This window comes from Mus caroli, unplaced genomic scaffold (assembly GCF_978045245.1).
Source record: "Mus caroli unplaced genomic scaffold, Mus_caroli_1 scaffold_14, whole genome shotgun sequence".
NCBI classification, from domain to species: domain Eukaryota; kingdom Metazoa; phylum Chordata; class Mammalia; order Rodentia; family Muridae; genus Mus; species Mus caroli.
The window spans coordinates 104,016,880-104,161,058 of record NW_028227269.1 but is presented as its reverse complement, the minus strand read 5'-3'; the positions used below and the strand labels follow the sequence as shown (position 1 = coordinate 104,161,058).

Here is a 144,179-nt window from a genome sequence, read left to right as displayed (position 1 = left end):
TGAACCCTCCTTGTCTCCACTGAGGCTGCAGGTCCTCCTCACAGTACAGACCTGGGAGAGAAGAGTGAGCAGAAGAAGAAAGAGCGCCCCCACCCCCACCCCCACCCCAGGCTCCATGCACGGGATTGAGTTATCCTGGGAAAATCATGCTGGGCAGGGTTGGACCCTGAGCAGGCCAACAGCGCCTGGGTGAGGAAGAAGACAACTGACCAGGATTGGGATCCGTGGGAAGCCACAGCTAACAGTGTCCTCGGAGGGAGCCAGCCAGAACAAACATTTTCCATGAGAAAGCATCCCCAACCCATCATCAGTCAAAATCTGAAAGCAAGACTGGTTTTTCCAATTTATTTAGAATTATCCTCGGTGCTGATTAAGGCAGCGGCGGTTCTCCGTGCGCCTCCTCACTTCACGTAACCCGTCACTTCACGTTTCCAGTGGGGGTTTTTTCGGCAGTGCAAGCTGCATAAATTATTGAAACATTATTTTATTTCCCCAGCCCCCTGTGACAGAAATAGGTTTTCTGAAAGCAGATCTTTCCCTAATCAGTTTTGTTTTTTTTCTTGATTTCGAGTCCAAATAGCTCCGTGAATGTGGGGCTGACAGATGTGCGGCGCTGGTTTGCTCCTTTAGTGTGAACCGAGTCACCGTGGGGAGATGAAGAGAGAGACTCTGCTATCAAGGGTCCCTGTTATTGGTGCCTGGGAAGTAAGAGACTTCCAGCATGTGTCTCTGCGGGACAAGGCAGAGGGAGGTGGTATCGTGGAGTCCTGTGCAGAGAAATATAGTTCTGCCTACTCAGGCTTCTGGGTAAGGGTCCTAGGAGCTGGGTCTGTGTCTCCCTTTAGGTGAGGGCCTCCAATTTTAGACAGCTGGTCTTGCCCAGTGAGAGTCCAGGAATCTAGTTAAGTGTCCCCAGCACACATGACACCATCTGAGGAGGACTACTTCGATGGTGACCCATACCTGAAGCCTAAGGAGATTTAATTGGTGAAATGCTTATGGCACGCAGGTATGTGGGCCTAGGTTCAAGTCCCCAGGTCTCATGTATAATAGATACAGGACCTCATGCTTTGGTAATCCTAGTGCCCTCTGGGAAGATGGGAGATGAAGGCAGTAGAATCCCAGGATGCTCTCTGCCCAGCTAGCTTGTTGTGAGCAGTGACAAGTGAGCGGTGAGGACCAGCATAGAAGCTGTCCTCTGACTTCTGCATGTGCTCTGTGCCCCTATGCTCAGACACAAGATGCCCCCACCACACGTACATTGCACATGCATACACAAAAAAATATATAGAAAGAAACCACTCCACAGGCGTGCCCAGAGCTTTGTCTTGTGAGTTGGTGTGCTGTCAAGGTGACATTCAGAATGAACCAACACAAAGGCCATGCCCCGAAGGCCTGAGGAGGCTGACAGGGAGTGTAACAGCCAGGCTTCAAAGCAAGGTTGACACTGGAGAACAGAGCCATGAAGCAGTGTGTGCGTGTGTGTTAGCTGCAGATCTACCGGTGCTAGAACTCCAGTCTTGCCTATCACCTTAAACATTTGGGCCTTGATGGGTGCATTGGTGGTTAATTATCTGTTTATTTTTGAGGCAGGATCTTGCTCTGCAGCACTGGCTGGCCTAGAGCTCACTATGTAGCACAGGCTGACCTCAAACTCACAGAAACCCTCCTGCCTTGGCCTCCCCAGCCTCAATTTTAAATTCAGTTACAGAAAGGCTCAGCCTGGTCTCTCCTCCCTAGCAGTCTCTGTGGCTCAGGTGTGACACAGGATTTCTCCAGGCCTCTTTCCCTGTTTGTAAAGTTACAGTGCAGGACAAAGTGGCCTCATCTTCCAGGTTTTCCTTCCTTGACAGGATCTTGGATGCAGACAGAAGTCATTTCCACAGTGACCAATGGAACCCTGTCAGCGGGTTCAACCTGAGAAACAGAGACTATTGCCATTCGCTGACTACCACGTGACGCCATTTCCAAACTCCACCAACAAAAGCAAAAACTAATTTAGTTCATCTTCTTTGGACGAAAGATGAGCAAAGAAGTCTCTTAATGGGAAGACAGTGGGCATCTTTATAGTCAGTCCAAGAAAACCACAGGTGAAGCCGGGCGTGGTGGCGCACGCCTTTAATCCCAGCACTCGGGAGGCAGAGGCAGGTGGATTTCTGAGTTCGAGGCCAGCCTGGTCTACAAAGTGAGCTCCAGGACAGCCAGGGCTACACAGAGAAACCCTGTCTCGAAAAAAACCAAAAAAAAAAAAAAAAAAAAAAAAGAAAACCACAAGTGAAATGGGCTTTGAGTCTCAAAACTCATACCTACAATTATTTTTTTAACTTGGAGTCCACAAAGTAGTGATTTTTAAAGACATTTTCTTGCATGACTCATGACATCTGAAGAGAACTCTGCATTTGAGGTTTGCCATACCTGAAGGAGTCCAAACATTCGCAATTCAAAGCCAGGGTTAGCTTTGTTTTGACTCGGTGTGTTTGCCACTGGATTTTATTCACCCCTATTTCAGGATGCCATGGGCCACTCAGCTACACTGTGGCATCCTTCAATGACTTCAGCGTTTTGAGAGCCACCTGAGGCCACTTGCTACGCATAAAAGGATCATCATTTACAAAGAGTCACTCAGTTCTTCCCAAGCTAAGTGTGTGAAAGGCCACCATTCCGCCTGCTCCCAGGGCCTTCGTCTCTGGGTTCCTGCTGTTGTGGAATTGCTGAGGTCAGAATGAAACTGGAGTAACGGGACACCTGCACACGCGTGTGACAATGGGAGGCTCGTGGCTTTCCCTCCGAGTTCACAGACCAGCGTTCAGGACTTTCTCTGAAATCTTTCCCCAGCGGTCCAAGTCCTTGACCCCTGTCACCTCCACAGCAGTCGACTAATGCTGAGATGAAGTGAATATATTCACAACCCAGGAAAGCAAGCCTGAGCACACTGGGCCACTCGGGAGCTGGTGTGCACTCTGCTTCCAGGACCCATGGTTTTGTGCAGAGCCTCGTGACAGTTCACTTGTATCCTTCACTCACACACAGGTAGCCTGCAGAGCACAGGCTGGGGTGTTCATCATAATACTCTGCCTTTGTCTGTCTGGTCCTCAGTTTGTCAACTCTAAAATGTGTTTGATGTCTGTACTTCATAGGGCTGTTGGGGAAAGTGGGATGTAGTACAGGGTGTTGAATAGCCCCTGCAGGGATAAGAAGTGACCGTCGGTCAATGCTCAAGGCTTAGCATCGGCATGACAAGGGTTAACAGCAAAGGAGATCTCAGGCTCTCTGTTCAAGGACTCCCTTCTTCTTGACTTAGAGATAGCCATTTTTTATCAGATAAGAAGTCCTGGGACATGGGTACAGGTTATCAGGACCTGCAAAATTCTCAGGGGTGCTAGGCTGACACACGGTCAAACTCCCCAGAGGAGAGGGTCCCCATCGGAGCCCCTAAAGGCCTGTGAACATGTAGAAGGGGACATGGAGGGTAGCGTGGGACCTTGATACATCTTCCCCAGCCAGAGTGAGATACACGCAGGAAGGGTGGGACAGATTCAGTCCTAGTCACTGGAGATGGAAGAGGTTCCCAAAAGCCAAGGTGTGTGCTGGCTTTGAAAGTTAGAAAAGCAAGGAAAGGCAAACAAAGTAACAGTCACTTTAACCAACGGACACGGCTTCTACTGTCCCCTTCCACAGCGCATTGGATTCAAAAATACCATTTTCTTTGTTTTTTAAGATAGGACTTCATAGCTGGGCAGTGGTGGCGCACGCCTTTAATCCCAGCACTCGGGAGACAGAGGCAGGTGGATTTCTGAGTTCGAGGCCAACCTGGTCTACAAAGTGAGTTCCAGGACAGCCAGGGCTACACAGAGAAACCCTGTTTCGAAAAAACAAAAAACAAACAAACAAAAGACAGGATTTCATGTACCCCAGGCTCGTCTTGAACTTCCTATGTCGAGGTAGATGACCTTGAATTCCTGATTCTCCTGCCTCAACCCCCACCTCCCATGCATGCTCTGCTCAAAACTATGACTTCTTACGGAGAGGAAAGAAAGAAAGAAAGAAAGAAAGAAAGAAAGAAAGAAAGAAAGAAAGAAAGAAAGAAAGAAAGAAAAGAACTTCCCTTTTTGTTTTCTACCACACACCAAGGTGGAAGGCATTATTGTGTCCTCTGTCTAAAATCTGCCAAAAATTTAGTGAGTCTGGCTTAGTAGAAAAAATAATAAACAGTTACATGGAAAGTTGGGTCACAGCACTTGAGGAAATTGATACATGGTGTTCTGACACAATGACTGTGGCCACAGGGAACCCCAGCACGAATAAGTTCACACACAGGAAAAGCAAAGCTCACACACACAGTAGGTTCTTTTTTTTTTAAGATTTATTTATTTATTTTATACATATATATGAGTACACTGTCGCTGTCTTCAGACACACACCAGAAGAGGGCATCAGATCCCATTACAGATGGTTGTGAGCCACCATGTGGTTGCTGGGAAATGAATTCAGGACCTCTGGAAGAGCAGTCAGTGCTCTTAACCACTGAGCCATCTCTCCAGCCCGCACAGTATGATATATATATATATATATATATATATATATATATATATATATATATAATTTTTTTAAAGGACAAAACAAAGAACTGAGGAGTACAGCCTGCGACAAGGCTGGAAGGCAGCTCTTAATAACAGGGCCTGGGAAGTGGGAGGACAGGGGATCTTGATTATTTATTTATTCATCCATATTATTCATTTGTTCATTGTGGTGTGACGTATTCTATGACAGGGATTTCCCAAGACTTTTTCTTTCTTTCCCTGAGAATTCTAAAATGAGCTTCCCTGGGCTCCAAGTGAAAGAGGCATTCGATGAGGACAGTCGGCAACAGACAGAAGCAGGGTTCAATGGCTGCTTTATCTCCTCCTCCGTCAAAGGATCTCTGCATTTTGTGGGTAACTGGCAGTTTGTCAATTTTAAAATGTTCTAATTTCCCATTGGTTGGTTGGAGCCATCTACAACAATGCCAGCAATGCGTGCTGAGTAGAGTTTTCTGGAAGGTTCTTTAAAGGAAACTGGCTTAGCTGGAGACCTTTCATGTGCACTTTAAACCTTGCCTCTAATAACAGAGGTCTCAGTGCTGGAGACACAGCAGCCACCTTGGCACCACGAGGAGGAATTACAAAACACATTTATCCCTGCATCCTTTAGCCACTGAGCCAATGATAGCAACTACCTCCTTCTACAGTGTCTTATAATGAAGACAAAAATCCTTACTTGTTTAAATCACAGAGGTCTGGCCTCTGTTGCCTGAAACTAGCCTCAAGAGTCTTACTTTCCTGGTTTGCCTCTCGGTGGAGAATGGCAGGTTTGCTAAGGAACCTGATCCAGGATATCCACAAAGCAGAGATGGGGGAGTCTCTACCAGGCTCCTGCACAGACACAATTCTTCTCAGCCTGGGACTCGCTTCACTTCAGTCACACGCCAGGGAAGAGGTTTAGTGTTTAAACATGGGAAGTTTGACTCCCACATGTGTGGTGTGAATGAGCTCTGAGGTCTCCACACATCCTCAAAACACTCGATGCATAGCAGAGTGGCCATTGGAAGCTGAGCCTGTGAACAGTCTACAGTGCCAGCACGCAGAAGGCAGGACAGGCAGATCCCATGTTCAAGGCCATCCTGATATCCTGCCTCAAACACACCAGACTATGAACATCCTAACTTGGGCCATACTCCATCTACATCTCTTTTCCCACTGTTCTTTTTACCTATATTCTAAAGATAACTTTAGTTATCTTTTATCTAAATGGAGTGTTGGTCATTTCTTCTCACTTTCTACCCTCTCAGCACATATATCATAAGCATTTTTTAAAAGCTCTGGCTACAACTTCACAGGTTTAAACCCTGGCTCTGACATTTAGGACCTGAGTGACCTTAAGACGTTACTTAACCTCTCTGTTTTCAGTTTCCTCTGGTGACAGCAGACTACTTGACTTGCAATGCCATGGGGAGGATTAGACAGCCTCACCAACCTAAGATCTGCCATACTGTAAGGGCAATGAGAACAGAGGCAGTACAGTTATGGTGACCCATGGCATACTGTGTCCCCAGTTGTGACTGAGTGACAGTAACACTTGGGTCTATGGTAACAGCAAGAGGCTGGGAACACTCCCTCTACAAGGTATTAACCAGGCTGTCACCTGAAAGCCAGCCCCAACTCCCTCTACCGCTGCTGTGGTCTTGGGAGGTCTGCTGCTGAGGTCTTGGGAGTGCAAAGCATGAAAGAGGCAGGAGGTTGGTGGGGGGTGGGGCTCCTGGGGTGCAGTGTTCATGGGTTGTCACCCACACTAGCCTGAACATTTCGCTGTCCCCTCTGGCATGAGTGTCATGAAAAGTCACACGGCATAGGGATTTGCTGGCTTTGCTATCTGTGGGAATGCAAACATCCTTCAGTGGTTTTCTGCACACTTTAGTTATTTATCATGAATGCACAGTTCAGCTGGAAGGATAAGAAAGACCTTATCCTGGAGTCAGATACACGTGACTGTGGTCCAGGAACAGATTCCTGTTGTGCTAAATACCATGCTTCAACTAGAAATGGCGGTTTTACAAAGAATTCCTCAATCAAAGCCGTCTTCAAATATGTTGGTAGTGACATCAGTACGCCTGTTACATCATAGCTGGGCAGTCCCTGCCTCAGATACTGTCTGGTGGCATTCTTGGCTCTTGGGTGGGTAGAAGCTAAGGTCTGTTAATAGATTTCAAAGGCTAAAGCAAGGCCAAGATAATCCATGACATCGTGCATCTGATTCTCCCAGCCGTGGCCTTAACAGCATCATCCTGTGCCTGAGCCACAGCCATAGCCTGGTCCCCAGACTGAGCCCTTACTCATTTCTAACAGTCTCCACCACACAACTACAAAGCTCCTTCAGTGGGCAATAAATCATGGGCAGTGCTTCTGCTGGCTCCTCCCTGGCCTCCCAGGATCCCGATGGAGCCAAGGGACTTCAGGCTACTATCCTCCCCCATCACTCTATACTAGAGGAGGCTTCACTCATCCAAACTGTCCACTTCAGCCTCCCTGACCAGCCTCCATCCCTCCCTGTGCCCCATCGCCCTTCCCCCCAACTCGCCCTTCCTCATCTTGTCTGTTACCCCCTCAGCTACACCCAGGAAGAACAAGGATAAACACAGTCACTCCAGTCTGGTCACATGGTCCTGACTGCTTCCGTGACACCCCTGGGACACATGTCTGAAAGTGGGATTTGGGGAACCCACAAGCAGAAGCCCAGGCTGTTGGGCAACGGAGACACACACGGCAGGGTCCTCCCTGGAAGCTCCTGTTCCATGTCTCCTTGGTTTTGTTCCCAAAAGCTCCATAGATCTTCCAAGCCCTTTAGCTGACAGACCTTCTCCCTCAGAGAGTGATAAGGAAGCCGTGGAAAGGTGAAAGAATTCTGCTCCAGATGGGAGACTCATGTGCTCTCGGAGAGTGTTAGCGCAGCTCCTAACTACAGCCTTGGGGGAAAGGAAATTAAGTCATACTGCATATTTGAAAACACCTTGACCTCCAGACTTGGCTCCCCTCTTAGTATTTGTGGGTCCTTTGGAGCCAAGCCTGGCCATGCACAGACGGGAAGCATTGCACGGTCAGGCTAACAGGAGCCACAGCTGCTGAAAGATGGGTCACAGTTGCTCACGAGTAGCCTTGGCTCACAGAGCCCTGGTACTGCTTGTGGAATGTATTGTAGCCAACCAGGAGAGTGGCAGCCACAGATCACTGGCATTCCAAGAAGCCCATTGCTCTGGGTTTATCAGGCAGAAGGCACCAGACTTGAGTGTTTTCCTTCATGTGAGGGCATTTCCCTCCAGAGGGACCAAGAGATGGTTTTATGTGTCCTAGAAACACAGCATTAAAACCGAGTGAATACTCACACCTTCTCCTTTGTTCTGGTACTATCTGCTGCTTGCTAGTGTGACCCCCATCTCCCACACATTCACAAATCTCTCTATGAGCAGAGGATTGCATTGTATTTCTGTGGGGCACTTCCGTTTGGGGGCTGACGAGATGGCTGAGCAGTTTAGAGTCCTGGATGCTCTTGCAGAGGACCCAGGTTCAGTTCCCAGAACTCACATAGCAGCCTGTAACTCCAGTTCCAGGAGATCTGATGCCCTCTTCTGGCCGCTAGGGACACTGCATACGCATGGTACCCTTAACATATATGCAGGCAAACACTCATACACGTAAAATACAATTTAAATCTTTTGACCTTCTATTTGTGGCATGAGGTCCCAATTTGACATTTATAATAGTGAAAACATTATTTCTTTTTTTAAAATAAAAGAAATGATATTTAAGTTTTAAATTAAGGGAAAATATTGAATAAAAGCACAGGTCAAAGAAGCGTGGTGAAAACTGACCATGGTGTGACAGATATAAAAGTCTACAGAACAGTTACAAGAAGGGAAGGGAATCGCAATAAGGAAGGCCAGGGCATCTGTGGTGCTCAGGGGTCGTCGGATTAGGCCCTGATCACAGTTTGTTTGGTCAATGGGTACACAGCACATTGAACCCATACTGCTGTCTCTCCTATCAGAAGGGTGGTGGCAGTCCACTCTGTTTCCCAGTGACTGGTGGTGGGCACACTTTTCCACGGACCTTGTGGTGTTCCTAAGTCCTTAGAGAAATCTCTGCTGGGCGATGGTGGCGCACGCCTTTAATCCCAGCACTTGGGAGGCAGAGGCAGGCTAATTTCTGAGTTTGAGGCCAGTCTGGTCTACAAAGTGAGTGCCAGGACAGCCAGGGCTACACAGAGAAACCCTGCCTCGAAAAAACAAACAAACAAAAACAAACAAACAAGAAAAACAGAGAGAGAGAGATCTCCTTTGAGGCCATTGCCCGGTTTACGGTCTAGAGTTTCTTTGTTTTCTTTTCTTGCTCTCAAGCTGTGTGCATCCTTTGTTTTGAGATTGCTGGGTTTTATCAAGCACACTGTTCCCAAATACTCCCCTTGGTTGTGGCGGCAGCCTTCCCACCCTCCGGGCCTCTTCATTGTACGGTGGCCCCACTCCTCCTTCCCTTTGGGCTTTTGGCTGAATTTTTAGTTTAATATTTAAATAAAAGAAAAATTCCAGTCCACACTAACGGCAAAGGGCCTCTCACTCACACGTTTCCTTCCAGAAATTTTATAGCTTAGGGTCTAATTTTGAGACCTTTTGTCTGTTTGTTACTTGATTTCTGTGTGTGTCAATAAGCGAATGAGATGTGGGAGACTGGTATGTGTTAAACCCAAAAGACTTCATACACAGGAGAACATGCAACTGTGAGGACCAACACATGAAGACAGGAAGCTGTGGAACACAGATGACCATACTTAAATCAGCTGTGTGGTGTATACAAAGGGTGGCTACCCAGACAAGAAATCTATAAAACAATCTCATTTACAAAAGTATCAAAAAATATAAAGTGTGGGCCAAAGAAAGAGCTCAGCAGACAAAGGGGCTTGCTGCCAAGCCTAACTAAGTAAGTTCAATCCCCACAACTCATAAGGTAGACGAAGAAAACGTATTCCTGCAAGTTATCTATTGCCCTCTGACCTCCACAGGCACACCATGACAGGCAACTACACACACACATCACAAATGCCTGCACACACATACACACCATCACCACCACCACCATTATTATCATCATCATCACCATCAAAGCCATCATCTATAGAATTTGAAATCGTTAAAATATTAATTTTATTTTTAATTCTATTTAATTCTATGTTATATCCTACATTAAAATACAGACTTTGTTAAAATTTTAATGTTAAAAATAAAAAATATATAGTGAATTTAACTAAAAAGAGATGAAAGATATGTACTTTTAAAACTACAACGCCCTCACAAAAGCATCCGAAGGTGACATAAACAAATCGCGAGCTCCCCTGCACTGTAGATTAGAAGGATTAGCATTGCTCCAATGCCCACTCTGCCCCCAGAAAATTCCAAGTTGCAAAGTACCCTTCACAGAAATAGAAAAGATATTCTGAGATACTAGGACCACAAAGGCTCCACCAACCACAGCTATTCTGAGAACGAGAGTGGGCTAGAGAGAGCATCCTTCTCCTGTTCCTTGTTTTGCAAGGCCAAGTGCACAGCTCAACAGCAGAGGTCATACCTGGCAGGAGTGGCCCTGGGCTCCATCCTCAGTCCTGTGAAATACACACAGTACAGGCATAAAACCAGACACATTCGCTCGCCCAGTGGAACACACCGCAATACAAACTCGGGCGCATGCAATCAACCAGGGACTCAAAAAACACAACAGAGGAAAGATAACTTCTTTAAGATATGTAGAGAACAGTTTCTCTCCTCTCCACTTGGGGCTGCCTGAGCGTCCCCCAGCACGTGTGCACGCATACACACACACACAAGCAAAAAAGCTGCCCCAAACCCACCCTGGCAGAGATCGATTTATGCCAGAGTCAAAACGAGTCTGCCCACTGCTTTCATATTTCCTTCAATTTTTATTTTTTTTGCACCATTATAAGACGCTATCTGGGTGACAGCAGAACCATCTGGAAAGGCAAGAAGGCACACAGCCTGCTGCCTGGCTCCTCACGGCTCAGCAGGCCTGGCTTGGCGAGGGGACCATCAGTCCTCCCCAGCCACATTGGACCCTCCTCACTACCCTCTGGGGCTGGATTCCATCTTGACCTGGGCAGCCAGCCAGGCACCTTACTCTCCTCTTAGGCTTACAGTATCCTTGTCTGGAGGAGACAGACGGCCTGGGTGCACTTCAGACAGATAGGGCTTTTATGATGCTTGCGATGCGTTTTGAAATTAGAAACAGGAAGAGATTGGATAGTCGGTTGACCAGTAAGAGAAATAGATTCAAACCGTCTTCCCTCAGATATGTGAGCCTGCTTCTCCCTTCTGCACCATCAACATCACACATCACTGTCACCCAAACTTCCAGGGCCTTGTGCAGCAGTCTGAATGCTCTAGATGCCCAGGCAGACTGAGTAGGGGCAGCCAAGGCCTGAATCCCTGGCCACCTTTGATGTATGGAGAGGCACCATCATCCTGCAAATACAAATAGAAGCAGTTTTTTTCCAAAGACAAAATACACAGACACACACACACACACACACACATACATACACACACACACACATACCTTGTTTATAAACAACAAAGAAAAAAGAATATGAAATACCTGGAAATGTATATATTTACATCCACCCCCACCCACCCACCCAATCCAACCATCCTGGTAGTGCTTTTTAATTGGGTTGGAAGGGGTTACTTCATTATGCAGCAAATTAGAAAATTCATAATTTATCATTGCACCCAGTCGAAATGCCACCCAACTGCGTCGCACCCCTGTGAAAACCCTCACATGGTAGCAAACTGTCAAGCCTGCTGCAGCCGACGGGCAAAATTAATATGCAAATGTATGCAAGAAATTAAAAAGCAGAATTACCCAGGCAAATGAGGTAGCTATACTTGAATTGTTAGAATTATGAATAATTACTGCGAATTTTCTGCTCCTAATATAACTTGTTTTTTGATAAACAAAGACTTAATTATCGAGATGCGCTGGAGAATTTCCGTGGCGCTCATTAATCTTGCAAAAAAAACAAGTCCCTGGTGCCCAAGCCGTAATGAAGAGCACGTGCCCTGAATCTTCAGAAAGATCACAGGCACCAGGGTGCCAGGGCTGGAGAAAAAAATGACAGTGCCAATGTCCCCTCCTGTACCCTGGGGTGTCATAACGTCTTCCACTAACTATCAAAGGGACTTATTTATGCCAGCAGCTGAGCTATAAGCCCAATTTACGAGGCCTTGAGCAGTGGTGGGATGATGTGTGGATGTGCAGTGGAAAATGCCATCTTGCAGTGTCGTGTTGGTCCCGAAGATACCAACGCGACGAGGACCCTGCGCTCCCGCGCTAATGGATGCCGCATGACAGACCATAATCCGCAAGAGGGACCATCTTTTAGGACCAGTCTCCATGGTTCTCCATTAATCTTGGTTGTGTGGTTCACTCGTGTCCATGGGAACGACGACATTAGCACAAATACCGCCTTGAAATTTTCCCAGTAAGACTGACAACTCAGAGTCGCAAGACGGGCCCCAAACAACCAGGCACTGAAGCCAGGAAGCCTTCATGGGCACTGATAATGTGTCCACCCTCATCGGTGGACAGGAAAGTGGTCATGACTTCAGGTTGGGACCGGTAGACAGAGGGGAGCTAGGCAGCATCCTCGGGCCACCGGAAGAGGCTGTGTGTACAGCCCCGGGAGCTGCAGCCTGGTGGGAGCGGGGCTCATTTAGCAGCTCCATCGAGGGGCAGGCCCACCAGGTCCTGCTGAGTGTGAGTTATTACTTAAAACCTGGCGTCTGAGCGGGAGTGACAGAGCGCCCATCGTCATTAGGCCGATTAGCGCCATGATAAACCCGCACAGATCATAAGGCAAAATTACAAACCATCACTTCTGGAGCCCTAGCGAACGAAGGCGCTCCAGGCTGCTGGCTCCTGCCTTCTGAATTTAAGTCCCCAAGTACCCTGACACCTTGACAGAACCATTGCACTGTGTAGGCAAATTGTCACCTTTTTACACTGGGGCGCTTGTCATTTTAATACTCAGGGCTCTCTCTCTCTCTCTCTCTCTCTCTCTCTCTCTCCCCTGCCTGCCCCCTCTTCTCTCTCTCATCCTTCCCTCCCTCAGCACACACCTCCGAGGAGCCTAGAATCCTAAACCTATCCAGGGCCAGGCTTCTACATCACCCTTATCATAATTACACAAAAGGAAAGCCTGCCTGAAGAGAGACAGACCTCACTCACTCACATCCATGGACTTTATTTTTTTATGCAGAACTCCAAGCTCAGCTGTCACTCTCTCACCTTCTGCAAGGGTAGGAAAAAGAGGAAATAAGGACACGGCCTAAAGGCCTCTGCTTCTGCCTCTCAGAGGGTCACAGAGCAGCTACCTTCCTGTTCAGACTCAACAAAAAGACCCCAGGAGACATGCCTGTTCCACAGTCACATTCATGCTTCCTTCACAGGGCATTTCCCCACCAAACTGAAACCTAGCAGTGCCTAGCACAGGAGAGACACCAGGGAGAAAGGTCACCAGGTTACATTCATATCTGGCCTGTTCCAGAGCTGTGTGGCTCTGAGCAACTGCTTAGCATCTCTGGGTCTGGAGAGATTGGCAGTAGAGTCATATAGCAAGAAGTTCATTGCATGAGCCAGGCATAGTAGCAAACACTGGTGACCCCACTGCTCAAAACACTGAGGCAGAGGGGACTGAGGCCTGATGAGGGCTGCTTTAGATGATCTGCCCCATGATACAGTTGGGAGTAGGCTGGGAATCAGATTCACATGCCGCTCAAGCCTTCCCCACGGGAATCAGGCTCAGCCACTCAAGCCTTCCCCATGCGTGCTCACCCCTGGGTAGGGGTTTCCTGAAGCTGTTTATCTGGGTGTTTGGGGATGAGGGGTCTCCAGAGTAACCAAGAACAACCAAAAGAGTTGAGAGGAGCCAAAAAGTACAAAATTCCCAGCACTGATGACTGTGGGAAACTGACGTCATGCTCCAATGGCCACACATGGAAGCAGGGGTGGTAATTGGGAGACACAGAGAGCCCAAAGCCTAGCAAACCGGTTTGTGAAGTCCTGAGCCAGGCAAGCGCTTCCTGGCTTCTTCTCTGTGCATGTTTATTATTTATTTAGGAATGTGCTCCGCCCCCCCCCCCCCAGATCTTGCTGTGACTGTGGTAAGGACCGCAAACAGCATCATGGAGTGAACAAGAGGAAGTGGGGTACCTGGAGCAGCAACCTAGGACCAGCTCTTGGGCTCACAAGCCCAGCTCCTCCCTAGAGCTGAAGCCAACCATCACCTGACCAAGCTCCCCTCCACATAGTGTGCCTCCATCTCTCCAAAGCCACAGCTGCAGGTTCTGTGCTGTACCCACTTGAAATCTGAGGGAACTGAGGCACAGTGATTAGGCAACTCTCCAGGACTCTCAAATGTATGTGGCAAAGCAGAGATGTAAAGTATGCCAGCTACCTTCCTCTAGCCGGGGCCATGGAAGTCAGAATCTCCTAGATGCCCTCCCCGGGAAGAGGCCCTGGAGTCAGGAATATGCAATGGGTTAGCACTGGAGCCAGCCCTACCCAAGTCCAGACTCCTGCTCTCATCTGCTGGGGCAACACAGCCCCAGCTTACCCGTCAAAGCAAAAGTGACCCCTGGCTCAAGCCTCGTGCCGGACACTAGACACGGGGACCAACATTCACAAGGATTGTGGAAGGTACTTGGAGCAGTGCCCACTGAAGAAGGAGCCTAAAAGTGAGCCATGACAGCAGGACGGAGTAACTCAGAAAAATCATTTTTTTAACTGGCATATCTCTGCTGCAGGAAGTAGCAAAGACAAGAAGGAACTGACAGAAGAAAGATCCCAGGCCACCAGAACCCCTAACACCCCACCAATGCCACTCACTGATTAATACCTGTCTAAATGACACAACAACCACAGACAATTAAGATCTGCCTGAATTAATGGATTTATCTCTCTCTCTCTCTCTCTCTCTCTCTCTGTGTGTGTGTGTGTGTGTGTGTGTGTGTGTGTGTGTGTGTGTATAGAGGGAAGCCAACTTTTCAAGTGTGAGTTCTTGCCCCTTTTCAAGCCACGGTGCCCCGCTGTTTATGAAGCCCTGCCACCTACTCCAGCCTACCTGGCTCCCGGTGACTCTCCACCTACTCCAGCCTACCTGGCTCCTGGTGACTCTCCACCTACTCCAGCCTACCTGGCTCCCGGTGACTCTCCTGTTTCTGCCTCCTATCTCTCTGAGGGGATGCTGGGATTAGAGGTGCATGCCAACACATTAAGCTCTTTACATGGGTTTCAGGGTAAATGAATGTCTTTAAATATTCACCAGGTTTGGGGCCTGGAGAGACAGCTCAGCAGTTAAGAGCACTTATTGCTTGCTCTTCCAGAGGACCCAAGCGCTCTGACTGGCATCCATCCAAGTATGGGCTCACAGCTATATAAATAATGCCTACAGCTCCTGCTCCAGGGGACCTATCGCCCTCTACTGGAAAATACAGACCACTGCACTCATATGCATATACCCACACACAGACACACACAATTACAAATGAAATAAATCTTTAAAATAAATAGTCATGTTTTTTTTAATAAAGAACAAGTGGTATGAACAAAAGAATATAAAGTATCTTTTTATCGTGAATTACATGTCAAAAGAACCATGCTTTAGATACATGGCACATGTGGCTAAAATTTACCTCAGTTTCTGCTCTCTTTAATGTCACTGCTGGACGGATGGTGGCACCCGTGGCTCCCTGTCCCTGGAGTACACTGCTCTCATATACCCCACACCATCCATCCCTACACTAGGCAGGAACCAGGGGTACAGCTGGGGCACAAACTGGATATAAGTGACAACTCAGCCCAGAGTGGGACTCTCCTATGGGTCTTGAGTCCTCCAAATGGACTTAGGACCCTCGTTGGGCTGAACAATCACAACAAGGCGGCTTATTACTATTTATGTGTAAACCCACTGACGAACGCTTCCCTCACCCTTAATCAGAAGCGCATCTTTCGGCAACGAACATCAACGAATGCAGAGACACATGAATGCTAAGATCCTGAAAACAAACGAGCTCTGCATGCTCAGCCCTAAACAAGACATTTATACCTCGCCCTCTCAGGCTCAGAGATCACCAGGATGAGGGGACAGAAGGAATGCAAGAGCCGGAAGACAGAGAGAGGGGCTGACGTCCGGAAGGGCTGTGACGCGTCCATCCGGGAATGCCAGACAGTGCAGCCATGACCTCAGAGAATCTGTGGCTACCAGTAAAGGGCCTACAGGAGACTGGGTCTATTGATGCTCAAATGTGAACCAAGGAGGAGTTCACGGAGCTTTACCCCTCCCTGCTGAACCATTAACTACTAATGAATTTGGGAAGAAGGGAAATCACTGTAGTTGTATACCCACTGCGGAGTCCACCAGGCTGTGCCAACCCCTAGCTAAACTATGTGGGTCTCAAAAACATAAATGAAACTCAAAAGGTACAGATGTGGGAAAGAGGTTTGTAGGGAGGAAGGTGGGGTCAGAGCAGAGGGAGGGGTGTTTGAGAAGTGGGGAAGGGTTAGAAGGGGAAAGGGCTAGAGGGATAGGAGGGGACTAAAGGGGGAGGGGTTAGATAAGTGGGAGGAGCTGGAGATAGGAGGAGGTTGCAGGAGGAGTGGTTGAAGGGAGAGACTTGTAGTAGTCAAAATGCACTCTGAACACATATGAAACCATCAAAAGAACAAACGTGATAAAAAATTATAAAATACATATATTTATTTCAAAAATTTTTTAAAGATCTTAAAAAATGTAAAACAAAACAAAAAACACAAGCATCATAGGTGCCTAAGGAATGGCATCCCGAATGACCTCTGACTGACCTCCACGTTTGCACTCCCATACCCACACTTGCCCCTGCACAAATGCACACACACATATGCACACGTGCAGGTGCGCACGCACACACACACACACACACACACACACACGGAAACAGGACTCTCACACAGGTACAGGTGTGTGCTCCACCGGTGCCGGGCATCACTCTTCCTGTCAGCTTTCCTGTCTGCATCTGTGTCCTCCCATCCCTTTCTGTATGTGACAGAATGACCCACATCTTTCAGAGCCATTCTTTGTGCCCTGCCCTTGTTCAGCGCACACCCCTGAGTCTCTCTCCCCAGTCTCTCCCAGGTCTGTGCACCCCGTCGGCGAGCTCATGGCCCACGTTCATAAAAGCACCAGGCACAGAGAAGCGTCCATGACGGGGAATGAGGTCCCTCAAGACTGGCAGCTCGGGGTTCAGCAACGGATGAGCGCACTGTCTTCGCAGTGCTGTATTTACAAAACTCCTTTAAAAGAATGCTGTGCCATTAATCATGAGTTCTTAAAAATCAGTCTTCTCTTATTTTCTCTAATCTAGCTAAATGGGCCTGGAAATACAACTCTCGGTTTGCTCGATAAATCCAAGCAGAAAATTACGATGTCCTCATTCAATTTTCAACTCATACATCGCGTTATGGATTTCCCCCCCTCTCCGCTAGCGTTTCTCCAGTCCACTAAATATTCCAGACATACGAGAGTCTTCGTCTGATTCATTCTAATAACTTTTTTCATCAATATGACTTTTGAGATTGCACGGCTATAGCAAATTAAATATTATTTATGACTTTAATTTGTGTCCTATTTGGGTTTTCCATTCTCGGGGCCAACTTGGCTATCATCATAATCATATTGTTTTAGACTACTCCTAAAATTAAAACCCACTCCCGGTTTCTCAACGCTTTATTGTGCCTGTCGCTCCTGTTTCGTGCCACGCCGCCCGTGATTAATTCTGTTAGCCCAGTGCATATGGCCTCCCTGGCCACCGGCCATTACCCTCGTGGCGGCTGCCTGCAAATGAGCCCGTTATTGTCACTTTTCTCATCGATTCAATTACCAGATGTGCTTCTCCATTCCCAGGCCCGTCTGCACTGTCCATATCAGACCTCGGCTGTGATCTTGGAGGTCGCTAAGTTCTGGCCCCTGCTGTTTCCCCGGCCGTGTGTCTCTATTCTCCACGTTGAGGAATTTTGGATCATGCTGAACTCTCCCTAGGCATTCCTGTGTTCCCCTATTTACAATGCCATTCCCTCACTCTGCCCCAGAACCACACCTGTTCATCCCTCAAGTGTCCTCCTCCTTCGGCACCTCCCACTTTTCTGCGTGGGCCCTGTGTCTTCATCACCTTGGCTGCAGCAGAGCCAGCCCTGTGTTTGCCTCCTGCAACAATAAGTACCCGGGGCTCAAGGGATCCAGACACTTCCGGTGAAGAGGGGGCGGGAGAAAGGAACGGAAGTCAGAGGGTGCCAGGGCCCCCTATCAGCTGGACATTCTTGGGGAACCCTCTCCCTTCCCATCTTTTCTGGAATGTCTAGGGTCCCACGGGGCAGCTGAGGATAGAGAATAACAAATCTCTACCCCACCACCCGGCAAGCTTTGACTGTAAGAGGCATCACTTGGCTTAAGAGACAGATCCCCACCCCCTGCCATGAAAGACTCAAAATTAACTCTGCACAGACAGGCATCAGCACCGGTAAGGCTGTATACAGGCTCTGCTTCCCACGCTTGGTAGATATAGACTGAAACCCTAAGTGTCTGGTTTGTGTGCCCCAGGGTTTGGCTTCTCCTGACCTTTCTGCACTAACCAGTATCCACGCTAGAGCTGGCCAGAGGCAGTAGGAAGAGCAAGGGCAGGAGGGCAGTGGGGAGACTGTGGTCCTCCCGACTCAAGGACACGCTCAGGGGGATGTAGGAAGACAGGCAGGTCCAAGGCAGAAAACTACAGTGTTGGCTTGGAAAGATATGTGTCAGTCAGGACAGGAAAGGTAACAGGCTGTGTACACAGAGGATGCTTACAGGAGAGGGACTCCATCTTGCCATCTGCAAAATGGAATGGTAATCCACCTGGTCTCTGTGACCCCCTATTCATTCATTCTCTCTCTCTCTCTCTCTCTCTCTCTCTCTCTCTCTCTCTCTCTCTCTCTCTCTCTCTCTCCCTCTCCCTCTCTCTCTCCCTCTCCGTCTCTGTCTCTTTCTCTCTCTGTGTCTCTTTCACTCTGTCTCTCTGACTCTCTCTCTCTCTCTCTCTCTGTGTGTGTGTGTGTGTGTGTGTGTGTCTCCCCCTCCCTCCCTCTCTCCCTCCCTCCTCAATTGATAACCTCCAGGTCCCATTAGAGACCAGTATATCATCCTTCTCTGTTCTCTTGGGCCCTGGCACAGTGCCTAGAAGACACCTCCTCCAAGGAAGGATAGGAAAAGAACCCTGGCAGCTAAGTGCCACCAGGACCACGGTCTGCGCCTGTAGCTCTGCCTGAGGGCCCTGAACATGGAAACTCTCGGCTGAGGAGGGCAGTGGGCACTGCTTCCAGATACGCAGCTGAGTCTGAATGTTTGTGCATCCAAGGTCACGTGCCAAATGCAGGGGGACTGTTGCATGGGGTGGGGCTTTGGGAATGAGATGACATCATGAGGAAAGAGCCCTTACTCAGGAGCCCCATGGAGTCCCGGTCCTTCAATCAGGGAGACACATAAAGAAGGTGCCATCTATGACCAGATTACAGAATCTGCCACTGCCTTGCTCTTGGGCCTCCTGGCCTCTGGACCAGTGAGAACCAAATTATGTCATCTCTGAGAAGCCCTGTTTGTGGACTTTGGTTAAAGCCACGCTCCAAACAGCACTGGGTCTGTTCTGAGCAGTGTGCACATTAGCTCAGAGTTCTCCTCACACCTCTGATGAGCATGCGCCAGTTTAAGCCTCATTTTATGAGGAAGCTGTGACAGCCAAGGCTAATCCACAACCCCAAGTTCAACCCCAGTAGAGTGAGGTCACAGACACAGGGACGTTCTGGCAGTCTGCAGTCTGGACAGCAGTGTTGGTGAGGGGAATTTAGGTGCAAACCTTGGACTATCTAATGTCCCACAAAGAGTGTTTTAATTGGTGTCACCCTCTTCAAAGGGTGCTGGACACACTCACATTCACTTTTCCTACAATGTGGTCAATCGTGTGTGTGTGTGTGTGTGTGTCCCCATGCATGCACGGAGAAGTCAGAAGTCAACTGAAGATGTCTCCCTCGATGTTCTCCAACTTGTTTTTTTGAGACAGGGTCTCTCGCTGTTCCTTGTCCTTACCGGTTCAGTTGGACTGGCTCACCAGCAAACCTGTGTCCTCTTGGCCCTGTCTCCCTGGCACTGAGAAAACAGGCATGGGAGAACTGTAGCATCCAACCTTTGCAGATGAGTGCTAGGGACGGATCTCAGAGCCCCACTCATGCCCAGCAAGTGCTTTACCAACTGTGCCATCTGACCAGCCCACTTTGACGACTTGATCCTTCAATGGAACCATTGTGCCATAGCCCAGGCCCTCAGACAAATGCTGGTCTCCAAGGCCACATTCAAGTGTGCAGAGTGAAACTGTTGGAATCCCAGCTTCAAAGTCTCCAGCACCCAGATGCCAGCTACTGCTTCCTGAACAGGAAAAGAGGGGAAGTGAGGTGTGGACGTAACAGAAAAGGGAGTGAAGCTTCCTCTAAAGCTTGCAGTCAGGGAATGACACACTCAGAACTCAGTCACAGCCACAGCAAGGCACCATGGGAATACCACTCAAATAAGCTCAGCAGAGGAGACTTTTTTTCTTTGTTTGTTTGTTTGCCCTATTTTTAATAGAGTTTTGCAATGTAGCCCAGGCTGGCCAGAAACCCACTATGTAGCCCAGGCTGGCCAGAAACCCACTAACTTAGACAAGTTTGTGTTAGAACTTTTGCCTCTGCCTCCTGCATGCTAGAGTTACAGGCATACCAACCACACCCATCTAAGGGAAATTACTTAGAAAGAAACAAATATCTCTTCTTTTCTAAGGACACTTTTTAAGCCCCCACATACCCGTAAAACATGTTGTGAGCAGGCAGATGGACCCCAGCCCCCCATGCTGCGGACGGGGAACAGTAAGGAACACGCTATGGGAGCAGATGTATGAGTCAGACCCATGACAAGTTCTCCAGGGGAAAGTTCCCTTGGGTCTCTCCACCTGCCTCAGAGCTCCCAAGGCTAAGGGACAGGAAAACGGAGGAAATCCACAGCTTGCATGGCCCTCCTAGAGACCTAGCCAGTGCTACAAACAAGCAAAACCAGAGAAGCAGATCAAGGTCACAGACCCTCCTTAGAGTGCCCAGAGCAAGCATGGCCTGGCACACCTGGCTCTCAGACATGAGACCGGGGGACCCTCAAAGCCACACATGTCCGTCCCAGGCCCTCTGTAGTACTCTGAAGCACTTACACACCAGGAGATACTATTTGTCTGCATTTTACAGATAGGTAAACTGAGACAGAGAGAAAAGTATTTCTTTGGGGTCTCATCGGAGGCCAAGATGACATGGTGCGAGCTTGAATTCCCCTCCGGCTGATCCAAAGCCCAAGGAACCTAGGTGGTAGGGACAGGGTGTGTGTGTGTGTGTGTGTGTGTGTGTGTGTGTGTGTGTGTGTGTTTCTGGACTTCGTAAAGGGCCTCCAAAACATGTGTCAGATATTTCCTGAGGCTGAGTCCTGAGGGGAGAGCCAGCCTGAGCAGACAATGGTCTCTGCACGGAGCCGGTAATTCGCTCACCCTATGGTTATGCTCTTTCCAACACTGTGCTCAGTGGTCTGCTTTCAGCTTCCTCATGATGGTCTCATTTCCTATTGAAAGCACAACCTGGGCTGGGGAACTTCTCACCTTTGCAGAACAGGTTTCCCAGGTCCTCTACAAGCCAGGTCCTGCAGTCCCACAAGACCCAGAGTGTAAGGTGCAAAAAGCAAGGCCCAAGGGTATCCTGAAGGCCAATGGAAATCTTTCACCATGTGGTGTACAGCTTAGGCCTTGCTGCATCTTGGACCTCAATCTAAGAGACAGGGAAGCCTGCCCCACGTGCCACAGTCCTCTTTGGCCACCAGTCTCTGTGTGGCTCTGTGTGGCCATCCATGTCAGCATGCACCTTACCTGTGAGAGACGAGAGTCAGGTGCCCCAGTGGCCCCATCCCTCATACACCAGCATTGCCATACACCCATATATCAAATGCCTCTTTCCACACTGCAGCTCCCAGCTACGTCAAGTCACGAGTTAGGAGATGACAGCCTTGGCCTCCTTGAAAGGAGGGTGTTCCTTGGTGGGACAGAACAAGGCAGGGAGCCAGAGGCTAGCCACACCCTCTTCCCAAGCCACCATCCATCAAGAATCTCAACCCAACTGTCGCACTGTGCAAAACCGATAAAATAATGTAATCAGTAAAAGGTGGACCTCATGGACTAATGACAATCCTCTGTGAGAGCTGAGTACTGCACAGTCAGGAGAAAAACACCTGGCCCTACTGTGTGCGCTCTACAATGTGTAGTGTATCAGTTGACCCCAGAGGTCAACTCAAGGAAGAAAGAAAGACTTCATCATGGCAGGAAAGTCATGGAGGAAGGACATAGAGGAGCTGGCTTGTCATGATGCATCCACAGTCAAGAAGTAGACATAAATACTGGTGCTCTTCCTGGGACCCCAGTCAATCACACGGTGTTGCTCACAGGTAGGGTGGGTCTTCCCAGGGCAGTTAACCGAATCAAGACACTCCTTCCCAAGGCTTGTTTCCTGGGTGATTCTAGATCCCACCAAGGGGACAGTCAAGATTAATTTTCACATAGAGTAGCTGTGTTGCATGCGTTTCCAACTTAAGCCATTTTCAGCTCACGGCAGGCCTCTCCGAGCCCCGGGTCAAGTGTGGGAGTATCTGAGTTGGGTCTATGGGCCTTGTCCCACCCCAACCTCTTCTCCTGACTAGCAACTAACGCTTCTTTGTGATTTATCCTGGTGCTGTTGTCCTTCCAAAGCCCTCAGATACCCTTGCAGCCATGCACAGCCTGCTGAGGCACTCACTGTCTGCTCACGCAACCCTGGATCAAGTTAGTGCTGTTTGCTGCGCAGACTCTGAGCTGCTGAGGGAAGGATGTCAAGAACTGTCTCTGTGCGCTCCTCTGTTAGCAATGAGCCATGAGATAGCCCAGCAGGTGGGCAGAAGACTGCCTTCACAGTGCCCTGAACTCACTCACTCAGTATCTGGTCCTGAGATGAGACTGAGGGAATCCTCTTAGCTCTGCTATTTAATGACTACTTAGAATCTTGAACATGGTGCTTAAACTCTCTGCCTCAGTTTCTTCACCCATAAAAATCACTTCTGCGAACATAACACGATTGAAACTCACACAAACAGGGACAGGCAGTGAAGCTGGCCCCTTCATGTGGACAGCATGTGATTTTACTCTGCAAATGAGCTAGTATAGAATAAGGGGCTTAAGTAAAACAACCCCCCACTCTGCATCTCCCAACCCCACAGTTCATTTCAGAGTGCCCCTCTAAATCCTTCCTCAGCACATCCCTGTCCAAAGTCACTTTGTCCCCATGATTATTTTCTCCAGATTGAAACATTTCCACCTAGAGGGAGGGGGGAGGCACTTAAGAGCAGGAAGGAAACATACAAGGCTCAGGAAGTAAATGAAACTCACAAGACCCTGAAAGTTACAAGATTCACAAGGTCTGCTGTCCCACCCTAAAGGTTAAGTAATCTATAACAATTGCTGGGGCAAGGAGACTCTGATCTGCTGAGCTGTCTGCAAGGCCAGTTCCCAGATGCACATTCCATGAGTGTGGCCCACTCTGGGGTGGGTTTTTCAGCCATGCAGCAGCCTGGAGTCACCTATGCACCTGTAATGTCACAAAGCTAAGCTAGATGTAGATGATATTATTTCTGTGGTCTATCACAAGTGTCCTATCTGGGAAGAGTAGACTTTGATCGTGTCTCAGTGGGGAAAGCCACAGAACCCATTTCCAGGGCCTAATAAGAAACCTAATAAGAATAAGCATGCAGGAGCCAGGGGGCTGTGGTAAGACAAGGACACCCTTTGAGGTGGACAAGCAGAGTGATTTGTGCCAGATGTGCTGCTCTACCTAGAAGGTTCTGGGTCATCTGTTTTTACCACATTCAGGTACATATTTGGTTTTTTTTTGCCCAGAAAGCTGAGAGTGATGATTAGGAGACAGCTTTCTAACGATGCCCTCTCCAACTGGCTGTGTCCCACACTCCCTGCTTGTTAGGGTGAACCCCTTGGCTTTGCAAGTCCTGGCAGAGAACAATGAGGGGAGGGTGCCCGCAAGCCTCTGTAGCTCACTTCTTCCCAGAAGGCCAGCTCCTCCCCTCCACCTCACAGTAGGGTTACTCCCTTCCCTGGGCAGGTGAGGCAAACGCTTATCCACTGCCTAATTGTTGAAAGGGATAATATGCTGGATTTCAAAATAATTAGGCTGCTGGTAATGAGAGTTTGCTGGCTTCTGTGCAATTAGACGGATGGACACAAACACTGTTTTTAACCTCTGCCGGGGCTAATGACCTCAGGAGGGAATATGACAACACTGCCTTATGAAAAGAGGGGAAAAAAATATCCTGGGAACTGCAAAGAAAATAAATCACAGGGTGGGTTCCTTCCCACAGTCTGTTGCTCTGGATACCCGGCCAGATGTTCCCTAGACATCAATAATGAAGAATCTCAGACGCCAGAGGAGCCGGCTCACTCTGAGCTTGTATCGTCTCTGTGTGTTTTATGGACTACAGGCTGGAGTGTGGCGCTGGCCTCACTGGACCGCAGATGTCTAGCTGTAAAATGGGCATGACAGTTTTGCTTCATGGGGCTGCTGGGATTTCCTGGCACCTAAGACATGTAAAGTAAAGGTATGATAGGGGCTAAGGAGGCAGTATGGACAACCAGTACACACACACACACACACACACACACACATAAATATAAATATAAATATATATATATATATATATATGTGTGTGTATATATATGTATATATATATATGAGGAGGGGTACAGCAGACACAGTTGCACATGCCTTTAATCCGAGCACTGAAAAGGCAGAGGCAGGGTCTCTGTGAGTTCAAGGCCAGCCTCATCTCCATAGTGAGTTTCAGGTCAGCCAAGGCTACACTGTGAGACCTTTTCTCAAAACCAAGATAGAAAGTCCTTTTCAATCAACAAAGGAGAAATTCAAGGCCCAGCAATGGTGACTGTTCAGAAAGTTGCCACTACAGGGCCATAATCTGTTTTGTTTTGTTTTTGTTTTTTAAATGGCATCTCTTCCATGACCCTCAGTTTTCCTGTGGTATCTGGCAAAACACAGCTCGTTCCCCTCACCTGACAGCCTTTAGGAAACAAGATGTGTGAGGTCAGACTTGGTGACAGGATCCAGAAAGCAGAAGAAAGGACAGGGGGCAGGGGGCGCGGTAGCTGCTGGGAGTCCTCAAAACAGGTGCCAGAGCAGGTTGGCAAATGACAAGCTCAGGGTCTGCACAAGGGACAGCACCGGGGAGGAGTTTATCTATCAGACACTTGTCTTCTGAGTCATTGCTCTCTCAGAGCCCAGGGCTTGAGGCCAAAACGTAAGAATTGGCACCCAGCCTCTGCCATGAGCTGTCACAGTAGTGACAGGCATTGTACGTGACATCCGAAACAGACAGGGGGCAGAGCGATCAACTTGGGGTGAATCGGGGCTGGCCCTTGAAGAATGAATCTGTGTGGTTGGGGGGCGGTGGGGGAGGAGAGAGAAGAGGAAGGGGGGAGGGGAGGAGGGGAAGTTACTCTCCTGGCAACCGTGATACGAGACTAAGCTAGTTTTCTGGCTCCCAATCCGTCATGGCTCTGACGGCTCCTCCCCAGTTGTCTCTTAGTTTCACACACTTCCTCATTGCATTGCCACCAGTAGGCTAAAAACCTCTAGGAAACGTGGGCCCGGAATCACCAGCACCTAAGGAAGAGGCCGTGACGGGGATGAGGGATGAATCCACAGTGGCTTCTCATGTTTTAACTTAGCCAAGAGCTAGCGATAGGGACCTCTTAATGTCATCAAGGAAGAAGACAGCCAGGAAGAGCCAGTGCAGTGGTTCTCAGCCTGTGGGGCCACTGGGGAGGGGTGTCTAACGACCCTTTCACAGCAGTCACCTAAAACCATCAGGAAACACAGACATTTACTTTATGGCTCATAAAGTAGCAACATGGCAGTTAAGAAGTAACAACAAAAATAATTCTATGGTTTGGGGGTCACCACAGCCTTAGGAATTGAGTTAAAGGGTCACAGTATCAGAAAGGTTGAAAACCACTGTTTCAGTGTGACAGAAATCCCCCACCCCCTACCCCAGCATTCTCTTGCTGCCTGAGCTGAAGCAAAGGTGGCAGGCAGTGGGTGGTCAGCACCATGGACAGAACCCAGAGCGCCCTGCTGCTGGTCTTTTGTGCTCTCTCTTCCAGGCCCAGGTTCTGATTCATTTTCCTCTCCAGTTAGCAAACGTGTTTTGCTGAGATCCATCCACATTTACAGACCACACTGGGAAAACACTTCTAGGTACTATTTTGATCCTAATTGCAGAGTCTCTAATTAGATGGAGGGATAGCCCAGCACCCTCTGTGAGTGTGGGGTTGAGAGACAGAGCCCACCAGGATTGTGAGTGTGGGGCCAAGGGGAGAAGCAGGGCAGACGTTTAATTGATGACAAGGATCCAATGGCTCTCCTGGGGCCTACTGAGTCCCAGGCTGGCGCTGTCTATAATCCCCCCATTATAAGATAAAAGCCCATGGGACCTTGCACTGGTGGGCTCCGGTTCTGGCTCTCTTCTGGCCTTGGGGAGCTGTATCCCCCACAGGAAAGCTGGGGCAGCTTCAGAGGAACTCCTGAGCAAGGACTGTGCCTCAAGCAATTCCATGAAAGAACAGAAGCTTAAGAACCTACAGTTGATCTAAAGCAGTGGGGGTTGAGGGGACCCAGGAAATGACCTATCCACGTGCGGCCCAAATGTTCTCCTCCACTGCAGCAAAGGTTGTGTGGGTCTCCTGAGCTCCTACTGTGAATATAGCTTTGTTCAAGGCATCAAACTAGAAGCCATCCAAGATTTCCCACCAAGTCTATCGTTAGCAGGGAGTGCATGGGAGTGGAACTGAAAAGAAAGACTCAGCCAGTCTCCTGGCTATAGCCTCATAGAGTTGGTTCCTACAGTATGGATACTGCTCTCCCATGACTGTCTGCGACTCTCTCCGCCACCTTGATGATGCTCAAGGTGCCTAGATCACAGGGTAGTTAGACACACAGGCAAACTTATTAACACTGCCCATTCCTCCACATCCCATGTCTCCCTGGGCAAGGCAGCTAGCTCAGTGGCATCCCTCAGGTGCAGCCCACAATGTCCTTAATGTATGTTTGTTTTAACTTAAGGTATACAGCTGCTTAGGGTATCTTTACCACTACCACATTATGTGCTAGGCACAGGAACCATACAAGGTCAGCTGTCCTGTATAACTGGAGACCTTTCCAACCCACCCAGAGTCAGTGGCTCTCCCTGTTCTGACTCTCTGGCACAGCCAGATGGCTAACAAGTAACAGGCCAGGAGCTTCACTGGGAAAATGAATTTGAGGACTGAAACTGTTTCAGAACTAGAAAGTTACTGCACAGACATAGACCGCTGTTAGCAAACTCAGCACCACTGAGCTCCCATGCTGCCTCTCCAAGGTGCAGAAAGAAGCCAGGAGAGGCAAGCTTAAGATGGAGGCTTTGCTCTGGCTTCAGCGAGGGAAAACAGAATCTCGCCCTCCCAAACTGTAGAGGGCTGAGGGCGGAGGACTTGGAGGAGAAAGGGTGTCTGCAAGCTGGGGTTGGGGATTCACAGAAGAGGGGACACTTCACAGCCTGGAGATGGTGAGACAGGCAGACGGTTGTGACCTAGGAATGAAAGAATGCACAGGAAAGAATGTTTGGGTTTGGCCAGACCACCACACCAGGTCTCATTCAGCCCAGTCTCTCGGGCTCACCCAGGATTGATGTCGTTGAAGGATCTCAGGGGCATCAATTTGAATGCAGAAGCGGACCTCAAATGGACCCACACATCCATACAAGGGTGTGGGTGGGCGAGTGGATGAAGAAAGCTCATGCTGGCCTTTGCAAGGCAAGCTTTTCTCAGAGGGAAAAGGACATTTGAGAGGCACTGCTGTGGATGGAGGGGGACTATGAATTTGGGGAGGGGAGAAGTTGGAGGTCAGCAGCTGGTAGCTAATGCAACAGTCCTGGCATAACATAGCAATCAAGGGTGCTCTGTGAATCACAGGACTCCCAAAGCAAAGGAAAGGAAGCAGGAAGAGGAGAGTGGAAGCGAGGGACAGACTTTATGGAACAGAGCTGGCAGAACTCAGCAGTGATTGGATGGAGGTGGGTAGCCAGAGACACCTTACTCAAAACGCCTTCGACGGTTGTTAATATAAAGGATAAATATAGACACCCACTATTATATTCCTTAGGACTTATCTGATTTGAAGAACCAGGTTCCTACCTCTCAGTGCCTAAAGACTCACAATGACTCAAGACGACGTTAATAATGATGTTCTTTACAGCATCTGAGCTTGGCCTTCAGTGGTGCGGGCATGGAAAAGTCAATATGAGTAAATTGGCAAGCTTGTCATTGACTGAATTTAATTTTCCCCTTTCTCCTGCATCACTAAACAACATTTCAGGATGCCCTGGTAATATTCGCTGGCCATTATCATGGCCATGTGACAGAGAGAGGAGAGAGAGAGAGAGAGAGAGAGAGAGAGAGAGAGAGAGAGAGAGAGAGAGAGAATGAGAGAGAGAGAGAGAGAAAGAGAGAGAGAGAGAGAGAGAGAGAGAGAGAGAGAGAGAGAGAGAGAGTTGAGATATGGAGAATGGCCATTTGTTCCAGTGGCCACACGGCCCCCAGGATCTCGTCTCTGAGTTTGTCACAGTTGAAGCCAAGAGACCTTTGTCCTTTGAACGTGAGGAAAAAGATTTTAACACATCTCCCAGTTTTAACCTCGACCTGAGTTCTATCTAATAGAACAGATGGTCTGGCCCACAGCGAGACCTTAGGGATCAGAGAGCGCTGCCTCCTTGTTGGAAAACCAGAAAGAGACTGAGGGAAGATACCACATAGTGGGGGCCAGATTGGAACCTGAGGCTTTCTGAGGCAAATCCAGCCAGGATCAGTGTGTCCTGCTGGGGATGAGATGAGAGAGGGAGGTAGCCAATGGACAGTGGGAAGAAACAGTACACTCTCGGCGTGTGGGTGTGAGTACACACGTACACATTCTGACACTCTCACACACAGTCATACACACTCACACACAAACACACACACGTACACTCATACATACTCACACACTCTCACATATACACACTCTCACACACTCACACACTCTTTCTCACACACATTCACACACTCTCACACATAGTCATACATACACACACATACACTCATACATTCTCACATATACACACTCACACTCACACACTTTCACATATACACACTCTCACACACTCACACTCTCTCACACACACATTCACACACTCTCACACACAGTCATACACACTCACACACACAGACACACACATGCACATGTAGACACACTCACACACACACATATGCGCACGCATGCAAGCACGAAGCACCTGTAACGTGCAAGTGCTTACCAGTGTTGATATCTACCTCTGAAGATGAGCACAGAGCTTTACAGAACAGCCAGCAGTCTAGGCCATCCATGTACATGAGAGTCAAAGTCAGAATTCAGCCTGAGGTTGAGGGCACAGCTTGCAGCTCAGGAAGAGGTGCTTCTCACGTCACCAGGTACCCCAAGCCCTCTGCTGGGTCTGCTCTAGCCAGTCCTAGAGGGCAGGAACTCGAGGTGACAAAGTACCAGGGACAGGGAACTCCTGAGGTTCTGGGTGAATGAAGGACAAGGGCATAAGGAATCCTCCATTTCAAAACTAGCTCCATACTCAGCCCTAGCTCCAACATCAACTCCGCTATATCTAACCTCTTTTTCTCTCCTCGTCTACTGAGAAACCTGCCTTCTCTTTTTCTCTTCAATGGCTAGAGGGCTTTCCCCCCTCCCCCTCTGGTTGACAATGTAGAGGACAAAGTTTAATTCACAAGGAAGTGTTTGTGTGCCTGTGTGCGGGACTATGCAGTGGGAAGCAGGCAGCTGGATAACGGGGCCCCTGTGGGACAGGAGCCAGGCCCTTGTTTTTCTGCACCTTGGTCCTTTTGGGCCATGCCACTAATTGGGACTTGCAGTTCCATTAACGAGCATTCTCCCCAGAGATCCCTATGACCATTTTGCCTCTAAGTCCGTGCCTAATGGACTATTGAGTAACGGAGAACCTCGTGGCTTTTGTCCCTATTGGACATTCAACAGTCCCCAATTAACCCAGGGCTTAAAACCAGGGCGGCACAGCAACCCCCAGACCAGCCCTGGGGAGAGGGCTGACGTCATTTCTCTCCATCCCAGGAAAAGGACAACCTGGCTACCATCTGAGCAGTGGACACCAGGCTCCTTGGTGACCAGAAATCAATTTCCACCCTCAGGATGCTGAAGCTCCATCTGAAGTCATTAGGAGTCTGACCCTGACCTCAGTGGGTTAGGCCCTTGGGACGCACTCTTCCCCTTGGCTGCCTGAAGAATGGGGTTTATCATAAAAGTCCAGTCCAGAGAGAAGATCAGCCCCTGAGGATTGCCCAATGGGAAAGGTGTCTCTCCCACCTGGAATACAGCCACCAAAATTCAAAACATGTGGCACTCTAATTTAAGGCACACTAAAATCACCGTCTGTCCCTGCTTGTCACCCTTCAATGGCCCCCTGTTACGCCTGGAGTCAAATGCAAGCCCCTGGGGTGGAATATGAGGCTTCAGTCTGCATCTCAGGTCCCTCTCCCCACATCTTCTCAAAGAGTATCTACGGAAATCCCATCACCTGTGGTGTCCAGATACCTTTGCCTTTTCATATCCCAGCCTTGGCTCCCACCGAGTCTGTTCCCCGATGTCCTCATCGGTCCTGTCTCTCTTCCACATCTCACTGCAGGCTCACCCCTTGAGGAACAAGCCAACTAAGGCCTTTGCCCCGACTCACTGCTGCTCAGGACTTCCTCTCTCTCGCCGTCCCCACAACAGCTCAACTGACCACGTTCACTGCTCACCCCAAACAACGTCTCTAGTGTCTCTGACTAGACCAGCACTTCCCAACTCAGTTATAGTGACATCTGGGGGCCTGTGGACAATTGTGACAAAGAAGAGGGTCTCCAGGTATCAACGGGCATCCTGCAGGGTGAGAAGAGCCCCCCTCGTTGAACAATGGGACACAACAGCATTAGGGATACAAAGAGTCAGAGCAGCCAGGCGTGGTGGCGCACGCCTTTAATCCCAGCACTCGGGAGGCAGAGGCAGGCGGATTTCTGAGTTCGAGGCCAGCCTGGTCTACAAAGTGAGCTCCAGGACAGCCAGAGCTATAAAGAGAAACCCTGTCTCGAAAAACCAAAAAAAAAAAAAATAATAATAATAAAACAAAGAGTCAGAGCAAGGAGAGGAGTGTGCTTTCTTCCTGGGTCTCAGGCTCCTTGTCTGTGAGGAGAGGACAACAAGACATGGCTAAAGAGATTAAGTACACTGTTGGCAGGGAAGCAACACACATCCCTCTGCTTCTCCTGCTGCCTTGGCCCCACCTTGACTACTGTCAATTTTGGGCCCAGGGCTCACTCAGGATCTGAGTCTTGGCCTTTATAGGACACCATTAGAGTTACCCTCTGCCTCTAGGTCAGCGGTGTCCTCCCCACTGCTACCTATCCTCAGTTCCCAGATCATGCCAGTTCCTTGGCACCTCTGTTTCCCACCATGACTCCATCCCACAAACCCAGTGAGCTGGAAACTCTAGGAGGACTGAGAGGAGGAACAGAAAGGTCACCTCTTTTTCCAGTGCCTGGATTAGCACTAACATTCACTCTATGGTGGGATGGATGGATGATGGACAGACAGACAGATGGATGATGGATAGACAGATGGATGGATGGATGGACAGATGGATGGCAGATAGACAGATGTGAGGCATTCAGTAAGTGCAGGAGGAGGAAAGAGGAACGAATGTCCTTTGCAGTGTTATGCTGGGATGTTCCAGCAGAGTTTGAGATTTGGTTCCTGAGTTTCTCCAAGTCCCCTCGTGTGGTTCTGTGGATAGCCAGGGAGAGAACACACACACACACACACACACACACACACACACACACACACCTGGGAGTTCTGAGCAACTCACCCAACTGCAATCCAATCTTTCAAACCAACAAATGGTTCAGGCCCCACAATCATACCAGGTTCCTAGCAGAGAGGTCTACAAGTGTCTGTCCCAACCATCCTTTCTCCAAGAACAAATGCAGCCTCAGCTACCCGCCTTGTCCCCTCCGTCCCTAAGAGAGGTGGGGAGGAGGGATGAGTAGATCTGTGGGAGCTTTGTGTCTTGCATCTCAGGCTCATCTTTACAAAAGAAGCTGTGTTTGCTGGGAAATATTGTACAAAAGGATCTCTTCCCACAGGCGGAAAAATGTAATCATGTCTTTAGTGAGGGAAAAAATGCAGTTCCTTAAAAACACAACCATTGCCTGCATATGGTCTGTTTAAATGCATTTTATTAAGATTTATACCACTTAATGGTGGCTCAAAGAATGGCTACATAAACAATATCATTTCGATGTGGGAGGCCTGGAAATAAGTCCTCACTGAAGCCAGTAAAAAATCAGAACTTGAGCATGCTGGTGTGGTAGCATTCAATTAATGCCAGGCCTTATGGGTTTCAATCTGGCTGGAAATATATTTAAACAAATGAATAGATACAAATGTTGGCTCTTCGGCCAGCCAGAGCTTTAAAAAAAAAAATCCATTTTCCGTCCCATTTATAATAAGAACTAATTTGAATGTAATTTATCTAAAGCACGACATTCCCTAATTTTTACACGCAACCATTACTTACAGCTTAAGTAATAGTTATATCCGTGGATCTCAGTGCACTTAATTGAAAATAGATGCTATTAAAATGCAAGGCTTAATCCGTCAAAAATAAAAAGCGTTATCCTAAAGAATAATTGAATACTCAGGCTCAGACCAAGGGGGAAGAGTGGGAAAAGGGCTTTTTTTTTTTAAGAGAAAAAAAATACCTCCCCTTTAAATACAGCACTTCTCTCTCCTTACGGGGTATTAGAATTATGTCAGAGTGAAATTAGCCACTCTGAACCCGCTATTTCAATTCCGATTACCGTTGCCTCTCATCCGAATGTCAGACTTGGCACGAGAGTCAAATCCGTCTGCCGAGCAGTGACATGTCAAGGGTGACAGTGACAAATTGTCACTAAGTGGGGAATAACACATGACAGGGCGTGTGTCCGTAATGAGGCACATGCATGCCAGCCAGCCTCGGGACGAGGGAGGCTGAGGGGGGATGCTGGAAGCACTCTGGGTGCCGCGGGTTCTCATTAGAGCTCTGCACCTCCCTGGGTGGGGGCTCCCGTCATTAAAATAAATAAATAAATAATAAAAAATAATGTGTGTCTAAACGGACAACACGCAGACAAAGCCTGGCTCTGCACTGTTGTTTCAAGACAGAAATCCACACCTCTGTGAACTTTGTTTTGGAGGGGCCAGCTTATGAATTAGGTGAACCCCTTCTTGAAGACCTTCCCTCCAGCCACATGATGGGTTTCTTCATGGTCCCCTTCCACACCACCAAGATCAAGGGAACAGTGGTGGGAAGAATCGACCCCTTGCGCATTCACAGTATCCCTGAGAGCACTTTGAGAAATGTCTATCTTACCAAGAGCATGTGCTTCACAGAGGCAAGGAAGGAGGGTTCCAACTCTCCTCTGGTCTAAGGAACTTTGCTTTCACCCCAAGCAAAATAGAAACGGAGATGGGGGTGGCAGGCAGCAAAGGCAGCAATGAGATAGGTCCATCACAAAAAGTTAACTCAAGAGACCACGGAAATGGAAAAGCTAGGAATGGCTGTTGGGCCCGTCTCATCTCATTCTGTTGTCTTTCCTTACCCACAGGAGCTCGCTGACATGCAGGTCCTTCCCATAAAAAGCTTTTTATATCTCAGCCATGCGGATGTATAAAGTTCTGCTGGATTTTATTGGATGGATGAGTGGATGGATGGATGGGTGGATGGATGGATGGATGGATGGATGGATGGATGGATGGATGAGTGGGTAGGTGGGTGGGTGGGTGGATGGATGGATGGATGGATGGATGGATGGATGGATGAGTGGGTAGGTGGGTGGGTGGATGGATGGATGGATGGATGAGTGGGTAGGTGGGTAGGTGGGTGGGTGGTGGGTGGGTGGATGGATGGATGGATGAGTGGGTGGGTGGATGGGTGGGTAGGTGGATGGATGGATGGATGGATGGATGGATGGATGGATGGATAGATGGATGGATGGATGGATGGATGGATAGATGGATGGATGAGTAGGTAGGTGGGTGGGTGGGTGGATGGATGGATGGATGAGTGGGTGGGTGGGTGGATGGATAGATGGATGGATGGATGGATGGATGGATGAGTGGGTGGGTGGGTAGGTGGATGGATGGATGGACGGATGGATGGATGGAAGGATGGATGGATGGATGAGTGGGTAGGTAGGTGGGTGGATGTATGAGTGGGTAGGTGGGTGGGTGGATGGATGGATGGATGGATAGATGGATGGATGAGTGGGTGGGTGGGTAGGTGGATGGATGGATGGATGGATGGATGGATGGATGGATGGATGGATGGATAGATGGATGGATGGATGGATGGATGGATGGATGGATGAGTAGGTAGGTGGGTGGGTGGGTGGATGGATGGATGGATGGATGAGTGGGTGGGTGGGTGGATGGATAGATGGATGGATGGATGGATGGATGGATGGATGAGTGGGTGGGTGGGTAGGTGGGTGGATGGATGGATGGATGGATGAGTGGGTGGGTGGGTAGGTGGGTGGATGGATGGATGGATGGATGGATGGATGGATGGATGGATGAGTGGGTGGGTGGGTGGGTGGGTGGGTGGATGGATGGATGGATGGATGAGTAGGTAGGTGAATGGATGGATGGATGGATGGATGGATGAGTGAGTGGGTGGGTGGGTAGGTGGGTGGGTGGATGGATGAGTGGGTGGGTGGGTAGGTGGGTGGAGGGATGGATAGGTGGGTGGTAGTTCGAGGGGAGGAGGTAGAAATCAGATGAGTAGTTGAGTGGGAGAAAGAAGAGTAGATGAATACAGAATGGATAGCTGGATTGGTGGACAGTGGATAGGTAGATGAACAAAGGATGGATACAGGATAGACAGATGAGTGAATGAGTGTTGGGCAAGGGGATGGGTGAGGGATGGATGGAGGATGGGTGAGGGATGGATGGGGGGGTGGATGGAGGGTATCTACACTAGGAATGGATAGGTGTGTGGGTGAGAGGCAGGTAAGCACATGGATATGGGCATGGATGGTGGGTGGATGGGTGAGAAATAGACAAGGGAAGATGAAGGATGGAGAGTCAGACAGAAAGAACATGGATGGGGGGGTGGGAGGGTGGGGAATGGATTAGGAGATGGGTGGTGGTGGGAAGATAGATGGATGGTAGACAGATTTGCATTTGGATGAATGGGCAAACTCAAGGATACATCAGGAATGGACTCACAGGTATGTCTGGGACAGATCCTTGGAGGAATCAACTACCATGTCAGGAGCCTAGACTATGTCAAGGTCTGGGGGTTGGATCGGAAGTGGCACAGTCAGGCCCATGTGCAGAAAGATGAGCTGGCTTCAGCTTGGGGCATGAGTAGACAGATGCGACAGAAGAGGGAAGTCTGTGACCAGTGTTTACACATAATGTGACCTGGCGTGGAATAAAGTACTGAGGGAGGTAGAGAGAGGCATGCAGAGCACCGCAGTCGGTTGGCTCTGTCATCAGTCATCACATTGCTGAGTCATCGTGGGGGAGACAGACACTTTGTTCTTAGCCTGTTTCTTGATCCACAGGCTGAGGCAGCAGAGAGGATAGAGTAAAGGGGGCACCGGGCTGACCACGTGATAATGTTAGAGTCCTAGGAGGAACCTGGATTTGGGAGCATTTGGGTAGAATTAAAACCAGAAGGGTGGAAGTGGACTCCGTTCAGAGCAAAGCTGGAGGAGCCAAGGACCACGCTTGTGCACCACACAGCTTACACTTCCTGCCTTCCTTCTTTCTCCAGTGTAAAGTGGACTCACAGTTTAAACATCAGATACTATATCACTGCATTTTTCCCTCTTAATAAAAATATCGTGGGCATTTTCTTCTTATCCCTTTTCCCACGATATCATTTTAGTGGATTTCTAAAGCCTGGAGACATCCTCAGATCCCGCTGATGGGAGCTGCTTAGTAACACTGTGCCACCATAGAGCACATTTCACTCAAAAAAAAAAAAAAAAAAACAACAACAAAAACAAAAACGATGCGCATGTTAATGGGTGTCTTAGGGCTTCTATTCCTCCCAAAGTCATGACCAAGAAGCAGGGTGGGGAGGAAAGGGTTTATTCAGCTTACACTTCCACACTGCTGTTCATCACCAAAGGAAGTCAGGACTGGAACTCAAGCAGGTCAGGAAGCAGGAGCTGATGCAGAGGCCATGGAGGGATGTTCCTTACTGGCTTGTTTCCCCTGGCTTGCTCAGCTTGCTTCCTTATAGAACCACAACTGGTTCTATAAGAACTATAAGACCACAACAAGCCCAGGGATGGCACCACACACAAGGGGACCTCCCCACTTGATCACTAATTGAGAAAATGCCCCACAGCTGGATCTCATGGAGGCATTTCCTCACCTGAAGCTCCTTTCTCTGTGATAACTCCAGCTGTGTCAAGTTGACACACAACACCAGCCAGTACAATAGGTCTCAGGTCCTGGGGTCCCCGGATATGCTTATCTTAGCCTAAAGCTTTGGGCTAATGAGATTGGCCAGTGGGTAAAGGTACCTGGTGCCAAACCTAATCCTAGAGTTGGAGGAAGACACACACACACCACACACACCACACACACATACATACATACACACATACATACACAGCACACACATACACACACCACACACATACTCATACACACTCACATACACACACACTCACATACATACACATACACACTCACACACACATGCACACTCACGTACACATACACCACACACACATATACTCACACACACACATATACACACATACACACACACACATATACACACACACTCACATATACACACATACCCACACACTCATATACACACACACACCATACACACACACTCACATACACACACACCATTCACATGCACACACACCACACACACTCACATACACATATATATATATACACACACACCATACACACACATACTCACACACACACACACTGGAGCACACTCCAGCATGTCTGACAGATGTTATGTTAAAACACTGTCACCCCTATGCCACCAGGCCCGTGAGAAGGTGGCACTCCTGCAAGGAGCCCTCTTGAAGATGTCCCTACCTACACTGTTGGCCACAGCCTTGGGTTCCAGCAATAAAAGCAAAGAGTGGCTTTAGGAAGTTGCACAACTCCTCAGGGGAGCTTCCAGTGAGACACGGGGCTTGACCAACCGCTACCATCCTCAGAAAGCTATCCCACGGAATGCTACCCTGTACCTCCCAGCCTGGGACCACACAGCCCAGCTGGGAAAGCACATCCGTGTTCGAGCCCACTGTCCTGGGAACCCAGAGAGCAGTGACTGTTAATGGGAAGAAGCCACTTCCCTGCTGGCTGGCATGTCTGTCTCCCAGTAGGATGGCTTGGCAGAGGCAGCTGCCCACCCCCAGACCCCACGGTTTCGCCCTCTGGTCCCAGGAAGTCAGAATCTCCAGGATGGCTGGTCCAGTGTTGGCACATGGTAGGTGTTCAAGGACATAAAAATCTCTATACAGTGTGCCAGCAAACTCCCTGAAAAGGCCAGGGTGGGAGACAGATCCCATGCCAAGCTCAGTGCTGGCAGGGGTGAGTCTCCTGCAGAGAGGAAGGCGCAGGAAGGCTCCGGTCCACCTAATTAATTTCAAGTGTTTGGGGAAATCAGAGAAAATTTGCTGAAGACAAATCCCAGGCCTCCAATTGGACCATGGCTCCCCTTGCTCATTCTCCCCTCAAGTCTAGTTCTCATGCAAATGTGTCCCCAGCCAACCCCTCTCCTCCTGTCAAGTCCCCTCCCTGCCACCAGACTTCCACAGAGGCAGGGGCTGCACCTCCCCCATGGGAGGCCCTCAGATTTTACAATCCTGGCAACCTAGGCTTCCAGTCCTCGCCCAGGCAACAAGTATGATCTTCCTGCTTACAGATTTATCTTTGGCTACAGAGGTTTCCCACCTAGGGATGCCCATTCCAGGACCACAGGCAAGCACTCACTACACTCGGATCGTGGCTCTGGATGGCCTTCACATCTTGGAACTAGAGGAGGAGACACACCTCATGAAGCAGGCAGACTCTTAACACTACACAAAACACCAGAGAGAGGCTGCCAGAGCTGAGTGAAGACAGTAGAAAAAAAACCTCCGGAGGGGTTAGGGGTGGGGTTAGCATCCGGGCCAAGACAGCAGCGGGGGGTTTCCATGAGCCACACAGGAAAATGAGCTAGCTGTATTCCAGAAACTGGAAAAAGTCAGACTGCCAACAAGGAGAAGAATCAATAAAGGAAGGGGCTGACCCGCCGCCCAAGGGCCCAGCAAGGTGTGGTTCTCTTCGACGCTGGAGGGGTTTCCGAGGGTAGGGAGAAGGGGCGCGCAGGCCTTTAGATCTGCGCTGCTCATCCTCAAGCCAGGAAAGGACAAACTGCCAGGCTCAGCGGGGCCTCTACCATCGGCTGGTTCCACGGGTGGGTTCACCTTACTGAGGAGGACAATACGGCTCAAAACCTGGTTTTCTTTTAGCATTATCCCTTAGACGATAGAAGAGATATTTAATCAGCGTTTACCTTGCAGTTCTAGAGGTAATTCTAGAGGTGACTTAAGATGCAGACTAGGTGACATGCAAACACCACACACCCACCCTTTTACAAAGAGACTCAACATCTGGGGACTCAAACTCACCTACGTCCTGGGACTAGTCCTCACTGGACAGTGTGCTGTGGCTGTATGCCTCTTTTAAACATATATATATATATATATATATATATATATATATATATATGTAAATATATATATATGTAAATATATATATGTAAATATATATATATATATTTGTGTGTGTGTGTGTGTATATTAGTTATTTACTTAATTTGCATGAGTGTTTTGCCTGGGTGAGTGTATGTGTACTGTGTGCATGCAGTTCCCGTGGAGGCCAGAAGAGGGCATTGTATTCCCTGGAACTGGAGTTGGAGCGTCACTATGTGGATGTTGGGAATAGAACCTGGGTCTTCTGAAAGAACAGTAATTGCTCTTTCCCACAAGCAACACTCCAACCCATAGCTCTTCTTAGAAATATTAATTTTGTTATGTATGTGGTGTATGGGTGTATGTGATGCAGGTACCATGTGGGCAGAGGCATCGAATCCCTCCAAAGATGACGTTCAAGGCAGTTGTGGGCCTTATCATATGGGTGCTGGGAACTAAACTCAGGTCCTCTGTAGGGGCGGTATACACTCTTAACCACTGACCCATCTCTCCAGCCCCCATCTTAGCCTCTTCTATAGCAGTTGAGAGGGAAACCCAGTACACTCAGAAACATCTATGATCAACGAGGCGGAGACAGGAACTAGACAGCAGGACAGACAGGAAAAAAAAAAACGATCGGGCTTTTTTTGCAGGAGAAATACCAATAAGCCCACAAAATACAAACAGACATCATGTGAAATATTGGGAAGCGGGAGGTACAATTCACTGGTGAAATATGCGCTCAGCACAGGCAAGACCTTGGGTTCAATCCCCAACTCACCCGTGAATAAAAAACCTGGCAGATGCAAATTTGTGTCTGTGGGTTTGAGATGCTGTAGAGGGCTCTGCGGGGGCTCTTGATACACCAGGAACTACCTGTGGCTACTGAGCAGGAGGGTGAAAATATATTGCAATATATGAGGGGGGAAGTAGGTCATTAGTTATTTTTCAAATAGCTACTAAGTCACCGGAATATAACTACAGACTATATTTGGGGTCCTGATATTTACTAAGCACAGCTGTTGGCTGCTTCATTTGGTCACAAGTGCATGAACAGACTTGGGTATATTAAGGAACCAGGCATTTAGGGACCTACGAGTTACAGTGGTAGGGCTGTCCTGGGGTGAAGCCATGAGGCTGCTGACTACAGCCACAGAGCTCTAGGGAGCTCTAGACAAGGTAAGCCAGGGTCAGCACTCTGTCAGGGATGCTGACAGAATGGACTGCCCCTCTGGGGTTCTAAAGGCTGGCTGTCTCCCTCACTGGGTTCAGTCCGGAAACACTCAACATGGAGCTGGGTAAGGTTCAGAGGAAGTGGCCTAGACATTGTGCAGTGGTTTGAATGGGGTCCAGGAAGAGGTATGCCCAAGGCAGACCCCTGACAACTTGCTATAGAAAGTTCTGGAAAGTGAGGGATCTGTGGGCGCTGTTCTAGAGAGAATTGCCCATAAAGTTCTCCTGGATTGAGAGTAGGTCCTAACCCATGACCGACCACGAGTCTATGGGAAGATGGGCAGTGGAGAATTTGAGACATAGAATCAGGGAGGTGTTTGTGAGGGGAAGACAGAGCTAGAAACAGCTGCTACTGTAAACAAGGCCTGTCAGAATTCAGGGTGCAGCTACCCCAGCTGGGCTGAAGAACTCAACAAAATAAGTTCTGCCACCAGCTTGATCCTTGAGCTAGCAGCCTCCTGGCAAGGAGTCCGGATCTTCTCCAAGGCCAGAGGTTTATTTGAGGAACGTAAAGTACTCACGAGTGACCTTTAGTAAGGGAGAGTAAAGAGAGACAGGAGAGCGACCTGCACTGGTGTCTGGCTCAGGTTCCCCTGCACTGAGCTGTGTGGATTTAGGTCTATTTCCTCTCTGGGCAGTCAGAGCCCATGTGCCAGTGGCCTTGTTGAGAAAGGTGTTAGCAGTTGGACCTTAGGAGCCTTCAGTGCAGGACCCTAGAGTGTGTCTGCTAGCCTGAGATGGCTCAGAGACAGTTACCACGGTGGTGTCATTTCCTCCTTGGGGAGGGCCTGGGACACGGTGGCTCCCAAGATACAATGGGAGGATTGGCTGCTGTAACCAATGGGGCAGAAAAAAAAAACAAAAAACAAAAACCAGAATCCATGCTCACACAGCTCTGGAGATGGTAACGTGAAACAAGACGTCAGGTGGGCTGGTTTCTTCTGGGAGTTGGGGCAGGACCTGCACACCCTATGCCCACCCCCACCCCATCCCCCTTCCACCCCCTACCCCCCCACACACACACTCTCCTGGAGGCTGTGGGCTAGTGGCACTCCTGGGCTTGTAAATGGTGTGTCTTCTATGTCACCACATCACAGCCCCTCTAAGCAGTGACTTCTAGGGACCCCTTCGAAGTCCTCATTTCATCACGGTGCATCTGTGAAGATCATCTCTAGACAAAAGTATACTCCGGGAACTGGGGGATTTGGCCACATCTTTGTCCGGGGCTGTAATGCACAAACCTGGGACTCCAAACACACGGCAAAAACGCTCTTTGTTACGTCTTACCCTGTAGAGCGCCTGAAACTTTCTAGAAGTCAATCGACCTCCAGATTCCTTGGGATTTAAATAAAAGGACACAGGGGTGCAGACATGGTGGAGACAGCACAGTGACAGGCACTGCTGTGTGGTTCCAGCCACAGCTTTGTATTTCCCTGGGCCTTAAGTTTTCTGGGTTTGTTTTGTTTTGTTTCCAAACCTTCAAATAGACAAACCTCAGTCCTCGTTTCTACAGACAGAGGGTAAAACGCTGTACAGCCCCAGAGTGTCATGAGCAGTCCATGTGAGCTCGCCTGGGATGCCCAAACCAGTGCCAGCAGACCGACGGGCTTCCACCTCCACGGTCTGGTGTTCTGTGTGCTTAACTCACACGTGGTGAGAAGGTGAGAGGTCGGGGAGGCAGGCGTGAGCTAACATAACATACCCTTTACAGGCTTCGAAAGACTACGTGTGTGGTTTGACTATCAAATGCCCCCCCACCCCACCCCCACCAAGCTCACTTGTCGGAACACTTCATTTCTGGTTGGGGCTGCTGTTCTAGAAAGTCATGGAAGGTTTAGGAGGTAGAGATTTAGTGGAAGAAATTTGTTCACGGGGGGGGGGGGGCAAGGAAGGGGTGGTGCGGGGAGGATTTAAGGTTTATTTAATGGCCCCGCCCTACTTGCAATCCTCTGCTTCCTCACTGCAGATGCAGTGTGACCAGCTACCTCATACTCCTACCACCACACCTTCAACTCCGAGCTTTCCTAGCCACACCTTCATGGCCATGCTCTCCTGACCACGCCTTCCATATCACATCTTCCTGGCCACGCCTTCCCTATCACTCCTTCTTGGCTATGCCTTCCTGGCCACACCTTCCCCATCTCGCTTTCCCCACAGTGATGTGGACTGTCCTGTGGGGCTGTGGCCCAGAATAAAGCCTTCTTCCTTTAACAGACTTCTTGTCAGGCATCTGGACACAGCTATGAGTGGCTACTGCACCGTCTGCCCTTGCTCACAGAGAAACTGCCGCCCCTGCGGATTCGGAAGGATTGCCGATGCTGTAGCTGGTTCCCATGAGCAAATCCTCCACAGGGGAAAGGTGGGTTCACCGCTGCTCCCACTGCCGACTGGCAACCGTTTTATACTTATTTACAAGGCAGCGCAATTATGTGTAATTATTCCATAATGCAAACACATTACGAATACTTACAGCGCCATTTCCCCCTCCTCCTAAGGAATCTGGCTGAACTCGGGGTTAAAGATATTTTGTGTAATTGAAATTTGGAGCAGGTGTGAGAAAGGGAGAGAGAGCCTTCCTGGCTGGGGTTAAGGGAATTGCAATGAGTGTTCTTTTGAAAACAGGAAAGGTAGTCCAAAAGAAAATTCTTCAATGATGAACACCGTACAGATAACCCAGGAACTCCACAAGAGACACACCACAGCCCAACCCTATAGTGACAATACTTTCCAATTTAATAATTGTGTGTGTGTGTGTGTGTGTGTGTGTGTGTGTGAGAGAGAGAGAGAGAGAGAGAGAGAGAGAGGTGTATGTGTGTGTGAGGGGGGGGGAGAACATGTGTGTGTCACAGCATATGTGGAGATCAGAAGACAACATAAGGAAGTGGATTTTCTCCTTCCACCGTGAGTCCTAGGCATGGAACTTGGGTCTCCATCCCTGGAGGCATGCACATTTACCTGCTGAGTGAGTCTTCTCGATTGCGTTATCCCAGCCCCCACCCCACCCTTAGTGCCTTCCACTCCACACATTTTTATTGTTCTGCTTCCCTGACTCAAAGAAGAAACTCTTAGCTCATTTCATCGATCTGGTCTCACACCCACAGCATACAGTACAGTGCTGAGCACACAGGAGGCACTCAATGAATGCCTACTTAATCAGACAGGATGGGCCAGTAAGAGGGCTCAGTGGGTTGAAGCGTTTGCTGTGCTCAATGATCTGAGTTCAATCCCCCAAACCCACGTTTAAAAAGCCAGATATGGTGGCTTGCATCTGTGCTCCTACTGGGAGATGAGAGGTGGACACCAGAGAGCCAGCCAGAAGCTCAAACGAAGCACAGCATAAGAAGCAACAAGGGAGACCCTGCCTCAAAAAGAAAGGAGACAGAGAACACGTGGAGTTACCCTCTGACCTCACAGTGCCTGCTGTACATAGGTACACTGTATCCCACAGGCACTCACATACGTACACCTGCACAAATAAACGAATAATTAAATAAGCTTTAAAAAAATAAGCAAGTCTATAGACATTCAAGTCGTTCCCTGAAAGGAAGTTGGGTGGGGGGACGACAAAAAATCAGCAAAAAGTGAGTGCTCACTGTATCTATCCAAGTCACACAATTTTATGTGATCCTCGAGTACACTCTCCAGACTCTCCAGGTGCGGCGCTTCATCCCCAATACACAGATGAGGAAACCGAGGCTCAGAACTGTATGCCGCCCAAGATCACACAGGTTCAAAACCTGTAAGTGCTTCACCCAGGTCTCAGCCCTCTCACCCTGCAAACCATCTTTTGTACCCTACCACAGGTACCCTCGAAGCAAGATCATGTTCCTGCATCTGCCATCGATGTCACACAACTGATCGGGTCTGCTGTCACCAAGAAGCCATCAGACGCGAGCGGTGAGCACAAGGAGGATCAAGTGGCTGAGGGAGGCTGCTGTCAGGAGCTCATTTTCCTGACACCTGGATGCAAACTCCAACTAAGTCCTCCAGTCTGAACTTGTCCTTATTCCCAATTCCATATCAAGTCACAACAGACATGCATCAGAGATCCAGTCTCCCTGGCAACTACCTGTGTTCTGCTGCCCTCTCTCTCGGACAGCCGGACAGTCACCTGACCCGCGCTGCCACTCTGCCTAAAGAAGGCAGGGACTGGGTGTTGCCCCAACAGTCAAGATGAAGCTGTCAGGCCTTCACAGGCAGAATACTTCCCAGGGTGTGGGACAGCTGACGCCTAGCTTTCTTTGCCCTTAGTGATCACCTGCAGGGGCACAGAGAGAGGAGGGGACCCCAGACGGTGGTCAGATCCTGGCTACATATTTCTCTTTATTGAACCAGCTTCCATGAATGCATCTAGAAGGCTCCAGAAGGTTCCACACAGAGGCTGAGAGGTCTTATAAATGAAACAGTAGGCCAAGACAATTCAGGGAGGCACTGACAAGGCGGCGATGGAGGGCAGGGGGACAGAACCCCAAATCCCCAGGCTTTCCTCCTGAGTGTCCTGATGTTCAACACTTATCAGTTACTATCATTACATAACAAATATCTCTGAAACACAATGGCTTGGGGCCTGGGGAGGCAGCATAGTTGGTAAAGTGCTTGCCTTGCAAGCATGAGAACTGAGTTTAATGCCGAGAACCCAGAGTGAAGGGCAGACACGTTAGCACATGCTCACAACCCCCAGTGCTAGGGAAGCAAACCCCAGCAGATCCCTGGGGCCGTCTGGCCAGCCAGCGTCAAAAGCAAGGTGGGTAGATCCCGAGAAATGAATCCGGAGGCTAACTTCTGACTTCTCCATACACCCAGCTACGCCATGTGCTTGACAGGGTCATCTCATGTGCATTATTTGCTAGGCCTGTCATCACATGCAAGCATAGACTAAGAGGCTTGAATAATGAGCCAATTGTATTTCTGGTCCTGGAGGCTGAAGTCCAAAATGGAGGCCTGCAGGGCTGTTTCTCCCAAGGTCGGGTCCTCAGCTTGCAGCCGCTGTCTCCCAGACACATTGTCATCTGCTCTTTCTCCACTCCTGTGCCTCTCAGGTGTCCTGTCTCCCAGGGAAGGGACACCAGGACTGACGGACTGTTAGATCCCAGCCCACTCAACCCAGCCCCAGTGAGAAAGTTCTGGGACTTTCCTGGGGGGGGGGGGGAGGCTTGCTTCACAGGCTCTCAGCTTTGGCACTTTGCATGAAGAAAGGATACAGGTTCAGACACTTGGCAGTGGGCAGCCACCCATGTTGATAAAACTGCCCTCCTGCAGGGACTCTGGTGCCCTGGAGTCAACCACACTGGGACCATGGCAGAAAGCTGAGAGGCTGCCTCACCTTGTCTACCTGATGTTGTTCATTTTCTCTTCACCACCCCTCCCCATGCCCTCACCTCTCACCCACCCACCCACACACACACTTTGCCATTTGATAAAACATAGCACAGTATTTTCTCCAGAAAGCAAACTATGGCATCAGTATTACACGTGGTTCCAGTTTGAACTCAGCTTGTGGCCGCAGCTGAGGACCATTCTGCTTGGAGTTGCTATTCTGAGGGATGTGGAGGGGGGAAGGTCATTCCTTACCTGCTCTGTGTTCCCAGTTCCGTGTCTTCCATCAACACGTGTCTTTTGTGACTCCTTAATGTGACTTGAGCATACAGTACACATACTGGCCCCTTGACTTAGGAAACAGAATGAAGTTGAATTGACTCTCTTTCCTTGGCCTGACCTAGAACTTGGCGGGGGTGGGGGGGTCTGTCCCCCTCCCATCTGGTGAGGGGACTACAAAGGCCTGAAGGCAAGGGAAGGTCTGTGGATGGCTCCCAGCTTCTGCATATCTCAGCAATCCCAAGCTCTGGCTTGAGACAGTTGGGTTGTATCAGCCAAGGTCTACTGTGCTGGTAGCTTGCTTGGTACGTAGTGTAGAGACACTAAAAGGTGGAGGGACCTTTAAGGACAGAGCCCAGAAGGAGATGACTGGACCCCGGGGGCTGCTGTACCAAGAAGGGGCTAAGGCAGGTCTTTAGGACCTGAGTTGGTTCTCACAGAGTAAGAGATGTTTTGTTAGGACCTCCATCCCAGCCACGCCTACCACCCAAGCCACGCCCATCACCCCCAGCCTGCCCACCTCTCCAGTCACGCCTACAGCTCCAGCCACGCCCACACCCCATCCTGCTCACCACCCCACCCAGCTCAACTTCCTGTCTCACCATGTGATTCCCTAACTTCTGGTGCCTCCACTGTAACATCATCCACAGTAGGTCCTTACAGAAGTCCTTCGGTGGGACGTCCATTTACTCTGTCAGCTTCCAAACCAATGAGTTAAATCTCTTGGTAGTAAGTTATCTGCCTCGTGTACTTCATTGTAGTGATAGAAAATGGATAACCACTCACCTCACAGCCCACTTTGCCAAGAAGAGCGGCTGCCAGATGTAAAGGGGGAGGCACTCCAGGTACAGAGTCAGGGATGGGAAGGATTGTATTCTGAGTGTTGACCTCAGGAGCCCCAGCGAAACCTGGGGAGGCCCAGCGAGCCTCATGACTTTCCTCTTACCCACAAGGTTCTGCTCCAGTAAGCCTTCGCCATCCTCCATGTCGTCCCTGGAGGTCTCCCTCCTGCTTGCCCACAATGAGCATGTGGGGGGGGCGGGGCGGGGCGGAGGGTGTCTGTGCACGTCTGCCATGCTGGGCTCCCCATGTACTCAGAGCTTCATACCTCTTCCAAGCTTAGAGCTTACTAGCTAGCATGATAGAGAAGCCAAGATCAGCAGGGGCCAAACCTCAACTGTAAGAGAAGCAGCCCTGGCCTCCAGGTCAGCCAGTGTGAGTTGGAAGCTGGTCCCCACGCAGTGTGAGCATTCTCTGTGATGAACCGGTTAGATGAGTGAAGAAGGCAGAGAGGCCAGAGAGATCAGACCGCCTGGCAATGCTGAACTCTGTCATAACTCTATCACCCTGAGACCTAAATTAACAAGCTGAAAGGCAGGCTGCAAACAATGAGCTCTAGGGGACAGGACTGCAGAGGGCAGGAAATGCAGATTTGAAACATCTAGGGCCCGGTAATGGGTTAGCCAGTAAGTGCTTGGTGTGAAATCATGAGGAGCTGAATTCAATGCCAATGAAAGGGAAGCCAGGTATGACAGTGCACGAGTGTAGTAACCCCAGCAGTGGGACACAAAGACGTGACATGCACTGTGTAAGTGTGTGTGTGTGTGTGTGTGTGTGTGTGTGTGTGTTTAAGCTAGCAACACACTGGCAATGACTATCTAGAAGGTTCAAGAAACTCCCACAAATGGAAAAGAAAAGGAGGCCAGACCTAATAGAAAAAGACAGGCAGAAGAAACGTACAGGTCACTTACAGTAATGAAGACAGAAGAACCAAGAGCCACACAAAGATGCACATATATGATGTTAAAGGGGGGTGGGGGGAAGCAATGACAAGTGATAACAAGAAACCAGAGTGTCACCGTCACCTTTGTCAATGTGATGCAACCCAGAGGCACCTGAGAAGACTCTCTTTGAGGGACTGTCTACATTGGTTTAGACTGCAGGCATGTCCGTAGGGGTTCGTCTTAATCAATCGATGTGGGAAGACACGGTCCACAGTGGGTGGCACCATCCTCTAGAAAGGGGTCCTGAGCTGCAGGAGTAGGGAAACCAAGCTGAACACAGTAAGTTAAGCCTGCCACACTCACTTCGCTCTGCTCTTGACTGTGAACATGTGTCTTCCCTCATCCTTTGACATTCCCGCCTCAACTTCCCCACAATGATGGAATGCAACCTGGGATTGTAAGCCAAATAACTCCTTTCTCCCCTACACTGCTTTTTTGTCAGTGATCACTGGGAATATTAATAAAACTAAACCATCAAGCCATGCTGTGGTGGTGACCACTCTGTCACTGTAGACACCTTCCCGCCATGAACCAAGCTCACAGGTGGGTTCATAAACAAAGGAGTTCTCACACTGGCCCAGAAGGGCCAACGCAGCAGCCTTATATTCTATCTACCTCATTCCACCTGGATCTTATAATTTGCTAAGAAAGGAAAAGATGCTTCCAATTAAGGGCCAAAAGCTTCACATTACTGAGTTTCCATCGCCATCGAAAGGACTCTCTCATCTTGGTTTAATTTCTACTCTTGAACAGATATAAAGGCAGACACTAGACTCCACTCTGTCATGGCCGAGCCACCTCCTCAGAGTCATGCCTTGGACACTGAGAGTCACAGATAGTCTGGTGTTCCTTTGGAATGCACAGTTTATCGTTCACACAAAACATTTCAGGGGAACACAAACAGCAAACAAGTCTAACAGTACAGCTCTAATTGATGCCACCAATATCTGGAGGCAAACTTCACTCGCAGACCGTGCGCAGGGCTGGCGCAAGCAGGTCTGACTGCCGGGTGCAGAGCAAGCCACCATATCTGTGTCCACATCCGCTGTAGGTGAAGGACAGTGAAGGGGAAAATGCTGATACTACAGCAGTACCAGCTATACTACCAGAGTCAGAGCCAGGCAAAGACAGGAGGTCCTGGATGGGGATGCAGTCACCGGAAGGGTCCCTTGTTGCTAGCATACATGGCTCCTGTGTGTCGGGGTATGTAGGAGACCAGTGTCTGCTGAGCTGCCTGGAGCCTGGGATTTTATGACTTTCCAAGGTTTATCACTGGTTTGGTCTCTGCTCCTTGTGGGTGGGCAGCTGACACCCAAGGCTTTCTTGGTCACACCCTGGAGCTCACTCATGATGCCAGCACATTCTGATGCAAGGACATTTGGGCAGGAGTGCCTCCATCTTTGTTGTTGTTTTTAGTTCTGTATCCTCCCAAGTCCTTAGGCCGTCTCAGAATGCTGTCTTGTCCCACACAGCAGCTGCCGCATCAGCATCATTATAAGCAGGAGCCGTGATGAGTGTAGTCCCAGCTCTGCCAGCACACACACGCACACACACACACACACACACACACACACACACACACACACACCACAACCACAACAACAGCAAAAGCAAACCAACAGGAAGAAAGTCTGATCCTCGGGTCAAGCCTTACTTTGTCCAGTCAACTCTGGAGAGAATGGCATGGCACTTTGCATTAAAAATCCTCCCGGACTCATTTTCAACGGAGAAGTGAAAGTTGAAAACTAGACAGGTGACAGGGAGGAAGAGCTTGTTTCTGAGCAGCTAGTAACAAGCTTCCCAGACCCCACCCCCAGCCCCCATGCACGGGGCAACTGCCTTCCTGAATTAGGAAACCCCCCGCATGTGCATAAGGAAACCCCGCACACTGCCACCCCCACCCGCCCACAGGCATCACCCAAGGAGGAAACTAGTTCTCGGAATTACATGCTGTGAACTATTGAGAGGAAAACCGCAGAGCCACCCAGGGCATCTGAGAGGCGCCCTGGCATTTCTGGGCTGGGAATCACAGATTGGGTTGCCTTGGTGAGGTCCTGGGCCCCTGCTCCCGAGGGCGACTAGGGCAGCGGGAGCTGGCGAACAGTCTGACACCGTCACTCACCAGGAAAAGTCACTTCCCCCAAATACCACACGCTGCAGGTAAATGGGGAAAAGGTCAGAGTAGTGTAGGTGTGCACGCCGTCAGCCACCTCGTACATAAGAATTGCCTAATTACTGGGAAGATACTGCAACTCGGAGACTATTCCTCCGAGTGGCTCGCCCTCAAGGCTGGAGACGGCAGAACAATCTCCGAGCAGGCTAAACTCATCAGAGCGCAAGCTGCCCCCAGCCTTGCCTAAGCTTACATATAAAGCAGGAACCAGCAGGAACAGGTCATAAATATCTAACTCTTTGCGGTCATTTCATACTTACCTGATGTGACTAATCGTGGGGTTTTTCCCCCCTTTCCCTTTAATTTTCTTGATGACGGCTCAAAAGGTATAAATTCTACCCATTAGGTTCAGAGGCATTGATCATGTTCTCTTTGAATAAATCAAAATTGTTGACTTCTCGCTATTCAGCCAGATTTTTTTTAAGATTTATTTATTTATTTTATGTATATAAATAGCTGTAGCTGCCTTCAGACCCACCAGAAGAGGGCAACGGATCTCATTACAGATGATTGTGAGCCACCATGTGGTTGCTGGGAATTGAACTCATGACCTCTGGAAGAGCAGTCAGTGCTCTTAACCGCTGAGCCATCTCTCCAGACCCTGCAGCCAGATTTTGAAATATGATGGAATAGTACTGTGTCCTCCACCCATAGTTCAAAGATCAAACCCATTTTGAAACCATACAATTCTCTTTAAAAATTGCTTCAGAATTCCTTTATCTAGATTTACTGTGATCTAGGCATTGAGACAGACGGAAGTTGGAAAATAATGCTTCCCCGTTTCCACGGACTTACCAAAAACTCAGATACATAGTTGGCAAAAGGAGGTACGTGCCAGAAGTGGGATTCATGGGATCAGGTAAGACTTCCCAGAGAAAACAATGCTAGACTCTTGGGATCGAAGGCTTCCCAGAGGAAATGATGATGGGCTCTTAAATAAGGCTTTGGGGTCATGGGGAGGGGCCCTGCCTAGATGGGGTTCGGGGAGCAGTAGAGGGCAGTTTGTCGGGGCGTCTGCTTCTTGCTGGGTGTGGATGCACAAGAGGAAAGAGCTCTTTCAATCGCCCTTCCTTTCCGGAACCTTCAGGGTATGATTGTGAATGAGGTCTTGAGTGTCCCCATCTGCTCTAGAAAACAGGCAATCATGGGGGAAATGCAACCAAGGCAACAAATCTCTAAAGAGCTGGAGGAACTTAAGCTCCTGAGGAAGTGGAGAAGCTCTTGGACAGAAAGGAGGGCCACAGGGAACTTTGACCATCACACACACACACACACACACACCATACGCACACACGCACAGGTTGTGCTGGTTTCTAATGCAAGCATCATCTTCAACGTGTCACCACAGAGCTTTATCTCCCGGGTCTCAGACAGGAGAGGCTTGGACTTGGCACAGTCCCCTAGGGAATGGAGAAAGAAAAAGAATGTGACAAAGACCAGCAAGTGACCAAGATGCAAGCCGTGCACACTGGCTGGAGACCTAAGTGTTTGTCCTTTCTTTAGGCTTCTTGCCCTCAGTGGTGACCCAGTGACCACCAAGTATCTTATAGGTGCCTGGAATATAAGACGGCCAGGGAGAAATAAAAGTGAGGTGTTTGGTGTTGATGTAGAACAGGCACTAGGGTGTGACTGTGAAGGTCCAGAGCTTCTGAGAGCTACACAGAAGATGGGGACCGAGAAAAAGACTACCTCCAGGTAGGCTTCCCGGGGTAGATCCTTCCGTCCAGACCAGGAAGAACACAGGAACTGCATAGACCCCTGACTCTCAAGGACAAATCCAGGACTTTCTTCTGACCCCAGTCAGACTGACAGACCAGGCAGACCTGAGTGCCTACATTTGTTGCCTGTGGTGAGAAGAGCCCGGGGCTTGAAGCGGAGAGGAGATGTATTGTCAGGACCTGGATGCTGTGAATCTTGCAGAAGCCCCAGCTGTTGAGTATCCATCCACCCATTGTAGATCTTCTTTCTGAGATCTGTCCTTGTGGGAAGAGAGTTGATTCCCCCTTGGATAGGTCCACAAGAGTTCCACTTGTGCTTCAGTTGAGGACTAAGTTGAAGACTCAGCTCAGCCCCAGTGACCCTGGGATTGGCTGAGGTCTCCCTTGTGGTACGCAGGCTTGCCTTGCTCCCAGACACCTGAGTGTCTGAGCTGACTGGCACCGACTAGTGGAAGCGATTGTGTGCCTGCGCTGACTGGTGTAGAGGTCGTGGTGGAACACTGTGTCAGAGCAAGAGACAAACTCTACAAACTAAGGTCCCGTACCAATCCTGAGGAATGGCCAGCTAAGCACTGGCCAGCACACCCATCTGCTGCCGTTGAGCCAGAGGCCCTCCTCAGCAATGTTCTGACTGAAGATATCTTCCCAAGTCAGAGTCAGAGAGAATCCCAGGGGCTTAACTCAATGACGTTATGTGGGGTACAGCTGTAAGCCAGCCAGCAACACCCACTGTGACCCTGGCCATTTTATCAGCTACTCATCCCATTTCCTCATGTCAGAGGGAGAGACCTGATCCAGACCTTGTAGGGACAGGCAGTCACATGAGGTGACAGAGGGCCTGGGGTGCCCTTAAAATCATGAAGAGAAAGTCAAGTTCCAAGGACCCTAAGATCTAGAAACTAGAGGCTTTATTTATAAGATAGGGAGGGCCTCTTGGGTGATAAGATTTCAACCCCAATACACAAAGAACTCCTATGTTAGTGCTCAGCTTACGAAAAACCTCTGCAGATCTATGCAGGCCAGACAACAGCAGGCTTCTGGAAAGGTGGGAGTCACTGTGTACCTGGTGTCTCAGACTCATGTCAAATAATGGCCAGGACCATTTTTTTAAAAATCCCTCATCTCAAACAAGATGGAAGATGAGTAAAAGTTATCTTCTTATCTTTGCCACCCCTTCACACAGATTAAAGAAAACAACAACAACAACAACAACAAAAACCCCAAATCGTTTATCTTCTTTATTGACACCACGAACAGAAGAGTTCTGGAAACATTTATAGCAGGGGTTGCTGGCCACCACTAGGCTATCAGGGTGAGCGTTGGGTTTGGGCATCACTCTTGCTCCACAGAGTCATCCTGGTCCTGTCTCTCTTTGATAGCCGCAGCTGGGCTAATGGCTATCTGGAGTATGTGCTGCTCAACAGAAGGCAGGAGAGCGGACTTGAGACGGAGAACCATATCTTTCCTGAAAACCGATGGAAGCTGAAGCATGTTTGCACTCTGCCGTGTGCCTTGCAGATGCCCCAGTTACGAGTCTGGGAACATAATCTGAGACGCCACTACAGCGTATCTGCTTGGCATTGAGCTTCTTCTGGGATGTACAGCCTTACAAGCCATCTCCCCGTGCCAACCCCAGCCCTTCCATGTAGTATCTTGTGGAGGCTCAGACACTACTGGACAGTTCACTCACTGTGAATGGCTCTTCAGAGTCCTGGGAAGTCAAAGCACTCTTGTTTAGGGTGCTATAAAGATTAAATGAGATCTTGCTACATGGAATGTTAGACAGAAGATGGAAGGGTGGTCACTTAAAAAACTGAAGGGAAATAATTTGCATCCTAGAGTCTATACCCAGTTAGAGCTTCCAGGTATAAAGACAGATCAAAGATATATTTTCAAACAACATATAAATATATTGCTATGAACCTTTTAAAAGAAGCATTTAAGTACATGCTAGCAAAAAGCTGGAGATACAATTGAGAGATTGATTGATTGATTGATTGATTGACGAAGATAGGAATAGGAGACTTGACATGCAGAGTGGCAGACAAGTCCAGAATCACTCCAAGAAGGAGCAGCAGGTAGAGAGCTGGAGAAGGAGCCCAGGGACTCCTCAGCATTAAAGAACAAATGGTCCTAGTCGGAGGTCTCCAGTTCAAGGAAGGAGGCGTGCTGGAAGATGCTGGTGTTATAACAGACACAGCGTGGAAGACAACTGACAGCCAGACATGCAGAGGGTTTATTCTAATACAAATTAATAAGGCACCTTTTTAGTTCCAGGAGAAAAAAAAGGGAGGGGGGAGAATTTATTTTTAAAATGGAAAACAATGTCACAGTCCACCAGGCAGTGGAAGTTCCTAGTAGAAACAAGGTGGCCACAAAGAATCCACTCATCTGAAGACACACAGCTGCAATGAGAAGACGACAGGGGAGAGGTAAGGGCTCAGCTCCCACAAGAAACACCTCAGCACCCAAGTATATAAAACACCAGAATCATAGGATGCAAGCTCATCACAGGGACACATATGTGCATACACATAGGAATACATATAGACAGACACACTCCTTAGTTTCTATTGTTTCATACTGAGATGCTATCCCACCAGGCTGGCCTTGAACTCATAATCTTCCTGCCTCAGCCCCTAGAATTCTAGGACTGTGGCCATGAGCTATCCACTCACACGCAATTATACATATACACTAGCTATTTATACTTCATACTAACAGTGACCTGTGGAAGTAGAAGTTTTTCAAATACAATCTACAGCAATTAAGAAAATGAAATCATTAGGTTTATACTTAACAAAGTACATACAAGGTTGGCTACTTACATTTAGAAAATACAAAGGAAAGAAACCAAAGAAATTGTAAATAAATGGACAGACACATTATGAGAAGAGCCAGCCTCTCCTCAATGAGTCTGTAATTTTTATGCCACTCCTACCACAATCTCCAGGGCTTCATCGACATAATCACGCTTATTCTAAAGCATGGAAAACAGAGGTCCTCGAGCAGCTATCACTAGCTCTGAAAGGGCAGAATTCAAGGAATGGTGAGGCATAGTGCTTAGGAAATATGTGTAACACACGTGTATGGGTGCATGTGCACATGTCAACCTCAAGGGCTAGTCTTCCGGAGTCATCCACTCTTGATTGATTGATTGAGATGGGGCATCTCACCAGACCTGGAGCTCACCCATCAGGCTGGACTGGCTGTCCACCTGTCCACAGATCCACCTGTCCACACAGCCACCTGTTCACACAGCCACCTGTCCACGTCCCCAGTGCTGGGATCATAACTGTACACCACCAGCCTGGCCTTATAAAGTTCTTGGGGACCAAATACAAGTCCTCACTGGCTACACCCCAGCCTTACATAGAGTGATTTTAATCAATAGTGGCAAAGGGAAAGGCAGCATTCAAGGAATCAAAGAGAGATCCCACTGATAGGCTCACAGATGTCTAAATGATTTTTGATAAAGGCACGGGGTCAGTGGTAGAAGTTTCTTGGAAACACTGCCCTTGCAATGACCTCCCACCTTTAGGCAGAGAGCTGAACCTCTGCTAGGAAGCCGGGAAGTCTTCTCTAAGGAAATGCCTGGCCTGACTGTCCCAGCGGAGAAAGGCAGAAGAGGTCCCACTCCAAAGCTTCCCGATCCTACCCCGACACAAGGACTAAGCCCGAAGTTTCCGACATTCTGAGTTTGGCTGCCAGCCCTCTCCTCTCCTTGTCTAGGGGTGGCTCACACACCTGCCAGGAACTGCGCACCTCCCTCAATGCAGCTCAGAAGTGGAGGGATGCTGGCCCCCAAGGCCAGCTCGTGAGATGCACTTTTGAGAAATGTTGAGTGCCAGGTGCTCTCAGCTGAGGTCTTTGGAATGACTGGCCTCTCCCCTGATTCTCACAGTAGCCCGTCTCTTCTCACGGAGACCACATGCAGAAGCCATCTGCACTGCACTGAACCCTTCATGTCAAGCTCAGCTTCCTGGAGTCCTCAGACTGGATGAAATTCTTCTAAAAACCACCAGCCAGACTATAGAAAATGACAGTTCTAAACACCGACCCCTCACAGAAACTCCAAATGCCAGTCACCTGGCTGAGGGCTCATTCCCGCAAAGCCACAGAGCACCATCCCCTGAAAAAGTCATTGCATCCCTTGATGACGCATATTCAGGACTGCTGGGATGGTTCAGTGGGTAAAGGCACGTGTCATCGAGGCCTGAGGACTCAAGTTCCATCCCTACTCTTCATGCCGGGGGTGGGGAGTGGGGGTAAAGAATTGACATCTTAGAGCACATGTGAGCATGCATAGGCGCACGCATGCACACACACACACACACACACACACACACACACTCACACACCATTTAAAACAAATAAAATAACTATATGGAGAAAGAAAACACTGATGTACTATAATTAAAATCTTTGGAGACATAAAATCCTGCAGCTACAAACTAAGACCAGGGTCACACTCTTAAAATTAAATAAGAAAACAAAGAACTAGGGGAGACCAGCGTGTGGATACTTCATTCCTCCTTAGAATAGGGAACAAAATACCCATGAAAGGAGTTACAGAGACAAAGTTTGGAGCTAAGATGAAAGGATGGACTATCCAGAGACTACCCCACCCGGGGATCCATCCCATAATCAGCCACCAAACCCAGACACTAGTGCATATGCCAGAAAGATTTTGCTGAAGGGACCCTGTTATAGCTGTCTCGTATGAGGCTATGCCAGTGCCTGGCAAATACAGAAGTGGATGCTCACAGTCATCTATAAGATGGAATACAGGGCCCCCAATGGAGAAGCTAAAGAAAGCACCCAAGGAGCTGAAGGGGTCTGCAACCCTATAGGTGGAACAACAATATGAACTAACCAGTAACCCCCAGAGCTCGTATCTCTAGCTGCATATGTAGCAGAAGATGGCCTAGTCGGCCATCACTGGGAAGAGAGGCCCCTTGGTATTGCAAACTTTATATGCCCCAGTACAGGGGAATGCCAGGGCCAAGAAGCAGGAGCGGGTGGGTAAGGGAGCAGGGCAGAGGGAGGGTATAGGGAACTTTCGGGATAGCATTTGAAATGTATATAAAGAAAATATCTAATAAAAGATAAATAAATAAATAAAACAAAGAACTTCAGGAAATCGGGGATACAATAGATTTTTTTTTTTCATTCTGAAGATTTGGAAGAGAACATAAGAAAATCTCCCTGGAAATACAGCAACGGAGAGGAGACAATGAATGTTCTGGAACTTCTTGAGAGAACAGAGGAAATGGAAAGGGGGAAACTGTCAAAAGCTATTTCAATAAAAACTTCCAGGACACACCCAGGAAATAGGCCCACACCACCTCATTTTATGAAAATGAGGATGATTAGGAGAAGAAAGGAGGGAGGGAAATGTCACGCGTGGAACAGAGATCAGAGCGCGCTCGAGTTTGCTAAACAACAGTAATGGAGCCAGCAAAGTTCTTAAGAAAAATTAATTCCTATCTATAATCCAACATGAGTCAAACTATCAGTCAAGACAAAGGGGGAACAAAAGCACCTTACATCAGGAAGGCTTCAAAATAGTTTACCTCCTACACACCCACTCCTCAGCAACTGGTGATGAGCCACATGCCTGACAGGTAAACCGAGGAAGAACATCAGCTCAAGCAACGTGATCCAACCCCAGAGGCGTGGGGCACAGCCCGGGAGGTGGGGGGGGGCGGGGGGGGGGGAAACCAGCGGCGGGGACACTGTAACAACGGGAGCAGGTTGCTGGGAGCTTGAGGATCTGCGCTCAGGCCCGAGTGGACTCCAGGAAGCCACTGTCCCAAAGCTCCTCTGGCGAGAGGACTCACGGGTGAAAGTAGGCGACTAGGCAGTGATCCCCACTGGGCTACTCGGATGGTGCGCACTGGACTGCTCCATCGGGCTCCTGCCGAGGCACCAGCAGTTCCGCTTTCTTTTGTTCCGGGAGTCTCTCCTTTCTTAGGGCAAGAAGCAGCAGTTTCCTCTCTTCAGATTCTTAGACTCGGAGATTCCACTGCTCACCTTAATCCCCAATCGTTCTGTCATACACCACATATGCACATGTCACCCACGGGAGAGAAGCTCCCAATGCTAGATGAGGGCTGTGTCGTGCAGAGCCCACAAGGGGACTGAATGGCTGGGGGAGGGCCCCGGGAACCCCATCTTATCTTGCGTAGGAGCCATCCCACCTGACTTTCAGAAGAGTGTGGCCTCATCGTTTGTTTGTTTTTTTCCAGACAGGGTCTCACTAGGTTATCTCTGGCTGTCCTGGAACTCACTATGTAAACCGGGCTAGCCTGGAACTCACAAAGATCCGACTGCCTCTCCCTCCTAAGTACTGGGGCTAAATGTGTGCATCAGCAGGCCCAGCTTGGGAAAAAAAAAAAAGTCTCATAATGTTTTTATCCAGGGTACTTTTGAAATGAAGAGTCTGTTTTGTGGCCATGGCTCCACGGGGGCTTGAACCCAGGACCTTCTGTGTGTAAAGCAGACTGGTGACTTTACACAGGCAACCTCAGGTGGCCTGACTTTCAAAGCCAGGCTTACTTTATTCAAGGCCGGTTCGTGTTCCACACACATTCTCATTGTGCCGGGTTCACTGCGTTGAGCTGTGGGAATAAAACAGCTTCTTTTGCCTTTTCTATCTGCATCTGGTACAGGGGAAAGGTCAGCAGAGAGCCCTGCAGCGCAGGCAGTCCTGACAGGAAGACATCTCCTACCACTCCACGCAGCCCTCAGGCAAAGGCTGTGAAAGGGAGTCGGGTGGAAATACAAGAACCTCAGCACCACATGGTGTGTGTGTGTGTGTGTGTGTGTGTGTGTGTGTGTGTGTGCTCAAGAGTGTGTGAAAATGCTCTTGGGCTTCTCTACAACCACCTGCACTGCTGTCTGCCAAGAGGCTCAACACCACAGAAGCGGGGCTGGGCGCCTGGACAACTGGGCTAAACGTCAGGAGCAAATGCGGAGCTGCGAGTGCTCTGAGCGAACTTGCCTCTTTTGAGGGTGGCACAATGCAATCCGTGAAGGAACACTGTCGCTTACAGTTGGATTTTTAGTTTATCTGTTTTTGAGGCAGAAAACATGACGGTGGCAACATGGTGTCTGGTGTTGCTCAAGGGGGGCAAGGGGTGACGGCTGTGGACAGTCAGCCTAGTCAAGGAGCAGGATGCCTCTGCCTCCAGCTTCTCCAGGAATCTGTATTCCCAGGGTCATAGTGACTGAGAAATATGGACCAGCACCCCACCCCCAACCCCGTACATTTATTTTCTTTTGAAAGTAGCACAGATTATAAAGGGCTGTGAAACCGAGCACCTTTGAGAACAGAAACAAGGCTACAATTTGAAGGAAGGACTCCACACAGAAAGAAGCTCCAATCTGGTAAAGCTAGCACGGTGGTGGTGCTGCCCCGGCCAGCCTTCTGATCTAGCCAGGGCAACAATGGGCCTGTCAATTAGGCAGTGAGTGCTCTGTGCCTATGTGCTGGCTCCACTACAGATTTTTTTTTCAGTGCCTGCCAGAATGTTTCACAAAGCGAACCCAGCAAGACTACAATCCTACCAGAAGGTGCCTCAGATGGTTTTGCTAATAATTCTGATCAGCCGAAAGGAGGGGGGGTAAAAAACATCATTTCAATTACTCACTTTTCAAAAACTGTCAATTTTAATTTGAAGGATTCAGTGTGTCTTTCTTTCTCCCTCCTTCACCACCAACCAAACTAAATCCAAACCTGAAGAGGAGCCTCCTACAAGACACAAAAACAGCAAGGCAGGGCCAACGTTGAGTATTCCCACATGCTAATACTCTCTCTCATTGACCATCTTCTCCCCCAGGGAGGCTGGGACCAGCCTGGGCAGAACTTTGTTGAAAAGCAACACATTCCTTTAGGCTGCAACGGATACTGTGAAGACACAAACACAAGCCACCGACGGATACTGTGAAGATACAAACACAAGCCGCCATACATTGGCTTCGGTTTTAATAGCCTTTTAACCAACTTTGTTAATGGGCTGAATGCAATTTAGATACGGGACTTGGCTAAAACACAGCTTCAATTGGCTATTAAAATTTAAGAGCCAACTAAGATAGCTAATTACCAAAAAAAAAGAAAGAAAGAAAAAAAGCCTAGCGATGATGCTAAGCAGAATTAGGAAGAGCAAATGACAGTCTGTCTCGTCTTATTCCCATAGGGAAAGACACTCTTTACTGAGAAGCCAGCCCGACACCGCACAGCAAACCTAATTGCATTCCTGGTGCTCTGGCATACAAATCTGGTAGCCTGCTGCAACTAGACAGGGAAGGTGGCCGTGGAGCTCTAGACTGAGAGCCGCTGACCTCTTTCCATACGGCCCATTTCAAAAGAGGTCCCTTGACTGGGGCACAATCCTGCAAAGCTCAAGTTAGATGACGTGACAAGGAGAGGCTGAAACGCCCTCCAAAAAGCATGATGCAAAAGAAAGGACTCCTTCACCTCCGCAGAAGCCGTGTCCCTCTAGTAGCTAGGTCTAAAGGAAAGCCACGATAAACACCCGACTGCTCACCAGCTGATCGGAGGGGATGGTGTGTTCCCCTGCTTCATTACAGATCCCCTCGTTACAGCATCAACCGAGCGCCGCCCAGCTCTCCTGTGAAGATTTATCGTGTGTGGTGGCCACTTTGAATGGAGGTACTGGAGTCTTTAACATTCCCTAGTCAAGTGTCTCCCTGCTGTGCCTGTAAATGTCAGTCCAGTTTTTTCACGGCTGTGCGCACAGATTAGAAATAGCAGGAGAGCCGGGTAGCATGACTGCAGTGCCAGGAAGGACACTTGTCTTGTGGCACAGCTCAAGTGATTCTTGGGATGCAGGACCCTGCTGTTTTCTAATATTTACACACAACTGGAATCATCAAGAGCAGTAAATGCAGCCCAAAGACAGCTCGCTTCTTCTGTGCTCAGAACTTTACATTCAAATAGGACTATCAACAATAACACCAAAAAGAATATAATAATAAAATAAAAGACACCCATCTTAAAGTTTCCTATTTCCCCTCAATTTTGCTACACTAATAGACAACCGGGTATCACGGGCGGCTGCTCACTTAGCCTGACCCCTTCAACGCTCTGAGTACATCACACGGTCCACTGGGAACAGCAGGTGTTAGGATTCCTGACCTCAAATGGTGTTTCTGCAGAGTGTAGCTTCTCTGACCTCTACGGGGACAGGGCCCTGGATGCCATTTTGATACAATTTCAGCCATCTAATTCAAGAAAAACCAAAACACTCTGCATGGCATATTGAGGGCACAATTGGGGACTGCAGTGCCTGGATTACAAGAGCATGGTTTGGGAACTTTAGAGAAGCGGGAGCAGGAACCAAAACCATTCACATCTTAAATGTCTAAATGGCTCTTCAAATGATGCTGCATACAGATTGTATTTCACAAGCTTTTAACTATCTGCTAGGAATTTCTGTGTTCAAAGTGTATATGCGCATGTGTGTGTGTGTGTCAGCAGGCACACGGGAGCCAGACCATACACTGTAGAACCACAATACCAACCACAGTAGGACATGCCCCTCTCCAGTTGAACGGAATCCATATTCTGTCAGTCACTGAATGAAGACAGAACATCAGGATGTTTTATGTTACATTCTTGGTAGGGAAGGAAGCTGTACAATGCTCAGAAAACATCATTTTCTTTTTAAAGCTTATTGCTGGTATGCGTGTGTGTACATGCTCACGCATGCATGGGGGATGTGTATGTGTGTGTAAGTGGGTGTGCATGTACATGTGTCTAAGTCAAAGGGTGACTTTAAAGTTCAGCTCTCTCCTGCTACCATGAGTTGTCAGGCATCCATGGCCAAGTGCCTTTAACCTGACAAAGCATCTTTCTTGCCCAGCCTTGGGGATACTAAAGGTCCATCTCTTTTTGCATTAACTCAGTGCCTCTCCCTCCGTACCTCTGCTGACACCTCAGGGTGCAATGGAGGCAGCAGACACAGCTCTCTGGAGCTGCTGAGCACCAGAGCGGAAGCACCACCCCTCCTAGGCTTCCGGGCAGTCTCAGAGCAGCACTGTGATCTCCCGAGTGAACTCCCAGGCCTTTCCAGCCCTCAGCTCAGCAGTGCCCAGGTGCTCTGACCTTTAGGAACTACAAGTACACTGGGCCCTGACAGGGAAGCCATAGGGACACTTGCAGGACCTCTCAGACTTGACAAAGATGGGCCACTCTAGATTCTAAGCTAATTCTCATCAAGGTCAGAAAGTTAAACTGAGAAATCCTCTCATTCCATAAGTTCTTATTGTTATGTGTATCAATGTCTTACTGGCATGCATGTCTTACAGTATATCTTGAGTGTCGGGTCCCCAAGAAGATCAGAAGGGTACTGGATCCCCTGGAGTTGAAGCACAAGACACTACAAAGTTAATGCTGTCAAAGGGTTTTCCTGTAAACATCTGGTACAGCCTATCTATCGGTAGTTGTATGGAAGGTTCACCCATGACCAGTTGTGGGGTTTCCACAGGTGAAGTGCTGGCCTTCCATGAACACAAGCACAGCTCTTCTGTGACGGCAGCAGTTTACAGCATTGAGCATGCCTAAAAACCAATCGACTAGCTGTCCTGAGCAAATTCAGCTCCGCTATCACTGGAAATAACCATCAAAAATTCTTCCCTCACACGCTGTGTGTATGGCGTGGTATGTTTGTGTGTGTTCATAGTGTTATAGAATGGCCTGTCAACCTTTCAAAACCATTATCCACCCAACCACTGCAATTAAGTAGCACACACACATGGAGTAGACTAGGAACAGCATAATCTAAGGTAAGAGCTGGCTGTGTAAAACCTTATTACTTGGGGGAGGGGTGTGCCGGGTGTGTGTGTAGAGGTCAGAAGACAACTTTGTGCAGAGCGTTCTCTCCATGGGTTCTGGGGATCAAAGCCAGGTCACCGGGCTTGCTCAGGAAGCGCCTTTCCCCACTGAGCCATCTCGCTGGCCAAGAGCTTGACTTTTGTTGTGGTGACAGAGTAAGTTATTTTCTCCCACTTTTATTCCTGTTAATGTAAGGTGGACCATGAGTAAGAACCAGCACGTGGTGGCACTTACGAGGCTGGGACGCTGACATGAGGATCTGTCAGTGAGAGCAAGCACTGTCCAGTAATAGACCTGGCAAGAGAACATGACATAAGCAAAGCAGAGGGAGAAGCTACTGATTGGGTGTCCTGGAGTACCAGTCAGCCTTGCCTAATGACAGACAGACACACAGACAGACAGACAGACAGACAGATACACACACACAAATACCACAGCAAATTTCACTTCAATTGCAAATCCAGAAACTTTACAACAAAAAGTCACATTAAATATTTCTGATTTCAGGCTGGTGAGATGGCTCAGTGGGTAAGAGTACCCGACTGCTCTTCCGAAGGTCCAGAGTTCAAATCCCAGCAACCACATGGTGGCTCACAACCATCCGTAACGAGATCTGGCGCCCTCTTCTGGAGTGTCTGAAGACAGCTACAGTGTACTTACATATAATAAATAAATAAATCTTTAAAAAAATATATTTCTGATTTCTAGTTAGAAAATAATTTAAAACACTGGCAGAAATTATAATAGAAAGCAATAGACTAAAACCATAAAAATAAATCCTTTAAATTTTTTTAAGAATTAGAGACAAATAAAAAAGACGTGGCAAATGTCTCTGGTCTTTAATCTACAAGCAACATACACAAGCACACAGGATAGAAGACAGGACAGCTAATTTACAAATACAGAATTGTTTAGCTAGCAGTAACAACAAACTCACTTGACAATCTTGTCCTGACTGAGGCTAGAACAAACCAGAGGCTTAAACAACAGGCATCGGGTCCCAGGCCACGTGCACAAGATGCTATTCCCACTGGAGTCACACATGGGAAGGGTCAGGTCTTCTGCTTCCTCGTACAAAGGCACTGATCTCACACAGCAGGACCCGGCCTGGTGACCCCATTATTTTCCAAAACCCTTCTTCCAAAAATCTTATCTGGGAGTCGACTTCACTGGTGGGGGACAAGGTGGCTCAGGGAAAAGGCAGGTATGACGCAAACTGTCCACGGCATTAGATGCCACCAGGCAAAGCTGGCCAAGTGCTAATGGACAGGAGCGTGCAGAGCATTCAGCAACGTTCAGTCTTTGGCCTGGGGTCTGCTTTTTTAAAATCTAAGGAATGTCTGTCATAAATGTTGACAAAATTTTCTGCCCAATTTTGTTAAAGAACGTTGTTTCTAATGTGAAATACTGGTAAGCATTTAGAGTCCAACGTTAGGCAAGGTTATAAAAGGGTAACAAATCTAGACGACGCACTACTTCTACACTGACTTCACACAGATACACTGTTAATGTTCATGAAGAACTAGGACATTAAAAACATTGTGTGGCGGCGCACGCCTTTAATCCCAGCATGTGGGAGGCAGAGACAGGCGGATTTCTGAGTTCGAGGCCAGCCTGGTCTACAGAGTGAGTTCCAGGACAGCCAGGGCTACACAGAGAAACCCTGTCTCGAAACAAACAAACAAACAAACAAACAAACAAACAAACCAGAAGAGATCGTGGAGTGGTTTATGAAGCTTTAAAATAAAGTATAAATATACGAAGTGTGACTATGAACTATGTGCTGAGAGTGGTAGTTACAACATCTTTCTGTATCTTTTAAATCTTCAACAAGGGCAGTGTATTAAAACCCCAGTCATAATACATATTAAAAACAAAAACACAATACTCTACAGCTTATGTACCCGGGCACAGGGAGACAAAGGGCACACTGAGGCCATGCTATGCAACTTCAGTCTATATGGGCACAGCTAACTCAGCAGGTCAAGAAAATGAGCATGTTTATGGCTCTGGTTTAATGGTGTTGTCTTAAGAAACCACCGCCATCGGAGAACATGGAGAGCTGGGTTGCTGGTTACCACCGCTGAACCCTGTGCCTGACAGAAGAGTCAGAGCACGTCAGGTCAGGAAGGGCACCACGACTGGCCTGGAGAGGGAGAGGAGAGAATGCAAGCACACTCGCTCAGGCGCTGGCACAAAGATAAACTCACGGAACTGCAACGGGCAGAAATCAGCAACAACTGTGGGCGCTGCCGAGGCTGGCCCCGGGAAGAACCATGCTCCCTCCGTAGGGACTGAAAACGCAGCAGAACAAGGAGCCCAGCTGACGACAACCAGGCTACTGCTGGCTAGTAGCTTTTAACTAATTTATGTAGCCCTGCCAATATAGTAACATTTGAGAAAATGTCAGCACTTGTTTAAAACAATATGTGAGGAAATATTTGTTTTCTTAATATTTAACCAACAGGTTGTGCTGTTTTGTGTTTTAAAAAATAAAAAAAAAAAAGGCTACAGTTTACAGACAAAACCGTATCACACACATTTATTCCTATTTTAAGCAGGAATATGTTTAAAACAGAACTTGGGAGTTGATTTTAGGTGTCACAAATATACTTGGGACCAACCGACACACTACTCTGTACTACAACCCTCCTATATTCTAAAGAAAACAGGAGTCTCTAGGCCCCCTTCTCCTAGGGCCCACGGGAAGTCTGGGATGCTGAGAAAGTAGCCTCTGGGGCCACAGCGCAGCTTGATCCGCTTCTGACTGCACCTTATTCCACATCAAGTGATGACTCAACAGTCCACAGAGCCAGTCACAGTTGCTGCTTCTGTCCATGCACACAATGGTTTACACAGAACTGTCTTCAAAGCAATCCAGTCTCTTAAGTACTGAGGTGATGACTTTAGGCCTGTCCTAGGCCGTGTGAGGTATATTCTGAACACATCACGGCTGCCCAAGAACTCAATACACATGGTGCCAGCAGGCAAATTGCTTACCCATTACACCATTTGCCCAACCCTGATTGCTCTAAGTGTAATTTTTGAGGAAGGTCTCTTGAAATTGTTCAAAAACATGCTAAATTTTCGGAGCTTCATTTCCAAACAAGTTGGAAAATACTCTGTGTGTCTTGTTTTCTAACCACGAAAACCTTGCAACTAGTGTGGGGGTAGACGTGATAACCCCTGCTTCTAGCATGAGGTGTGAGGCTGCAGGTAGTGCAAGGTGCACAGCTGTAACCCCTGTAGCTAATATGGGGTGCACAGCTATCGTATCTGCAGCTAGTGTGGGGTGCAAACATGTAACCTCTGCAGCTAGGATGTCATACAGACGGAAATCACTTCTGCTCGTGTGCAGAGCACAGCCACAATCCCTTCAGCTACTGCCTTTGGGAGGCAGACACAGGCAGGCCAGAAGTTTGAGAACACTTGGTCTATACAAGTCAGACTGAGAAAGAAAACCAGAAAAACAAATCCCAAAACAAAGCCAAAAGAAAACAAAAAACAAAAAACAAACATCTCTAGAGAACTTGAGTTTTACAAATTACCATTTCTCTAAAATAAACTCATAAAAACAAAAAATCTAAGTGGGGGAGGCTCTGCCCCCTACTGACAGGACTCCCCTGAAGGGCACCCTGCCACTTCTCATCCTTGCTTCTGACTTTAGACTGTGGGGCTGCTCTCAGACACGCCATACCTTACTGCGCGCTTCCGTAGTGCACACAGCACGCATTCAATAAGCGCTTGTGTAAAAGGCCGGAATCCATGGAGACCAGACTTTATTGTCACAACGACTTATATACTACACCGAGCAAAAGAGACCTTTAAGTTCTTCATTCCTTAAAAGCAAGGAGCCTGCTGAGCGCTCTGTCCAGTCTGGGAAGCGCGCAGCAGCCTGAGCCCCAGATCACATGGGTTATGACGACTAAAGATTCAGGATTTTATAAATTATCCTTCAATAAAGTACACAAAATATTCATTTTAATAAAGTGTTTTTTTTTTAAAAAATAGCCACTCAATTATTACTAACACCCCAGAAGACTCACATGAAAATAAAACAGAAAACAGAAAAGGAGAAAAAAAATCAAATGAATAGGCAGAGAAGACGGCTCCTGGCATGTCGTTTACTTCTGGGCTTTCTTCCTGGTTCGTGAACCTTGAAAAGAGATCAGAGAAAGTCACACAAGTGATCATTAACTTACAAAAGCACAGGATCAGAAATACAAACCTCTCCATGCCTGACTGACTGACAGCTGTAGAGATGAACTCCATACAAGGGCCAAACTGTAGCTGCACAGCCTAGCAACCGTCAGGTTACTTTCTAGTCTTAACACACCAGCAAAAACACACCCCAGTATTTCTCCCCAAAGTCTGGATTGTAAAATTTGAAACCCTGACTTGCATTGCACCTTCCGAGTTTACCCTTCCTGGGAGAGCCTGGGTTACGCATGCCATGGAGAACTTCTCCGAGCCCTCCCTGCTGGCATGCACGCTCCTCCTGACTTAAGGTCCCAGGGACTGCTCCTAGCCACCTCACAAGGGGTTCTTCCCCACACCTGACCACACCGCCCAGACTGGACTCCTGTTCTCAGCCTCAAGCTCTCTGGACCAGAAATGTCCGAATGAGGGCATCCTGGTAGTCAATAGTTAACCAACTTCTTTTCAGAAAAGAACAGAATTTCCTTTGAATCTGAGACAAAATTTCTAATCCCACACAAGTAATTATAGTTTCTAAAGGTATTCTGATTATGGGCGTTTTTAATACTTAGCTGGAAAATCAGTTTTAAAATTAAAATTTTTACAGCTGGTTTCTGTTCAACTGTTGTTCAGTTCAGTCACAGCAAACCTTAGACTTCTGTGAGCATCTTCCCACCGCTCACACAGCCTGTACACTGCGGCTGAGTAACAACAGTAGCAGTGAGAGCTAGAGGGCTCATGAAGCCCCACCCCTCTGAGCATCTCAGGCAGGAAGGCAGGCAGCGGTTGCTGGGGTAGTGGGAAGGAGCCCTGGCCCAGGACTCCATGAGAACCTAATGAAACTCCCTGGGCAGGAGCAGGCTGACTGGGTAAGGAAACAGGTGAAGAGAGGAAAGCAGAAAAGGGTGAGGGAGGGAGGCCAAGGGGGTGTGGGGGGAACAGAGAGGGTGAGGGGTCAGAATGAGCACCACAACAAAATGACTGTCATGCACAAACAACCCACGCAGATAAATAAGCTGAGAGCCCCAGAGCCACCATGACAGAAAAGCTTCTGTGCTGGGAAATGAACAACACTCCATAGTGTATTTTGAGGGTTTCACATATAAAATGTTAAAGTTACATCTACAAAGAAAATCAGAAATGCTGCCATTCTGAGACTGCCCCAACAGCCGGCTCATGATCAACACCACCTCAGACAGGTGACAGGCACTCAAATTCAAGCAATGCTGGCTCTCTTACATGTCCTAACCTGACACTTCACTCTTAGGCTAAACACTGCTGCTTACCCCTACGGTCTAGCCTTAGCATGTCTTGCTCCAATCCCAAATGCTGCTGCCTCCTGGAACCTAAAGAAAATCAGAACTGACCGTCACTGCAAGGCTGATGGAGTCTGTTATAGTCATGTCTCTATAATATAACCATGTTCATAACACAATGCAGTTAGTAACAGAGGAAAAATAGCATACATGAGTTTGGGGAAGCTTGTCCATGCTTTCATAAACAAAAGGTGAAAGTGGGAAGTATCTCAGCAGGGTTTTCTTAGAAACATCTGGTCCCTAACTAGTTGGTTTCTACCAAAGGAAATCCTCAGGACAGGCACAGCCCTCCATGCTTCCGGCTAACTAGCCTCCAGAAGAGCCATCACCACTCTCCAACAGAGGACATGTACAAAGCCATGAGTATCATGGCCACATCAATTAATTTCCAGTACAATTTTGGAATATTGGCACAGTTTTAAAATGCCAGAATATTCATGGTTTTTAAAGCTTATCATTTTGTGAGGGGGAAAAATTACTTGCAGCAAATAACCAAATTTCCTCAATTGGTAAAAATTACGCCTTGCATAGAAATAAAAGGCTTAAAGGCCCGTTCTTCCGGGCACCGCCCATCACCCCCCACAAACCCCACAGCATGCACAGTAACATACAGAAAGCTTTCAGAGTGCGCTCCCACACAATAGACCCCCAACTATTCAAAATGAGTTTAGGTGTATCAAGAAAATCACACACAGCTTTAAAATGGTCTAAATAGATATTAAAGGAACGTTGCTCCCATTTTGCAAGGCACAGCATTCTAAAAGATCACTCAGTGAGAACAGTCTCTTACCACACTGTAAACCGTAAATTGTGTTTGAAAATAAAATTGTTAATGAAGAAAGTGACATTTGTAAAGCTGCCGTTAAGGCACCCGTTCTTGAAACACATTTAAGACACAAAATCCTAAAGCCCCAAACCAAAAAAATTCGTGGAATTTATCCCATTTCTCAAAATATTGAGAGAGTCAGGCACTGTGCACTCACCATCCGGCGCCTGAACTCTGAGTGTAAATGCACACATTTGTATGACCCTTGGCCTCCTGAGCTGTTTGCTTTGCTTTGCTTTGCTTCGGTTTGGTTTGCTTTGCTTTGGTTTTCTAGAAGCAATAACGTTTTCCAACCACCTCTGGCAATCCTTCTCCCATGACTATTCTGACAGTAAAATAACTACTCTAGTACTTTAGGGGGGAAACGGCCTACAACAAGAAACCACAAAAACCATCTAAGCAAATGCTAGGCATACTGGTGGGCCCATTTAATCCCAGCTCTTGGGAGGCAGAGGCAAATGAATCACTACAAGTTCAAGGCCAGCCTGGTCTACATAAAGTTTTAGGCCTGCCAGGGATACATAGTAAAACTGTCTCAAAAAAAAAAAATAATTAAAATAATTCTGAGTTTGCATGAATGTAGACTAATTATTCTTCATTATCTTAAAAAGTTATAGTAGCCCAGCGTGGTGGCAAACACCTTTAACTTCATCACTTGAGAGGCAGAGGCAGGTGGATCGCTACGAGTTTGGGACAAGCCTGGTATACAGAGCAAGTTCCAGGACAACTAAAGCCATATCTAGAAAAACCAAAAACCAAAAAAAAAAAAAAAAAGTTCTGCAGCAAAGCAGTCCAAGTGGTCCTTATGGCAGGAGTCATAGGGCAGTGACGAGTTCTTAGCAGCCTGCTGGCTACTGTGACGTCAATCCTACCCCAAACTGCAGGACTAAGATCAGGTTTCACAGTTAGAAATAGAGTTTTAAGTCACACACTCTCAAAACAAAGACATCTGTGTTCGTCCAGCAGCATACAGGCTGCCGACACCCCGCAGGCAGCTAAGAAAGCCCGTCGGGCTATAGCACATCTGGGGCCTGCCTGGACCCACTCCTGGCTCAGCCTACCACAACTCTGGACTCCCATAAGCTCCTAGGACAAGGGATGCTTTAACGCTTAAGGGTGTGTTCACGAAAGAACAGAGCTGTCTTCATCAGCACTACTTAGTCCATCCCCACTCACTGTCAGAGCTGCTGCAGCCCGCCTCTGGCTGAGACATGCTTCCATGTATTGCTCCTTGGGACTCCACACTTCCTAATAACAAAATGAACAAGACAGGGAAGGAAGCAGTAAAAAGCAGACAATAGCAGATGGGGGACGGCAGCGTTTGAAGGAAACTAGCGACTGTGGAGCGTTGGCCTCTGCAGTGAATAACACCCTCCTGGTGTCCCAGGGTAAATGCAGATGAACCTAACCAGGTTAGATCCACAATATGTAAGGGCAAAACACTAATAAAATCCAGATAAAGGTGGCTGTCTTCCAAAATTTGCTTTCTAACACGTACCAGGACCAGTGTCAACAGAAAGACAAACTACCGTGCTGGCCTCTGTCACTAGAGCATTTATGCTACTGTGACCTTCTTGCCCAAAACGAGGCTATTCATCAGAAATTAAAAGTGCCCAAGGACAAGCAAAATAATAAAACTGAGAAAGAGCAAAAAAGTCTTTTAAAAACCGCTGGGTCAGCCGGGCGTGGTGGCGCACGCCTTTAATCCCAGCACTCAGGAGGCAGAGGCAGGCGGATTTCTGAGTTCGAGGCCAGCCTGGTCTACAAAGTGAGTTCCAGAACAGCCAGGACTACACAGAGAAATCCTGTCTCGAAAAACCAAAAAAAAAAAAAAACGTTGGGTCCAAGAGAGCAGTGTCTGAGAAGCCCCGACACAGCAGAGCATGTCCAGTCTCAGCCTGCACACGCAGATGCCTTTGCTGACACCATTTCTAACTGTGACTTTATAGACGGGACCTTCAGCTCCAGCCCCTAAGTAGAAGGAACTTCAGATCTTTACTTCCGTATCACTCACTTTCAACAGTGAAGTTCAAAGCTTGATTCCTCCCTCTCCTACCTGGCTGGGACGAGCCTCAGAGAAATCCACTGCAGCTGAGTGTGCAGCCCCCACCACCAGGAGAGGTGGGAAGCATCCTTCAGGCCTGAGAAGCAGCTCTGGTTTCTACCTCCCAAACCCCTGTCCTGACTGCTGTGGAGAGCGAGTGACAGAAAGTGTGTACGAAAGACACCCCTATACGTACTACGCAATACAAACCCTATCTCCAAGGTATTTTATCATCAAACTGAAATATTATATATGACGCGTGTGGCCAGTCCACCAGCCAGTGGGAGGAAGTGCAGCCTGGGGCTGCATATGGAAGGGTAAGCAAGGGCTGTCACTTACGGGTCTGTGCGGCCTCTTGCACCTGTGTGTCTGAGCACTCCATGTCCTCCACAGTGCACACCGCGCTTTCTTCTGCTTCTTTCTTCCGCTTCTTACATAGGAAACAAGGTTCAAAAAACAAGAGAGGAAGAGAGAAATGTAGTCTGGTGCCCGCATAAGCAAATGTACATAATTGTACAAATAACATATATATGAAACTATCTAAGTGTGGGAGTCTCAAAACATCCAGAAGAAGCCGGGAAGGAGAGCAAAAGCAGCCCCCGCCTGCGTGGGGTCCTGCCATCCGAGCCACACTGACCAATAGGATGTGAAATGTTTACCAGCTTGCTGTCACCTCCACAGGACAGTGACACTCACTTTTCTGCTTAACATGGGTGGAGGGAAAGGCAGAGGTTGAGTCTGCAAGACAGGAAGGCATACACCTCATGTCACACATGGAATCTAGATTTGGTGGCAAACTCTGCTCATGAGCCAGTGTTTCTTTAGAATGTCCCATAACCTCCATCTGTGAGCGACCTCACAAGTACAAGGTCCTGCTCTCTCCGAGCTGCCCCGTTCTCCACACTGCCCTTCCATCTCCACGTTCTCGGCGGAAGCATCTGCAGGATGTGCTTTGACTCCATCGCCTGCCACTCCTCACAAACACACGAGTCTACACTAATCCAATTCTGTGCTGAGCTCTCTATAGGTGAATTTATAGAGGGATGTTGGCAATGAATATAAAACTTTGTTTTTCTTGTAGCCTTATCCTATGTAAGTATGAATCTAAATGTGTAGCACTCTGAATTCTAATGCAAAGCCCAGGTTTCCTGATGGACCTATGGATCATTGAGGAAGATGTCTGACACATCCCGACTCCACAGCATGATGCAATGGATCCTCACTTACTCTGTCTAGCAATTAATGTTAAGTTCGTTCAGCTTCATCTGAAAGTGTCCCTTGCTTCGGGCCATTCTGTGCACAGCTGCAGAAGATAATATTTACTGACAGCACAGCACTCTCTCCCTAATGGCAGCCATGGGTTCCTGTACAAGCTACCATGTTTCATAGCCAGTAGCAGTGTCAGTGCACGCCACTCAATCCCACGGTCTGAAGCATGGGAAGATGGCAGCAGGAAGGCCGGATTCAGAGAAACCTGCACACACCTTGTAGAAAGGCTCCCACACAGAAATAACCCGGTTAAACCCTAGGAACCGTCAGTGGCATTCACTTAGGAAGGAGATGTGTGTCTAAGAAGGTGCTGCTTCCCAGACACAGCCACAAGAACGGCTCTAACTTCACACTGCTGATGAGGGAAGGAGAGAATGCCTTACATCTTTCTTTCCAAAGTGTTGCTTCATGATTACCATCTAAACCCTGCTGGGCTGAACAGATTGGCTCGATAATTACATACAATAACTGCAGTGGGCAGGTAACCCTCAGCTGGCACGGGCAGCTCCCCTGTGAGAGCTTCCATATGCAAGTGCACTGACGGAGCGCGTTAGGTACGTCTTTCCTGCCGGTTCACAGGCCTGATTAACGGCGGCCAAGACTCCAAGGTTAGCGTGTCAGCAGACTTGTGATGCATTAGGCAGGGATAAACACAGACACTTTTGTTCCCTCAGACCAAAATTAAGGAGGAATATTTCAGCACTCTGCTCTATGTTCCAAATAGAACAGAAAGCAGTTTCCAGATTTTATAGGACAGTTTTTAAATGCTCATTATAAAGGGAGCTAGCCAGTATTTCCTACCAGAGCCTAACACATTCATTTTGTTTTGAATTGTATTTAATAGAAATAAGCTTTCTTAATCTCCATACAGGTGAATTACAAGGAATGAAAATCAGACAGCATTCAGCCAAGGAAAGGAGCACCTGTGTATGGGGAGAGTGGTGGGTCACATTCATCCACCCGCCAGCTCCTTCCCAACTCTTCTGACTGCACATGCAGCTTGGGCAGAAAGGGTCCATGGGCTAAAGATCACTAGTGAGCAAGAGAAAACGAAGCCTGTCTAGTTTAACAGTGCATACAGATGACACTTGGGTTATACAGCAGTACACAAATCCCAAACAGCAAGAAGCAGCTATCAGAATCCTTAGACTTTGGGTGTGTAAGAGTGGGTTCCCTTCCCAAGTGCTTGTGCCATTGTCTGAATCCGTGACAGTCTGCCATGTTTCACAGGTATTTTTATTTGCATTTATAAATGAAACCAAGATACTGTATGACACACAGGAATAACTTACAAAATACATGTGGGACAGAGTTTGCTTTTAATTCAACACAGAAAAAGTCTTGAAAAATGAATGGGCTTATTTCAAAGGACATAGTAATATACTACACATTATGTTTTTAAAGTGTTCAGATATGCTAGGTTAAAACTTAGTTAATTAGCTGCTTCTCACTTCCAATTTAGAAACAGGAAGAGAAATCAGCTGGATACATTTGGACTGATAATTTACTAATAGTCTAAACACTGACTGGAGACCAATGAAGCTGCTTCAACAGAAAACACAACAAAAAACTTCAGAGGCAAAACCAGAGACCAAGTCCTTGCTCAAGTCAAGCCTGAGATCACTGCAGGAGCCCATGTCTAAGAAACAGTAGCCAGACCATGGGCATCACCAACAAAGCCCAAGACACTGTGGGGTGCCCTGCCCCTCACTGTAGCCATCATACCTGTTATTATAAAAACAAAAAGCCTAAAATGTCCAGGAGGCTTGGTGTTAAACAAGCTAAAGATCTCCAGGCACAAACACACTTGCCAATTTGTCATAGTTGTCAAGAGCCCAGTAAAGTCACCAAGCAAACGTGCATGGCTCACAGATGACTAAAGGTGAAGGGGGCCAGAGGGTGGGGGGCACGAGAGACAGCAGACATGGTGTAACACGGAACCTGCAGACCAGCAGACTCGGTTAAAATGCACTACATGAAAAAAATGGAAAGAGACACAAGCAAGCCAAGGAGAACGTGCTCAGTGTGTATTGCTGGGATGACAAGATTAACCCCACTGTAGCATCTGGCAGAAGCATGCACAAGCGTGCGCAAGTGTGCACCTTGCCCTTTCCTAACTCTGGCTGAGCTTTACCACAATGCATGTGCACCAGAAAGCACCCCAGCCCACTAAGTGTGCAGAGACCTGATGCATTTGTGCACATACAGAGTGGGCTGTATCTGCACCGCCCACTGCTTATTCTGGAGTACAGTTGTCTTCCTTTGGCTCAGCCTCTTGAGGACCCAGAGAAGGCGCTACTAAAAGCCCTCCTGATATTTATGAAAAGAACAGTTAATCAACAGGCGAGCAGAAACCCGTAGCCAGAGTCTATTGGCACACTAGGAGCAGAAGGTTCCTATTAAGGCAGCAACCTAGACCTGGAAGGCTCCGGTCGCATGTCTGAGGACAACACGTGCAACTGGTGCAGTGAGGGCTCTCCAGGACTCTAGCTTTAGCACCAGCAAACTTGATGTTAAACTAAAGATGTTTCTAGAGTCAGTGAACTCAGCTCTAGAAATTAATGTCTTTACTCTTTACCCACGCTGGAATTAACAAGATGCTTTCCTCTGAGGACACGATCACTTACACCACTAATATCAAAAACTTAACATGTTTTATGGACAATTCAAGGGAAAAGGCAAAAACAGGCAGCGAGTTACACCTTAATTATCTGTATTTTATGACTAAAATCACTAGATTTTCTTTAAGTGCCATGAGCTTCTCAGAGGAAACGACATTATAGTTAAAGAATGGTAGCTGCAAGACCCAAGGCAGCTCAGTTTGTGTTTTTTGAGACTCCCTACCTACACACACACACACACACACTATTCAGTGTTTGCAGGGTTGAGTGGATGGATATGTGGGTACATGTATATACAGCCAGAAAACATGAGGAGACCACAGAATAACTGTGGAGCTGGTACTCCACTTCCAGGTTCCATGGATACCGGAGATCAAGCTCAGGTCTGTGGACTTGCAAGGCCAGGGGAAGGGACACTCACTTCAGAGCTGTCAGGCCCCTCTCTTTAACTCGTAACAAAGTGTCTCATGTGGATGCCACAAGGTCCATCAACAGAAAGTGGCTCTGTGAGATGCTTCTGAAGCAGCAGGTGACAGCCAGAAGCTGAAAGGGTGACTTACCAGCATCATCAAGTCCTCTGCACCAAGGAAGAAGGGAACCCTGAGGCGCCCACTGCAGATGTTATAAGACGTCTATCTCCCTAAAGATCAGTAAAAAGCAACCCTTTCCCTTCCACATGATGGTGGGAACCACCTCAGGCCTTGTGAGGCCAGTTCCTTAGAAAACACATAAGCCACTTTAGAATTACTATTAAAAACAGTTCCCTTGGCCCACAAAACCCCAACTCACTAAACACAAAGAGAAAACATGAAGCCAGGAGTCCACTTTACCCATACCAAACAACAGCTTCAAAGGAAAATATACTACAAAGCCATGGTTGCAACGTGTATGTTTTAATATACACTATGGGGCCACATGTAGTATATATGTATTTAATACCAATCATCACCTTGTCTTTTGCTGCAAATCAACGTTTAGCAAGCCAGGACCACTGAAGACCTATCACACATGCACTCATCAGTACAATCTATCCAATACCCGCAAACTGAACCTATCACACATGCACTCATCAGTACAATCTATCCAATACCCGCAAACCGAACCTATCACACGTGCACTCATCAGTACAATCTATCCAATACCCGCAAACTGAACCTATCACACATGCACTCATCAGTACAATCTATCCAATACCCGCAAACTGAACCTATCACACATGCACTCATCAGTACAATCTATCCAATACCCGCAAACTGAAGACCTATCACACATGCACTCGTCAGTACAATCTATCCAATACCCGCAAACTGAACCTATCACACGTGCACTCATCAGTACAATCTATCCAATACCCGCAAACTGAACCTATCACACGTGCACTCATCAGTACAATCTATCCAATACCCGCAAACTGAACCTATCACACATGCACTCATCAGTACAATCTATCCAATACCCGCAAACTGAACCTATCACACATGCACTCATCAGTACAATCTATCCAATACCCGCAAACCGAACCTATCACACGTGCACTCATCAGTACAATCTATCCAATACCCGCAAACTGAAGACCTATCACACATGCACTCATCAGTACAATCTATCCAATACCCGCAAACCGAACCTATCACACGTGCACTCATCAGTACAATCTATCCAATACCCGCAAACTGAACCTATCACACGTGCACTCATCAGTACAATCTATCCAATACCCGCAAACTGAACCTATCACACATGCACTCGTCAGTACAATCTATCCAATACCCGCAAACTGAAGACCTATCACACATGCACTCATCAGTACAATCTATCCAATACCCGCAAACCGAACCTATCACACATGCACTCATCAGTACAATCTATCCAATACCCGCAAACCGAACCTATCACACATGCACTCATCAGTACAATCTATCCAATACCCGCAAACCGAACCTATCACACATGCACTCATCAGTACAATCTATCCAATACCCGCAAACTGAACCTATCACACATGCACTCATCAGTACAATCTATCCAATACCCGCAAACTGAACCTATCACACGTGCACTCATCAGTACAATCTATCCAATACCCGCAAACTGAACCTATCACACGTGCACTCATCAGTACAATCTATCCAATACCCGCAAACCGAACCTATCACACGTGCACTCATCAGTACAATCTATCCAATACCCGCAAACCGAACCTATCACACGTGCACTCATCAGTACAATCTATCCAATACCCGCAAACTGAAGACCTATCACACATGCACTCGTCAGTACAATCTATCCAATACCCGCAAACTGAAGACCTATCACACATGCACTCATCAGTACAATCTATCCAATACCCGCAAACTGAACCTATCACACATGCACTCATCAGTACAATCTATCCAATACCCGCAAACTGAACCTATCACACGTGCACTCGTCAGTACAATCTATCCAATACCCGCAAACTGAAGACCTATCACACATGCACTCGTCAGTACAATCTATCCAATACCCGCAAACTGAAGACCTATCACACATGCACTCATCAGTACAATCTATCCAATACCCGCAAACTGAACCTATCACACATGCACTCATCAGTACAATCTATCCAATACCCGCAAACCGTACCTATCACACGTGCACTCATCAGTACAATCTATCCAATACCCGCAAACCGAACCTATCACACATGCACTCATCAGTACAATCTATCCAATACCCGCAAACTGAACCTATCACACATGCACTCATCAGTACAATCTATCCAATACCCGCAAACTGAACCTATCACACGTGCACTCATCAGTACAATCTATCCAATACCCGCAAACTGAACCTATCACACGTGCACTCATCAGTACAATCTATCCAATACCCGCAAACTGAACCTATCACACGTGCACTCATCAGTACAATCTATCCAATACCCGCAAACTGAACCTATCACACGTGCACTCATCAGTACAATCTATCCAATACCCGCAAACTGAACCTATCACACATGCACTCATCAGTACAATCTATCCAATACCCGCAAACTGAACCTATCACACATGCACTCATCAGTACAATCTATCCAATACCCGCAAACCGAACTCAACTTCAAGGCTCTAACTCAGTTCTGCAGATGGCAGCAAGACAATAAAATGAAACTGTTATTTTCTAAACGAAGAGCGCAGGAGAGTTAAGCAGTAGGCAGGCAGCCCTGACATAGCCCGCCCTCCCTGATGCTTGCATGTGTTAGCAACAGCGCTCAGCATCCAGGCTTCATTTTTTATCCCTTGTGACCAGCTTGTAAGAAAGAAAGAATGCATTATTATTTCCACAGAAAATGTGTTTTTAAATTCACCCCTTATTAAAAATGCAAAAGTGTGTATGCTTAGCATCCTAAAACTTGGCCATGATTAAAGACAACTCAACCACCTGATGCTGAGGACAGCTGACAAGATGCCCTTATGTTGCTTCCATAGATCAATTCTTAAGAGCTCAAGGCACTGATACTGTATCTAATGGTCTCCTGACTCTACAGTCAGATGCACAAGTACACGAAGATCAAAGCAGGGTGTGTAGGAGCAGGGTGTGTAGGCCTCACTGACACATACAAAAACTGGCCATGGAGCTGAAAAGTCTACTTACAACCCAATACTGGATAGCTTACTTACAAAAAGGCTAATATCTACATAGATCTCACTACTCAGATCCTCAACTTTTTTTTTCTCTTTTTTTTTCTTTTTAAAGATTTATTTATTTATTATATGTAAGTACACTGTAGCTGTCTTCAGACACTCCAGAAGAGGGCATCAGATTTCGTTAGGGATGGTTGTGAGCCACCATGTGGTTGCTGGGATTTGAACTCGGGACCTTTGGAAGAGCAGTTGGTGCTCTTAACCACTGAGCCATCTCACCAGCCTGACTCTCAACTTTTGATGCACAATGGTTCTCAACTGCATCTGCATGAGGGAATCATCTAAGAAGCCTTTATACACCCTGAGGCCTGAGTCCCACTCCATCCTTTAACGCTGGTTTAACTGGTGTGGGTAGTACACTCCAAGACAGGAAAGAGTCAGAGCTTCGAGGACAGTCTTGAAAGTCTGCAGATATGACCTGAGGTTTTTTTTGTTTGTTTGTTTTTTGAGGTTTTTTTTTTTTGGTTTTTCGAGACAGGGTTTCTCTGTATAGCCCTGGCTGTCCTGGAACTCACTTTGTAGACCAGGCTGGCCTCCAACTCAGAAATCCACCTGCCTCTGCCTCCCGAGTGCTGGGATTAAAGGCATGCGCCACCACACCCGGCAACCTGAGGTATTCTTATTGAAGGGACTCCAGACTCGACAGAAGAAGTGGAGAAGCCAGGAGTTCTGACACCAGAAGTCCCCATGTGGCCCGTCCCAAGAATCTCACTCTCTCACCTCTGGTGACAGGCACTGGACAGAAACAGTAAACAGGGAATACCATTCCAAATGGGGTGAGGAACAAAACCCAAGGACAATTACAGAACAAGAGAGAGACTAAACTCAAACAACACACAGAATCCCCATGCTCAGAGCTGTTATAAAACAGCAATTCCTACCCACAAAGAGACGTAAGAGGCTATTACACCAGGAAAACAAGAATAAACTCAGTCTTCACTAGGTCATAGATGCAAGAAAGGCTCTTGGGCCTTGCCCATTCCTGCTCATCTACTGGCTACTGAGGAATTCTGGGAGAAGGGGAAGCACTGCCTTCAGCTGTGCACCTGTTGACCACACCAGGTTCCACCACGGCCCCAGACCTAAGGCCACACAGACTGCCCTGACTAAACCCAGTGCATACAGAGAAGAGGCATGAAGGTGAGAGAGTCCTCTGGAGGAATGAAGAAGGGGGGAGGGGTAGCATATGGTATTGAAAACTAAAACACAAAGAAAATCACTAATTCCCCTAAAATGTCACGGAGAAGTCACAAATGAGGGAGATGAGCTAGAAGTCCACAGATCGGTGTTATCATCAATAGAGTTAGACCAGCAAAAAGAAAAGCTACACAATGGAAAGGAGAAGAAAAGAGAAGCTGGATTCCAGCTCTCCCGGGTCTCAGGGAAGACACTCAGGGAGATGAAGAGGAGGCACCTGCACGCTTACAAAGATGATCTTCTCAAGTTCCAGGATGAGTGTCATGTCTTCAGCCGCGGTTCACCAAGCACCAAGCACCAAGCATATACGAGGTTTAAACTAAGAAAAAAACGCACATACTCTCTCACACATTCTATGGTGGAAGCAGAATGTGGGGATAAAATGAAAAGCAAGAGGCCTCAAACATAGGGGGGAAACCAGAAATCGAGTAACAAACAAAATTAACCAAACTGGAAGCCGAGAGACAGACAGCTCAGCAGTGACTCTGACCAAATCACTCTCAATGAAGCAAATAACACCGTTGGTGGAAACCGTGGATACATAAAGTTTACCACTTATAGCTCGCCTCAAAAGAAGGAACTTGAACACATACTCTAAAAGATGAATCCAAGAGAAAGGACAGAGCAATAATAAAAAAATAAGAAGAAAAATATAAGACTCAGGAACTCTAACCACTAAGAACACAGAGCACAGAGAAACACCAGGACACCTGCCCTCTTAACAACTTGAGAGATGGGCTATGGACGAAGACATCCCTCTTGTGAGAGAATGCATACGGAGTCTAATTAACTCTAAGTGTTCACACACAAAAGATAAAATAAATGTGTTAGAAAATCAGGGCAGGGATATTAGAGAGATGAAAACTCATAGCTTCCTTCTACCTAAAACCTGAAGAAGTGAGCCCAAAATAACCGTTTAGAAACATGTCTGCAACAAGCAAAAGTGGCCCTGTGACCCCCTTGACCCAGCTGCTGAAGCAGGATCCAGGAAAAACAGAGGCAAGCTTGGGAAGGGTGATGTGATCTCTTCACCCTGAGTCACACTACACTAGGAATACCTTTCTGTAAACCTTCACCAGTAACCCCAACCAGAAAGTGCTAGCAGGCAGTGGTGGCGCACGCCTTTACTCCCAGCACTCAGGAGGCAGAGGCAGGTGGAGTTTGAGGCCAGCCTGGTCTACAAAGTTCCAAGATAGCCATGGCTACACAGAGAAACCTTGTCTCCACAAACCAAAAAGAAAATAAATAAAAAGGAAGTACTGGCCAGGTAGCAAGGTGACTGTACATTTAAGATGCCTTTGAAAAAGAGACCCCCTCTACCTACCTAGGACAAGGCTGATGGCAGAAGAGTCACCGCCCCATCGACACCTAACCTCAGGTCACAGGTAAGGTCATTTCAGATACTGAACAACCTGCTCCTGGAAATACTCGCTGTCCCTAGTCTCCTATACACTCTCTGTCATCAGTCTGCCCTCCTTTATATAAATGCCCTCTTACCCATCAGCCCGCCTAGCTTCCTTGCTGAGCCTTAGCCTCGCTCCGTGAACTACCTCATGGTGGGATCAAAGGAAACCCGAAGCACCATTCAATAACCAGACCCACCTTTGAGGCTGGTCTTGTCTTCACACTTCCGTTCTCCACAGCACTAAAATCCAGTTTGCCATCGTCTTTACTTCCTATAGCTTTTAGTCCTTGTAAAAGGATGTCACGCAGGTTTTGATAGAGAGGTTTTTCGGTGTATTCCAGTAGTTTCACAGACTCCATGTACTTAGCGATCTCACCTAAAATAACAACACAATCATTTTACCACATTTAGTCACAAACCCAGTATGTCCAGCTCATTCCTAAGAAAACAGTCACAGCCAGTGCAAAACTACAAGTGTGCAACACGTTACAACAGAGCCGTGCTCAGTCAGAGCTAAGTCTGGGAAAGCTCGGGTAGGTAAAGTAAAACAACAGACTGAGTTACATTTCTGCAGCCCTAGAGGCAATGAGAGAACATAAGTTATACTTCCGACACACAACAAATGGATATATAAAAGGAATTCAGAACATAGTATGCCCGAGCTTCAGTGACCCTAGAAGTTAGCAGTCTTCTATGAGAGCATGCTATGAAGTGAGAAACCAAACTCCAAGAACAGTGAGGCAGGTCCAGAGGCAAGGCGCCTCTGGCATGAGAAGAAACTTCACTGACAGGACCGGCCCCACTCACTGGCATCTCCCTTGACACAGCGCCCACTGCTCCTTCACCATCAGTTAGTTTGCTGACATGCGGCCATCACCTCAGGCCCCAGCTCCTGCCCCTCGGTCTCCCTGGTCTGTTACTGAGAAGGCTGCCCTCCTCTAGCCCAAGCCTTCCTTCTATTCCACATGCAACACACGATAGATGTTCCCGCTCTCGCCAGAGCAGGAGCCATCCACACACTTACACAATCAGTAGCTTAACTACTCAAGTGCCACAGTGTGGCCAGGCACTATTCTCAACAGCTGAGGGGTCAAGGGGGAGGGTTAGCAAGCACCCACTATCTTAACCAGATAAATGGAATCTAAAACACCCAATATAATATGATCAAAACACACTACATAAAGGTATGAAGCATCCAGGAATGAGTAAGAATTTTATATTTTAAAAACATCTAGCCGGGAGTGGTGGCATACGCCTTTAATCCCAGCACTTGGGAGGCAGAGGCGGGTGGATTTCTGAGTTCGAGGCCAGCCTGGTCTACAGAGTTGAGTTCCAGGACACCCAGGGCTACACAGAGAAACCCTGTCTCAAAAAAAAAAAAAAAAAAAAAAAAAAACAAAACAAAACAAAACAAAACAAAAAAACATCTAGAACAAATACCTGTGTGTCTGACAAAAGCTACAGGAAGGCAAGCAAGCAAGCAAGTCAGGGGCGCCAAAGCGTCTTCAGGAGCAAACAGCTCAACTGTACTTACTTGCCTCAAGGTCTATGACAAATGGTCTTGGTAGACAGACATGGAATCCTAGCTTTCAGGAAGCTGAGGCAGGAGGAGCACAGGTTCAAGGCCAGCTAGGGATACACAGAGAAAGCAAGTCCTGGCAGGGAGAGGGTGGGGGAGGGTGGGAGTAAGGGAGGAGGAAGAGAGGGGAAGGGAAAGAAAACAACAAAGCAAACTTCCTACAAAGCTGCTAAAACTAATAGATAATAGCTACAGTGCAGAACAGGATGCAAGGCAGAACACATACAAATCTGCCCCATCTTTACATACTGTTAAAAACTAGAAATGTTTAAACCAGAACAGTTACCATAAAAAAGTACCAATTACCTAATGTGACTATGCAAGATTTCTGCAGAGACCGAAATATAACCAGAATTTAAGGAGGGATTAAATGGAAGAATTGCCACAGTGGGCTGGAAGATTCAGTATTACAAAGGCAGTGGCTCTCAAAACTCAAGCACAAACCACTGCAAGCTCAAAGCCCAGCAAACAGAGGAGTGTTAGTGTGAAGCTGACATTGACGACACTAAGGCTTCGACAGAGCGCAGTTAAGAACCAGGGGTGGGGGGTGGAGGGAGCACTGGCTGCTCCCCTAAGGATGTGGGTCCAACCACAAAACCCACATGGTAACTCACAACCACCTCAAAGTCCTGCTCCAGGAGTCTGGACACCTTTACTGGCTTCTGCAGGAACTAGGCACGCATGTGTACAGACACACATGCAGGAGACACCCCTACACCTAAGTTTTAAGTTTTAAAAACTTTAGTTAATTCTTTAGTTAAAAAAAGAAAAAGAATGAAGTCAGGTTTAAAACCAGCAACACCCAAGGCTCCAGATGCTGTCAGTCATCAAGAAAGAAGCCAGACTGGAGTATCTGAGGCGGTACAACCAAGAACAGACAAAAAGAACAGAGTCCACACCTGCATCTTAACAAGGGCAACATGAGAAGATGAAGGAAAAGTCTTGAGGAGATGATGCTAGGCCAGCTGACTCAGCCCTTCTCACAGTCCATGGGAAGCTGGTGCTGTGCGGAGGACAAGATCCAGACAAGCCGCAGAGTATGTGAGGACTGGAACCCAGGAAAGCAGGGCAGGTGAAAAGACACACAGCAGAGTGTGGGGGCACCGGGTGACTGGGAACAGGATGGATGGTGACAGAAGAGCTTCCCGGGGAACCAGACACATTTCATGTCTCTAGAAGGCGAGGCCACTGGCACCTTCTCCTATTTCAAGCTGTAGACTCTCAATCAAAGTAAAAGCCAATGACCCCATGATGACCAAGAACGCAGGCCTCACACCATCAGGACAGTCTTCCCAGCCTCCACACAGCACCTCCTTCAGCTGCTGCAAGGCTGTCCCTGGCCTCTCTGACCAACACTTACATTCCCCTCCCTACTCTCTGTGCCTTCTCCACATTCCCAGTTCCATTCCCTGTTTTCTTATTCTCCACAGGACTAACAGTATAATGTGCTAACAGAAATCCCTGTTACATCCTTAGCCATGCTCAGGGATGGGTCTGGTACAGCCTGCACTGACAGCACTCCAGTACACAAAACAACTCCATAGCCACTGCCGCAGTGAACACAACCCACTTCCATTCCTGAAAGCTAAGGGCAGCTGTATGAGGCTCCAGGCTCACTGCCCAGCTCACCATGTACCTCCAACAGCAGCAACTGAAATGCCCAACTCACACACAGGCCGAGGGCTTTTCCTTCCAGAAAACAAAAGCTGTACGAAGGTCTACTGGAGCCTTCCCTACCTGGCTTATTTTTCTCAGGAAAGCATTTCTCCATCAAAGCTGCGACGTTGTCTCTGTATCTGTGGAGGAAGGAAGGAGTCCTTAGTTACAAGTGTGTCCCCAAGAGCCTTCAATAATAGGACACATCTCAGCAGGCAGTGTGTCTGAGGGGAACAGCAAAGTCAAACAGACCTGCTATCGAACCTGCACCTTCTACTTAAACCACTGCCAGGTGTGCGGACTCGGGCAGGAGGGCTGCTCAACAACACCCTGCCTATAAAATAAATAAAATAAAATATAATCTACAGAATAAAACTCCAAAGAAACTGTCAAGAAACTCTGACAGAATCTGTGCCTCCCTCACCATCTGTGGCAGGCAGGAGAGCTGGACCTGTCCCACACCAGCTGCAACACTCAGGAGATCGGGCCCTGCATATCCTCTGGGCAGCAGAGTGGAGGTGGCCCTGGTAAGAGCCCAGATGCAGGGCTTTGAATTGCCCCACCCCAAATCTACCCCATCAATGACCTGCTGGAGTCCAGAAGGGGCTAGTCCTACAGATCTAAATCTATGGGATCTCCATGGCACAGGACAGCGACAGGATATCAAAAGGACTCCAGTGAGAAATCAGAATTAAGAAGCGGGGGTGGGGGTGGGGGGCGTTTGCAAGGGTGGGCAGTGGGTACAAGGAGAGGGGAGATAAAAGTAGGATTGGGGTGCATGATACAAAACTCACAGAGAACCAAAAATGTTTTTAAAAGGGGTATTTCTTTTGCCCCATCACCATGCAACCCAAAACAATGTAAGTTGTCCCTTACCTAATTTTGGAATCCCTAACGTAGTTAGGATCTTTCAAGTTATCTTCCCAAGGAAGACAGCCGCTGAGCCACTGGATCATGCAATAACCAAGTATTTCCAAATCCCCACGTCTTGATGGGGCTACAAACAGAACAGGAGGTTAACATGGTGAAACAGCATTCCAGAAAAACAGCAAGACAGAGCAGTCCACTCAGGTCTAACCTGCAGCAGAAACATTTGCCTGCGTATAATAAAATCACTGAACCATGGGCTGTGTAAAACAAACCTTTGTTCTCCAAGTAATAACTTACTTAGAACCCAACTGATAAGTCTTAGGGTTTGAAACTGCTACCTCTGGTCTAGGAAGTAAAGTCTGAAGCCACCTCACACCCAGCTGTCTTTGGGAGCCGTAAAGACACTCACATACCAGACACTGTCCGTATGTCCTCCACAGAAAGGGCAGAGAAGGGGCTAAGCTAGCTTATACAAAACAGAAGCCACACAGAACCCAGACACTAGAAAACAAGGCAGCACAGAGCTCAGCTGTGTGAGTCCTAAGTACAGTCTGGCACCCCTGAAGACCAGAGGCATTCCTAAGGGCCCTTACTCAAGTACAGGAGCCAAGCCTCAGCCCTCCTTCTCCACATCACTCTTCCCGTATCCCATACTCTCTATCAGTCTATGTGTTTACTTAGCATTCAGACAGAAACCTGAGTACACAGGCCACTGTGGACATACCCACGCCTTTGTGAGCGTCGATGCTGGTGAACTCCAGGGTGCCGTCATGGCACCTTTTGGGATCTTCCTTGTACTCTTTATGAACTCCATCTGGGCAGTACCGATAAGCAAGGCCATAGTCTACCAAATATACCTATAAATTTCCAAGAACCAAATTAGAGACGAAAATCAATGCACATGAATGACCAGAAAAGTACTGAAATAAAATACAATCACTTGGAGGTCGATTCACCTACAAGGGCAAACAGCAGCTCACGAAGCAAGTCAAATCTAAACTGAGCACTCCAGCAAGTCCTGAGTCTCCCCCCACCTTCTTTGCAATGCTGGGGGTCGCACCTAAAGCTTCACACAAGCTAGGCAAGAGCTCTGCTGCTGCTGCGCTACCACTAAGCTATCCCCACCCTCCCACCCAGGAAGGTTTGACTTTTAATAAGTGTTAAATGACCAGAAGGCCACAGTGCTCGAGTGTTAGTTCCCTCTGCATGCTTTCTGCTAAAGTGGTTAATCCTGTCTCCATGGGCAAGGCTTACAGATGGTCAGTTTCTTTTACAGAGTCTAGAACAAAACTACAACAAAATATAAATGTTCAAGACTCTCTCCACAAAGAAAAGGGACATGAATGCTGTTAGCACACAAAACAACAGCTGTCTTCTACTCTTGATCCTTGTAAAATAGTCAAATGCCTATTTACTTCATAAAATGATTCAAGGGCTATAATAACTTTCAAAACTCTTAGATCAGGCCTCTACCTGCATCTTAAATACTATATATTACAGTCTGGTCTTCCAGATTAAAGCTAACTTAAAAAACAAACAAAAAAAACCAGAGTAATGCTATGGGCATAGCTGGTTGTCCCGACTAGCATACAACACTAGGATAAGTGGCTTCCGTCTGACAGCCACACATACACCTGGTTCTGTCACAACGCATGGACACATGTGCGCGTGAACACAAAGATGGACACATGTGGCCTGAGAGAGTAACCCCATCCACAGAGCAGGTCAGAAAGGCAGGAGAGCCGCACACAGCTGCCGTGTGGACAGAAGCTGCTCCCATCAGTCACGTGCAAACCAACAGCAGTCGGTTTCTAATAGTGCTCTGCAAGCCCTTCCTACTTCAGCTAACGTAAAGGGAGCTTTACTGCTCGCTCAGGCTCTTGGCTGTGCTCAGGGAAACAGCTCGAATGAGATGGTTGAGGATGCCCCTCACAGAGCGTCCCAGCACAGCAGCTTGCTCCCGGTGCCCTACACTGATTCCTGAGGCTCGCCAGAGCTTACAGAGCAAAAGCCAACACCCTGGGCAGAAAAGGAGGGAATCAAAAGAAGGAAACCGTATGCAGCAGACCCAAGGGCAGAGTATGTTGACAGATCACTTCCCTGAGCCAAGCACTCAAAACCTCCTTCTTACACAAGATCAAGAGGCGACACTAAGCAGCCTTTATTGTCACTGACAACTGAACTGACCCCACATTAAAGACCAAATTCTCCAAATAACAGACACTTATGTCAGATGGAGTTTTTGAACACAGGAAGTAATGAAGGTGACAAAGTGGACCAGCAGATCTAACTCGCTGGTGCACTTTATAGTTTAAGCTTCACCCCAAACAGCTATTTGAAATGCACGTTGTAGCAAGCACTCCCAAATATTATGTAGAGCAAAACAGCCAACTTGATAAAGTGCCAGCACACTGCAACAAAAACACAGAATGGCACTGGATACAAGTGTCTGGAGAAAGGGCATTGTTAGCTTCTCTACTTCGGAGCTTGTGGGCTTCAGCCCAGAGTGCCCCACTTGCTCCCAAGCAGCACAAGTTACAACAGTAAAAGCTGCAGTTCTAAGGACCTGGTCAGGGTTCTTGTGACTCAGGAGCAGGTTGGAGGCCTTGATGTCCCCATGCACGTACTCATGCTCGTGGATGTACTCCAGGATATCCAGCTACAGAGAACACACAGTGAGTTAGTGCAGTACCTAACATGGCCAGCAGAGGGCTGAGCTTCAGCGGAAACCAGCCCTTACTGGATTCACAAGGAGCATAGCTCACATACAATTCTTAAGCTTAGCTGCAATACAGTTTTCCGAGAAAACCTTTTGGCATTTGCTTCATATATTTTCTGAAGGTCACTCCCAAAGCGGTCCATTATCATAAACCTGTAACTGAAGACAAACAAGGAATGTCAGTGAGGGAATAACTGGGAACATGTACTTGCAATGACTATTCCCCTTCAGATTAGGTCAGGTTAATGCTAACTAAGGCAGTATTATAGATTATAAACGAGGAGGAAAGGGGAGCAAACACATACCATGAAGACTCTCTCTCAACTACATAGAAATCTCAAGAATTCAGAACGTTTCATCATCCTGCCCTGGACTCAGCTCGTTTTATAGGAGACAGCATTCAAATTAAGACAGTGCCCACCCAGAATCCAACACTCATCTACAATGGAACACAGCCACCTGGCTTCTCACAGCTAACTGCTGTTTTTAGACAATTGCTTCTTTCTCCTGACTGCACCTCCATTTTTAAGGCACATTTCAACAATATTCTGTTAAATCTAGGCTGTCAAGAGATGGCTTACAAACTACATTCAGTAAAACTGTTCAAATGGTATTAAGCAATTAAGTGTAAAACATTCAATGGTCAGATCTGCAAAAGGAATACCCTACAAAAATGAAGATTTTTGTTTGTTTGTTTTGCCAGCCCCCTCCCATGTCAGCTGGACCAGGTGACATTACTTCCTGGGGCCATAATTTTTGGAGAAATGGAATGAGGAGGCAGGTCTCATCCTTCCCAGGGACTCAAACTCTAGGAGTGCAGAGACGCACTGGAGACCTGCAAGGACACTGCCCATCTCCTCTGAGCATCACCGTCACCTTCAACAGCTGTCCAAATCCTTATCCATCTATGTAAATCACTGACATAGACACAGGACAAACCCTCCCATGGAATGCTCATGACACAGCAGTCAGGCTCATGATGGTAAACTACAGTGAGCTTCCAAGGAAGGAGCAGCCAGCTAAATGAAAAGACAGTGTGGTAATGGAAAGCCTAGGGTCCTGTTCATTAGAGAGTCTATGTATCTTTTAATGTCTTAGCACATAAGTTTATGTCAAAGTCACACTATCAAGTAGAAGCAAAATACATTCATTTGTGTTAAGATTCCTGCTACCCTGACCTGTGCAGCCATGTGTCTTCCCAATATCCTGGGTATGGCAAGTTGTGCATAGCTGAGAGAATAGTAGGGTGAACACTTTTGTTAACCTGTGTAATCACTACAATACTCTGAATAACAACCTGCCAACAGTCTGTGTCTTAGGGTTATCACTACTGCTGCAACCAAACACCATGACCAAAACTCAAGACAAGGGTTTATCTGACCTACACTTCCACTGTTCATCATCAAAGAAAAGTCAGGACAGCAACTCACACAGGGCAGGAACCTGGGGCAGCAGCTGATGCTGAGGCCATGGAGGGCTGCTGCTTACTGGCCTGCTCTCATGGCTTCTTGCTCAGACTGCTTCTTATAGAACTCAGCACCACCCACAATGGGCTGGGCGTTCCCTCATTAATCACTAATTAAGAAAATGCCTATGGCCAGGTTTTTTAGACATATTTTCTCAATTGAGGTTCCCTCATTTCAGGTAACTCTGGCATGTGTCACATTGACAAAAAACTAGCCAGCACAGTCTGGAAGAGGATAAACACATTGTTTGCTTCAACACAGGAAACACTAATATAGATTACACTGGTCTTTGGTTTTGTTTGTTTGTTTGTTTTTTAGTTTTTTCGAGACAGGGTTTCTCTGTATAGCCCTGGCTGTCCTGGAACTCACTTTGTAGACCAGGCTGGCCTCAAACTCAGAAATCCGCCTGCCTCTGCCTCCCGAGTGCTGGGATTAAAGGCGTGCACCACCACGCCTGGCATATGGTCTTTTTTTTTATACACAGATCACCCTGCCACTAACTCTAAATGGCCCCTAAAATTCCCTCATCATCACACACACGCTGTTAGCACACTCCCCTCAGAGAGCTCTGGGATAGAGTGAGAATACTTCTGAGAATGTCTATCAGGTAAGGTCTCTGATGCTTTCTTTTTTGAGGGACTTAAATGCTTCAGGTAATAGGAAAATACCAATCAGTTCCAAATGAAAACAGTGAGTCTTTCTGCGATCCTCACACTGCTCTAAGCTACCTATCCCTCTCATCACTCAAATACAAATTAAGGAAAACTAAGGCCGCTAGCAGGGGAAGAGGCTAGGCTAGGAGAAGGACTCTCTTCCTATTGCTTTCCTTCAGAAAGACAAACGTGCGTGATTGTTTTTAGTGCTTCAACCTAACAGTCAACACTTCACCCATGACCAGTCTGAGTCTCGAGCTCCACTGTGGAAGGTCTAGCAAATGTCCATTTCGACTGAGAAGGACTAACATCACTGACAATCACCGAGACACTGTTGCACACCTGCTCAGCTGCAGTTGCCCATTCTTACAATGCTAAAGCTCCTGCCAGCAGCACCCTCTAAATACAGCTATCCTTCCTCCTATCCCTTCTCTCTGGCTCTTATCACCTCACAGTACACTGTTCCAATAAAACCACCTGTAACAAAATGGTGTAAGATTTCAAAGAGCCCAGACTCCCTGAAATATGAATGGTTCTCTAGTAAATAAACCTGGCAGGCCTACAATGGCTACCTGTCATGGTTTGAATATGCTTGGCCCAGGAAATGGCACTAATAGACAGTGTGGCCTTGTTGGAGGAAGTGTGTCACTGTGGGGACAGGCTTTGAAACCCTCCTTCTAGCTGCCTGAGTCTTCAATCTTCTCCCGTTTGTCTTCAGAACAAGATGTAGAACTCTCAGCTCCTCCAGCACCATGCCTGCCTGGATGCTGCCATGCTTCCCCCCATGATAATGGACTGCACCTCAGAACCTGTAAGCCAGCCCTAATTAAATGTTGTCCTTGTAAGAGTTGCCTTGGTCATGGTGTCTCTTCACAGCTATGAAAACCCTGCCATCCTCAAGTCTTTGCTAACACAGCACTAACCTGGCTTGGGCATTCCAGCTTCTTCCATTCAACACTGTCTTTCACGAAGACACTTGTGTGACTACTTGGATCTTGCCAGCGGCAGGTTTAAGCATAAGAATTATAAAACTGTGACCATGAAACTGTATGAGGAAGTTGCATAGGACACCACAAAAGTTTCCTTTGTAGGAAAGGGAAACTCACAAGACAATGGCACACATTTTTGACACTAGGCATTGTGTCTGTCCAGAAACAGAGCAGTCTTCCAATAACATCAAAAGGAAACTACCTGAGAGTAACAGCACCCTGACGGTAAACTGTGCTAGACAGGCAGAGATGCACCCACACATACTCACGAGGAGCAGGCCAGAGGACTGAAGTCTGTGCCAGCCAAGGCTCTACAGTAACTTGAAGCTAAGTTTGAAAATCAAGACTCTAGCTCAAAACTGCAAGGCATGGAATCAGGCCTTTGATGACTGCTTAAGCCAGCTGAATCACAGCCTTCCTTTACTCACTGGGAACACCTTTCGAACTGCAGACCAGCCCAGCCTCCAGTTTCTAACTCAGTCTGGCCTTCAGTCTCCTACACGCTTTGCTCCATGAAATTTAACTCATCCACTCAGATACTTCACAAGAGCAGGCTGCACAAAAGTGTTAAGGGCTTCTTAACTCTGACTCCTAAGACATCTAAGAGGAACGGTTAGTGAGCAAGCATGGTTCAGAAATGCTCTCTCTCTCTCCATGATCCTCACCTCTAACTACTAAAGTCCTCAGAGAGAACAAGACCCTACTTTCCTTGAAAGATTAGGCATTCACCATGGGATATAAACGGGTCCTGAGGGCTCGTTGGCATAAAGAACGGGAGAGGGAGAGTGGACTCTGTTCCTGTCCACAGAGTTCCAGTCACCTGGCGCTGCTCCACAGACGTCCACAGCTAGACTAGCACCCCCATTTAACAGGCCCCCGACACTGTGATGTACTGAGAAAAACAGAGAGAAGATCTCACTCCTCCCCTGCACTGCCCTGCAGACCAGAAGCACAGACATTGTGGGTGCTCCGCAGTAACTCCTCACTAAACCAACTCACCAGGAAATGCTCAAAATGGAGATTTTTACCTTTTTCCATTTTTATCATGTAGACCAGATCCCCAATACTTAGGAACACCAAGGTACTTCAATTTATGTGTACGAATCCATTTCTGAACTAGAAGTTAAAAGAGAGGCCTATGATTTCATCTGCTATGTAAATGGTCATTTCAGAATAAATTACTAAGAGCAGAGCATATTTATATGGGCAACAAAACCACCTCGAGTCATAAAACAGGATGTAAAGGGCACAGGATAACCCACACAAAGCTCAACTAAAACTTTACCAATCTACAGAGACAGCACTCTGCTGTTTCCTTTCTAGAAACTGCCCATCTATGAGACCATAGCACACAGTAGCACTGTCCCTTGGGTCACCGGCTAGTCAGAGTGTGCTTGCTTCCACAAGAAGAACGACTGCCACCCCAAACTCTAGAAGTGCAGGGTCGTCTCCTTCAGTGTCTACATCTCTTCCTCCCCTTGCAAGACTCAGGAGCGGCTCCTGCTCCCTCACTGTGAGGAGCTGGGGCCTCAGATGAACACAGTTGAGAGCAGCAGCCCAGGGCCAGCCCAGCTCCCGCCTCAGGAGCTATCCATGCTCAAAAGTCATAGGGCTTACCCACACCTGGGAACTAGGCTCATTCATGTATTATGAGCTGCAAAGCCTTGATTATTTCACAGGCCCACAGACCCTAGGGCAAATACATCTGTACATCAGCAGGACTCATGCAAATATCATGTGATTGGTGTTCGTGTATAAAGCAAATGAAAACAGAGACATAGGACATGGCACTTTATCTCAGCACTGTGAAATAAAGCCAGGTAAACTACTTATTTTAAAGCGTTTAAACCTTTAACAAAACAATTTCAAGCGTGCTTATTGCTTCTTACTTTGCTCTGGTTTAGCAGCCCTCTGGTAGAACTTTAATTCCGTGAAAAGAGGTCCATTGTCACTGGGTTCCTTAGAATACAAGAGTCAATTAAAATTACTGAACTATTTACATTGAGCTTTCAAAATAGAGTAAATCTAATTTTCCTACAAACACAATATAACTTTGATACTTAAATTTATAAACTATTAAAAGATTAAGTTCAACTCCTTACAAATACTTTATATGTTCTCACAATAATTTTTCTTTCTCTTAAGCTCAACTTTCATAATTGATACATCATACAAAATCAGAAATACAGTTCAGTCTTTGCAGAAGTTTAAGACAAATGTTTAAGCTAATTTTCATCTTTATTAAGCAAAGGCCACCAATCATGCTAAGTTTATCACCACTAAGAGGCTATAAGGCAGTTCAAAGATTTAATAGAATTCCAACACCTGACTTAGCCATTAATGGTAGAATCCCATCCCTTACCCTTGCCCTACAGTGGCTCTCCCTACTTCTTGCAAGTGGAGGATCATCTGCATTGCAGAGCGAGGCCGCAGGGTGCCTTCTCTTTCTAATACTGAATCCTCTTTCTCAGACCAACAATCTTATGTCTTTTTTTTAAGTCAAAAAGAAACTGGTGCTAAATAACTGTTTTCCCCAACTTGACCAGACAACCCCTACTTCCCATTTCAAGGAACCATTTGAATTACTTGTAAAGACATCTACCAAAAGAGAAAGAGAGAAAGAGACAGACAGAGACAGAGAGAGAGACAGAGACAGAGACAGAGACATTTACAAAAGAGTTATTTCACACAACAAGAGATAAGAGCTCTTTGGGACTTTCATGTTGTTTAACAAATATTGGGAAGAAGTCACTTATAATTTTGTCTTTTTAAATAGTTAATTTTCTGTGACTGATTGATATAAAATAGTATTTACTTAATGTTTGATATTTTATACTGGTTTAAAAACATTAATAACCTCAAACATGAAAGCAAAGGTTTCTAAACTAATCTGAGCAAAATACCTGGGACAGAAGACCCACACGGCGGGAGTTAAGGACTCAGAGCTCATCAGAGCCGGCAGACCTGAGCTATGGCATGACAGTGTGTGTTCTCCACTTCAGAGGTATCTGCTCCAAATGATGAAAATAACATCCACCCACTTCTTCTTCATTGAGGAAATCTCAACAACTACAGAAGTTAATTTTGGTCCTTGAAGTGTCAATTAAAACCTCTGTCACATACAATTCTATCAGCTCAGATGTACAGCAATTCAAATGACAGGTATCTCCAGGTAACATGCTTTTATAGGACTCTGCTCATCTGCAATCACGCAGTACTTAGCCACAAGGGAACACTTAAGCCAAAAGTGGCCAACACTCGGATCAGAAAGAACATGGGCAGTTCGCCATATGTGTACAGCTCAGCTTCAGAGAGTGGTGTTCAAGGGCTCAGCATGTCACCAAGCCCCACAGGATCATATCTGTACACAGATGTGAATGCCGAGCCCCGATCAATGTGCTATGCAGGGAACTCTCCCACACCTGTGGCTCCCTTCCTAGCAGCAACAGAAGCCAGCCATGGAAGCAAATGCTTCAAGTCTATGACCAAGCAAGTCACAGAATCAGTGTGAAAAAAGAAGAAAGTGAAATTAAAGAAAAGGAATCTTGGTTAGCTTTCAGAATGACTCATTAATGAAACTCTAACTTAAAAGACACTCTCCCAAGACCACTCCTGGCTTATTACCAACAGAATAAGATTTTTGATTTATTCAGTTTCAGCCTACATCATATCAACTTTAATTTTCAAGTTCCCTTCAAGGAATAATTTATTAAACTTATAATTCGAATCAACCATATAAATCAGGCACTCTAATGAAGGCTCCTGAGCACCTTCAGACATTTTCCTGTCCAATGGGCGTCCATTATGACAAGGTAAAGCAGCCGCTTCTTGGCGCTGCGCTCCAGCTGAAGCGAGCCATCTATGGAGAAAATACCTTAACTCAGAACTAAAACTGTATTAACATATTTCAAATCTAAAATACTTTGCCAACTCTATAATAGCCAAGATTTAGAAAAGAAATTGGGACTGACATTTTAACTAGAATATCACTAAACGTTTCCTTAAGACTTCGAAGTGTCAAAATGACGATGACAACAGGAAAAAATTAAAATGTGATATATTTCAATGGCGCCATCCAAAAGCAACTGGCTGCCATTTAAAAACGAAGCTGTACAAAGTTTCTCCTTCTTACCAAAAAAAATTAGGATATCTGAATTGAAAATGAGAAACACTCATCACAACATCAGGCAGAGTTCTTCCCGGGAGGGAGGCTGTGAAACACAGACCCCATCAGTTGTTCCCAAGAAAAGGACCACCACACACCAGCTCTTAAGTGCCATCAACTGGAAGTCCATCTTCAGACATCCAACTCTGCTCCCGTGAAGGTGAGAAGGACTCAGAGAACTAATTTCTTACTGATGTTTAGATTTGGTGGGGGAGGGGGAGTCAGAAAATTTTCTACCCGTACATACTGTCCAAGTTACTTATTTACTCTTTCTTCTTGCCCCCCCTCTCTCTTTGTGTGTGTGTGTGCGCGAGTGTGCATATGCTCGAGCACGCATGCATGTGTGTCTGCCTATGTCTCTGTGTGTGCCCTTGTGTCTCTCTGTGTGTATGAGTGTATCGGTGTGTGCACCTGTATGTGTCTGTGCGTGTGCCTGTGTGTCTCTCTTGAGCTTGTCTGTGTGCGTGTGCTCTCACACACAGTCTCTGAAAGCAAGCATAAACTAACGTCCCGAGACACAGCAGTGCTATCCCACAGCTGCTTGCGTCAGTCAGGGCTGAAGGCCCCAGACAGAAACAGAGACCACTCCTGGGTGGGAAGAAGTGTGCAGGAAATGCTAAGACATTTCATTTGTATGTGTATATTATGTTCATGCCAATGTCAAATGCAGGAGCCGTGTGTAACCATGTAGAGCTCATTCATAAAGCTGTCACGTAAGAAGTATCTGAGTTTCTGAGGTAGAATTTCAGAGTACAACTACTGGAAAGGACCTCAGAATGAAGCTACAGGTCTGCAGAGCCGTGACCTCACCTGTCACATCTAAGGTGCACAATGCCCCAGTCTCTACTCTGGTTCTCAATGTGGCTGCAAAGGAGTACCTGGCAGACTTACCAAAGACACCAATGGCCAGGCCTTGTGCAGTCCCATGACAACATACAAGGACTGGGAAGCATGGCTTGGCATGTCATTATGGAACTTTACAGCAGCAACCACTTTGCCGTGTTTCTTAAATAACTTGCCCATTTTTGCTCTAAAATAGAAAGCATGCTCGTGTTTACAGTGCATGAGTGTCATGGTATACTTGTTCACAGAGCCACCTTATAAAGAACTTTCAAATACTAAGCTTCACATCTGACTCTTGTGTTGCTCATTCCCAGTCAGTAGCTCATGGTCTCTGAAAACACGAACCTTGGCTGCAGTTGCAGCAGTCACAGAAACCTGACCAGCAGCCAGGCTGCTTTGCACCCATCTCCAGCACCGCACTCACGCACGCACGCACACATTTAACAATTTCATGTGTTTGTCTGAATGGCAACTGTTCTGATTTTAAATCAGAAAAGGTGTGATAACCATTCTACGTGTTTGTATTTGATACTTCCACCTTTAAAGACCATGAAGCTGTCAGAAGGGGAATGACAGCCTGGCCTATTTATTCCCAGCAGAGGAGAGTCACGGCATCCAAAGGATAAAGATGAATGGACAGAAACACAGGAAGAGGGAGGAAAAAGTATACCTAAAAAAGTATTTTAAACAACAAGCAAAACAAGAGTGTAAGAATGGTGTATGTAAAGGACATTTAAAACAAAGTCACTATTGAGTAACTTAAAATCTACTTAGAGAAAAATAAACACAAACATTTTAACTGACATTATGAGAAGGGTATTAGAAGTAAAACTGTATGATAAATGACAATCCAGTGATTGACACAGGAATTTAAAGGGCCCAAAGATTTCAGTCACCCACGGAGCAGCAGCCAGCTCTAGCTGGGGTCCCTCTGAGGCCTGGGCAGCTCTTCTTCTAGGACCACAAACACAGAAGAGCGGCTGAAATGGGGGGTTGGGGGGAGCGAGCATCACCGCCCTTCACAAAGAGAAGGACAAAGGACAATGGAAGACACAGAATACTGGACTAAGTCTGAAAACAGACATCTTTAGAACCTAGAAATTCAATGTTCTGATAAAGTAACTGGAAATACTATCCGATGCTTTTCCCTCAGCTAGGTAAGTGAAAAGGGCAGGAAGTGAGGCTCACAATCCTAAGATAAAGCGTCAGTGACACAGAACAGAACAGAACAGAACAGAACAGAACAGAACAGAACAGAACAGAACAGAACAGAACACACATGGTCATTTAGCACTTTCCCTCTAAAGCAGGGCAACGAGCATGGCAATTATGCAGGGCAGGGCAGGGCAGAGCAGAGGGGTCTGAAAGCCTGGGCCCGGCCATGAGTCAGGGGAGCCTTGCTTTCTTCTCAATGAAGTCCTTTGAAGATTCCAAGGCACTGATCTCCCACCCCCACCCCAGGTACCATGTTTTCATGTGTATAGAAGAAGGCATAGCAATCTCCCCCAACCCCAGGCACATGACTAACATCACAGGGAACTCTAATTCCTTTGACCCGGTAGCAGCCCATCCCCGTGGTTCAGAAGGAATGTCAGAACACAAAGAGAAAGAAAGCTGAAGACCAGAGGACAGGAAACAGGGCCCTGGCAGAGCCCTAACAGGAGACAACCACGGGCACTACTGACAAGAAAGAGCAGAGGCTGACTAAGGTTTCCCACTGCAGACACAGGCTATAGAAGCTCAAGCCTCACAAATGCTACAAGGGCTCAAACCCTGCCTGCTGTGCTCTAGGAGATGAGAGGGAGAAGGGCTCACCCAGAGGTCCTTGGGTCCAATAACCCTACAGGGACCAAACGGCTAGTGCAGCTGACACCAAAGCAAGTCAGACTGCAAGAGGCTAATACAGAAATACTTCTAGAAAAATGAAAGACCAAGATGCTTTATGAATAAAGATACAAACGTCCCTGCAAACTATGAGCAAAGCAGTCCAGAACGGCGTAAGAAGCCTACGTCACCTTGCCTAAGTAGGATGTGCACTACAGGTTCGCTCAGTTCAGTATCAGAAGCCATATTAACTGAATAAAGGAGAAAAGGCTTATGAGTCAGCCTAAAAGGCATTGTAAACCATTCACAAATGAACAGGTAAACTATAATCTAGAAGGAAATATTTACAACACATATTTGAAAATAGGATCTATCAAGAAGAACTCTCCCTACTCAATTATAAAAAGCTACACAATCCAGTTATTAAAAATAGCCTTCTTAAGTAGAAAAGAATCAAGAGACTGAAGAAGCACTTATCACACAAAACCACACAAATGGCAGACACACACAACGACAAAGGGCTCAACGTTCTCATGCAGTAAATGCAAGCCTAACAGCAGCCAGACAGCACAGCTACCTCCTGGAAGGCCTGGGAAGTGAGCATGCTCACAAAGCTGGCACACCCACTTGGAACAAGCACTGGGTCTGGCAGAGCAAGTCAGTCAACCACTGGCAATGCAAAACCCAGCATGCCCACTTTGGAAATATGTCTAGAACCTTTAAAAAAAAAATTTGTTGGTTTTTTTGTTTGGTTGGTTGGTTTTTGGGGGTTTTTTGGTTTGGTTTGGTTTGGTTTGGTTTGGTTTGGTTTGGTTTGGTTTTTCGAGACAGGGTTTCTCTGTATAGCTCTGGCTGTCCTGGAACTCACTCTGTAGACCAGGCTGGCCTCAAACTCAGAAATCCACCTGCCTCTGCCTCTCCCTCTGCCTCCCAAGTGCTGGGATTAAAGGCGTGCACCAACACGCCCAGCTCTAAAATTTTGAATGTGTATTCTCCCTATTGACAAGTAATTTAGCTTCCCAGAGACACAGAAAGCCATCCCATCAGAATGTCACTCCAAAAGTCTGTGGAAGGTTTGCTCCAAGTCGCCCAAACTGGAAACAGCCCAAATTCCTATCCACACATCAAAAGGCAGTGAATGAGCTGGGCTGGTGGCACATGCCTTCAATCCCAGCACTCAGGAGGCAGAGGCAGGAGGATCCCTATGAGTTTAAGGCCAGCCTGGTCTACATAATGAATTCCAGCACAGCCAGGGCTATGCAGGGCTATTCCTGCCTCAAAGGGGTGTAGGGGAGGTGCTGGCTGGTTTTGTGTCAACTTGACACAGGCTGGAGTTATCACAGAGAAAGGAACTTCAGTTGAGGAAATGCCTCCATGAGCTCCAGCTGTGGGGCATTTTCTCAGTTGGTGATCAAGGCGGGAGGGACCCTTGTAGGTGGTGCCATCCCTGGGTCTATAGTCTTGGGTTTTGTAAGAAAGCAAGCTGAGCAAGTCAGGAGAAGCAAGCCAGTAAGTAACATCCCTCCATGGCCTCTGCATCAGCTCCTGCTTCCTGACCTGCTCGAATTGCAGTCCTAAAACAAGGGGGGGACAGTAAATGACTGATATCCTAAAAATACAAGTGACTCTTTTAAAATACCATACTAAAAACACAGCATATATCTGATAGTACCCATAGATAATACTGTAACAGGGGAAATACCTGAGAAGGGTGAGGGCAGGGCTCAAACACAAGCCACAGAGGTCTCTAGAGCCTGCAGAATGTCCCACAGAGGACCTGAGTAAGCACTTACACATGCCTGTCAGTGTTCACACTTAACATGCCTGTCACAGGGTTCACACAACTTAGACGTGCCTGTCACAGTGTTCACACTTACACATGCCTGTCACAGTGTTCACACTTAAACATGCCTGTCACAGGGTTCAAACTTAAACGTGCCTGTCACAGGGTTCAAACTTACACGTGCCTGTCACAGTGTTCACACTTACACATACCTGTTACAGTGTTCACACTTACATATGCCTGTCGCAGTGTTCACACTTAACATGCCTGTCACAGGGTTCACACTTACACATGCCTGTCACAGGGTTCATACTTACACATGCCTGTCACAGGGTTCACACTTACACATGCCTGTCACAGGGTTTGAACTTACACGTGCCTGTCACAGTGTTCACACTTACACATGCCTGTCACAGGGTTCACACTTACACATGCCTGTCACAGGGTTCAAACTTACACATGCCTGTCACAGGGTTCACACTTACACATGCCTGTCACGGGGTTCAAACTTACACATGCCTGTCACAGGGTTCAAACTTACACATGCCTGTCACAGTGTTCACACTTACACATGCCTGTCACAGGGTTCAAACTAACACGTGCCTGTCACAGGGTTCAAACTTAGACGTGCCTGTCACAGGGTTCACACTTACACGTGCCTGTCACAGGGTTCACACTTACACATGCCTGTCACAGGGTTCACACTTACACATGCCTGTCACAGTGTTCACATTTAACATGCCTGTCACAGGGTTCACACTTACACATGCCTGTCACAGGGTTCAAACTTACTCATGCCTGTCACAGGGTTCACACTTACACATGCCTGTCACAGGGTTCACACTTACACATGCCTGTCACAGGGTTCACACTTACACATGCCTGTCACAGTGTTCGAATGCTTGTTTATTAGCTATAAAGTTTACTGAAAAATTACACTAAGTCAATATCTTTAAAATGTTCACTAAAACAAAGGCTAGTGATGGCTCAGTGGTTCGAGCACTGGCTGCTCTTCCAGAGGACCTGGATGGCTTCCCAGCACCCACACGGCAGCTCACAACCATCTGTAACTCCAGCTTCAGGGGACCCAATGTCCTCTTCTGCCTCAATTGCACCTTGCATGCACATGATACACAGACAAAGATGCAGGCAAAACCCACAAAATAAACAACTTAGAAAGAAAAAAAGCTGGTTGAAGATACTTGGTTCCTAAAGAATAGAATATACTTCTATTTGAATATAATAAAGTGAACCAACGAATGCGGAGGCACTCCTGACTCCCAGCTTGTATAACCTTTAAGCAGAAGCAAAGGCACAGGGCGCTAAGCTCTCCAATGACTGCTCTGCTGGCTTTTCTGTTTAACAAGGGTCCTCAGGATCAAAAATGGGGCAGGCAGAGCTATAAACAACGTTGGTCAAAACAATGAGTGAGTGATAAGGAAACAGGCCTTCTCTGTAACTGGACTAGCGACTCGGTGTCCAACACGGCTGCTTGCTGCCAATCCTGTGCATCCATAACTGCAGCGTGAACACTGCAGGGAAGTCACACTTCTTAAATTGAACAGGGAAGGGAGTAAAACTGACAACAGGCACGCACACACACACACACACACACACACACACGTCGGCTAAGCGTGATGTTACAGGGTATGAATATAAACCACACCTGCCTAAGGTGAGCAGCTGAAACAAACAGTCCCACTCCGCAGACCTCTGTGACCTCTCAGACACCCTCAAGTGCCACTCTACTATGGGAGAGCTGAAGACTCTGAATTCAAGTTACTTAAAACTATAAAGCTATGATGTGTCTCATTAAATATTTAGAAAGATTATTAACAATGCAGTACCTTATGGTTTAACTAAGTCTAGTCATCAAAAAAGATGCTCTACAAGACAAATACCAATTACATTGAGAAAGAAAAAAATGAGCAATATTTTCTTACCACTTTCACAACACAGGGCGCGTCACTGCCAACCGGTTTGGAAGAATTTGTGTCCGCTGTTTAAAGAGAGACATTTACATCAGAACAAGGAGTGTTGCCATAGACAGGATATGACACCTACTTAGGCCCTTGACCCCTCTAAGGTGTGAATCCCAGATCCCAAATGGCATTTCACATCATCATTATAACACTGTACCTAGTCTATGACTGTTTTCATATGTAGGATGTATCTAGCAATTTTAGGTTTCTTCCATTTAATCAGATGTTTCAGGAAGTTGTTACACAAAGTTACAACTATTGCTTTCATTCACAAGTCCTCTGGTGTTTAGTATGCTGATGCACTGGGAATTCCTGAAGGAAGGGACTGGTGGAATCCCTAGGTCTAGTCAGCTGTAAAACTCATGAGGAAAGAACATCTGAAGGCAGAGGAGCCGACCCCATCACTGGTTAGTACACAGCAACACTTGTGCCATTGCCGTGCACTACAGGAAGTCTCTCCAAGCTCATCATCAAGCATCTTCATGTCCTTTTTCTAAGAAATGAGAATTTGCAAGTGGACAGAGGGGGAAAAAAAATCCTTTCACTTCTGGCTATCATTTGAGCAATAAAATGCAGACATCAAGTAAAATACATAGTATAGTAAACTATGACAGAAGCATCACTATGATGTGATAGAAGAAACGGAGGGAATATTTAAACAGTGAGGGAGGTAGGCGGTGTTGTAGTGTGCTAAAGGAGCCTGGGTGTCACTGAAACTATGGAGCAGTTTAGGTCACGGGTGTTCACAGGAACAACATTCCACATAGACCAGCACCACAGCCCCCAATATGGGAGTTTTACGTGAACTGCAAAGCCAGGAGACTGACACACACAGAGAAAATGGGATGCAGACAGTGCAGAGACCCCTTAGAAAAGGAACACAGAGTAAACAAGAAAGGCTTAACAGACAGGAAGAAAGCTGCTGCTGGAACTGAGACACGGAGCCTCCAAGGTTTTCCAAAAGGACTAGCATGGTCTAACTCCGACTGGGCTGCTTAGGAGGGCTGTGTACGAGCCAAGAGCAGAAGCAGGCAGAGCAGTGGGCAGAGTGTGGCCTGACAGCTGCATAAGCCCAAGGTGGTACTAGCACACTGTGGTCATAGGCTCAAAACAAAGGGCAGCTAACAGGGACTTGATGGGTTGGAGACAGACTGTAAGCCACTTCTAGGGTTTGAGCAGAAAACTGAATAAAAGCTACAAATGGATAATGCAGGAGAGATGCTTTGGGGTTTTTTGTTTGAGATGCTTGCTATAAATATCCACGTTCAGATGCTATTACAATTTTAATCTAAAATGTCCCCCTGATTTGTGATCTGAACACTTACTCTCATCTGGTAGTACTATGTTGGGAGGCTGTGGACCTTGAACAGGTGAAGCCTAACTCAAGGAAGAAAGATATTGGCTGAGGGCCTCTGACAGCTAGTTACTGCCCATACCCAGTTCTGACCTACACTCTCTGCATCCTGGTCTGTGCACTGTGGATAGCCACCATGCATTCCTGCCACCACCATGTTACCCCACATATATGAGTGCAACTGTAGACTCAATGCCTAACTGTGAGCCAAAGAAATCCTCCCTGTTAGGGTGTTTCTGTCATAGCAACACAAGGCACTGGTGCAAATCTTAGCCTATTAGAGATACAAGTCTTGAGCTCGTAAGTGATTAGCAAAGAAACACCAGCTATCAGGGAGAGGCTCTAGTTCAAAGGGATGATAGCACAAGCATGCGCCGTGTAGATGAGGTCTCGGTTCAGTCTCCAGCAGTTTAAATGGAAAGGCCATTTATTTAGAGCCTCACACTGAAAGAAAGCTCCTTGGGAATGAACAAAGAGAGAAAAGTGCTAGGACTGATGCCAAAGGCACTGTCACCTTAGAACAGAGGACAGGCAGACTGCGACAGCAGCCACAGAAAGCAAGGAAGAAAACCATGCAAGAGTTGCAGCCAAAGTACCTCAGACACAGGAGAAGCACCAGTTTCCGAAACGCGCACCAGCTCCCTAGGACAGCCCCAGGGAGCAGCATTTAGATGCTGAATTAATAAGGCAGGCAGGTCCAGAATCTTTAACAAAACATGAAAATGAAGATAGCATCCCATTAATACTGCACACTCAAATGAGAAGAGAGTAAAGAAACGAAGTGATTTATCCATAACACATGCACGCACTACGCCAGGCACAAAGAAGCCAAGAACTACGCCTTGTCAACAAGTACCTGCGTATCCTAGAACTGAGAGAAGTATTCAAGTGTGGAAAACATCATGAAATGTTAGGGAACGCCCTGCCCTAACCTCAGCTTTGGGGAAGCAGCACTGTGTAAAACCAAAATGGAGAGAGTCTCACTTCTGTGGTCACACACACTGCTGCTGGTCCCGTACAGGGCAGCGTCAGTGCATTGGTGCCCACAGCAATGAAGGCACAGTCCTCAAGCAAACCCTCCTCTCCAGACAGAAAGCCAAGGCCTAACTCAGACTGTTCACTGGGTACTAAAAATGTGTCAACAGCACCTGCTAATGACAGAAATAAAATACTCAACACACACACAAACCAAGTTCCAGATGTGCAAAGGGCCACAAAAGCAAGAAAAGCACACGGGTGCACGGTGGCCCTGAAAAAAAGACCACGTGGGAGCACGGTGGCTGAAGTACAGATTTTAGGAGATTAAAAGGGACAACTACTTAACTACAAGTTCCTGTTAACAAACTCCTGCAGCAACTACACCACCTCCTCTAAATTACAAGCCTGAAATATGCACTTGGCTGATATAACTAACATAATAGTGTGGATGGAGACAAAGCGCCCCCATATATGGTGGCAGAAGACACAGCCAATGACACTATTGGGGTAAATTCTAGAAACTTGAGAAGGCTGGACATAGCTGGAGAAGATCACTGGGCAGTGAAAGCCATCAGAGGCATCTTGCCCTGGAGCCTTCCTCTGCACCAGAGGCGAAACTCCGCTCTCATGCCCTCTGCCTAAACACATGGGCTGTGGGGCCAAACAGCATGACTGACCCCTCTGAAATCAGGAACCACAATGACCGTGTGGTTCAATCACCAAATCCCCCTGGCTTTTCTCGTAGCAATGTGAACGTTTCATGAGCAGCCGCTTTTCCATGGTTTATGAAGACTTTCGCCGTACATAAATACAGCCTACTTCACTAGGACAGCTCTATGTCCAAACAAAACCAGAGAAGCAGCATGTACGGCTCCAAAGGCCAGTACAGTATCCATCAGGAGGCTTGTGTGCAAGACATGGTGAGAAGTGCTGTCAGCCATGTTTCGTGAACACAAGTACAGAGCGGGGAGTCCACTCAGGGGCGTGAAGCAAGCGAGTGAGTGAAAGCAGCTGTCTCCTATCATGGTTCTCAAATCCCAGAATGCCCTGGATGACGTGGAGAGCCTGTTCAGACAGCACTGCAGGCCTTCCCCACGGTTCTGAATCAGGGGTAGGGTGGAACACAAGAACAGCCATTCTGACCAGTTTCCAGACGATGGGAACCTTCACTGTAGTATTAGCATTCCAAGCCAGGTGTTGCCTGGAGGTTTTCATTTAGTAGTAACTACTTGAAAGGGGGAAAAGTCAAGTAGTTTCATATTATAGATGTTTACATCTGTGGGGCTTTTAAAAAATATCTACACATTTCATTCTATATAAACTACTATTAAATATAACTACTACTATTTCAGGGTTAGAGCTATGGCTAAATGGCTGCAAGCACTGGCTGCTTTTCCAGGACCAGGACTGGATCCCTACCATCCACATGGTGACTCACAACCATCTCTAACTCCAGTCTCAGGGGATCCAACTCCTTCTTCTGACCAGTACCAAAAATACATAATTTTTTAAAAGTTGTGCCAGGCAGAATGGCATATACGCTTATTCAACACTTGGAACACCGGAGGTAAGAGAATCTCTGAGTCCAAAGCTAATCAGAATCTCACAGTGAGACCATGTCTCTCAAAAGAGAAGAAGGTAATCATTAAGAAATTAAATAAGCTGGAGAGATGGCTCAGTGGTTAAGGACACTGACTGCTCTTCCAGAGGTCATGAGTTCAAATCCCAGAAACCACATGGTGGTTCACAATCATCCTTAACAAGAAATTAAATAACTTGCTAACTAACTAAATCAAGATTAGAGATAAAAGTGCAGTTGAGGCCTACCTCAGCTATATGATGCCTTAAAACTCAAAATTTACATCAATAACAAAGCTGAGCATGAGGTAAAACAACAGACGGAGAGAAGAACCCATGCAAACAGGGCCTGCGTAAGCATACTCCCACTAGGATGCTCAGAGAAGAAGACAGGTGTACCTGCAGTCAAGGTTTGTGCTGTTCTGTAGCACAGGGTCTCACTATGTAGCCCTCATTGGCCTGGAAATCACAGATCTGCCTGCCTCACCCACTGCTGGGATGAAAAGACTGCACCCCCACCCCCAGCTAGGTAAACCTGCTGCTGCTGTTCTTGTTCCTTTGGTCTTGGTCTTGCTGTTTGACGAGGGTTTCTTTGTGTAGTCCTGGCTCTATAGACCAGGCTGGCCTCAAACTTAAGAGATCATTTGTTGATGTTTGGTCTTTTGCTATGTGTTATAATGAATACTGGCTCCCAAGGCCTGGTTGCCCCCAGGGACAAGAAAATCTGCACACATACAAGTGATACTATATAACCTTACCCACCCCACCCCACCAAGTTATCCCTGAATGGTGAATAAAGATGCCTGCCGCCTATAGCTAGGCAGAAGAGAAATAGGTGGAGTATGGGTTCCTGGGCTTCGGGTCTGAGGCAGAGACCACTAGGAGAGGCTGGGGAAGAGAGAGGGGGTGAGTCATGAAAACATGGCCATGAGGTCTGGCCGACTGGATTTAGCCCAGATGGAACACGGCAAGTCGTAATGTGGGGTTATTGATGGGGAAGTAGATTCTAATGGCTTTCAGGGTAGATACCTGCCCAGTTCTGGTACATTAAAGGCTTATTATAAAAATGAACGCCCTGTGTCTTTTTTCTGGGAACTGAATGACCTAAGGTGGGGTAGAAACCCCTGAAATGAGACTAAATACCTACTACAACACTCCTGTCTCTGCCTCCCAAATGCTAGGATTAAAGGTGTGTCACCACTACCACCCAGCAGGTAAACCATTTTTAATGTTGAGACTTCAGTAAACTCAGAAGATCAGGATTCTAACTTGATTTCCAACTATCCCAAGTTAAGCATGCTAACGAATACAACTAACATAGGTCAAACCCAACAGGAAGTACGGACATTTTTAGAAGCCCATAGCTGTAAAGATCTGTAAAATGTGTAAAACACACAGAGTCGGAGTCAACTGTACCTGACTGAGGTAGAGGGAAAAGGATGGATAGAGCTCTCTTTCAGTCTCCAGAGAGCTTGACAAGTCTGTGTAGCAGTCTGAAGATTCGAAGGATACTGTGTTTATGAGTGACAGTATTTCAGCATTTTGTTCTTTTTGTATAATAAGATGAGCCATCTTCTACTAATATGTCAAAAATGAACGTATGTATGATCACACACTCCTCAATCATCTCGTGTGATGGTGTGTGTATTCTTGTACCAGGGAGTGGCACCACTTGGAGGTGTGGCCTGGTTGGAGTAGGTGTATCACTGTGGGTGTGGGCTTAAGACTCTCACCCCAGTTGCCTGGAAGTCTGTCTTCCACTAGCAGCCTTTGGATGAAGACATAGAACTCTCAGCTCTGCCTGCACCATGACAGCGTGGATGCTGCCATGCTCCCACATTGATGATGAACCTCTGAACCTGTAAGCCAGCCCCAATTAAATGTTGTTTTTAATAAGACTTGCCTTGGTCATGGTGTCTGTTCACAGCAGTAAAACCCTAACTAAGAAGACACCTGGGATATCAACACCACCTTGCAGTCGCTCAATTGAAAGACAATCTATCCCATAAGAAGCATTTGAATCTTCCCATTGATAACTAGAAATCACAAGCACTCACCCAGATAGATGCAGCCAAAGCCACCTTGGCCAATGGGCAATCCTAGTTTCCACTCCTTCCTAGACATGTCGGTTATGACCTCTCCAGCGGCAAACTGCTCTGCAAGGCGCCTCTTCGCAGGTCCGGGTCTTCCAGCCTGAGCTGCTTTTACACGGGGCATCTTCACTGTAACACAAAACAAGGCAACTCTGCTCACAGTTCTAACCTTAGAATTGTTCAAAACATCCCCCACAGAAGGCTTCCATTCAATAGGGGCTGTTGGAGACTACAGAAGGATGGCCAGTTCTGTAACAGCTAGGATTCTACTTGGTTGTCACTAAGCTTGGAAGAGGAGACCATAAATAAAATGATCTGTGCAATTATGGAAAGCACGTTAAGTCCGTCCCAGTGACATATCATCTACGACTACAATACTATTTAGTAACAACAGAACAAGAATGTTGAGTGCAACTGAGGGAAAGCATGCAGTTAGAATGCACCCCATCTGGTAACACAGCCACAAGATCCTTAGTACGGATGTGCTAGCACTAGCACAGAGACTACAATCTCAATTAGGTGTGTACAAGGCAGAGGACAAGGGCATCTGGGGCACAAGAGTAGGAAGGTCGCAGCAGCCCCAACTCACAAAAGAGGACACAGGCTCAGCAGAAGTGACACACGGCACCAGCTAGTTCCACAAAGTCCTGGCCATCCGATATGTCCCTTCCCCCTGGGCATTCTGGAGAAGTAGCTCATTCGCTTTTCTCACCAGCACAAGTCAGTATTCTGGGAAGAACACGGCTGGAATCAAAAGCTTTGGATCCAAGTATGTAACTGGCTAGTTGGGAAATCTTGATTAAAGCACATCGATCTAAGCTTCAAGTGCCTCAGGCACAACTCACTGCACCGTGTACAGCTGTGTATGCACATAAACGTGTGCTGTATGAGTCCAAATTCTTCTTTCTATCCACACTGACTCCTTAAACAAGATTTTCTTAAGATTCTACAATTCTCTAAACACTGCAGAAGAACAAACCAGAGAGGGGAGTGACTGAAACAGACTGGTCTGCAACACTTAGAATGCTATTTCAAATGGGAGTCTGCTAAGATGTGACATCTGAACTCAGATATACTAAATGTACAGACTATATTAAAAAATTTATTTTCTTGGAACTTGGAGAGGTGGCTCAGCTGTCAAAGAGCACTGACTCCTCTTCAGAGATCTGAGGTTCAACTCCCAGCGGCTCACAGACATCTGTAACTCCAGCACCAATAGATCCCATGTAGCCTTCTGGCCTCCTTAAGTACCAGTCATGCATGTGGTGTGCACATACACATGATTTATTTTCTTGTTTTTAAAGAATGTGTATGAGTGTCTGTCTGTGTGGGTGCATGAGGAGGCCAAGGGTATGAGATTGCCTGGAGCTGGCGTTATAGGGTTTTAGTTGCCGGTGCTGAGAACTGAACTCAGGTCCTCTGCAAGAACAGTAAGTGCTCTTAACTGCTAGACTATCTGTCTAATTGTATCACCACCTCTGCCTACCCACACAGGATTAGAATGGAAACTTCAGCAAACACCCACCAATTATCACTTCAAATGCATGAATTAATTCCATATATGCAATACATATCGTCTATACTGTGATAGCTAGTCTTGGTTGTCAACCTGACTCCATCTGGAATCAACTGAAACCCAAGCAGCACAACGCAGGATGAAAGGCTTCTCTCTTGGTCAGATTACTTGAGTCGGGGAGATGTACTCTAAATCAAGCCGTGAAAGAAGGAAGCTTTTGCTTTCTGCCTGCTTGCCATCACTAGCCCTGTCAAGTTCATCCGTCCTGTGGCTGAGACATTCCTTCACTGGGATTAGAACCTACTTCTTCAGGACTTCCCTGAAACTCCAGCTCTAGTCTAAGACTGTTGAGACACCCAGTCTTCTCTCTCCATCAGGAGACAGCCACCGACAAACTACTCACCGCACAGCCAAGAGCCATGCTAATATAAATCTTCCTTCAATAGATACGTTCGTTCCATCAGTCCCATCCCTTTAGAGAACACGAATGCAAACACTTTATTAGCTGATAGGGAAATCTTTAAATCTAACTTTTCTCTAAAAAGAAAAAAAACCTTTATGCATTTCCGATTTCAAACTTGCCTGGGGTGAAAGCACCTTCACAGCAAAGGCACTTCACTCGGGCTAGCACTTCCTCAGATGGGCTCTCTCAAGGTACTTTTTAAATCTGTGCTGAAACCTTGCCCAAGAGTATTTTGGTGACAGCCATGGCAACCAAGACTTAAAACAGGAAGAAAGATTAACTTCTGCACCTCGCACCTCGGTGACAACTCAACTAGAAGAATGAAGCTGAACACACAGCAGGCCTGGCACTAACATGATTCCTTCTAAACTTCATCCGGCTTTATCAGATCACAGCAATTTCCTATTTGATTATTTCCTTATAGTTGTCAAAACAGTTTTAAGTGACTTTTAAAACCTTCTTTCTGTAACTGAAGTGTCTGAACAGTTTTTTTTTTCCTAGAATTATTTTCCCATGCAATAAAAATACCATATTATAAGTGAAAACTCTGCCTCAGCATTTACTTCATATAGATTTCTTGTAAATAAAGTAGGGGTTTTTTTTCTCCATTCCAAATAAAACTATTGGCTTTTATTTTTAGTTTTACTCTTGAAGCCAGCTATTTGGAGCTTACTGGGATAATTAAGATCAGGAATACCACTCCTAAAACTACTTCAACAGAACAGCATAACGTGCCTAGTGAGCTCTGAAGAGACACTGGGTATGGTAAAGCCTCCATGAATCCCTCCCCTACATACCCCAAACCACTCAGGAGAAGGCTAGGGTGAAGCTCAGAACCTTAGGAAACATCCACAGGAAAACTGGGAAATGCTTCCTGTGTCCACAATACCATGTAAGTAGATGAAGACAAGGCTGGCCCATACCATTCCCAAAACTTCAAAGCAGAAATTCCCCACCTTCCCACCCCCAGCTCAAGAGAAGATGCTGGGCTGCAGCCAGAGTGAGCTTCACAAGGACGTCCGTCACAGGTAAGCTGACTTCTGGGCTTTGAACACAGGAGAACAGCAAGCAACAATGTGCAGTTGTGAAGCCGTGCCCCACACATGACCACTGGGGAGGTACATCCCTTCAGAAAGATATCCCCTCCCCCCCCCCCAAAAAAAAGACAGCTATGGCTATTTCAAAACAAAATAAAAATGCCAGGTAGGTTTGGTGGTTGTTAACAAGAACACTGTATAAAAGCACACAGGAGGACAGCAACTGCTCACTGGTCCTTCCAGCTATCCAGTCAAGCAAGGTCAAAACTCTAAAAGCAAAATCCCAGACACAAACAAGTCATAAGATGCAACATTGTGTGCCATTCTGAGTATGGATGCATCTATTCCAGCCTTAGAAGTCACTCACCTCCTTCTGATTCATCCACACTACGCATGCTGCCCTCCCTTCAGTCACAGGAGCCATCTCAGTTTCCAAAGCGATGGTGATTCTTATCACAGCGCTCATGTGTGGCACACCATCAGCTCACCACTACCTCAGAGGGTCACAGATGTCTGAGATGTGGAAACCACGGGCACCTCATACATCAGACCCTCTTCTGATGGTTTCGGTCTTGGTTACTATCATACTCTCACCTTACAAACTAAATTAGGATCCCTATTATACACGTCGGTTGCAGTATCTAGGCTCCACCACCAGCCATGGTTTCTAGGATCCATTGTGATCTTGGAATGTCTCACCCAGGATAACAGAGGACTGTTGTAATTAGGTGACATCCTTAATCTATTATTCCGTTGTTCCTTAAAAATCATAAATGTGAGGTAAAAAATGAGAGGTCCAGCTTAAAATGCTGTACCTGAAGTAGACACAGATATATAACAAGCCTAGCACTAGGAAGTCAAACACAAAAGGATCCAGAGTTCAGAGCCTTCCTAGACTACACAGAGACTATCTAAAACCACAACTATACTTGAAATTACCTCTTATGAAAACCTACATATACACACACAAGACTTCATATTAACAACCCCTCTCACAAGAACGCTTACAAACAATAACCAAGCCAGTGACTTAATGCACGCATCCCCGGCATATGAACTGTGCTGCTGAAACCCTATTTCCACTACAAGAAACCTCGCCATGTCAAGCTGACTCAGCCAGTAGCAGACATGCGAGAGCGCACAGTGCCCTGCCTTTACCCCAGCACAGCACAGGTGAGAAGCTGCCCAGTGGTATGCACTGGCAATCCCAGTACCGAGGAGCTGGAGACAGGTGGCCTCTGGGTCTCACTAGCCAGCCAGCCTAAACCCACTATGAGACCCTTCGCAAAGTCCATGGCTCCTGAGGAGTAACACCCGAGATGGTCCTCTGACCTCACAAGTGAACCCACAGCCTCTCCCTACCACCATAAACATCCCTAAGCCTTTTCTGTCGGTTCATCCCGGCCCCAAACAGGCTTGTCCTGGTGTGTGTTTCAGGTGGTAGAACTAACCTTGACAACTTTTTCTGAGATCTAGACCCTTTCCCACCCACTGCACTAGAAACCCCTTTTATTTTTTAGTTAAGAGCAACAGGAGGCCTAGTGTCTGAGAACAGGAAGGCTGGCTGTCTTGATCTACTGTTGCTTTGCAGGCAATATCTGAAAATGACAATTTCTTAAACCTTAGCACCCAAGTTCCCAAAAATAAGACAAGCACAAGTACTTGCCTTACTAGGCGAGTTAGTGTTCAAAAGAGCTGCAGACGCTGATTTCAATTAAACAACTACTACAGCGCATTAGAGGTATCTTCTAATAACGACACCAGTTCCAGCCCTGAGGCAGAATTCTAGTAAGGGATACACAGAAAAGCTAACCTGTAGGAAGGTTCAATCTCTGTGTAACTCGAGAACACTCAGCTCAAGCCTTCTGTAGTAACAGCCTATGCAACAGACAAGAGAGTGGGTTCATCATCACATGATGGTTACATAATCTGACCATTTCCTTTCCCTTTGATTCTAAATGGAATGCAGATGTAACTGAACAGTGCATCAAGATGCAAATCCACACTGCCCTGTGCTGAAATCACCCACGGTTACAGTCTATATTAGCATATTCACCAAAATTTAATTGTAAACAGAATGATTATAGTACTAAAGTTATTAAATACACAAAGCAAGCTTGGAACCATACATATTCAAATAGAGTTTTAGCAGCAGATCAACTTTTATTTCTGAAACAATACCCTAATTAATAGTCAGTTCTGATGATAAAATGGTCTTCAGTTTTTCAGATAACCGTCCAAAAAAGTTCCCTATGAATATTAAAATAAAGTTTTGTGAATAGCTCTAAAATCTCAATGGCTATATTTATCACAATACGATACTGTATTTAGATAACGGGCACTTTCTCAAGTCCTGGATTCAAATTTGGTGAAGGTTTTTTTAAAAAGGCTGGAGAGAGGGTAAAAAAGCTTGAATGGACTCAACAATAACACACTCACTGAGACCTACAAATTCATAACCACACTGGGCATGGTGTCAACACCTCTGCACCAGCCACTCTCCTACACACTTCCTGTACACACTCAGAGACGGTTCCCATTCCTCAAGGCCGCCTCAGGAAGATGGGGCTTGTAAAGTAGAAACAGCCTCTCACAGGCACATCGTCCCTTCTGTTTATGAGCTCCTTGGATGCAGGAATTGTGTTCTCTATAATAGACTGTATACTGCAGGAACTAAAGGAACTTCTATAGACAGCATAGCGTTCCAGTTGCTCTTCACAAGCAACTACCTGATTCCAGCTTTATGCTTACTGTACACAGCAGACAGCAGTAGATCCTGGCAATCCTTTCAAAGGCTCAGCAACTGCTTTCTAAACTGAGAATGTCACACCCTTCTGGCTTTCCTCAGAATGCCCAGTTCCCCTTTCTGATCTGTAATTCTCAGCAAATGATGCAATAACCTCGTTTACAGGTTTCAGAAGTGTACAAACCACTTAAACTCACTTCACATCCAACTCAGTCTCCAGATCTGCCTCCTCTCCTGTCACAATGGATGAAGCGCTTCCGTTCCCTTCAGCTCACCTTCCACCCTGTGAGATGAGCGGAGCCAGGGAGGGGCATCGGGGAGAAGGCTGGCTGTGTTCAGAGGGCACTGCAGGCAGCAGAACTGTGACATGATGGCAAGGCACAGTTGTATCTTGGAATGTGAACATGAATGACAACTTAGCAAGAATGGAACAGCTCTTTGAACACCCAAGTCAGAGAGCGCCTTCTCACCAGCCTAGTTCTTACCACAGGTTTCAATGTTTTGTTGTCTTTTTGCTAATATGTATAAATTCCCTTTCAACATACTTTCCATGTATAAAGTGAATATTAACAATCTTGAACCCAAAGTTATAAGCGCTCTGCAGTGTCACTGTCACAAGTTACACTAAGGTGGGAATGAGCTTAGAATCCAATTCCACTGATAAAAAGCAGAGGATAGGACCAAGCCTGTCTCTCAAACAGCGTCTCTGGTTGTAACGGGGCAGCACTCCTACCATGATAAACTTCTGACCATGCATACCATCTGAAGCTTACATGGAGACTGCTGCTGCTGTCTGCCCTGTTGTTTGTGTGGTCTTAGGTCACCACTGTCCTTGCTGCAGCTCTGACAGCACACTGTGCTGGGAAGCAAACCATAATTTTAAAAAATTAAGTGCTGGGCTTGCTCATCTATGTTCACTGCTGCTCTATTCATAGAAGCAGAAACTGGAAACAGCCTAGATGTGTCAGCAGATGAATGGATAAAGAAAAGCTGGTACATTTTCACAATAGAATCTTACTCAGCTGTTTAAAAAAAAAAAATCCAGGTAAAAAAGTCATCCTGTGAGGTAGCCCAGCCCCACAGATATGGTATGTATTAGCATATATGTGAATGTCAGCTCTTTTAAGTCTTTGATAAGCAGACAACCACAGAAGTTAGATATGGAGGACGTGGAGGTGCCTGTAAGGGTCTCCCAAGCAAGGAGAAATAGAATATACAGTTGTGGGTGGGTGGGTGGATGAGGGAGAAGAGACTGGGAGAGGAGAATTAAACCAAAAGGGGGCGACAAGACGGAAGGTAAGGGAGGAACGCCTAAAACTAAGGGCCGGTTGAGGGGTGGGGCGCGGGGAAAGCTGCCCCAGTAAAAGCTTTTTAAAGTATGTACATATATGAAAGAAATCTAAATGGAATCAAAGAACAGGGACACCAGGCCCCAACTAGACATATCTCACCACCAAGGGAAACTTTCAGTGCCAGGAATCAGTTACATCTAACTGAGTTGTTGGCCAAAGTGGCCCCATGGAAACTCCCACACACCCCAACCTATTGCCAAGGCAATCAGTGCTCTCTACAAACTGACAGTAAGGTGTTGAAGACAACCCCTCCATAACTCACTGACCATGGAGAAGCCAAGCTGGTGCCTACCTAGAGCCTCCACACTTACAGGAAGGCACCGTGCAAGACACTAGAGGAGAAAGGTGTAGCTGTTTAGCAACCCAGCTACAAACCTTCAGTCTACAATGGGGCATAATACACTGCTGTGACGGTGGCACAGAGCTGTGGGAGCAACCACCCACTTGCTAATTAGTTGTGGACCTAGGAGAAAACCAACTACTACTGCTATGCTAAAGGAACACAGCAATAAAATTACTAATACCATTCTTCTGTACTCAGAAATCAAGGCCTGCTCAGCCATCAAAGAAGCTTCCTCCTACGGCAGAAAGGAACAAATACAGAGACCCACAACTAGACAATGTGCAGAGAGCGAGAGACCTCGGAAGACTCAGTCCTAAATGTCTCCATCAAACCCCTCACTCAGGGTTCAAACTACCTTGTGGAAAACAAGGAAAACAGATTGTAAAGAACAGGGATGGAAGACACCAAGGAAACAAAACCTTCCAGATACAACACAACTGAAACATGGCTGAACACAGACTAGGGCAGCACAGATGTACATCAAACAGGATCCCAGTGCTGACAGAGGGAGTAGACACAAGCCCCTATCCCTAACCCAGAAGCTATTTCCAACTGATAGCCACTCGCAAAGGAAAAGTTCATTTTCTTCAATAGTCTCACTGGGTGTACAAACCACACTCAAGGGCAGGCCTCACAGCCTCACACCCAGCAGTAGATGGCCAACACAAAACAAACTCAGGGTATCTTTGAAGGTTTTCTGACTCACAGTGCTTTGTCTAGGCATTTAGTCCCCTCACAGGTCTTTTGCTTATAGATTATGGTTTTTGATTTTATATTTTTATAGGACTTCAGTATGTACAAGTAAATGTATGTATCTGCATCTGTGTGTGCGTCTTGTGGTTTAGACTGTCTTCTTTCTGTTTGATTTTGTCCACTGACTGCTCTTCCAAAGGTCCTGAGTTCAATTCCCAGCAACCACAAGGTGGCTCACAACCATCTGCAATGGGATCTGATGCCCTCTAATGGTGTGTCTGAAGACAGCTACAGTGTACTCACATATAATAAATAAATCTTTAAAAAAAAAAAAAAAAAGAATATCAGTAAAGTTGGGCATAAGTGCACGCCTTTAATCCCAGTATGTGAGAGACAGATGAATCTATGAGTTTGAGGCTAGCCTAGTCCACAGCACAAGTTCCAAGACAGCAAGGGTACATAGAGAAACCCTGTCTCAAAATCTTAACCTTCGCCACAAAAAAAGAATTATCTGTAAGGAGAAAAAAATAGAGAAGGAGAGAGAGAGAGAGAGAGAGAGAGACAGAGAGACAGAGAGACAGAGAGAGAGAGACCCTGTCTCGAAACCCCATCCCTCCCCACAAAAAAAGAAACTGTAAGTAAATACACACATACACAACACACACACACACAATCCGGCATTAAAACCTATCATACAGGAACCCTGGGCTCCTGTTAGGGGCAGCCAGTGTTCTAGTCTATTCCTATCAACCAAAGCACAGCAGTATCCATGGCTAGATGGTACTTTTGTTACATAAACCGAGTGAGTATCAAACTGATAATACAGATGCAAACTCTGGAATCGTCACAGACTCTTCCTGAAGGCATTAAGCTGAGCAAACTGTGATGGGTCTTCAACGTCTCTCACACCTACGATGCTTCACACCTAAGCTGGAAAGAGCTAAGTGATGACTCACACTGCAAATTCTGGGAAAGGGAAATGGGCACTGCAGGAGAAAAATGTTTTCTGGTCCCATTTTTCACTTGCATTAGAAAATTAGCACCCCAGGCAGTGGTGGCACACGCCTTTAATCCCAGTGCTCAGGAGGCAGAGCGGGATCTCTGAGTTCGAGGCCAGCCTGGTCTACAGAGTGTGTTACAGGATAGCCAGGGCTACACAAAGAAATCCTGTCTTGAAAAACCAAAGAGAAGAGAAGAGAAGAGAAGAGAAGAGAAGAGAAGAGAAGAGAAGAGAAGAGAAGAGAAGAGAAGAGAAGGTAAAATTTTTATAGGGTAAAATACTTTAAATACATGCACTTCTTCACCTCGTATTTCCTTAACTCGTTTCTAAAGGGGAAGCATTAACAGTAGAACTCACATTTAACTGAAAACTCAGTGCGTTCATTCCAAACCCAAATTCAAGCCACTTCTCTCCTCCTCCTTTGCCCTTCCGTGGAATGAGAGGCCTCCCTCCACAGGCTTCTTCTAACCTGATGTGTACAGAAGATAATCCACCCCAAGATTCCTACTCCAGTGAGAAAGGCCGTGCAGAAACATGGGTGTCTGACATGCTGTCCTTCACAGAGTCAGAGCTGCGAGGGTACAAGCCTGCCTCCAGGGAGGGGCCAGCTCCTGACCCTAACTCAAGGAAAAGCGCTAGAAGAAATGTCTGGGCAAAGCCAATGCCAAAAACGTCTCACCAGTTAGCCACTCAAGTATATCGCCAATGTTTTACACAGTATTTAGTTTTTAATAAAAGAAGTTAGTTACATATTACACACTTCTTGAACCCTCCAGTAACTGTCCACAGTTATTCTTCTGGGAATCCTCGTTAAACCTATCAATATCTTCCCAGGACAGCTGCGGAGAATTCACCCCGAAATATTCTTGATGCACAGCTCTAAGGAGGATAGTCCCAAATATGCTAGGAAAATGATAACGACCATATAATGAAAATGCATCAGTCGTGTGCTATAGTCATTTTAAAAATTCATGAAAACATGAAAGAACTTTTCAAAGTCTCTGAAAAAAAGGCTTTTTATAAGAAACACACAAAAACACTTAAGCCATAAAGAAAAGTGGTAAATTGACAAAATAAAAATGGAAATTCAACCACAGGTTATAAAAAAACAAAAAGAAAAGCACCATGAACTCAAAAGACAAATGAAAATTATCTGCAAAACATGACAAAAGGCTTGTTTCACATTATTGAAAGAGCCCTTTAAATTGTGAGGAAAACTAGACAAAAGCCAGCTAAAAAAGAAAAGCGACAAGGACGGGCGGATGGGCGGCTTGCAGAAGCAGCACACCTGGTTTTCACAGCAGCTTCCTCCAGGGATTTCAGAACTGAGGAGTGAGCAGAAAGGGACACAGTGCACAGCCCCACAGTACTCACCACCTCAACAGCCGTCCACCAGTCCCTCCTGAAACCATCTTCATCTTCTAGCAAACCCCAGACATCATAGCTCCTCATATGCAAACTGCCTGACAAAATTAATCACCTCTCAATACCATCTAGTAAGCAGTCCACTCTCTCCACTGTCTCCAAGGCATCTCTTCACAGGGTGACTCTGCTACCTGGGACCCAAGTTTCCCTGAGCTCAGTGCCACCTCCCTGTGTCTCCCCTCACCCTCTGCTATCTGTCCTATAAAGTCAGGACTTGCAATACACTCAAGGTGGCCCTACAATCCTGTAGGGTTTTGCTTGTTTTGGATTGGTGCTTATATTGTGCTTGCTCTGGTGCGCCACTCACTGAAAGAGGCTGCCATGAACACTGCAGGTAGAGTACAATCACTGCTCCTTGCAGGGGCCAGGCGCACACTACCGGGCAGGACAGAAGTTACTGGACTCTCTGGACTTGGCACTGGTTTGGTAACCTAGGAACAGAAGATTGTCTGGAGTGCTCCTGTCACATGGATCAGCTCCACCACTCTGTATCCGGTTGTGCAAACCAGCAGCCATGCCCTTGGCTGCAAATTCAGTAGGCAGTAGCAACCTTGGTTTTGTTTCTGCTTCAACTCGCTTCCTGTGGCCTCCCTGTGAGTGCAGACCAGCTGCTCAAGTCCAGGGATGCTCTTTCCTCTTGACCACTTCAACCTGTGGCCTGCGACTCACATGCACCCAGGGTGGCTATGATTGTGGCCAAAATGAAATCAGAGACTCCCTAAAAACACAAGATTCTTTGAAACTTCTTTTGAACTCAACTGAGTAGTTCCTCAAGCTGAACTCTGGGGATGACGACACCATTTCTCAATACAAACTGTGACACAGCTGCTAAACTATTCAAAAACTATTGAACTATTGAACAACCTTCAAGTTGACCACCTTTTAGAGAAGCCCCAGAAGCCTTGGAGAAAGATGTTCGAGGTCCCCTTACACACTGTTGTCCCAAACCTCAGCCCACTCCTACAGGGCGCTTTGTTTCCTTTTAGCTGAAAAATGACTGTTTGGAGCCTGAACGGGGGCCAAGACTGTCACAGGCCTGGGTGTTGGGCCTAACATCATCCCAATAATGGCGTGCTACTGCCATAACACTGTATAAGATGGTCACTTCCAGGTCTTTTGAGCGGGAGCTACAAATGGGTTCTAAAAGAAGAGCACATGCTACATTCACACTGGCGTTTCTTTTTCCCAACTCCTCAGACTATATATGTGTTGTGGTAAATCTTCAACCCAAATAAGCCCAGGCAATGAAAACACAACTCAATTAATATGAATACAAGCTGTGTGCCTAGATTGGACAGATCTACCGCTACACTACCATCTTCCCCATAGAAGAGACCCCTTACAACTTGCGGTTTCTCCAGGCCAGCTGCTTCTGGTTCACTTTCCCTCTTCTTCTTCTTCTTCTTCTCCTCCTCCTCGTCTTTCTCTCTTCCTCTCCTTTTCTCCCAAAACCTTCAGCTCCACCTTCTCCTCTTTCTCTGCCCAATCACCAGCTCTAGCCTTTATTTACAAATTAAGGTGGGAAGCAGGTTTACAGGAAATCACCTGAGCGCTGACTCATTCCTTGTTCGAAGCCCCTCACAGGAGAACAGAATTAACATCAAACACAATTAGCCCCAGGGCTATCTGCAACATATGCACCTCACTTTTCTCTGCCACAAAAATTTTGGTTTCTAATTATTTTACCTAACTGTAATAGGTATGTTTTTCTCTCTGGTTTTTCAAAATTCTATTCAACATTTATGAGGCCAAGAACACAGGCCACGCAAGATACAGTGGATTCAGGGGGCATCATCCTTTGCCTCTCACTTTTTCTCCTCACAAAATAAGTGTTTTCCCCGGATGCTGAATTAATCTCTGCTTACTTTTTAAGCAACAGACATTTCTGAGCATCACTGCTAGGTACCTATCTGCTGCTTCACATGACCTCCTTCATTACCAATACATCATGAACGCTAGCAGAAAAGACTCAATACAGATACAAATTCAAATTACTTTTAAGTTGATGGTTTCAGCTACAGAGTACTCAAATTCAAAGTCAGAAAATACACTGAGTTTCTAAGAGTATGAGAAAAAGGGTACATCAATTTGGCATTCTCTACCAAATCTGTGAATAACATCTTCCGTACCTCAAGTACACTTCTAGCAATCATCCTGTTTGTACAAGTGCACCATCCCATAATATAATCCCATAGCATAACAAAAGACCAGGAGCATCCTCAGTTTACATCACAGGGAATTTAGCTCGCTGTTTTTTGAGGCAGGGCCTCACTGTGTAGCCTCAAACTCAAACTCAGAGGCTCGCCTGCCTCTGCTTACACAGTGCTGGGCTTAACGGCAAGCCCCAGACCTCCTAGCCAGAAGACAGTTTTGGAAATGAGGTGTCTCTGCTTAGACGTAGAGTGGCCTAAACACAAGCTGCAAGTGAAAAGTGCCAGTGTGTCTTGAGCGTCCTAGTCACATAAGGCAGACAGCCAACCCCAAAGTGCTACGGATGCTGGGATGTGTGTGACAGACACCTCCAAGGGCTTGGAAACGCTGCATCAATGTGTGCACATATAATGAATTAATAACAGAATGCCTTAGAGGTAGAAAACGTAGTCTTCGTTCTTTAATCATTTATAACTGACTTTATTGTGCGTATTAATTTTTAAAGTAAGCTAATTTTAAAGAATTTCCCATTAACAGTAGTTTATTAATGCCAACTGCAGTTCTTCAGCGCGCTTACTCTGGACTTGCCGATGTTTCTGTACTAGAACCACATGAACCAGCCCTGCACACAGCCTCGAGTCACACCACAAGCAATGCAGGAACTGCAGCAAACAATTCTCACCATCAACCCCCAAAAGAAAAGCACAGTCATACCTTCATGCTTTGATGATACAGCCTAAGTCAGTCTTTATAGAACAGCCCTTCTCTAGCTTGAAAATGGTAATATATCGTAAAGACTAGCATCTGAAATTGAATCCTGAGATCATGTTCCTATATTAGTATCATCAGTTATTTTTGCTCAATTAATCCTAAGTGAGTGAAAATATGAATGAATGAATTTACACTGGAAAGAATCAATTAACCATTAATTACAACACACAGCTCTTACATACAAATGAACATATCTAAAACTGTCACTGCTAAGTGACTACCTAGCAGGCTCTATGTTGGGTGACTTAAACACATCATCTCTGGTTTTTACAACAGTCACAAAATGTAAGTACTACACACAGAATGTATACGCGTGCAAATTGCTTAAATGAAATTAAATGATTTGCCCATGGCCTTACAACTAAGAAGCAAAGCAAACCTCCTACACAAGGTGTTCATTTTTATAAAACTACCTTTCTACTCCTTAAAGAGTACAGAGTGCAGAACAAGTTGTTTGCAAAACAATTAGTCTACAGTTGATAAAATGACCCCTCTAATGGCTAAGACTATACCCATCCACACAAATGCCATAAAACTACGGAAGCAAACCAAGAGAAGGCAGCACGTTACTGCAAACTGGCATCCGTGACCCGACTGCAGAGTGAATGGTGGTGACCAGAGTAAAGGAGCAAACGACTGGACAGAAGCACTGCTCAGGGCTGCAGAAAGATGCTGCTTTAAACCACACTGGGGACCAAGCACGGAGCTTGTGCCCATGAGTCCAGCTACTTAGAAAGCTAAAATAGAGGGATCACATGGGACAGAAACTGTGAGGTCAGCCTGGGCAACACCGTGAAACTCCCATGTCAGTGTGTGTGTCTACGTGTCCATGTGTGCCTATGTCCTCCTGTGTGTGTAAAAATACTGACAGAACTTTTGTTGGGTCAACAAAACTACAAGATGTAAAGAAAAGAAACCAAGGAATCAATAACCATGTGTCCTAAGACTATTCCAGAGGCGGAGTCTGTTGTGGTAAATCTCCAACCCAAATAAGCCCAGGCAATGAGAACACAACTCAATTACTATGAATACATGCTGTGCGCATGTATCTACATGATGGTAGATTGGGCAGATCTCCCACTACACTACCAGCTTCCCCATAGAAGAGACCCCTTACAACTTGCGGTTTCTCCAGGCCAGCTGCTTCTGGTTCACTTTCCTCCTCCTCCTCCTCCACTGTTCTCTCTCTCTTTCTCCCAAAACCTTAAGCTCCACCTTCCCCTCTTTCTCTGCCCAATCACCAGCTCTAGCCTTTATTTTATATTTATATAGGTGGAAAGAAGGTTTACAGGAAATCACCTAAATGTTGACTCATTCCTTGTTCGAAGCCACTCACGGAAAAATGGAATTAACATCAAATATAATTAGCCCCAGGGCTATCAGCAACAGAAATCTTCAGCAACCCACCACAGAAATGACATTTTTATGTTTTAACACCTAAAAATCCCTAAAAAGAAAAAACCAACCTATTTGAGTCACACCAGCTTACCTACTAAAGAAAGCAGTGCTGTCAGGTGTGACATACACTTTGCACTCAGCACTCCAGAGACAGAAGAAAGTTGGTCTCTGTGGGTTCAAGGCCACCTCAGTCTACATAGCAAGTTCCAGGCCACCCAGAGCTATATATACTACAAGAACATCTCAAAAGACAAAGATAGAAAGAGCAAGAACACGCAGCATATGAGCACTCGGTGCATACATCAGTCTCTGTTAACACAATCCAGAAGCTGCAAACCCCATCTTACTTGGGAGCCCCAGAATTTAATGAATCTTGACAAGAAACCAAGAGATCCTTCCTAAGGATGTGCTGAGTGCATCCTGGTCCTCTACCCCACCCCCACAAGCTCAGTCATCAGCCTACTTCTCCTATTCGCTCTTCTCTCCTACAAAATGACAAACTTGAGATAAGCACTAAGCCAGGAGCTCTCCATCCTGTCTGAAGGGGAGGAGCAGCAGTTTTTCTGGAAGCAGTGTGACCCACTGAGTGGCTACTGGAAAGACTAGCAGATGCGTATTTCTAATCTGAGATACCCAGGGATGGTCCCAGGACTGCAGATCTAACCTGAGGGATCCAGGGGTAAGTGCGCACAGCCTAAGAACTTTCTTAACCGCCTGATTCTACAAAATAAATACTCCCCCAACAGAATGGAAGAAAAACACTGAGAAAAAAAGTTTTGGATTAAAAATAAATCAATGTAAACACTGCAACATTAATGAATTCAATAAAAAAATTGAAAGTGGGCAAAGGATTTGAATAGATATGCAGGTGACCTAACAATTACAAAAAGGACTGTAACTAACAGTTATCAGGGGGTGAGAGCAAAGGTACAGCCTGTCTCACTCACTACGGCCCGCCAGAGCCACTGGGAGCCACTGGACTGACCTTGACGAACTGAGCTATGCTCAGCACAGAAGCTACTGCCCAACAAGCAAGATACTTCTGAGGCAGCCAGTCTAAGTGTGAGGGGAGTCAGAGAAGTCTCCAGTGTAGGCTACAGGAGAGCTGCTTCCAGAGTACCTGCAGGACCACAAGGCAGCATAAAACCAACGAGGAAGGACACACCAGAGCACTGGCTGGAAGACAGGAAGTGATCAGTTTCAGTTCACCCAGAACTTCGGCAAGACTCAAGTGACAATTCACACTCAGAGAACACACAAAATGCCAGCATCTCAGTGAGATGTGGGGGACATAACCCTTCATAACAGTAGGAGAAAGACCCAGTCGCTCACTTAGTTGTTTATTGTTTAGCTGCTTGGGCACAGTGGCTGAGGCAGGAGGGTAGCTGTAAGTTTCAAGTCAGCTTCCACCTCAAGGTGAAGCCTTGCCTCAAGCAATCAACAAAGTATTTAACCAACTGCATTATGGAGGCAGGAATGGCTGGTGAGTGGAACTCTCACATGCAAGTAGGAATGTGAACTGGTACAACCACTATGCAAAACTGGCAGTCTGCTAGAATTTACTAAAGGTATCACACATTATAATCAGCTGCTCTAGATATTTAAAATAAACATGTGTCCCCACACATGTACTTGTTGTTATAGTGTAAGAGTCGATCAGTGAGCTAAGAGCTATGGATAGATCTACTGGCTTCACCTCTTGTTGGGAAGCTCAGCTGGTCTGGATTGTGGGTTTAATTAAGATTTGTTTTGTGAGACAAGAAGATTATCACTATGGAAGAAGTGCTCTGTAAAGTAAAGCTCTGCAGAGCTGAGACTTCTTGCTCACACTGTTTTCTAAGTGTGGAAAATCTTAGAACTAATGGGTTGTTTTTTAAATTCCTCCTTTGGTTCTGAAGAAATCTTTCTGATCCAAAAAGTCCATGTAAGATTAACATACTGGGGCTGGGACTGCAGACGAGTGGCAGAAGATTTGCCCAGCATGCACAAGGTCCTATGTCAGACCCCCAGCACCACCACAGGAGGAAGAGACCAATACTGTAGCAGACTGTCATTGAACCCCTGACTGTTAACAGCTGGTTCCAGGTCAGAAGGGCAATCATGGCAGTCTGAAAAAGCCAGGTACCACTGTCCTACAACTGCAACTTCCACTGTGCCTCACCAACCTGACACAGCAGGGCTCTCCCTTTTAACTAGGTACCTTCATCTATCTCCAGAGCATACAATCTGGAGCTGTCTGCACTTCTCTTGCTCAGTAGGCCTTAATGGTCGTCTGTATTGGTAAAGAAACTATTACAAAACCACTTTGCTACAATCATGCAGTCTATATCCCAATGTTTAAAGAGATAAAGCAGAAAGGCAGACAAAAACAGGAGCAGAACACAGCACCCATGCCCTGTCCCACATACAGGACCCACCACAGTACTGAGCAGTCTGTCTGGCAGCTTATGAGGTATTCACATCTGACCCTCTTCCCACCGCTTTCCTCCTGGTCTCCTGAGCTGCCTTTCTGCCCAGCTACCTATGAATGAATCCTAGGACTCCCTAGGCTTCTCACCTCAGTCCTCCCAATTGCAGGCATGTGTGTGCACATTCCTTCTATTTCCAGACTCGGCTGACAGCATTATCACATACTTAAGCATTAAACGTCCAATCTGACCAAGAATTGGGATTCTAAAATATCTAAAAATGTTGACGTTAGATAGTGCAATAAAAGTAAATTTAACAGGATAAAACATAAGCTCTCAACACTTAGCAGCCCAAAGCTAATTCAGAGCCACAGCAAAGAGCCAGTTGGGTACAAAGGAGACTTACTCCGCTCTAGGCTATGTGCACACTGTGGTAAGAAGCCAGCAAATATTAACACAATGTGGTACGCAGGGAAAGCCAACACCCACTCCTGACACGAGAAAGGGACTACATTGCCAGACATGAACTCCAGGTCCTCTGCACCAAGCCATGCCTGAAGCAATGACTCTATCTCATACACTACAACTCAAACAGAATTGGGAAAAAGGAAAGCCACTGGTGAACAGACTTGGAGCCAGATCATAAACAAAGAGCTTACAGTCTAGAGGTGTTTCCATTCAGACTGCCTGAGAATGCCTGACCCTGTCTAAAAGGATGCTATGGAAAAAGGGATTCTGCTAGTTCTACGTGGCTCCAAAGGACAGAACAGGTAGGTCTCCACAGATAAGAATTTTCTTTAAAGTAGTGTAGGCTGTCTCTAGAGTGGGGGTTCTCAAATGAAGGTGACTTTGCTCTTCTGGCTGCCACACATCTTACAACGCAGAGAGCCCCCAAACAAAAAACAAACGGCCCATAACCCAGAACTAAGAACTGCTACACTGGATGCAATAAGTCCACTGTCACTGAAGTTCCCCCATCATATACAAGAGAAGATGTCTAGGTAAAGTCCAAGGATGGAAAGAACTGAGTTGAAAAAAAAAAAAAATACTGTTTTTTGATAACTTTGAAAAAATAAAAATAAATAAAAAACTACCACTGGCTTCTAGTACACTGAAATGATAGACTGTTTATTTCACAGATAATTCTCACATCCAATTGTAAGCTAGGAACTATTTACCTTGATACGATGTTGAATTAGGTTGTCCTAATATCACAATTAATGTATACTTGATCTCAGATCTGACTCTAGTTACATAGATGTTGGTATGTACATACGCGCGTGCACATACACACACACATATATCACTGCATAGAGCATGAACAAATTACTCTGGAACCTTTCATGGTCTGAAAAACAAAGCCACTTTCATTCCAGAAATATCAGAGCAATTTCTAAATGGGTTTACCTTTGTTACAAACCTCTCTGGCTAGAAGAAAGAGGAAAGGATTATTTGAAGTACTCCTGTGAAGGAGACAACAGCTATCCTGATTGTCCCTAACCACCTAATTCTGTAAGAGCCAAGGAGCCCTTACAGACCCATGCAATCGCAGTCAGAGCTGGGATTAATGATGACAACCCTTTATCCACAGGCGTGAAAGCTCAGGATGGACAGACGTTTGAACATCCCAACTGGGAATCCTGCCCTTAACAAATACACTAGATGCAGATACATGGTTTCTTGGCTGCCTGTACTCACACCCATCTGTCAGGATGGCAGTATGCCTGCTCACATGTTGGTCAAACTGTCACTAGGGCATAGGTGCCAAGCAATGATAGTTTTAAATGGGCAGCTTGCACAGCACTGTGAGAGCCTGCTCTTCTGCAGGGGGAAAATTCTGTGACAGTACTACTGAAGAATGGTAATCAGGAGTTAACACTGAGCGATCTCGGGATGTAAGTAGACAGATCTGGACCACAGAAGGGAATCTTCTCAGAAGTCAGCAGAAAGGAGCTGTGAGCACAGGTGAACGGCTGCAGAGCTCTGCCCTGCCCACCCTGCATCCGTGCACACCATCCAGTCTCTTAGGAAGCAAAAGCCTTTACTTAACAAGTCATCACTTTTAAAACAATGGAATGCTAGGTTTTCCATTCTAAATAAAGTAAAACCCGCACTGCTTTCAAATAGTCTGCCTAACATTATGTAAGTTCTATTTGTTAGCTGGCTACTTTTTTTTTTTTTTTTTTTTTAAGATTTATTTATTTATTATATGTAAGTACACTGTAGCTGTCTTCAGACATTCCAGAAGAGGGCGCCAGATCTCGTTACGGATGGTTGTGAGCCACCATGTGGTTGCTGGGATTTGAACTCTGGACCTTCGGAAGAGCAGTCGGGTGCTCTTACCCACTGAGCCATCTCACCAGCCCCAGCTGGCTACTTTTAAAGTGACAGAGTCTAATGTATTTTCAACATGACCTTTTAAATGTAGGAAACAAATGAGATTCCCACTGATGAGCAGGAGGGGACAAGGTATAATCTGTATGAGAAAAGAAACCAACAACTTTAGTGGCTGATAAACAGAAACCAAGTAGTTTAAGTCAGGAATTAGAAGCTTTGGACAGAGCATAGATGCATAACAGGTCCCTATCACACCCAACCTAGTTACCAACCTACTGCTAGAGACCTTTCTGATGACAGCAGGAGCTTCATAGACCTTCCTGAAACTAAACCACATTACAACATGAGGATGGAGTATTCCTCATTTGGTGTGATCCTCAGGATGTGGAAGAGCAGCTGCGCCCCTCTGCACGGGTCAGGACACACTGAGAGAACACACCTGAGCCCTGCTCTGTCATCACAAATAAATCTGGTTCCACAACTTTTCCTCGATGGATCAATTTATCATCTCTTTTTTATCACCTCGGTCCCAACTCTTAGAACCGTTTGAGCCTTAGTCCAAAAGCCATCTACAACAACAAGCCAATGGAATCGATTCTTCCCATGGGCAACTTGCTGGTGGCAGCAGTGCAGCACCAGGGACCCTCAAAGTCCAGATTTGTCCACATCTATCCCTGAGGACAGCAGCAAGCCTAAAGCACACCATGAGCTTTGTCACATTCTGGATAAGCTCCGCTCAGAAGTCCCTGAGGGGCCAGCTTGAGCACCAGCACCAGCAGTGCTGAGAGCTGCTGGGACCATTAGGAGGTGGTGAGATCCAAAGAAAGTGGCGCCCTTGTAACTGAGACTGGCAGCAAACAAGGCTCTTCCTTTTTGTCTCTGCTCCCTGGACACCAGGGGGTGAGCACTTTCCTCCACCACAGTCTCCACACAATGGTCTTCCCTGCCTTAACCCCAAAGAGAAAGGGCTAACCAATGATGAACTAAAACCTCTTTAAGCCAAAGTAACCTTTCCTCCTTGTAAGTTCATTATCGTAAGCATGTCATCCCAGTGAAAAGCTAGCACATACTTCTGAGATGGACTAGAGACTAACAACATTATGATATATTACTCTTAGCTTCTGAGTGGACCTTTGTCACACAAAGTGGTAGGTCAAGAGTTGTAGGAAGCGGTTTCCGCTGTGCCTGTGTGGCCTAATTGGTAAACAAGCAATGTGCGCATGTGCAAAACTGTTTTCGCGCCAAGTCACGGCCCATCCCGGGGTGTGGTGATGAGGCTCTGGGAGAGCAGCCAATCAGGTGTGGACACGCCACACTAAGGTGTACATAAGCAGCGCCTTTTTGGTGCTTGGGGTCTTCCTCTTCATGTTGAAGCTGGTGTAATAAAGTTGCTGCAGAAGGATCCGGTTTCCCGGGAACCGCCTTACCATCTCCGGCGCTGAGGAGACCCTCCGTTCGCAGGGCGGATTCAGAACTGCAGCCAGGTTAAGTTTTTCAAGGTAAGCTCTGAGAGGCATGTTTGGTTCTGGTCTTTCTCTACAATTAGAAGGGGCAATGGAAGCTTCTGTAATTGTTCTTGCGGCACTTATCCTTTTCCTTATAGTGAAAGCAGGACAGGGAGTGCTGAAGGAGGTTCAAGACAGCATGTCAGAAACAAAGCGGGGTAAAAGATTGGGAGCTCAAAGAAAAAAAGGGTATACCTAAGAAACAAGGCCCTTCCAAGGATTCTGTATCCGAGGAAGAGAGAGAAAAGGGAAAGGACGCCCTGGGAGAGAAAAAGGAGAAGGGAGAGAGAAAAAGGAGAAAAGATAAAGGGGAGAAGAGAAAAGAGAAGGGGAAGGAGTCGAGTCCCCCGAGAGGAAGAACCTTTATTCGTTAAGAGAACTTGAGGGTTTAGGACTTGATAGTTCAAGCTCAAGTGAAGAACTTAGTCCCTCGGAGGAAGAAGACTTAGAGGAAGAAGCAGCCCACTATGGGGAAGAAAGATACCACCCTGATGAGGGTAGAAATAGCGAGCCAAGGAGGAAGTCCAAAAGGAATGAAAGCAAAGGTCAGGTCGTTGTTCAGTCTTTAGGCCCTAGTGCCCCTCCACCTTATGTGGAAAATTTTTGCTCAGATTCTTTTATCCCTCAAGACGAGCGGCAAAAATTACAGATGTTTCCTGTCTTTGAGGCAGCAGATGGAGGACGCGTTCACTGTGGAGCACATACAGATCAAAGAACTTGCAGAGTCGGTGCGTAATTATGGAGTTAGTGCCAATTTTACTTTATCTCAAGTTGAAAGTCTTGCTACTTTGACCATGACTCCGGGAGACTGGCAAATGGTGGCAAAGGCTGTGCTCACTAATATGGGACAATATTTAGAATGGAAAGCCTTATGGTATGACACCTCTCAAACGCAAGCAAGGGCTAATGCCGCCGCTGAAGGTGAACAGAGAAATTGGACGTTTGATTTGCTGACAGGTCAGGGACCATATGCAGCCAATCAGACAAATTATAATTGGGGAGCATACGCTCAGGTTTCAGCTGCTGCCATTAAGGCGTGGAAAGCACTTTCAAGGAAAGGAGAGGCATGGAGTGCTTGGGGTAAACCTAAAATTCTAAAAACTGACAATGGGCCAGCATATGTCTCTAATAAGTTTCAACAATTTTGCCATCAAATGAATGTTTCACATCTGACTGGCCTTCCTTACAATCCACAAGGACAAGGCATTGTGGGACGTGCTCATTGCACTATAAAAGCTTATTTAATAAAACAAAAAAGAGGAATTGTGGAAGACACAATATCCCCAGTACCAAGAGTAGCTGTTTCCATGGCACTCTTTACTATTAATTTTTTAAATCTTGATGAGCATGGTCACTCTGCGGCTGATTGTCATAGTTCGGAGCCCGATAGGCCAAAGGAAATGGTCAAATGGAAAAATGTCCTTGATAATAAATGGTATGGCCCGGATCCTATCTTAATTAGATCCCGGGGAGCTATTTGTGGTTTTCCACAGGGTGAAGAAAATCCACTTTGGGTCCTGACGCGACTGACAAGGACCGTGAAAGAGCAAGATGAACCCCAAGATGATCCTCTTGCTGCTGATGATTGAGACCAGGATAAGTATACCTTTGTGGGCCATAGTAAGATCATGGCCAGTACCTTTACCGGTACATTCTAATTCTTCTACCTTGCCTTTGTTTTTTGCAAAGGAATATTTTTTGGATGTGCCTTATGCACGACAAACTCCTCAAGAGCCACGGGTGTATAAGAGTAGATTATCTTTAATTGGGCAGCATTACTCCCGTTAGGTATATTAATAATTCTTTTATTAGAATTACAGACCTATCGAATTACCTGAAGGGGAACTGGTCGCAGGAGCTGGAAAGATTGCAGACGAGGCTGCAGATACAGATCCTGAACCTCAATGGGACCAGAGTGAAACCAGTGACCCTTGGAGATTTTACCTCTTGGCTTACCTCTGCATTTTATTATTTTAAGGAGGGGGGGGGGTTATATTGTTTGGCGCAGCCTTATGTTGTGGGATAGTGTTTATGCTATGGTTGGTTTGCAAACTCAGATCTCAACAGAAACGTGACAAGGTCGTTATCACTCAAGCACTTGTGGCCATTGAACAAGGGGCCTCCCCTGAAATTTGGTTATCTATGTTTAAGAATTAGTCGGCATCTGAGTTTTCTGCTCTTGCACCCCACGGATCTGTGGATCCATTGCACTGAGATGAGAGAGACTCAATGATCATTGATCAGCCCTTGCACATCGCTGAGGTTTCATCATTGCACGCGAAAGGGTGATTATGATTTTCCCACTAAAATTCATTCTTAAAACCTGGCTGGCCTCGCTCGTAGAGTTCACCCTAGGCCATCTAGCAGTTATTGTCACACAGCACTGTGGTATCCAGAGACAGGCAACTTTCCTCGTGCACAGATCAACCTAAGACATAGGGCCCGGTGGCGATAGGGTTACCATATGACAGGTAAGGCTGTGACATGAGAGGAACGACCTAAAACAGGAGCCAAAGCAGATGGACATAACTGCAGAGGCCTAGACCAGCCTCGTTTTAATAAAACAAAAAGGGGGAGATGTGGGAAGCGGTTTCCACTGTGCCTGCGTGGCCTAATTGGTAAACAAGCAATGTGCACATGTGCAAAACTGTTTTTGTGCCAAGTCACGACCCATCCCAGCGTGTGGTGATGAGGCTCTGGGAGAGCAGCCAATCAGGTGTGGACACACCACACTAAGGTGTATATAAGCAGCGCCTTTTTAGTGCTTGGGGTCTTCCTCTTCATGTTGAAGCTGGTGTAATAAAGTTGCTGCAGAAGGATCTGGTTTCTCACGCATGTGTTCTTGCTGGCGAGACGATAGCGTGTGAGAAAGTCATGGTTATCCCTGTTCCTCCTTCTATGGCCCTAAAATCTTCTTTTAATGTCATTTTCCTGCTCAAACTGCCACAAAGTCAGCTGTTTCTACTCACAAAGCCCTTCCTTAAACTGCAGCTTTGAATTACCCAGTTCCTACCTGTGACATGACTTTGTGGTAAATCTCCAACCCAAATAAGCCTGGGCAATGAGAACACAACTCAATTACTATGAACACATGCTGTGCGCATGTATCTACATGATGGTAGATTGGGCAGATCTCCCGCTACACTACCAGCTTCCCCATAGAAGAGACCCCTTACAACTTGCAGTTTCTCCAGGCCAGCTGCTTCTGCTCCTCTTTCCTCCTCCTCATTCTCCCTCCTCCTCCTCCTCCTCCTCCTCCTCCTCCTCCTCTGTCTTCTCTCTCTCTCTCTCCCCCAAAACCCTCAGCTCCACCTTCCCCTCTTTCTCTGCCCAATCACCAGCTCAAGCCTTTATTTTATACATTAAGGTGGGAAGCAGGTTTACAGGAAATCACCTGAGTGCTGACTCACTCCTTGTTCAAAACCCCTCACAGGAGAACAAAATTAACATCAAATACAATTAGCCCCAGGACTATCCGCAACACCTTTGTTCTAAACATACTTCCATTTTTGTTAGGACTCAGGATTCCCTCCCTTCCTACACCTGTGTTCATACTTCCTGCATTGTATTCATACTTCCTACACCTGTATTCATACTTCCTACATCTGTGTTCACACTTTCTACACCTGTGTTCATACTTCCTACACCTGTGTTCATACTTCCTGCATTGTGTTCACACTTCCTACACCTGTGTTCACACTTCCTACACCTGTGTTCATACTTATTACACCTGTGTTCATATTTCCTACACCTGTGTTCATACTTCCTGCATTGTGTTCACACTTCCTACACCTCTGTTCATACTTCCTACATTGTGTTCACACTTCCTACACCTGTGTTCACACTTCCTACACCTGTGTTAACACTTCCTACACCTGTGTTCCTATTTTCTACACCTGTGTTCATACTTCCTGCATTGTGTTCACACTTCCTACACCTGTGTTCACACTTCCTACACCTGTGTTCATACTTCCTACACCTGTATTCACACACCCTACACCTGTATTCACACTTCCTACATGTGTTCACACTTCCTACACCTGTGTTCATATTTCCTACACCTGTGTTCATACTCCCTACACCTGTGTTCATACTTCCTACACCTGTATTCACACTCCCTATGCCTGTATTCACACTTCCTATATCTGTGTTCACACTTCCTACACCTGTGTTCATATTTCCTACACCTGTGTTCACACATAACTGCCCATTCATTTCCTGCCATCTTCATTTTGATGCTCAGTCTATGTTCTATGGAGAAAGAGAAATCTTTTCAACTGGTGTTTTGAGAATGAGTGGACATCCACAGAGGAAAGCAAAAAAACAAAGATGTAAACCTCACATCATGGCCAAAACATTAACCCGAGATAGAAACATAAAATATAAAACTGTGAAACATCTACAAGAAAATATAAGAATGTTCTCCTGACTAAGAGCTAAGCACAGAATTCTAACACTGTGGACACAATCCCTAAATAATGAACTATACGTCTCCAAAAGTACAGAGCTTGGAAGACACTGCAGGAGAACGCAAAGACAAGCCCAGGGACTGAAAGAATATACTCACAAGCCATGCATTTGGCAAAGCTCTGAGAAAACAAACAATCCAATTACAAAGTGGGCAAAAGACGTGAAAGAGTCCCATCATCAAAGAAGTGAGAGGCAAGTAAGTAGAGATTAGCTCTCGGGAAGTGAAAGAGAAAAAAAGCTGGGCCTCGGGAAGGCGGGACTGAGCTGGCGAGGCTGTGCGAGCAAAGTCTGACAATTCTTTTTTTGTTTTTTTGTTTTGGGGTTTTGGACTTTTTTTGTTTGTTTGTTTGTTTGTTTGTTTGTTTTTGTTTTTCAAGAAAGTTTCTCTGTGCAGTCCTGGCTGTACTGGAACTCATTCTGGAGACCAGGCTGGCCTTGAACTCAGAAATCCACCTGCCTCTGCCTCCCAAGTGCTGTGATTAAAGGCGTGCGCCACCACTGCCTGGCTAAATTTGGCAATTCCTAAACTGAGCACACACACCACACAACCCGACAGTTACTCCTGGGCATTTATTCTAGGGGGAAATAAAAGGAAGCTTTACACTCATACAGAAACCTGAAAATGAACAGTCACCACAGCCACCAACAGCCTCATTTAGAATTACCACACCCTTCAATGGCTACATAAAATGACAGACAGCCATACAATGGATAAGCAATTACCAAAACAAGAAACTGACAATTCAGCACTAGTAACTAACTCCTTATTCAAATTTCAGCTTTCAGACTGCTTCTACACTACTACACTGCGCCTTTGAAAAGACTGTGAGAGTGGAGGCAGGAGCCAGCTTGGCTGGTAGGTGAGCTCAAGCCCCAGGACCAACATGGTATAGGGAAAGAACGGGCTCCCACGGGCTGCCCCTGCTCTCCACCTGCAGACCCACACTCACACGGAAATAAATCAGTATAAAACCACAAGGGTGTTTTCCTTTTGTTTCACCTAAGGTTCTTAAGAAAAACTTCCAAACAACCAAAATCACATTCTCTTTTTTAGATGAACAAGGGTAAATTTAAATTGTCTTCATTATCGCCCTAAAATGTCTGCTGAGAGCAGCTCATGGCTGCACTGTTAAATGTGCTTATGACCTCAAAGTGAGCATGTTCATGAATGTACAGCCTCCATACATGATACCGCAGTTTCCCTATGGGATGATGTATAAGCTTACCTTCACATGCCCCTCGCTAGCCAGGTGATGGTGGTGGCCCACAGCACTTTAATACCAGCGCCGGGAGGCAGAGACAGCCAGATCTGAGTTCAAAGCCAGCCTAGTTTACAATGCATGTTCCAGGACAGCCAGGGATACACACAGAAACCCTGTCTCCATAAAAGTAAAAACAAACAAAAGCCCCCTAACTTTCTTTGGAGAGAATCAGGCTCGTAAACTAACTGTGGTACACTCCTCATGCACAAGTCTGAGGGCTCCATTCAAACTGCTCTGGGAGCCAACACCTTCTCTGGAGGAGCCTGGTCCTCTACAGCCGTGCAGCAGTTTTCTTCTGTCACCCTGAGGTTGGGGAGGGAGTTCTTCCTGGTTTGGGGCCACTATAAAGTGTCTCTGCTCAGCCACCAACAGCAGCCAGCCCGCCAATTCACAGAGAAATCTGATGCAGACACAGCAATTATAAGGCACCGTTTATTTAGCTCCCATGCAACCATTCTGTTCCTGATACTGAGCTCTGGAAAGTGTTCCTTCCAAATCAGTGTGATCGATGCTTTAAAAGTACCTGGCAGAACTTTCGAGAATTTCAAACCAATTACTCTGCCATTTAATTACATAGCTTCCATTTAGCATATCACCTGCGTAATCCATGTGGCTTACTGATATATTGATTTTCATGTACATGTTTAGTACTACTCGAAACACATGTCCATCTCAGTTTATAAATCCTACAACACAGGTTCCTATCCCTTGGACCAGACACCCATAGAAACAGGAGCTGATGCAACAGACTCATCAAGACGCAGTCACCAGCCACCTAATGACTGAGTACAGAGGAGTCCCATAAAATGATGTCACCCAGTAACACCTTGGTAGTCAACCTCCTTAGTGACTGTGAGGTGTGCAGTCAGCTTGTATAAGCATACCTGTCTGTGTGGTAGTGGGTATTGTTGTTCTTTGTTTCTTTGTTTTCAAGACAGTCTCCACTATGTAGTTCTGGCTTTTCTGAAGCTATGTAGATCAGGTTGACTTGAACTCACAGATACCTGCCTACCTCTGCCTCTCCAGTGCTGTAATTAAAAATTTATAAGCACTGTTCCACATAGCCACATAGTCCATCCGATATCTGAGATGTCTAAACAGCTGCTATTTAGTAACACAAGACTACCTTACTTAAAGAGTAAATATGACTCACAACATCATTTTTCCCAAGTTCACAAACATACTGCACCTAAAGAAATTCTTAAGCTGGCAGTAAAATGTCCTTGTTATTAGTTAGTACTTGCTGATCAGTTTATTACCCCCTCTGAGGTCAGGACACACCTCAGACCTCCCCAGGCTCTGAAGAGCTTCTTTTAAAGCATTAAGCCTAGCCAGGTGAGGTACACATATCACTGCCACCACCTCCACCACACACACACACACACACACACACACACACCCCACTGGCACTTGTAAACCAGGAGACTGCAGGAAGCTCCAGCCAACCTAGAAGATATAGTGAGTTCTAGGGCAGCCCCAAACTACACATCAAGATCCTGTCTCAAGACACTACCGTTAATAAAGATCACGCATGTGTGCCACCCAGAGGACGGACGCGCTTGGGTTTGAGAACAAAGGTTGCAGGCAACACTTAGAAATACAGCAAGTTACTTCAACCTCTGGACACAGGGCTTGGACTTCTTTCTCAGTAAATGACACTGGCTGACCTTATGGCTTTACAGTGACAACTGCAAATACAGTCAAAGAAATATGGGCAGAAAGTTTCACCACTGAGCTAATGGCTTGGCTGCTGAACCCTTCTAAATCCTCTCATATCCTTACTTCTCCAACCCAAACAGTAAGACAGAAAGAATAGATTTTGCACTTAGCAGTTGCCATGTGGTCTCCCGCTCCAGGTGGCTCTCACTATCAGTCTGTGCCCTCCCATTTTAAAAAGAACCTGGACAACAGAGCAGTGGTGGTGTACACCTTAATCCCAGCACTTGGGAGGCAGAGGCAAGCGGATCTCTTGTGAGTTCCAGGCCAGCCTGGTCTACAGAGCAAGAACAAGGACAGCTAGGGCTAATGATGAAACCCTGTCTCAAAAAACCAAACCAGGACTGGAGAGATGATGGCTCAGAGGTTAAGAGCACTGACTGCTCTTCCAGAGGTCCTGAGATTAAATCCCAGCAACCACAAGGTGCCTCACAACCATCTGTAACAGGATCCAATGCCCTCTTCTAGTGTGTGTCTGAGGACAGCTGCAGTGTACTCATAAATAAAAATAAATAAATCTTAAAAAAACAAAACCAAGCAAACAAAACCCTTGACAAGCATGCAAAATGTCCTATGTAAACACACACACACACACTCCAAGGTCATCCTGTAACCAATCCATTGAGGACCCATCCAGATCATCTTCCCCCACTCTGACAAGTCAACAGCACTTTGATTCCCAGCAGGCCCACTGCCTGAAGACTTAAGACGTGAGCCTTTGCTCCTTTGCATAAACCCTGGAGTCACACATCTGCATTTGATTGCAAGGTAAATCCCACTTCCAAACATGTTTGTTTTTTAAATAAAAAATAACTTAAGGTTTTATTTTTCGAATCAAGTCCTATTCATAGCATGTCTATTACAGAGGCCTTTAAGGGGGGGAAAGTCAAAATTTATATCTTTAGCCAGGCGTGGTGGCACACGCCTTTAATCCTAGCACAAGGAGGCAGAGGCAGGCGGATTTCTGAGTTCGAGGCCAGCCTGGTCTACAAAGTGAGTTCCAGGACAGCCAGAGCTATACAAAGAAACCCTGTCTCAAGAAAAAATATATATATATGTATCTTTGTCTTAGACATCTGGGACATTCACTCATTATTATTTTATGTTAGTTTTCAAAGTTAAGAGGAAAAAGCTGGCCTATTTCCTGTAAGAAATTTAATTTTAGGGTCTGTCAACATTTTAAATGCACCGCTGTTATTTTTAAATATATGCATGCATACTTGAATAAGACTCAGCCTAAGCTTTCCATATAACCATTCCCTGGGCACTCAAACTTATTAGATGCCAGGCTCCCTGCTTAACACATCAACTCCACCATCTCATTTGTTTAACAATCACCATCTCTGCTACGCCAGGCATAAGCAGCAGCCATTACAGTTAGCAAAGTGATATCTGTACTGGATAACAGTGCTATACGGAATCCCTAACGCCTAACACACTTGTTATCCACCTCAATCCACGCTCCTGTTAGTTCGGTCTCCATCAGCAAGGCAGCGCTGCAGTGTCTACCATCTGTGGTAGCACAACGGGGAAAGCCATTTTTAGTGATGTCCACTTACATTCCTTTCTCCAGGTAGATTAACATTATCTTAATTGCCCAAGTGCTTAATTCCAGTCAGAACTGTAAATTAAATTTCCCCAAACATTATGAGCGGCATGTCACAAAAAAAGTGAGATGCCTTTTTCCTGAACTCTTAAACCGGGTGGTGGTGGCGCAAGTCTAGTCCCAGCACTCAGTAGGCAGAGGCAGGATCTCTTGTGAGTTCAAGGCCAGCCTGGTCTACAGAGCAAGTTCCAGAACAGCCAAGGCTACACAGAAAAAAAGAAAGAAAGAAAGAAAGAAAGGAAGGAAGGAAAGAAAAACTGTCTTGAAAATCCAAAATAATAACGATGATAAAATGCTGATCTACATTTTTTTTCACTGTTTTGAATTCCAGACTCGATAGATGGTCAGTTCTAGTTTCGTTTTGTTTTTTGTTTCTTTTTTTTTAAAAAAGGAAAGCAACGAGACCCGCTAAGTTTAACCACCACCTTCCCAAAGGCAAAATCGCGTTTCCAAATTGCTCCAAAAGCGATGAGGGACGGAAAGGAAGAACACACGCAGACGTAAAGAATGGGTAACGTCAACGACAATAGAATAAACGGGTAACCCGACCAGGACTAGCTTGTGTCCCCATCTCTCAAGGACTCTGGCGCAGTTCCACATCTAAGGCGACCTGGCCTGGAAACGGTCGGAAACAAACTTTGGCGCTGGCTGCAGACCTGTTTGCTGCCTCTGAAGACACTGCACCGGGAGCCAGGGCACCGGCGGTGGAGACCTGAGGAGCAAAGCCTGGAAGGAAACGAGAAGCTGCCGGCCGCGGCTGTGCCCCGAGGCCTCACCTCACCAGTGCTAAGGAAGTGACAGGCTCGGCCGGTCCAGTTCCCCGTCCCCGTCCCCGTCCCAGCCACCCTGGTCCCGGCTAGGCTTCGGGCGGCCTTCTAGAACCGGGCTTCCGGCAGCTCCGCGATCGGGCAGAGAAGCGAGGATTCCCGGGCAGGCCCGACCCAGCCGCGGCGCCTCCCTGAAGCGACGGCTGACCCACAGTCCCGCCACCACCCCACGGCTCCCTACCCCAGAGCGGCCAACTCGCGGTCCACAGCGTAGTACGAACTTCCCGCCGCTTCCCTAGACTCGCGACTTACCCACGGCGCCGTCCCCTCCACACCCCGTAGTACAGAGCCTTCCCATTGGCTGCGAACGGCGGGGGAGGCGGGGAAAGAAAAAGACCGCGCTTCCCTGTCACCTCTCCGGGCATGCCGGGAATTGTGGTCCTTACGCTTGCTCCATGCTGGGAATTGTAGTCTTTGAACCTCCAAAAGGCGAGATGGGGGCGTGTTTCTCTGAGCACGAGGGCTTCTGGGAAGTGTGGTTTGCAGCCCGCTTGCTGTTTTACATGTTACTGTGGCTCTCAAAGCCTTAAGAACGAAATAAATATAACCAGTACTCACTGTTGCTTGATTTATTAAACGGTTAGACAAAGAGACTCATTTCAAATATCCGAAGCGCTTCTCGGTGTCTACTTAACCCACCGCAGTATTTGAGCTACTGTTGTCAAACATCAGTTTTCTTTGTTTCACTATCTCCTTCCTAGAGGTTGGAAGAATCAGCTTCAAGCTGCACTTTGGATCTGCAGCTTCTGAAGCCCTAGAAAAGGGTTCGGTGCTGTTCTTGTTATTGCTATTGTTTTACCAATTTGATTTTTTTTTTTTTAATTTTTGGTTTACTCCCAACAGCTGAGTTAAAAATGTGAGTCAACACTCCTAGCCTGTGTTGTTTCTTTTCTTTTCTTTTTTTTTTTTTTTTTTGGGGGGGGGGGTAGTTTCGAGACAGGGTTTCTCTGTGTAGCCCTGGCTGTCCTGGAACTCACTTTGTAGACCAGGCTAGCCTTGAACTCAGAAATCCGCCTGCCTCTGCCTCCCAAATTCAGGGATTAAAGACGTGGGCCACCACACTCGGCTTGCCTGTGTTGTTTCTTAAGGTGGATCTTAAAACACTGTATGAGTTTTAATCCCCACAAAATCTGAGTTGTTGCCCAGTGTGCAGTTCAACATTGATCTTCATATCTTGAACTCACCGTCCCAGGTACCCACACCTGCTCCAATTTCTTTCCTATTTTGCTGTCTGCCCCATAGAGCAGATCCACAAAACAGCTGTACTTGCATGCCCACTGCTCCCAGGCTTCTGCTGAGTTTGATCTGTGATGGAACCTGAGAATGGAAGAAAAAAGGAAAGTCACCTAAGGACAGTCTCACACACACACACACACACACACACACACACACACACAGCTAAGTCCCTTAGCTAAGAGGTCACTTCAGCTGGGCTTTCCACAAGTCTGCAATGAGAACATGCCATGATGATTGTGTTGTTAGGATTAGAGCTAGTAACACAGTGGCTGCCCCCGAGTTCAGGTTTCTGTTTCATCCTGTATGGCTCAGACCCCACACCTCTCTAAACAGCCTCCTGAAACATAAACCCGCCTCAACGAATCCTCTCACGGCATCTGCTTTCTGTACACACCCCCGATGGAAACGCAGGCACAAGGTGAGCTCTTGATGACTATTTGTCAGCAGAGAAGCCTCAAGATTCACACATCTCATGAGTGTGAAGTCCCACACACAGCAAGACTCTGAGGTCAGAATGCTTTGAGTGAAAGCCATTCTGCACCCACAAACAAGTACACACATTCGTGCTTGGAATGGGACTTAATTGTTACATTATGACCACATTCCCCGAAAGGTCCCTGCTTCCACACTGGCTCATTGGCTGACCTTCAAGCACAGTTAAGTCAGCAACACTGCCTGGTCTGTTCCAAGGTGGGAAAAGAATGTATTCCAGGACCCACGGCTCAGGCATTATCAGTTGGATGGCTCTCAGTCAAGTGCTACTCTGCTGAGGCTATGTTCCAAGGCTGTTGCCAACACCACCAACACCACCCACACGTGCAGAGAAGTCCTAGCAGCGCAGAGAGTGGCAGGAGAGCAGTCCAAGCTGCCGTCATGGTGACAGCATGTCTGAAATATCACCGGTTACGATGCAACTCCTGGGACATAGGAGACTTCAGCGCCGTCTAGGAGTTGATAGGTTGTGCTGGAACAGGAATAGACAGGCCAGTTGATCAGTCCTGCTGAACTTTTGAAATTAAGAACTGAGCTCTGGGTGGAAAGGCTTTCTGTACAATACACCTCTATGGCCAGACTTGGTGGCCCTTGCCTTTAATCCCAGAATTGTTGAGACAGAGACAGATAGATCTCTGGTCTACATAGTAAGTTCCAGAACAGCCAGAGCCACATAGAGCCTGTCTCAAAAAAAATTAAAACAAAACAAAAAACTAACCTCTATAGTCCTAACAAATATTTTTGAATATTTACTGTGAATCAGGAGTTAGAGTGTTCACCTAAGATTCCCATTTAATTAATATTTAAGAAAGCTCTACTGGTAGACGGGAATTATGTTTTTCCATACATTTTGACCTAGGGGATTCATGTTCCCTGAGCCTGCTTTCGGATGATACTCAGAGGATATTTTATGCACAGCCTCAAAACAGAGGCAAGCCCTTTCAGCTCGGTGACAGAGGTGTGGACAGAGCAGGGTCAAAGGTCATGAGATTCCTAGTTCAGGGGCCACCGGGGACCAAGCAGCTGACTCACATGGAGGTTAGGAAGTGTCAACCACAAGTTTTCAGCAAGGAAGACTAACTGCAATTTGGTGTGTAGAATCTGTAATGGCTTGCCATATAGCCAGGCCTCAGGCAGCCCTTTTTCAGTTCTAAGAGCCCCTATAGTCCTGGCTGTTGGCATTTCATCTAGACTCTGCCCCACAGTTACCTGGCAACAGCCAGGTGTGCCAACTCACTATAAAAGGGGCTGCTTTCCCCTTCCTCACTCTGTTTTCTTCTCTTGCTCTTGCTCCCTTACCCTCTTCCCCTTCTCTCCTCATTCCCCTCTCCCTTCTCTCCATGTGCTCATGGCTGGCCTCTCCTCCTCCTATTTCTCCTCCTCCTCCCCTTCCTCCTCATCTTCCTCTTCTTCCTCCTCTCCTCTCTCTCTCTCTCTCTCTCTCTCTCTCTCTCTCTCTCTCTCTCTCTCTTTCTCCTCCCTCAACTCCCCTCCCCATACCCTAAATAAACTCTATCCTATCCTATACCATCCTGTGCCTGGTACTTCAGGGGGAAGGGATACCTCAGCAGGGGCCCACAGAGCCACCCATTCCTCCTCACCATACTGCACCTCCACCAAACATATCCTTGGCTTCTTTTTATAAAACACTGGCAACCCTACACAGAGATGTGAAGAAGTCAACAGTGAGAGTCACTTTAAGGGGAAGAGTGAGGTTGGCACCATCTTCGCTCATGGCGGACACCCCATCTGGGAAATCCAAGTAACCAACCTAGTCATTAGGGAGCCAGGCTTCCCTGGCAGGCTGCCACCAGGGGCTCCCTCCACCCTTGCCCTTGTTCTCAGTCGTGGGATGGGAATAGTCATCCCACGCTAGCTAGCAATTTGCCTCTCCCAGACCAAGGGGAGAAAATGAGCTAAAGCATAAGAAGAGCTTTGATCTATGTCGACCGAAGCCACTGGGCATCCTTATTAATTACAGTAACGAAGGAAAAACACTATCCCTGGTAGGAGGGAAATGAGAGGGGAGCAAGGAGCAGCATATGTAGGAGTATGTAGCTCTGATTTGGACCCACCCAGCCCCTTGACTTTTGAATGTCTATTTGTCGGGCATAGTGCCCCAATACATTTAAGATCTGGTGAGAAAGCTAGTACATGCACAAATTCCAATAAATAGATTTTATAAAAAATCTATTACTTTCGGAGAAAATGATTTCATATACTCTTGCAAGGCAGATATAGGACCCCCGTGTCTAGATAAATAGACCAAGCTTCAAAACCACCACATATTAGTCTCAATTGTCTACTTGATAAGATCTAGAATGGCCTGGGTGAGAGGTCTTGGGGCGTGGCTGTAAGGGACTGCCTTGATTATCTTTTTTTTTTTTTGGTTTTTCGAGACAGGGTTTCTCTGTGTAACCCTGGCTGTCCTGGAACTCACTCTGTAGACCAGGCTGGCCTCGAACTCAGAAATCCGCCTGCCTCTGCCTCCCGAGTGCTGGGATTAAAGGCGTGCGCCACCAACGCCCGGCTTGCCTTGGTTATCTTAACTGGTGTGGGAAGACCCACCTACTGTGGGCGGCACCATTCCCTGGCTGGGATCCTGGACTGTGTGTGTGGAAAGGGGCTGAGCAGCAGCAGGCGTTTATTGCTCCTTGCTTCCTGATTATTTATCTGATGTGAGCGGCTGCTTCGAGCTTCAAAGTGTCCTCCCCGACCGTGAGGGACTTTACTGTGCACCGTGAGCTAGAACAGACCTTTTCTCCTGACAGAGTGTTTTATCACAGCAACAGAAGTAATTAAGATACTTGCGATACAAGGCCTCTGTGAGGGCTGATGTTTTAAGTTTAAATTACTTTGATTAAGATATCTATAAAACTGTCTCTAACCCTGTCTCCCCACTTGCCCAAGGACAGATAATTTCCTGGAGTGCTGGGGTCTTTTGTTCATTTACGATGATCACAAAACACATGCAAACAAGCTTGGTTGTTCCCGCTGAACAAGATGCGCTTGATCACATGCAGGCTGGAGGTACCGCCAGATGTGTGCTTGCCCCCCCATCAGCCATCAGGCAAAGGCAGGAAGTAATAGCCTTTATAAGCCTCTGACTACCATACTTCAGTGCCATCCCAGAGGAAGGACTTAGCCAGTGTCTATCATCCTAGCCAGCATTTAATATAACGTGCTTCACGTTTGGTTCAGAAATAATAGTAATGGTCTTTCTCACTTAGTGGGATGGACACCACCCTGCAGAAATGACGGCTCCAAATCCTTACAGATGTGGGCTACAGCTTCTAAGGTTGCAAAGTGTAATGAGGCCAGAGATGCCTTGGATCCTGAGGATGTCGTCTGCAGTCTGCAGTGCTACCCGGTGCCTGCCAGCCCAGCCCTCCAGTCATCTTAAGTTCCTTTGTGCTTAAAATTATCTACCTCAGTTTCTACCTCCCATGGTCAATTTTGTTATAGGAGAGAAGCTGGCCCCACAAACGCCATCTCCTATGGATTATTGTTTTAAGTTACTTACATTATTTAATTCACTAATTTAACTACAAGTATTTACTTATTTGTTTATTTATTGATCTATTGTGTGAGTGTGAGCACACGTCACAGGGCACATGGAAAGGTCAAAGGGCAGCTTGCGGGTGTCATTTCTCTCTCTCCACCGTGTGTGTTTCTGGGATCAAACTCAAAATTTTCAGGCTTGGCAACAAGTGCCTCAACCCACGGACTCACCTCACCTGCCCATTCTCATCCGTTCCACGATGCACGCTCTTCACATGTTTTAATCTCTGAATTTTGGAAACATCTTGCAGTCTGTGTCTATGGCCATCAGCAGCGATCTTATTATTTCCCTATTCGTAGCACATAAAAATAAAGTGGGATTTTAGACGTGATGAAGACTTAGATCAAGTGACATTCAAAGGGGCTGCTGCTTTGCCTTCCTCCTTGGAAATCCTCTCCAGGACATGTCTAATCTTCCTTCTACTCCCCACAAGATGCCTCGGGTTTTACTCTCCCAGAGTCTTACCGAAGTGAATTGGTCTTCCTGCTTCTTTTGAAAGCCAAGACAAACCTCTCTAGAGGAAGTGAGAAGCAGAATGTGGAAGGAGGCCAGTGTGGGTTTGTGAATGGGGAAGCACCCAGGGTGGACAGCTCCTCTGCTACTTGTATTAATGATTAACTTGACCAAACCTGCCACCTTCCCCTACCCCCATCCTCATCTGTTACATCGCCTCATGAGAGACAGGGAAGGCAGCCTTCCCTTGTGCTCAGACCTCTTCATTCCTCCTTCCAAGCATCGTGG

At 46.8% G+C, this 144,179-nt stretch overlaps 2 protein-coding genes across 8 annotated transcripts; both read right to left on the bottom strand.

Annotated features, from left to right (window-relative positions):
• Positions 1-33,580: 33,580 nt before the first annotated feature.
• LOC147001321 (uncharacterized) lies at positions 33,581-34,382 on the bottom strand (the record flags this gene model as incomplete). The annotated part of the gene is made up of 2 exons (XM_085830111.1): positions 33,581-33,810; positions 33,878-34,382. Coding segments are annotated over 2 exons (735 nt in total), but the record flags the coding sequence as incomplete, so codon positions are not given.
• Positions 34,383-52,432: 18,050 nt separating this feature from the next.
• Vrk1 (VRK serine/threonine kinase 1) lies at positions 52,433-138,473 on the bottom strand. 7 transcript variants are annotated; one of them, XM_021179035.3, is made up of 15 exons: positions 138,401-138,473; positions 107,087-107,251; positions 101,081-101,136; positions 92,412-92,481; positions 91,551-91,638; positions 87,465-87,573; positions 87,262-87,354; positions 85,420-85,552; positions 84,702-84,822; positions 83,907-83,965; positions 80,788-80,966; positions 70,755-70,842; positions 69,548-69,619; positions 67,516-67,575; positions 66,008-66,188 (listed from the first exon to the last, which is right to left on the bottom strand). In XM_021179035.3, the coding sequence occupies exons 1-15, from the start codon at positions 138,444-138,446 to the stop codon at positions 66,157-66,159; spliced, it is 1,371 nt and encodes a 456-aa protein (XP_021034694.2). In that variant the 5' UTR covers positions 138,447-138,473; the 3' UTR covers positions 66,008-66,156. The 7 variants fall into 7 exon arrangements, with proteins under 7 accessions (XP_085686771.1, XP_021034694.2, XP_021034693.2 ...); XM_021179034.3 differs by having other exon boundaries at positions 70,755-70,845; positions 138,401-138,472; XM_021179036.3 differs by having other exon boundaries at positions 70,755-70,845; positions 138,330-138,413.
• Positions 138,474-144,179: the final 5,706 nt, after the last annotated feature.

Bases quoted from the DNA above. Each gene is read 5' to 3' on its own strand.
- Vrk1 (XM_085830645.1), bottom strand. From the start codon at position 138,446: ATGGGAAGGCTCTGTACTACGGGGTGTGGAGGGGACGGCGCCGTGG. The intron at 85,553-87,261 runs GTCCTTAGAACT...GGAAATTTATAG, and splicing joins GTCACAAGAACCCTGACCAG to GTATATTTGGTAGACTATGG. The intron at 83,966-84,701 runs GTAAGGGACAAC...CTTCCTCCACAG, and splicing joins GTTAGGGATTCCAAAATTAG to ATACAGAGACAACGTCGCAG.